This window comes from Notolepis coatsorum (genome assembly GCF_963971535.1).
Source record: "Notolepis coatsorum genome assembly, chromosome: 14".
Lineage (NCBI taxonomy): Eukaryota > Metazoa > Chordata > Actinopteri > Aulopiformes > Paralepididae > Notolepis > Notolepis coatsorum.
In genome coordinates this window covers 104,077,047-104,221,225 of record NC_140178.1, presented here as the reverse complement: position 1 = coordinate 104,221,225, position 144,179 = coordinate 104,077,047, and the positions used below count along the sequence as shown (strand labels likewise).

General features: G+C 44.0%; 1 protein-coding gene across 2 annotated transcripts; it reads left to right on the top strand.

The window, feature by feature from the left end:
• Positions 1 to 44,856: 44,856 nt before the first annotated feature.
• LOC311241018 (SEC14-like protein 1) lies at positions 44,857 to 123,009 on the top strand. Of its 2 annotated transcripts, XM_084329676.1 has the most exons (17): positions 44,857 to 45,081; positions 46,106 to 46,194; positions 50,582 to 50,731; positions 53,944 to 54,075; positions 54,206 to 54,334; positions 59,718 to 59,955; positions 67,273 to 67,382; positions 70,367 to 70,556; positions 87,602 to 87,690; positions 91,215 to 91,285; positions 94,487 to 94,658; positions 105,728 to 105,862; positions 112,687 to 112,821; positions 115,653 to 115,904; positions 117,496 to 117,674; positions 120,588 to 120,689; positions 120,787 to 123,009. In XM_084329676.1, the coding sequence occupies exons 2-17, from the start codon at positions 46,132 to 46,134 to the stop codon at positions 120,788 to 120,790; spliced, it is 2,151 nt and encodes a 716-aa protein (XP_084185802.1). In that variant the 5' UTR covers positions 44,857 to 45,081; positions 46,106 to 46,131; the 3' UTR covers positions 120,791 to 123,009. The 2 variants fall into 2 exon arrangements, with proteins under 2 accessions (XP_084185802.1, XP_084185801.1); XM_084329675.1 differs by having other exon boundaries at positions 120,588 to 123,009.
• The last annotated feature ends 21,170 nt before the right edge of the window (positions 123,010 to 144,179 follow it).

Here is a 144,179-nt window from a genome sequence, read left to right as displayed (position 1 = left end):
ATCATTTATTCTCCTGGGTCCCTCTCTGGAGCTTGGCGTGCTCCGCCCGAAGGTGTCCAGTCGTAAGCTGCTGACCTCTCTCGCCAGGAAGTCGGCCAGATCAAGGAGGGATGGCTCGGGGCCGTCGGGATCCCGGAAATCCCTCTGCCGCCTAAAGCGCTCCTGTCTTGCGGGTGGCAGCTTCTCCGAAATCCTCTCGACGTTAGAGTTGGCGTATAGCTCATGCATGCCCTTCTCCCGTTGCGCTCCCAGCATCCCCACCAGGGACTGCACTTTGATTGACAGGTCGTCTAGTGAGCGATTGTCTGTGGCTGGGGGTAGGCGATCAATATGCCTTATCTCTTGGATTACGTAATCCCATATACGTCCATATCTCTGATCCAGCGCTGCAAGGGCCGCTGTGTATGGAGTCGAAGAGGTAGCATAGGCTAGCGCTATATTGTGCGCTTGCGGTACTTTCAGGTGCTTCAGTAGTATTGCATACTTGTGGCGTTCATCAGCGACATCCACCATCATTGTCTCTAAGCACATCCGGAGCTCCGTGTACTGTGCTCGACTCTCATAGGCGAAGTCTGGGAATGACGGCGTGGCGTTGTATGACGCCGTGGATGGCTGATACATCGGCGAGCGTTGGGGGAGAGACCTCCTGGGCGAGTCCCCTCTTGCGCCTCGCTGTGGGCTGGTACTGGCAGGGTACCATGGCCCGCTGGGCCAGGTACTGTTCCTCGGGGCTGGTCGTGCGTCATGCTCACCCGTGAATAGAGTCGGGGGTCTGTAGCGCAGCGCCGCGGGGGTATAGCCTGGACTGTATGGGACCTCCTGGTCCGGTGGAGTACTGTGCTGTCATCGGGCTTGGTTCTCCTCTTCTCCCTCTTCTTCCTCTATCAGATCTTCCAGATCCTGTAATCGTTTATTTAGCTTCTCCGCAGTGTATGCCGCTCCTTCCTTGTAGCTGGGTCTCGCTTGGACCGGTATGGGAAGGGGGTCTGCGGGGGGTCTAGACTCGGTCTGTTGGTCAAGTTCAGGGTCGCTTGCTCGTTGTGGTGACGCTGCCCTTGACTGTTGTCTCGACGAGTTCCTTGATCCCCTGGCGGAGGGAGAGGGAGTTGTCCTTTTGATCAGCTGCTCTATTAGTTGCGCTTGTAGTCTGTCGCGCTCTGCGTCTCTTTGGGCACCGGCAGCGGCGCGCTGGGCGTCGGCCCGGTCTCTTGCCATATTCTCTTCCATCTGGAAGCGTCTCATCTCCAGATGTGTGCGTTGTTCTTCGCTCCGTTGCTGCGCTTGGAGTCGGTCGCGTTCGGTAGAGGCTGTCAGGCTGACGAGGAACGCCTGTTGTAGTATCCTCTCCGCTTCGCTGGGGGGAGGCGGTTGTGGAGGTGAGCCGCTCCTGCATGAGCCGCTCCTGGGGGTACTCGTTGGGGAGTCCTGGAGCTCTAGTTCCTCGGCGCTCTCCTCCTCTTCTTCCGTGCAGAGTTCTCTCTCTGTAGGGTTGTCTTCCTCCCGGGGCTGGTCGGGGACTACTTCTTGAGTAGTGGCGGGGGGTAAAGGCATGTCAATTCCCTCCTGGTCCCCACCGTGAGCTTGGTCAGTTACATTAGGACCTACTAGGGCCTCTGTGGTCGGGGAAACCTGGTCGTTAAGGTCAGACATAATTTTACTTTCTACTTTTACCGCGTTTACCGTTTGTCGAAGGCTAGGTAGTTGACTGACAGTGTAAGCCTCTAAGTACTGAGGTGTCTGTCGTCTGCGCCGCGGGCGTTCTAGGTTAGGAGGATCGTTTCGTGGAGTGTTCATCATAGGCCATTTCGATATTAATAACACTATATTAATATTACACTAGTTACCCTCCGGCTCGAAGGACCAATTGTAACTGAGGGGTACAATTCCCCGACTGTATTGTTAGATATGATATTTAATACCACTACCTCATGTACTTTAACTTCTGGCCACCCAGTACAAGATATAAGTATGATGAACACTTTCCCACCTGATGAAACGAATCCACACAAATGTACCAAATCGAAGGTTTAATACAGCAAAGGGTGTATACAACGATCACTTAATTACATTTATGATTTGAAATATGAAATATGCACTTTTATGGCAAATGAGTAGTCGTAGGTAAATCAACATTGAATGTCCAATCTCTGATTGCGCAGGGAGTAAGTATACAACCTGGAATATTTAGGAAACGATAGCGATGGTACTTAGATGATTATAGCTGGATACACTAAGGGGGGGGGGGGGTCCCGCTGGTTGTAAGACAGTAGGAGGGGGGGGTTAGAGAAGCCGCTGGCGGTATCCCATCTGGCCGACGGTGTCTTGGGAGAATCCAAAGTCTTGGACACGGTGCCCACAGAACCTCGGGCCGCAGACGAATATAGCTGGACCCTCTGTGGAACGGTATCTGCCGGTGCACAACGGAGAGACGTGAGGCGACCTCACGTGTAGAGCGCCGTCTCACCTGGAGTCCTCTCCGGGGGGTAATTCCAACACTCCGCAGTGTTGGCCTTTATCCATGGAATAATCAAAGCACACAAAGCATAATCCAAGCCGTGGAAGGCTCGCCGTCGTCCGGGTAGAGTAATCCAATATACAGGTCCAGTCGCTCTTGGCCCGGAGCTCCTCGGATGCAATCACCACTAGGGGTCTGACCAGCCTGGTTAAGCGTCCAGATAACGTCAGGAACGATGGGGGTACTGCTAACTTTAGAACTCTAACCGAACGATGCACCATACATAAATAGACTATTATTAGCTTAATAGAATACGTCCAACTCGACGGTATAGTGCCAAACTATGACTATTCAACTATTAATCTACACGATATCTCAATGCTTATTCTGGGCCAAGTAGGCCTTACTACACTGCACGTGCGTCGTGGGGAGGCTTTGCGTCTGTCACTCTGTTGGAGGGTAAAGAACTGGACTAAAAGAAAGTTCTACTTTACTTGCGCCATATATATATGCGCTATGAACAAATAGTACCATTCGTATTTCGCCCGACATATTACTGCGCGGAACCGGGGTTTGCCACGACATGTTAGGCGGTACGATTGAACTTGGACCTAGGGGTATGGCAACCTGGCGCCAGGTTCTCGTCCAATGGTAGAATGAAACTATTATGGGCTGTTTAGTAGACTAAAGGGATATTCAATGCATATTGTACAAGGAATATACAGGGGATATCAAACGATATACAAATACAATTAAATATATATATATAAATAAATATACATATTCGGTTTAATCTGATCCTTCACAACAACCAGTGAATAGAGGAAACATTTAAAGAAAAGTAACATTTCATTCCATAAGTGTGAGTTTGTGTATTTCTCTGTCTCTCGTGATATTATTTAGTTTGGCAAGCTTAGGCATGCGTGCCACCATTGACACAGTAGCTTCACCAATGGCCCACTAGCAATAAATGTGCAAGAGAAAAACCTTTTTTGGAAATGTTGAACTGCGCTCTCATCTGCATGCCAAATTACCTTTATTGATATATCAAAAAAGAGAGTCAGAGCCAATCAGAGAGCAGAGTTGGGGCAGAATTTCGCCAAATTGGGGTGGGGAAGAAATAACGTTGACTGAGTGGGCTCGGTAGACGATGGCAGGCCTGTTAGCTAAGAAACCTAAAGGCATTCCAGCCCTCGTCAACAGAAGAGGGGCTTTGTGTTTCAGAAGGACCGTGATGTGTGTACTTTATGTCTTGAAAACGTGATATTGAGACCAAACACAAGAAAACATTTAAGGCAGACATGGTTGAATCAATCAAACGTGCCATGTCCAGGTGTGGGAAGCAAGCAAACACAAACAAGCTGTCACATTGCTCATTGCATTGTGAAATGTAGAAAGCCATTCACTAACGGAGAATATATTAAGGAGGCTTCCTCTGTAGCTCAGAGGTTTTGTTTGATGGCACACTGATTAACAAAAACATTTGAAAATGGCACTTGATTTGACTTACTACATAGTTAAAACAAGCATGTGTGAGTGTTGTAGCCTACTGACGAGACCCGAGCATCTCAACATGAACAAAATGCCAACTTTGATTTAGGCTAATTAAATCAATATGCATTTCACCTTGTGTGTAGTGCACTTCTGACAGTAGCTAATGTTACTAACTAACCCTCTGAGACCCACATAGACCAATTTCTGTCTTTTATAGGGGGGACAGGGTATCCTTAATTCTCATACTAAATGATTTACAGCATCATTCAGGACAGTTCAGATAGTATCATGTTGGGTAATGAGTGACTTACCTACAGATGGTAGCCAATTGAGACACAGCGCTCCCCACAGGCACACAGCTGACAGCACAACAGACTTCATACTCTGAAAACAGCACACAACACAGCATGAAATATATGGGTTCACAGTACTATACAGTACCAACAGATGATGAAGCCAGTGATTGCTGATTATTTTTAACATGATTAGTCATTGACTTTGGAAACATCATGCATGTATTGAACATTAAGAAGAAAAAAAACTTGCCTTTTGAACAGTGGATTTCCTTTTGAACAGTGGATTTCCTTTTGAACAGTGGATTTCCACAATTGTTTCACAATTGATTATCTTGTTTTCATAATCGTTGGAAGACAAAATTATAATTGAAAATGTTTTTATTAATTAACTAACAGGATTCTAACAGAATGAAATGCGAATAGAAAGTAACTTAAAAGTTGTAGGACAATTAATCATACGGTCTCACCTCACTCTGTTCTCTCTCTCCGCTGCAATAACTGGTGATGATGAAAGGAAACACACTCCTTTTATGTGGATTTGTTATCTTAAGGAACGCAGGCCATCCTTGGATGTGATTCCCTGTAAATCTGTCAAGGTTGTCTTTCTACCAGGCTCTAGGCTTATCAATGTTGAGACGCCCTGGGCAACCTGACCCCTAATCCTACAAAGAAGGCCCTAGCCTTGCATAGGAGAGAGAGAGAGATACAAGCTTCAAACCAGACACCAATCTAAAGGTGTTCTGACATAATTGACTATCGCAGAGGAAAAAACCCACAATTCTCCAATATGGATCTACTGCTCAACACGGCCCCCACCCTTCCGCAGTCCTCAACAATTACATGTGAAGAACTTGCAGTATTTTTCAACAACAACATTTCAAATTTTGTTTTTGCAGTAATACACAATCTTTCATGCATGTTAAAAACATGAAATAAACACAAAAAAGTGCAACAAAAGTGCAACTAGGGCTAAAAACCCAATGAAATAAAATAATAATAAATAATATATGCTTCTTAGCAGATTTCTTAGCTTAACATAACAGACCTAAGTTTGGGGGAACTAATGGGATATCTGGGGTTGCAACAAAAGTGCAACTAGGGCTAAAAAACCCAATGAAATAAAATAATAATAATAAATAATTATGCTTCTTAGCAGACTTCTTAGCTTAACATAACAGACCTACAGTAAATTTGGGGGAACTAATGGGATAACTGGGGTTGCAACAAAAGTGCAACTAGGGCTAAAAACCCAATGAAATAAAATAATAATAATAAATAATTATGCTTCTTAGCAGATTTCTTAGCTTAACATAACAGACCTAAGTTTGGGAGAACTAATGGGATAACTGGGGTTGCAACAAAAGTGCAACTAAGGCTAAACACCCAATGAAATCAAATAATAATAAATAATATGCTTCTTGGCAGATTTCTTAGCTTAACATAACATACTTAAGTTTGGGGGAACTAATGGGATAACTGGGGTTGCAACAAAAGTGCAACTAGGGCTAAAAACCCAATGAAATAAAATCATAATAATAATAAATAATATATCCTTCTTAGCAGACTTCTTGGCTTAACATCCCAGGGAACTAATGGGATAACTGTGGATGTTGTTTGCTCCTGACAAGAGTCTCAAAGTCTGGGGTGATGGTAGACAAAGCAACTCTGAGGTTGTGCTCAATGTCCAATCTGTTCCTCTGCTTTGTCTTCAGCTGGACCAGAGCTGAGAAGCCACTTTCACAAAGATAGCTAGTGCAACAAAAAAAAATTTACACACACATCCGTGACCCACTCAAAATGGCCCCGCGACCCACCAGTTGAGAAACAAATAAAGAACAATGTAAATTATGAAATAAAATAAAAATATATAAGAATAAAAGATGAGGTACATAATAAAGAACAAGGTAAAATATGAAATACTAATATAAGAATAAAATACAAGGTACAGTAATATATAATAAAGAACAAGGTCAAATGTGAAATAAAAAACATAAGAATAAAAAACGAGGTTGATCATAAATAATATGAGAAAATATGATATAAAAATATAAGAATAAAAGACGAGTTAGATAATAAAGAACAAGGTAAAATAAAAATATAGATATCTACTGGACAGGTGAGACAAATGTATAATCGGTAATAAAAACACCATACAAGATACACGATTCCTTTATTGCCACACAATCAGGTTGGTGGTATTTGTGATTGGTACAGAGTGTATTAAGCTCTACAGTACATACAACTGTAACATAGATACATTTACCCCCCCCCCCCCTTCCCAGCAATGGATACATAATACAACACAACATGAGACAATAAATACATAAATACAGCACAGTACAACACAGCACAACATAACATGCGGAAGAGTCTAGTCTAGTCCATCAGGTCAGGAGCTTGGTTAGTGTAAGGGCCGGGGGGGGGGGGACTCGGGAGAGGGGGGCCAAGGGAGTTCAGGGTCCGAATGGCGGTTGGCATACCAGACTATGATTGATGAGGTGAGTATGCTTTGGATGATGGCAGTATATAATCACATGTGCATATATACAGCCACCCAGGTATAATATACAGAATATATCCGAAGTCAACCTGATGTAATTAAAAAATATATATATACTGTAGCTAACCTATGTCTACTCTGTACAATGTGCAATACTCCATACTGAGTCTTAGTCTACCCTGGTATAAATAGACAGGGTAAGCAGATTTTCCATACATGATATGATATGATATGATAAATTTATTTATATTGCGCCCCTCAACCAATAGTTACATCGGCCCGGGGCGCATCCCGGGAGAGAAAGAGAAACAAACAAAAAAGACAGGAACAATACGAAAAACAGAAAAAAAGACAGGCAGTCCAACCAATCAGATAGAGAACAGACAGACATAATACACCACACATACAACAATCAAAAAAACTAGCTCATGGATTGTTTATGGCGAATAGGTGGGTTTTGAGCATGGTCTTAAAGGTTCGTAGAGTCTTGCAGATTTCAGGTTGAGTGGGAGCTTGTTCCAGAGGGTCGGTGCTGCGACTGCGAAAGCCTGGTTTCCCTTTGTCACCAGTCTTGTGTGGGGAATTGGACGAGGAGTACTTTTATGTAGGCTGGGGCGAGACCGTTTATGGCTTTGTATGTGAACATGAGGATTTTGAAATGTATCTGTTGTTTTACCGGGAGCCAGTGTAGGGATACAAGGACTTGGGAGATGTGGTCCTTCATCTTGGTGGCCGTCACGAGCCTGGCGGCTGCGTTCTGGACGAGTTGGAGGCGGTTTATGTATTTGTCTGCGACACCAGAGTAGAGGGCGTTGCAGTATATACACACATATAAATGTAAATAAGATCTAGGGTGCTAATACATTTTATTTTTTTTTATTTTTTTATCCTCTCTTTCTCAGATTTTTCTCTTTTTCTCCCCATCCCAATTTAGTGGTTATGCCAATTCCCCCCCTCCCCTACCTGGTCGTTGTGCACATGTTCCCCCTACTGGTCGGTACAAGGGAACCCTGAAGTCTACCGCATGCTTCCTCCGACACATGCGGAGACAGCCAGTGGCTCTCTTTTCACCTGGCAGCGAGGACTCTCATTGGTGAAGTGTAACGCGTGGGAGGTCACGCTGCCTTCACCACTTCCTGCTTTTGGCTGAGCATGTGCCCAGACCTGACCTGTAGGCGTTGCTGTCCACAATGCCAGATTACCACCCACGACTTCCCTCCCGCTAACTCAGCCAAACGAGTTAGTATGACGATCGGCACAAGCCGCAGGCAATGCTGATTCCGGGAGTCGAGACCGCAGCCTATTGCTTTGGTGACGAGCGCAATCTCCGCTACGCCACCCGACCGCGGGTGCTAATAAATGAATGGTAGTTGTGTGAATCCTTGTGCAAGGTGCGCCAGAGTCCGAGCAGGGTTCAGTAATTAAGAGTACAGTCCATGCCCACAGTTGTGGCTGACCTAGGGGATATGTGCTGTGTTCGAAGGAATATATTGTGTTTTTTAGCTTAGTAAATACATTTGTGTTTTAGCTTAGTTCATGCAATCTGCTGGCAGGTGAATCACGTGATCTGGCAGGTTGAAGATGGTGTCCTATAGGCTATTGCATGTAGTGAGCCAGACCTATTTGTTTAAAAATATAAATCCAGAATACCTTATAACATGTGCTGATCTTAGTTTTCTGTCATTCAACCTGTAACCACTCCTGATTGAGTAAACACTTGGGAGCAGTTAAATCTGCCATCCCCACACACACACATAGGACAGAGCTTCTCATGACAGTTACATCCATCTGCTCTGGCTTGTACCATCTTGCCAACCCTCTTCAATAACCTGGTATGTGTTTGCACCATATAACCTGTGCTGGAGGGCCCCTTCGAAGCCCTTCAGGTGGCCTATGGCAGGGTCTACTGCCAGTCTGACACAGCCCTCATTTATGGGCTCAATTTAAATGAAAGTGCGAAACGTATGGTATCATATGAAACTAGAGATCATGAGGAATCTGTTGACAAAGAGATTAAAGCTAGAGTGTGGACTCCCTATAATAATAATAATAATAATACATTTTATTTGGTGGCGCCTTTCACGACACCCAAGGTCACCTTACAGATCATAAAAACAAAGCAAGGCAGTTAAAAGTCGAGGTTAAAAACAAAACAAACAACAGGAAGTATAAAACAGTGAAGTTAAAATAACAAAACAAACAAACAGCATGGGGTATAGAACAGTGAGTGTGACACAGGTTATAGTGAATATGCGAGTTTAAACAGATGGGTTTCAGTTGTGATTTAAATGATGATAGGGAGTCAGACTGTCTGACATGTGGGGGCAGGGAGTTCCAGAGTCTGGGAGCCGAGCAGCTGAAAGCTTGGGCACCCATGTGCTGAGGCGTGAGCTGGGGATGGAGAGGAGTCCAGTAGAGGATGAGCGGAGGGTGCACCCATGGTGCTGAGGCTGGGGATGGAGAGGAGTCCAGTAGAGGATGAGCGGAGGGTGCACCCATGGTGCTGAGGCTGGGGATGGAGAGGAGTCCAGTAGAGGATGAGCGGAGGGTGCACCCATGGTGCTGAGGCGTGAGCTGGGGATGGAGAGGAGTCCAGTAGACTGAGTAGAGGATGAGTGTTTTGTCTAGATTTAAGATAACTCGATGGTTATTTAGGTAAAGTGCAAATCAACCAGCTAAGCTAGCTAGCTAATATAGCTATTTGTTTTATTCGTTTGTATTTACCGCACTTGTATTATCAGATAAATAATATCGGTCATTAGCCGCCCTGCTCTCTAAATAGCGGTATTGGCACCACTAGTTACAACATGTACAATTCAAAGATACAATCAAAGCAGTAACACGGGCTAGATCCACAAAGAATGGATTGCACGGAGCAAGTTGCACCCTTACTTACAATTCATTATGAATTGAAAATGGGGGACCCTGATGTAAACAAGACGAAATTCTTTCTCTGGTCTGCATCCCCTTAACAATTGTGTGTATTGAGCCGTACTGTATTGTACCCATTCTGCAATCTGTTAATAAAACTTTCATTCAATCAATCAATCTGCAACTTCACAATCACGCGAGCAGTCTAACGCCTGTCCTGTCTCCCTGTCTCCCTGTCCCCCTGTGAGTGGCTGTCCCGGAGTGATGACCGGAGTGCTGGACGTCCCGTGATGACACCCACCCAGGATGCGACCCTCTCTGCGTGCCCCCCTGTCTCCCTATCTCCGGCTGTCTCGTAGTGATGACCGGAGTGTTCGACATCCCGTGATGACCGGGAGGATGCGACCCTCTCTGCGTCGCCCCCTGTCTCCCTGTCTTCGGCTGTCTCGGGAGGACGCGCCCTTGTGCCTCAATTAGATCCGCTATCAGTTCTATCTCTAATTTCATAAAATGTTCAGCTGCTATCACTATCAGCTCTATATTTAATTTTTCAAAAAAATTCAGTTGCTATCGCATGCACTCATCTGTGTTTCACTACGCACATCGGTGCATGCTTACCAACTGTTCGCCTGTTTTTTGCAACATGCAACACTACTATCACCGACATCTAAGAAGGGAGATCCCCCCTTGAACGGCCCTTCTAAGGTTTCTCTCCTCCACACTGCCTTTCCTATTGTTAGGTTTTAGTGAGTTTTTCCTTACCTTCGCGTGGGGTACGTCTGGGAGTGTTGCATTTATTTATGTTGCATTTATATATTTTGCACTTATTATAATTTTTTTGGACCTTATGGTATTCTTGTTTTTTACTTGTCTTATTGTGTTGTTTCTTCTTGACTTGTTTAAAGAAGACGTGTCTCTGTTAAGCACTTTGAGTTGCATTCTGTGTATGAAAGGTGCTATATAAATGAAGATTATTATAAGTAGACTCAATCAACATTAGTAAATAAAGATAGAAGTGTTTTCCAGGTGAACACAGTCTGCTAAATGATGCAATTTGTGTTTAGTGTTTTGCAAACATGTGATTTAGAATTTGTATTCTAAAATCGTATCGTAACTGTATTCTAAAATCTGAAATAGTCTTTGTTGCTGTTCTTTGTGTGTAGGTTTTGATAAATTGAGTTCTTTGAGTTCTTTGAGTTTTGAGAAATTTAGCTATAGGTTCAGGTAACTGTAAATAGAAAAAACCTATTAAAGTAGACTCAATCAACATTAGTACATAAAGATACACGGTCAAACTGTAACTTTTAAATGTTCTTTATTACCAATCAACCCAATAGTTTTTACTCAACATTAAAGCCACAGGAGACATGTTTAGTGGAAAGCAGCCTATATAGGCTTCCCTGTCAGCATTCAATCAACAAGTGACTTGCAGACAAAAGGAAGACGTGCCTGACAGGGATAATCGTTCCAGTTTAGGATGGAAGTGGCGGCGCAATCTTCCTTCCCTCCCGAGTTGTTGGGCTCCCCCTCCCGCCAGTGGGTGAAGGTCACGTTGGTGTCGTCGGACCACATCCACTCTCCCTCCGTGTCCATGTCATGCATGCCGATCCAGGCACGCCATTCACTCTGGGACGCCGCAATCAGAGTTTGGATGAAGTCGTCCTCGTCTAGACTGTGGACAGATGTTAAGGTGGCACCCTGAGACGCACAGTGGAGATCGGCGTCAGCCCATGACATTTCCACACCGTAGTGACTGTAGCAGCTACCGTCGTAGCTGTGCCAGAAGTCTGGGCAGGTCGTGTTGTCGGGTGTAGGGTTGTTGAACACGGGGTCAAAGGTCTGGCCCATGAGGAACAGCAGTGGGAAGAGCAGAGACATTGTGGAGAGTTTGTCCTTTGGTCCCTGGGACCAGTTGTGTTTGAGGATGGTCTTGGAGCTTGTCTGCACCAGAGGCTGTGGTCTGGGAAGCTTGTCTGCACCAGAGGCTGTGGTCTGGGAAGCTTGTCTGCACCAGAGGCTGTGGTCTGGGGAACTCACAACCTGCCCTGAGATGCTGTTCTTTTATGTGCCATGGGAACAGTTGGCTTGACGTGATTGGCCGCAGTGTTAGTTTGAGTGAATGCGCTACTATCAGTCTGCAGGTGGAGTGCTTCCACGTATCCAGTTAATTACATACATGTAGCAGCTGTGCTCTTCACATATGTATCTGATCAAACATAAGACATGTGGAAAAACACATCAACGTGAGTTTGTCTCACAGAGAGAGAGAGAGAGAGAGAGAGAGAGAGAGAGAGAGAGAGAGAGAGAGAGAGAGAGAGAGAGAGAGAGAGAAAGAGAGGGGGCCAGCCAACAGAATACAATGATCATGGTATAATAGTTATATACATCATACTATAGTTGTATGAATTCATAATAAATAAATAACATAAAATAACAGTACGGAGCAACACCAGAGTAGCTCTAAATTATACTAGTGGATTCAGGCACCAGCGGAGTTGCGACAGACAGACATGCCCTGCAGGTTCCAACATCAACCTGTCTCAAAATAAATAATAGTCACAGTGTGGATGTCGTGTGTGCGAAATAGTTCTAAATTGTAATACAATGATCGCAGTATGGAAGTAGGGTGTGCAAAGGGCAGTGTGTGTAGGTCTAAGACTCATTACAATGTGCATGTAGACTTTTTGCATGGCTGTGTGTGTGTTGCGTGTGCATACAGGTACAGGTGTAGTTATGTCTGTGTGGGTGTGGGTGAGTCACGGCAGACAGGTAGCAGGTTGTTATTAATGTTGTTTGTCCATGAGTCTGACTGCCTGGGGGGGGGGGGGGGGGGGGGGGGTCTGTTCTGGAGCCTTGATGCTGCGGTACCGTTTCCTTGTTCCTTGTTCCTTGTTCCTTGTTCCTTGTTCCTTGTTCCTTGTTCCTTGTTCCTTATATATCCTAGCTGGAGGGAAGCTCACATCCGCTGATGTTAATTGATTAATTGAAAACTTTATTAACAGATTGCAGAATGGGTACAATACAGTACGGCTCAATACAAACAATTGTTAAGGGGATGCAGACCAGAGAAAGACTTTCGTCTTGTTTACATCAGAGTCCCCCATTTTCAATTTATGACATATACATGACATACAGTACTGTTTCATCAAGACATTTATGACATGCAAGACATACAAATATACAGTACTGTTTAAGAGAAAGAGATCATCATAACAAATATATACATTAGAAGGGGAAGAAACTGTACATTGGAGGGGGTTGGGTGGGTGGGGGGGTGGGTTTGGACATTTACCGGGGCCAGTTTCTAATTGCAGCCACCCGTAGGTGCTCTTTGAGAGCGGTTTTGAAGGAGGGTAGGGATTCACATTATTTTACGGCTGTGGGTAAGGAGTTCCACATTGTTGTGGCATAATTGCGAAACGTGTTTTTGTTTATTCCCTGTAGGGTCTATTGCCCTCCTAACAAGTACACTTAACAATATTCTAGTGTATTTTCCCTCAGTGTAAGTCTGAACCCATGAAATGGGTTTACAATGATATAATCGTAAAAAAAAACATTAAAGTAGCTGAACTTAACAAACATTCTACAGTTGCGTTGAACTTTATGAATATTTTTTTTGTATCTCTTTCTCTCTTTTTGAAACCCCTGAAACAATGCTGATTTTCACAACAATATTATCAAAATGTTTGGCACCCATTTTCTTATTATGTACCAAAGGAGATGACCACGGTAGTACTCTAGGAGAGGCCCCTTTCTCTGCATTCAGATCTGCATCACCAGGTCATCTCTGGTCCGGTCGTGCTCCAGCTCCTGCCTCAGGGGCCTCGCTCTGGGCCAAGGCTGTGTGGTCGCTGGGAAGGCCCACTTTTTGCTTTTATATGATACTGGAAACATAAGTCACTTGTTAGCAGTGTAATTCAGTGAGGGTGATGATGATTTAGATTAAGATTTGTTTATTAAGGACAATGCAAATGAATGAACATCATTTACATGAGCGTATGCATAACATCACAGCACGATAAGGACGTAAATATGCCGGGAATAGCACAGGGCTAATTTCCACCTGTAGTCCTAACATAAAACAGACACAAAACGGACCTTACAACGTTCATTCATAAAAACTGACATCACTGACATGACCACACTAACATGACATTCAGTCATTCAGTACAACATCACTAACGTTAGGTTATGGCTATAACCAAGTTCTGTTAGTTAGGGGTGACGCTTGGCATCACCTACTGCACTCCCTCGCGTACGTGCACGCGTACTGAATAACATTCCACAAATATACCTTTAATACCAGTATTAGTCTGACCACACCCCTCATCAGCTTACCTTCATAAGCAGGTGTGTGGTCACCTGCTCTCCTCCTTCCCAAGCTTTCACCACAAGGTGAGGTCAAGGGCTGCAGCGGCCGTCTGATGCCAAGCGTCACCCCTAACTAACAGAACTTGGTTATAGCCATAACCTAACGTTCTGTTTCGTTAAGGGGCTCTGCTTGGCATCACCTACTGCACAAGGGAGGCCAAGCGGAGCCGCTGGCTGACAAATACACCCCGCTGACAGCCCCCCACAACCATCAGAACAGGGAGGGCCGAGCCCCCCCGACCCCCCCTAATGGAGGGCATCCCCCCTATTAGGGGCTTCACGGGAGGGCGACGGACCCGACCGTGCGAAGAGGCACTCAAGCAACCCAACGCACAGGGTGAGCAGACCGTGGCTTGACCCCACGACTACACCCACGCACAACCCGCATGCCACCCGGGAACGAACGTAGGAACAACCTCGTCACTGCCCCCAGAATCACGGGGTCAAGGGCAAACCCAACCCCGTGGCAAGGCCGTAGCAGCGGAGCGCGAAGGAAGACCCAGACCCACCAAAAGGACTGGACTCCCCGGAATGGGGGCCCGGAGAAGTCCATGATGCCAGCATCAAGACCCCACCAGGGGGGCACCTAGTGACCCCGCCCCCCACATCGCCAGCGTATTCGGACAAAGGCCCCTCAGCCGAGCGGGCCCTGTCCTCCCCAACAGCACACCGCCTGGAACACAGGCCCTGCAACAGGCAGACAGCATGGTCATAACACACAAGAGTTAACCAACGGAAGCAGGCAGTGCACCGGGGAAAAAGACCAGGCAACAGGCTGTCAACCCAAGCCTGGAAACTGCGGACGAGGCAGGCGCCAGAAAGGACAGCTGAAAACAGCCGCCCCGGCGGAAGGGGCGTATGCTGGCGTTGTCGCATAACCAAGCTTTCAAACAGCACGTCAGAAGTGGGATCCGTAGACCACTCGGCCCCTGACAGCTGCCCACAGAAAAAGCCCATACGATCGGCAGACGTCATGAACGTGCAGGGGCACCCTCAACCGGAGAACCGGGAGTTGACACTGCAGCAACACACCAGAGAACCAACCACCCAGGCATCACCCCATGCAACGGTTGGTCCCATAACCCCTCAGGAAAGAAACCCCAAAACACATCTGCGGCACCGCCGCAGCCCGCGTTCCGGTTCCCAACAGGGCTATCCCGGGCCTACGGGTCAACGAGCATCACCCCGGACCGGGCCCGGTGATACGGGGAGCACAGGGTCCCCCGAGGAGGTTAAAACCACCCAACAGGCTCCTCAGCGCCAAAACGCAAGAGAAGAGCGTAAAAATGGAAGACCAGCCCCAGCACCCCGCACTCGGTATTCCCAGGAGGTCACCCAACCAAGTACCAACCAAGACCAACCCGTACAGCGGCCGAGATCCGACGAGATCGGACGCGTACAGGTCGGCACGGCCGTAAGCCATTACGACAGTGCAGAATACAACGCACCCAACAAGGGTCCCATAACGCTCAACCCTGTGACACCCGGATCGACCTAGCATTTTTCCCCCTGAAAAAACCCCAAGTCCCTCAGGGTACCAGAACAGCAGATCTGCATCCCCAGCGGACAACGGGTGCAACTGATCTGGACCAGCGCGACCAGAACCAGTCCCGTGCCCTAATCACGCCGACCTGCCAACCCCAGGAGAAGGGGCATGTAACTGAGGGGTACAATTCCCTGACTGTATTACTAGATATGATACTTACTACCACTACCTTTGTACTTAATATTCGGCCACCCAGTACACGGCATAAATATATTATGATGAACACTGTCACGTAGATGAAACGGATCCAACACAAATGTACAAATTAGAAATAGGTCTTTATTTCTACACAGCGATGGTGTGTAGAGCAAGCACTTAATCAAATCAATCACATTTATGAATGGAATTAGTATGCACTTTTATGGCAAGAGTATTCGTCGGTATATCAATAGAGAATGTCCAATCTCTGAAGGCGCAGGTGGTACATATACGACCTGGAATAGTTTAAGGAATAACAGCAATGATACTTTAATGATTATATACTGGACACACTAGGGGGGGTTAATCCGGTCGCTTGTAAGCCGACAGGAGTAGGAGGGGGGGGGGGGGGTAGAATCCGGCTGCCTCATCCGGCCAAGGGTATCCCAGGTGAACCCACTGTAGTGCCGTTCAATGCGCCGGCGATCCTTGGACCACAGATGAAAGCAGGTGGACTCTTTGTGGGCCGGCTTCCTCCGGTCCACGGAGGAGAGACGTGAAGCGACCTCGTCTTGCAGAGCGTCTCCTCACCTTGCGTCCTCTCCATGGGGGGGGTTTCCAACACACGGCAGTGTCGGGGGTCTTTATCCATGGAATAATCAAAGTATACAAAGCATAATCCGTGCCTGGGAAGGCGGGCTGTCGTCGGTAGAATAATCCGGTATACAGGTCCACTCGCTCGTCGGCTCTGGGGCTCCTCGGGTGCAGCTTCACGTGGGGTCAACCACCCTGGATAAGCAGCCAGTTCTCTGCCCGAAACGATGGGGTACTGACTACGGTAGTATTCTCACCGTACGAAGCACTATATATTAACATACTATTATTAGCTTAATAGACTACGTCCAACTCGACGATATAGTGCCAAATATGACTATTCAAATATTAATATACACGATGTCTCAATACCGATGGTAGGCGAACTTGGCCTTACTCCCACACGTGGCGTCGCGGGGAGGCTTTACGTCTGTGACTCTATTGGAGGGTAAGAAACTGGACTGAAAAAGAAGTCCTACTTTAGTAGCGCAGTATATATACGCACTATGAACAAATAGTCCCATTAGTGGTGCGGTAGTCAGATTCCTACGCGGAACTAGGACTTGTTCGTACATGTGGAGCGGTACGTTTGAACTGGGTCTGAGGGGTATGGCAGCCTGGCACCAAGGTCTCGACCAATAGTAGAATGGAGACTATTATGGGATGTTCAGTAGGCTAGAATGGATATTCAATGCATATTGTACAAGGAATATACAAGGGATATCAGGGAATATTAGAGAATATACAAATACAATTAAATATATATATATAAATAAATATATATATTCGGTTTAATCTGGCCCTTCACAACAGGGCAGATATGCGCGTTTGATCCCAACACAAAAAAGAAGGCGCCACCCAGACGTGTCGGTATGAACCGCGTCCGGTGGCCCACCCCTAGGGCGTGAGACCCTTCCCCATATGTCCAGACCCATTCCGTCATCATCCCCTGACATGAACGGGAACCCATCGACAACACACAGGATGTCGGAAGAGGAAAAACCCCCATCCCAATTGCTCCATAAAAATGCTGTTTCACCCAAGCAAACAGGGCGCGCCAGTCAGCCAATGGCCCAAAAGCACATCCTGAGCCAGCACTATGTGTGCGTTTGGACATACCCACATCAACAATAGGCCGTTTAGACCACCATATTGAATCCCCAAGACGCCCAGGGAAACAACAAGAGGGGCGAGATGCAATCAACTCCATGAATGAATGAATGAAAAAATTTACCCAACAGACTGCAGTACAGGAATACACACAAAAAGAATAAGGGGAGGCAGACCTGAGAAAGACGTTAGTCTTGTTTCCATCAGGGACCCTCATTTCCAATCCATCAAGACACATTCAACTCTTTATAAAAATAAAGAAAAGGCATCACCCGTATGACCCAACTGCACAGCTGGGAGTAAAAACCCTGTTTTTCACATGATTTTAATCCAGTCACTCCTTTTAATCAGAGTGTAAGACCAGACCCTCCCAGAAACACCTTCCCACATGAGACTACGGTCAAGAAAAAATATATGTAAACTGTGAGACACGTGACCAATAGACTCAAGTTTGACACATAAACCGGGCACAGCAGGCGTGTAAGCCCTGCGCCCAACCTCGACATCTTTAAGACACCAGCTCATGGAAGGCGTCGCCATAGCAACAACGCTACAACGGGCGGGGAAAACCCACCGGATCCTGTCATAACAGGAGTCGGTAGAATACCGGAGGGACGGTAGGTTACAGTCTGCTGGACACGACGTTCCCTACCGTCTCCTCCGGTCTGGGATGGGCCGGCGGTGGCCGAAGCGCCGTTTCGTCCCCTGGCCCTCTTGGCAGGGCCAGCAGCGGCGGCGGAGGCAGTGGTAGCGGCGACGGAGACAGCTCGACGTCGCGGAAGCCTTCTGCCCCCACCGGCAAGGACGGGAGGCGGAAAATGGGGTTGGAGGATGGATCTCTCCTCTGCCATTTCTCTGCATGTTGAGGTCATCAATTGCAGGGCCTTCCCGAACAGGCCAGCGTCGGAGGGGGCAGCCGTCAGAAGAGGGGCTCTCTTCTTCTCTGGCACACGGGCCTGCTCCAGCCAAAGGTGACGCTGGCCCAGGGTGGCCAGGGCGCGCACTTTCCCCATGGCTATGGCCAGCACCTGGGAAAGGTGCAGGACAGCTCCCGCAGCCTGGGTGATCTGATCGCATTTTACCTCGTTCAGATCCGTGCCGCCCGTCATTATCCCCGATACAAATCTAGCCAGGTGGGCGATGTTAGACGCCGCAGCCAGCGATTGTGTACCAGCGATGAATGACTGGTCACCCCAATAAGCCAATCGCCTAGCCGACTTCCCCTGGAGGACCGGCTTGCATAGGGGTTCCCACACCATATCCGGACAGAGGAGCGCGGCCATCGGATTGTCAAGCCGAGGCACGCCCTCCCCCATACCTTTGACCAACCCCGACACCCGCGTAACTGGTACGTAGGCGGGAGTTAGTCCCATGATGTTGGACACCGCCTGACCCCGACGAACATAGGCCCCCATCGATGGGAAAAATGGGTAGACAACGTCCACCCCTCTCACTGGGGAACGCTGCCAGGGATGGCCTATGAGGTCATCAGGGACAGGTGCAGGCAATGGCAGCGGCAGCGGCACACCGTTTGCGGTGGCGGCTACCGCCATGAGCTCGGGAAACAAGGCCCGCAGTTCCCCCTGCGAACCTTCCTCCACCGACCCCGCATCCCTCGCATACAGCAGGCTGCGACTGGTCAAGGAGCCACAATCCGATGCGGCCGACAGTAGGGCATCCTGCTGATGAGGCCAAGGTGGTTCCTCGACATCCTCGAACAAGGCGCCCCATGGAGCCATTTCTCCCCCCTCCGGGGTCTCCGGAGGAGGGATACTCTCCTCCACGGGACCATCATACAAGAATCCGTCCGCCTCTTCCATGAAGTCCTCAGTTTCCATCAGAAATCCAGAGTCGGACGCATCCTCGCTGGTCTCCAGCAACTCCCCAAACCCAGGCCGTTCGCGTCTGCACGCCACCATCTTGCGACGCGAGCGAGCAGACGCGAAAAGTTTGCGTCGCAAATCCTCCGGCTCCAAAACAATCCCCCGTTCATCAACGGGCGATTCCCCAGAACCAGAGGAACCAGAGTCGAGATCAGGCCATCGCCGGAGCGACGGCACCGAACCCTCGGCTCGTCGGTGAGGAAAACTATCCACCGGCAGTCTCCCGGGCTGGGTCGGCAACCACGAGAGTGGCAACAGCCCAGCACCGAAGCGCACGACGGAGGCGGGAATGGAGAACCGGTGGTGAAGAGTAGGTCTAGCGGGTCTACTCTCCGCGGAATACATTATGACCCAAACCTTTTCTTATACAACAAAGTGAGAGAAGAAAAGATTAAGCACAATGTAAACCAGTCACAACTCTTTTCAACTAACAACACGTCAAGTGGGGTACTACCGAAGGCACTTCCTTGTGGTGAAAGCGAGAAGGAGGAGAGCAGGTGACCACACACCTGCTTATGAAGGTAAGCTGATGAGGGGTGTGGTCAGACTAATACTGGTATTAAAGGTATATTTGTGGAATGTTATTCAGTACGCGTGCACGTACGCGAGGGAGTGCAGTAGGTGATGCCAAGCAGAGCCCCTTAACGAAACAGAACATCCCTAATGAGTGCATATTTGGCTGTCTAACAGCCATTTCCTGAGCTGGCCCCTAAAGGTGGACAGGGTGGTACATTCCCTTAAGGGGACCGGAAGGCTGTTCCATGTTCCACTTCCCTTTATCGATAGAACATTTTTGCTGAAGGCGGTCTTTCTAAAATGGACCTCACAATCCCCTCTGGTGTTTGACCTAGTGGCTAATCCAGTGTTCCTTTTCTCGTGGATAAACTCCTTGAGAGGGGGAGGGGCTAATCTGTGCAGGCATTTATATACAAAACAGGAACTTTTATAACGTCTGAGGTTTTCAAATTTTAATTGGATGCTTATCCAGGATTTTACAGTGGTGGTATGAGTACTGATTCCTGTCATATACCTTCAATGCTCTGTTGTAAAGTTGTTCTATGGGGTTCATGGCTGTGGCCCCAGTAAATGACCAGTACAATGTGGGAGAAGACCATACAGTGTAGGTATGTCTTTGCGCCTTCAATGATGATGATGATGATGATGATGATGATGATGAAGAAGACTTTATTTCAGACTCAAGGTCCATATTACACATATACAAAACAACAACAAAAAATACAATAACAAAAGAAACAAGGCCAACAACATAGATTAAAATACATAAAGGCATCGATTCCAATGTTTCCACAAATCAGAGGAGTACCTTGTATCACTTTGTTTGACATCACTAATGGCACCTATTATCTTGTTTTCTTTTACTCTAATAGTCGACACATACATTTAAACATCAGGTTCCTCAGCAGAGCATGGAAGGTGGGGAAGAATGCTGTTTAATTCCTCTACCGTAGGTAGGTTGTTTTATTGTACATAATATTCTCAGCCAACATGTTTTCCCTGCCTGTACTACATTCTTTAAACTCTCTCTCTTGCTTTCTTTCTGTCCATACATGTCCTCACATTCCTGTCTCTCCATCTGATTTGTCTCTCTCTCTGGCCCTCTCTCGTGTCTCTCTCCCTGCCTGTATCTCTCTCTGCCCCCCTCTCTTTTTTAATTTTAATTTTAAATGTTTTGCACAACCTGGACATATCAATTATCTCCAGTAAAACAGAAACAAACAGACACACACAAATAATTAAATAAAAAAATAAATATATATGAAACAAAAAATAAATAAATAAATAAATAAATAAGAAGGTAAGTAAATAGAAAATATAAATGAATAATAGCAGTACATGAGTTCATATGAGTTTGCACCATAATCATATTATAGGGCATATTATGAGCCACAGAGTTCTGACGACGTATTCTCTGTACTCATTATTGTATTTAAATGCATTACATATATTACATAATTATACTTTACCAGTTAAAAAAATGTATTAATACATTTGCATTATATATCAACTGTTTGCTGTCCTGCTCTCTAGACATTGGCAGATGAAAGTCCCACATATATATATAGTATTGACATGTCTCATACTAGTTTTTATAAGGGCTGTGTTATCCAGGAGAAAGCTCATGATCTTTTCACATTATCTATGTATCTCAGATATTCTCCACTTCTCCACATACCGATCTGTCTGGTCCATTGAGTTAAATGATATTTGTTCATATGAGGCAACTGACCCTCTCTCTTGTCTCTCACTCTCTGTTCCTCTCTCTCTCTGCCTCTTTCCTCTCTCTTCTATCTGCCTCTCTTTTCTCTCTCTCTCTCTGCCCCCCTCTCTCTCTCTCTCTCTCTCTCTCTCTCTCTCTCTCTCTCTCTCTCTCTCTCTCTCTCTCTCTTAAAAGTCACTTTAAAGGAAGGAGGTATTGTATAGTATAGTTTAGATACATTAAGTATAAAAATGACAGAGTTAAAATTGTAAATTTTATATTGTATAGTAGTGTACATACTACATAGGAACCAGTTTCTCAGGAACTTAGCATGTCTTTTTTTATCATGCACATCTTGTGTCTTACCTATTTTATTATTGTATTTTGCACAATCAACGCGGGCATGACCACCCGAATTTCACTGTATGCCCTGCCTTGTATGTGACAAATAAACCTCTTGATTCTTCTCTGCCCGTCTCTCTCTCTCTCTCTCTGTCCCTCTCCCTCTCTCTCTCTCTCTCTCTCTCTCTCTCTCTCTCTCTCTCTCTTTCTCTCTGAGACTGACTTGTGCTCATGCTGTTGGAACGGAACTCCCACTTGTGAGACGTCAATGAGCTTCGTTGAAGAAACGTCCTCAGATGACAGGGGGGGGGGGGGGGGGGGGGGGCTATTGTCACCAGACACATATCTTATTTTCGCTGGCAGGAAGGTCGGAGGCAGGACAGTCTGTTCTCCCTCTAACGTGTCCTAGAAAACACAAAGACCGGAACAGTGTTTTGTATTTTCTCTCTCTTATATGAAATCATACTATTCCTATATTCTGGCCTTACGTCTTCAATAATAGAGCAATATGTAGACCTACACATCAGTGGTCTAAAAAATTATAAAAAGGTAAATCTCTAATGATCATTTACCTTAATGGAAACAATAATAAAAGCACCCTACAGCCAATATGCACCATGCAAAAAAAAATAAAAGCAATAAGAATAGTCAACAATGGGGCGGCTAGGTGGTGTAGTGGGCAAGGCACTCGCCACCAGTGTGGAGACGCTAGGATTCGCGTGTTCGAATCCAGCTCTCCACATTGTTTTCAGTTTAGCTGTCGTCCGCAGTAATACACATTGGCCGTATTACGGGGAGGGAAAACTGAAGGGTGGGGATCGAACGTTGTGAACAAGCGACTCCTACAAGTCGGTTGGTGCGCCTGCGCAGTGGAATCAGGAAGTGTCGGGGGCAGCGTGAGCCTCCCACGCGTTGAAAAGATGCGACTGCTGTTACCTCAAGTACCGGAGGGGACTTGTGCTATGTATGACTTAGTCCACATTGCAGCCGGCTTGTGGGAGGCAAGAAACAGCGTTCGTGACAGGGGAGGGTTGAATTGGATGATACGAAATTGGGATGGGAGAAAATATAGAAAATGGGAGAAAAAGTGGATCAAAAAAAAAAAGAATAGTCAACAATGTAGGATATTATGAACACACCAATGACTTATTTATAAAGTTACACACATTGAAATGTATGGACTTAGTTGAATATAACTTAAGAGGGAGAGGGAATCACAACCAATGGTACACACTACGCTGAAAAGCATGTGCATATCCGTTTGTGGAGTGAAGTTGTGGAATAACTTACCTGAAAACATCAAAATGAGTAAACATATTGCACAATTTAAAAAAGCTGCTTAAAAAATACACATTAGAGAAATATAGAAATGAGTAATGCTGATAAACTAAGTTATGTTATATTGTGTTATGTAGTGTTGTATTGTATTTACTGCTGTCAAGCGACTCAAGTATTTTTTTTTGTACTATAGTAAAATGTATATTAATGTATTATACTAAATTATGTTATATCAAGTCAAATTAATGGAGGAAGAAATGTAAATGTAAGGGGGTAGGGATCAATACGCGTAGCTTCCCTCTACTCCTTTTTTGAACATGTCAACAAACTACAGTACATTTCTCTTGACTTTTTGTTTATAATTTCTTTTTCATTCTGATTATTCTGTTTGACAAAGCTTGATATTATGATTTATTTAGAGGAATGTAAAGAATACATGTTCAAAAATAAACTTTTTTTTCATTCATTCATTCATTCATTCATTCATAATCAAAATGTTCATTATATATTTGGCTAAATAACTTAACATGAATCTCACTTTTATAGTAGGTTCAAAAGGGTCTGTAGGATTACTGCACTTTATCAGCTTAGACTGTAACCAAATATTGTTTTTACAAAGATCGCCAGCTGTTGCGTTCACATATCTGCCAATAAGATATGTACAGAGACAAATTCAGCGAGAGAGAGAGAGAGAGAGAGAGAGAGAGAGAGAGAGAGAGAGAGAGAGAGAGAGAGAGAGAGAGAGAGAGAGAGAGAGAGAGAGAGAGAGAGAGAGAGAGAGAGAGAGGTGAAACACTTTCAGAACATTTGGGTTTGGGTTTGAACTTGAGGCACTGGTGAAGTCACAGGTCAGTGTGATTGAAATAATCTGGAGTTTAAATGTAACTGGCCTTACTAATAATAATAATAATAATAATAATACATTTTATAATATTTTAAATGTACCAGTTGATTGCCTCTCAGTTCATTTCACCACCGGGGACGAGGACAAGCATGGGAAATTATTTCCATAATTGTAATAATGATGCTTTTCTGGAGAATTGTGAATTATAAAATATGAAGAATGGAATACTTGAATGATATTTTATATTATAAAGATCAGAAGACAACTTCTAAGTTCAATATGATGAGCTCATTACAGACATAGATCCATACAAGTATGAAGCATAAGGAATGCGAGAGGAAGGGTGTAAGTCAAGAATAAGATGTAAAAGTAAGTGTAGTGAAGTGGCCACTTATATAATGGGTGTTGGTCACTAAATACATTGGTCAGAATTACATCAGGTACATAATTCTTATGATATGCCGAGTTAAAGTAAGCCAGACACTACCCAAGGCCATACTGATACTAGGGAGTTCCTGATAATAATGGTGGTGGCACCCAGAAAGTTCATATAGAGGCCTTGGTGGGTTCACATGACCGTCTAACCTGTTCCACTCGACGGGGTCGGTACCGACCCCTTTTGACATTATTATATTATAGGCATATTTTTATGAATGATGAAAATAATTTGTGATTTTAAAATCAACCGTTTTCAAGTATCACTACTATGTCACAAATGCATGTAGAATGTAAAACGTTAGGTTGGCAATAGTTTAGCAATAGGTTAAAAGTGTACTTATATCATTTTAAGTTTTCTATTTGCGATCGTCTATTCTGACCCGGAACCGGAAATGGAAATGTTGAACCATGGGAATTGTAGTTTTTTGTAGAGGAGATCGCTAGCTATCGGCCAGCGTTGAAATTTCTCCAATCTACACTTCCTGTCACATACTATGGTGGTTCAAAGTTCAGCGTTCTGAATGAATCATATCAATAATTGTTATGATTCGCGATAATAAGCTACAAAAGGTAACGTTTTTGACAAATATTGAAACGCAGTCAGTTTCTCCACACTATTTACCATGTAGGAAGAATTAGATCTGAAATTAGTTTCAAAATGGCGACACTGTGGGGGAAATAAAATAGTACAGTCGATTACAGTAAATATCAGTATCTGTTATTATGCACGTCTGGTGATACTATATCCAAATTGAACTCGGCCATTTGAAAGATACTATATGTATATATATATATAAATGTGCGAATTGGCTATAATAAGTAAGGATGCACCGAAAATTCGGCTACCGAAAATTATCGGCCGAAAATGGTTAAAAAGGCTCTTTCGGCTTTCGGCCGAAAGGGTTTTATCACCGAAAATATATGACCGAAAGTCAAATAACGTGTTGTTGTGATGACGTCATCAAAACGCGACTACAGACATACCGGTAGCATCATAGATATCTATGGTAGCATGCGCAACATGTAACGTGAGCAGCTTGGCAGCTCTTCCTGCATTCTACAGCCTGTGATAACTAACTCCTCTTGGGAGTAGGGATGCCCCCCGAAACCCGGTTCTAAACTAAATTAGAAAAAACCGGAGTATTGATCAGCTCCGACGTTAACGGTACTGGTCTAGGAGCGGATTAGCTAAGGAGCTAACAGTGTACCATCCATCTGCGACGCAACGGTGGCAGCAACAGTGGACACTGAATAATGTTAACGTTATGACGAGTTCATACTACACTACACGTATGAACTCGACATAACGTTAACGTTACTCCGTTTAAATGAAGTGTTTAATTAGCAGCAATCCGTTGTTGAAAATATATCGTTAAACCGAAAATGGAAATGCGAGGACAGGAAGTCGTCATCAATCGTTGTAGTCTTTTAGTCTTAACAGTCTGGAATTAATGTATGCATTCAAAAGTGCTGAATAAATGTTTTATGGGCCCATAATAGTGATTATTAATATTATTTAAGTTAAGTTTAGCCATAATCATGTCTTTTGCCATAATCAGGTAGCTAAAAAAAAAAAATATATATATATATATATATATATTTATATTAATCATTTTCGGCCTTTCGGCATTCGGTTTTCGGCCAACTGTTTCCTATTTTCGGTATCGGTTTCGGCCAAGAATTTCCCATTCGGTGCATCCCTAATAATAAGGTAATGTATAAGCATATATTCTATATTCTATAATAATATTTCAAATTGCATTGGTCCGGATGGGAGAATTCAGTACTGTATATACAGAACCTTCAGTTTGATCATCTTCCCTTTATCAATTTCCTTATATCTTTTGTACACATGATCTCAAGAGGGTACTGAATGAGCTCAGTGGCAGTTTTTTAAGTTTGGTCATTATTATCATGGTTTTATTCACTGTCAAAGATGAAAAGAAAAATCATAATTCATATTTTCCTTTGTTTCATCACAATTTAAGCAAGCCTAGTAATAGACACAATATTTCTGACACTGAGAATACATTCATTGAGGTCCATAGATGTTCCTAGATACCAAGAATATGCAAATAGCCCTTGTAGAAGTGGAGCAATATTCCATTTACCTAGGTATACATGTTATGCAGATTTTCACCTGGGGTGGAACAGGTTTTAACATGTGAGCACATTCCTCTGTAATCAGGGAGGATGCTCTCTAATGTGAGTTACATACGTTCGGACTTCAAACCTTTATTACATTCATATACGAGTCATATTAAATATAAAAGTGATTATGGAGAAAAGGCAAATGCCATGTTGATATTGTCAGATGTGTAGAAACCATCCTTACAATAATAATTTAAACACTCAAATATAACATACACTACCCCAAGGCCATAACATTCAAATAGTACTGGAATATTTAGTAGGCCTACTCTAGAAAAGGTCCTCCGTTTTCAGAATTCTACATAAAAGTAAAATTTAGAAAGAGAGACTATGTGATATCATCAAATCAAATTTATTTATAAGGCCCGACAACACACGTTAATGTCCCCATGGGCCGTACAGGTCTTCTTTAAACAAGTCAAGAAGAAAACATAACAATAAGTCAAGAACAGAACAAGAACACCATAAGGTCCAAAAAATTTAAGATAAATGCAAATAAATGAAAGAATGCAAGCACTCCCAGACATACCCCACGCGAAGGTAAGGAAAAACTCACTAAAACCTAACAATAGGGAAAAATGCTCCACAGGCAGTGTGGAGGAGAGAAACCTTAGAAGGGCCATTCAAGGGGGGATCTCCCTTCTTAGATGTCGGTGATAGTAGTGTTGCAGACTAGCAGTTGGTAAGCATGCACTCAAGTGTGTAGTGAAACACAGATGAGTGCATGCAATAGCAACTGAACATTTTGAAAGATCATGTATTTGTGATTGTTTTCCACCAATGGGTTAATCACCAAATGTCAGCAATGCTGACTCAGCATGCATATAATGTGGGTCGATCCATGTGTACTGCCTCCTCAACACACATGACAGATGAGTACTCAGTATTTTAGCGCTGCTTCCCATCTAAATAGATCATGAACTACTACTGAGAGAACATTAGAATGTTATGGTTTTTCATCTTCTGCTCTGTCATGGATAGGTAGCTATCTGTCTATCTGTGAGAAAGCAGAAGGTAAATGGTAAATGGACTCGATTTATATAGCGTTTTTTTTTTTAATCCAAATCACTTTACAGCTTATGCCTCAATCACATTCACACATTCACTCACACACCAGTGGCGGAGGTGACCATGCAAAATGCCAACCTGCTCATATCGTTCTTCAATGCTCAAATTCAACGTAATGTTTAATTTAGACACACTTGGTAGTAAACTCTGTACAAATCTGAATCCAGGGGAAACAATTTAAATTATGAAGATTTTATTAGATGTTAGAAGCCTTCATTTGACACACAACACTGAATTTCATGGATACCCATAAACAGAAAATAATCATAATTGAGAGCTGAAAATTTTATTCCCATTGGGTGTGGGGGAGTTGAGACGGGCGTTATGGAACATGGACATCAGATAGGGAGGCATTATGGAACATGGACGTCAGATAGGGGGCGTTATTGAACTTGGACGTCAGATAGTCAAGTCAAGTCAAGAGTTTTATTTGTCACGGCATACAAGTATACAATGAAATGCGGGTGGTCTTGCCCGCAACGATGTGCAATACAGTGGTAACAACATATAATAGAATCCAATAAAACAACATTGTGCAATAAACAGTAACATAGTAGGGCATATCGGTATTTGTACATAAGTTATTTACAGAGCATGGAGATATGTCAGGATGGAGGTAGGTGAGTTCCAATTGTTGTAGGCAATCACAGAGACGGAGAAGGTATACTCTTGAACAGGTTCGACTTTAATAGTAAAGAACACAAAGAGTAATACTAGGATACTATGCCAAGGCAAAGGAAAGAGAGAATAGCTAATGGAGCTTAGTGGTGGTCCAGAAATGGAACCGGCCGCGTTATCTCCGAACGCCTATAGTGAAGACCTGACGAATGACAAGCAGAGGAAAGGAATGTTACATAGCCACCAAATATGCCACCTGGATGACGACCAACCACCTCAAACTGAACCTAAGCTAAACAGAATTGCTCCACCTGCCGGCCAAATCCTCCCCCCTGACCGACCTCTCCATCACAGTCGAGAATGCAGCTGTGACCGCGTCCCCGACCGCCAAGAACCTTGGTGTTGTCCTCGACGACCAGTTGAACTTCTCTGCTCACATCGCAGCGACAACCAGAACCTGCAGATTCCTCCTGAGCAACGTCAGAAGGATACGCCCTTCCTGACAAAAGAAGCCACCCAACTCCTCGTCCAATCAACAGTCATCTCCCGCCTCGACTACTGCAACGCACTGCTAGCTGGCCTCCCGGCCACTGCCACCAAGCCTCTTCAACTCATTCAAAACGCAGCGGCCCGCCTGATCTCAAACCTACCGAAATCGGCCCATGTCACCCCACTTCTTAGGGACCTGCACTGGCTCCCCATTGCTGCACGTATCCGCTTCAAGGCCCTCGACCTAGCATACCGTGCGGCAAAGGGAACCGCTCCCGCCTACCTCCGGTCAATGGTCTCTAACTACACACCCTCAAGACCCCTACGCTCTGCATCTTCTGGCCGCCTCAGATCTACTCCTATCCAAGCTCCCGGAGGGTCATCAAAGAGAAGCCGCCTATTCTCAGTCCTTGCCCCACAATGGTGGAATGAACTACCCATCCCAGTTAGGACAGCCGAATCCCGTCCAATCTTTCGCCGTCGACTAAAGACTCACTTCTTCAACCATTATCTGAAATGATAAAAAAAAAAAAAAAAAAAAAATCTAACCCCGACTAACCTTACTGTCATGCATTTGTCCTAATAAACTAACCTACACTGTAACACGCAACACTTTGATGAACATTGTTACTCAGCTGATAGAGTTATACCCTTCTTGCTGTCTTGTCGCACAGAACTTGTAAGTCGCTTTGGATAAAAGCGTCAGCTAAATGACTAAATGTAAATGTAAATGTAAATACCAACATTCCACACACACCCCCGTGACAGGAAATCAGAAGCCAACCCCTAAGTGACAGCACTAAATGAAAGGGAAAAACAAGTGACAGCAATCAAGTGACAGATGACAGAGAAGGTGGGTGGTTCCCGACCGTAGTCAAGAACCAGAATCGTAACAGTACCCTCCCCCGACGAACGGCACCAGACGTTCACCTGTGGGCCTCGGGATTCAGCCGCCGGAAATCAACGATCAGGCTGGGATCTAAAATATCCCTTTGAGGCACCCAAAAACGCTCTTCTATCCCGTACCCCTTCCAATCCACCAAGAACTGAAACCCCCTACCCCTCCGCCTACAACCCAGTATCCTCCGCACCGTGTAAATGGGCTGACCACCCATAAACCGAGGCGGAGGAACCGTAGGCAGTGGCGGGGCCAAGGGTGATGAGAGGAACGGCTTCAACAGGGACACATGAAACGTCGGATGAACCCTCATAGAGCTCGGAAGCCGTAGCCTGTAAGCCACAGGATTCACCCGACGTACCACTTTAAAGGGCCCTATAAAGCGAGGAGCCAGCAGAGATCCCGGGTGGAAAGCCAAACCCGCTGCCCAGGACGGTAAACCAGAGCCGGACGACGCTTGCGGTTAGCCTGCCGCTGGGTACTAACCGAAACCTTCTGCAGCGCTGCCCGGACCCGCTTCCACGTCCTGCGGCAGCGAGCCACATGTGCCTGGGCCGAGGGCACCTCCGCCTCCTGCTCCTGCTCGGGAAACAAAGGAGGTTGAAAACCATACTGACACTGAAAGGGAGACATACCGGTAGAGGAGGAGAGGAGGGTATTATGCGCGTACTCAGCCCATGCCAACCTCCTACTCCACGTTACCAGGTCCTGGTTGACGCGCTCCGTCTGCCCGTTCGACCGCGGATGAAACCCAGACGAAAGGCTGACGGAGGCGCCGAGACCGGCGGCAAACGCCTTCCAGAACCTGGAAGCGAACTGAGGACCCCGGTCCGACACGATATCCACCGGAAGCCCGTGGACCCGAAAGACATGCTGTATCACCAGATCAGCAGTCTCTCGGGGCGATGGAAGCTTGGGGAGAGAAACAAAGTGAGCCGCCTTCGAGAACTGGTCCACCACCACCAAAATGGCGGTGAACCCGTCCGAAAGGGGAAGGCCAGAAATGAAGTCCAGGGATATGTGCGACCAGGGCCGTTTAGGAATAGGAAGTGGCCGGAGGAGACCTGCCGGTGCACGGCGAGAGGTCTTACTGCGCGCGCACATCGGGCAGGCCGCCACAAAGGAACGCGTATCCCCCTCCACTGTCGGCCACTAGAACCTCCTACGGATAAATTCAAGGGTCCTGGTGGCCCCAGGGTGGCTGGTGAGGGATGAGTAATGTGCCCACTGCAGCAAACGTGAGCGTGCCGCTTTGGGCACATACGACCGCCCCGGAGGACCCCCGCCAGGGTCGGGCTCCCGCGTCAGCTCCGACCTTACCACCTTATCTATGCCCCAAGACACGGGTGCCAAAATCAAGGCCGGTGGAATAATGGGATGGGGCTGCTCCTCCCGGCCAGGAAGATCAAACTGGCACGATAACGCGTCGGGTTTGATATTCTTGGACCCGAGCCTATAGGAGATGGTAAATCGAAATCGTGTGAAGAATAACACCCACCTGGCCTGGCGAGCGTTAAGGCGTTTAGCCCCTTGGATGTAAGCCAAGTTCTTATGATCGGTCCAAACAATGAAAGGATGTGCCGCCCCCTCCAACCAATGTCTCCATTCCTCCAGTGCCAATTTGATAGCCAACAACTCCCGATTACCCACGTTGTAGTTGCGCTCGGCTGGTGACAGACGGCGAGAAAAAAAAGCACACGGGTGCACTTTCCCATCCTTTAAGCACCTCTAAGAGAGCACCCCCGATGTCAGAGGCATCCACCTCCACAATGAACGGAACCTCCGCATCGTGGCAGATCAATACAGGAGCGGATGTAAACCGACGTTTGAGATCGCAGAAGGCCGACTCTGCCCTAGGCCAGGGGTTCCCAAACTTTTCAGGCCAGGGCCCAGAAAATAGGGCGTCAGAGAGCCGCGGCCCAATGCACATCGTCGGGGTTTTTTTTTTTTTTTTTTGCCAGGCGGCGATTTTTTAAGCCAAATATCACTTCAATCCTATTAAGTTAGTTCAAGTTAGTTATTCATTTATATGTGCTATTTATGAGAGGGCTAACTTGTTGCAAAATAATAATGATAATAATAATAGCCTCATTAAAATACTATTGTTGCTTCGGTTGTTTTCAGCGTTTTATGTGCATAATCTGTTATTTAGTTTGAAATGTTCGTTGAAATAAGTAGATTTTTTGTTTTTTTGTTTATTTATTAAGTTAATATAAAACCATATAGTCACATTTTAGAATACAACTAGAAACACTGTCCTGGCCTGCTTTTAAGTTCAGTGGCCTGACAAAAAAAAATAAAAAATAAAAAATTTGTAATCATCTCGCGGCCCACCCGTGGCTGCTCGCGACCCCGACTTTGGGAACCACTGCCCTAGGCAACCATTCAAAGCCAGGAAGAGAGGCCTTAGTGAGAGCTGTTAACGGATTGGCTAAGGCGCTAAAGTTGCGAATAAAGCGCCTGTAAAAATTTGCAAAGCCCAAAAAACGTTGTAACCCCTTGAGCGACGAAGGCCGTGGCCAGTCCAAGACTGCACTCACCTTGGCCGAATCCATGCGTAGATCACCCTTCGTCAACACAAAGCCTAGGAAGGAAATGGTATCAGTGTGAAACACACACTTCTCTGCCTTAACGAATAGTTGATGCTTGAGGAGACGGTCTAGCACCTCCCGAACATGCAGTTGGTGTAGCACCATATCGCGAGAAAAAATTAGGATATCATCTAGGTAAACAAACACAGACACCCCAATCAAGTCTCGCAACACGTCGTTAACCAGGGCTTGGAAGACTGCCGGAGCATTAGCCAAACCAAAGGGCATGACCAAATACTCATAGTGACCATTGGGCGTATTAAATGCAGTCTTCCACTCGTCTCCTTCTCTAATCCTGACCAGATTGTATGCATTACGTAAGTCAAGTTTAGAAAAGACCTGTGCCCCCTGTAAGCACTCAAAGGCCGTGTCCATGAGAAGTAAAGGATATCGGTTCTTGATGGAAACGTCATTCAATCCCCTATAATCAATGCACGGACGCTGATCCCCATCTTTTTTATCAACAAAGAAGAAACCAGCGCCGGCCGGGGATGTGGAAGGACGTATGTGCCCCGCAAGCAATGCCTCCTCAATGTAGGTGTTCATGGCCAAGGTCTCGGGGCGTGAGAGAGAGAACATTCGCCCGCGAGGCGGGGAGGTACCGGGTAGGAGATTAATGAGACAGTCGTATGATCTATGAGGCGGTAGTGCTTTAGCACGCGTCTTGCTAAAAACGTCCGCCAGGTCCCAATAGATCTCAGAAACCCCTATCAAATCGGGATTAGAGGGTGGAACAGAATCTGCAATGCTCCCCACCACCCTGGAGAGAGAAGAAGGAGAAAAAAGAGAAGAGGGGAAGGGAGACAAGGGAGTGGACAAACTCTCGCCGACGACAGACTTCACGTCGACCTCCGTTGAGAGCTTGCCCGTGCTCCAATTAATATTCCGTACACATGAAGACAACCAGGGATGACCCAACACCATTACAGAATAGGGGGAAACAACAACAAATAATTGAACCCACTCCCACCCCCCACCCGCCACCCGGATGTGCATAGGAATAGTGCGTTGTGTGACGCTCCCACTGCCCAGGGGCTGACCGTCCAGGGCGTACACCGGAATGGGAACCCCCAACTCTTCTACCGGGATTCCCCATTCTCTCACCAACCCCAAGTGAATGAAATTGCCCGCCGCCCCTGAGTCAATGAGAGCCTTCGTTCCCCTAACGTTACCCCCACAGTTAACCGCCACCTCCAGAAATGTACGTGAGTCAGATGGTAGTGCTGGGGTGAGCCCACCTGCTGGCGCCCTCTCGAGGCCCGGCGGAGCACCTCCTCTTCCCGACTGGCGCCGAGTTGAGCCAGCCTGTTCCCGACAGCTGCCGAAACGATGACCGGTGCGGCCGCGCCGGAAGCAGCGTCGCTCCTCGATGAAGCGGCGCCGCTCGTCGTCTGAGAGCGACAGCGCCCCAAGCTGCATGCATTCATCACCCAGTGGCCCACTCGTGTAATGCGGGAAGATATCAACAACAGGAGGAGAAAGGACGCGTACCTGGGTAGTATCTTCACGCTCCCTCTCTCTCTCCTGGTTGTCCATCCGTATGGCGGTGTTGATGAGCGTTTCCAGCTGCTCCGGGATCTCACGCACGGAGAACTCGTCCCTCATCCGTGCGGAGAGTCCCTTGAGGAACAGGACCACACAAGGAATTTCCGGCCAAGCTGCCTCCCGAGCCACGATCCGAAATTCGATGGCGTATTCTGAGACCGTGCGGAGGCCCTGCCGGCAGGCGAGAAGCCGCCCACCGGCCTCGAAGATCGAGAGTACTCGGGAAGTGTCGAATACCTACCCTTCTCAACTCCCCGGTGAAGTCGTCCACACAGTCGCAGATAGACGAACCGCTCTCTAATTCGGCCGTAGCCCAGGAGAGTGCTTGACCGGTGAGGAGGGTGATAATATATGCGACTTGTGCTCTGGAAAAGGGAAATGAGCGTGGCTGCAGCTGGAACACGAGTGAGCACTGGGTGATGAACTCCCTGCATCCCTCCGGTGCTCCCGCGTAGCGGCCTGGTGCGGGTAGCCGTGGCTCCTGGTTCCGATCCTGGTGCCCAAGAGCTCCCCGACTCTCCTCGGTGTTGAACGTGGTGTTGAACGCCGCCTCTCCTGCCGCCATCTCTCCCACCGTCGTCCTTACCCCCGCCACCTCGACTTGTGCCTGCTGGGCTGTGAGGAGCGCCGACTGCGCCGTCTCCTGCGACGCGCTGACGATCCCGCCCAGCCGAACCAACTCGGCGCTGACCAGATGTTGGTGTTCCTCCATGCGCTCCTGTGCACTCTTCTGTGCCCGGAGCATCTCCATGATTGCCTCCATGGAACTCTGATGGTCAGGTCTTCTGTCAGGATGGAGGTAGGTGAGTTCCAATTGTTGTAGGCAATCACAGAGACGGAGAAGGTATACTCTTGAACAGGTTCGACTTTAATAGTAAAGAACACAAAGAGTAATACTAGGATACTAGGCCAAGGCAAAGGAAAGAGAGAATAGCTAATGGAGCTTAGTGGTGGTCCAGAAATGGAACCGGCCGCGTTATCTCCGAACGCCTATAGTGAAGACCTGACTAATGACAAGCAGAGGAAAGGAATGTTACATAGCCACCAAATACCAACATTCCACACACACCCCCGTGACAGCCAATCAGAAGCCAACCCCTAAGTGACAGCACTAAATGACAGGGAAAAACAAGTGACAGCAATCAAGTGACAGATGACAGAGAAGGTGGTGGTTCCCGACCGTAGTCAAGAACCAGAATCGTAACAGAGATAGGGGGTTGATCCAAAAAAACACTGAACTCTGATGTCCAACAGCGCCTCTAAAGGCTATTGGGTGAATACATGCATGATAATCTATGATGGAGACTCTCTCTCCTTCACAATTTACAGTGTTAACGTGAACAAAATACTAATATACACAACTACTGTACTTATTGTTGTTATTTTAATCTGGAAAGAGGATGGTGTGATAATGCAACAATGTGTGCAAAGAAAAAAACAAGTCTCATTCATAGTCCTTTTGGAAAAGATGTAGCCAAAAGAAAAGGGGGAGGGGCCGGCTGTGAGAGCCAAGGAAACAATAAAAGAAGGAAGGGTGCCAGTTCTATTGAAGCCTGTATTACAATAATAAGCTATCTGAGGAAATAATACATCAACCAACAAGTTAACAATGCAACACGTTGACAATGATTCTGACATCCGAGGTTATAACCTGTTTAAAGGACGGGTCCTAAACGAGGAGATAGCTGATGCCATTCAAGTCAATGTTGGCCGAACTGAAAGTTTCCACACTTGGCACCAATGTGCGTTCCTTCACGTGCTACACAGTGACGTGTGGACCCTTCCTTCTTTTATAGTTTCCTTCCCTGGAAGGAAAGGAACGTTACTTTCCCATCTCTGACAAAATCACACAGGTCTAAAACAGGACTGGGTAAAACAGAGTCCATTCTCTTGGGATCAAATAACAAACTCAGCAAGGCCGACGGCTTCTCAGTTACAGTAGGTGACAATATTGTCACAAGGAAAGATCAAATTACATACCTGGGTTCCATCCTAGAGTTCCATCCAAAAAGTCACCCAACAAACAAGATTCTTGTACCGGATCTCCTCTCTGGTAAACAAGAATACCCTGAAGACTCTGGCAGGAGCACTCATTCAAGGGTATTACGACTATGCCTGCACCTCATGGTACCAAAGCACCTCAAAGGCACTAAAAACAAGATTACAAACATCACAAAACAAACTGGTCAGACTACTGCTTGACCTTACTCCTAGAACCCACCTCACCCCTGCCCATTTTGACAACCTAGGATGGCTTAGAGTAGACGACAGAGTACAGCAACTTGCAATGGGCCTGGTCTACAAGATACACACACCACTAAGGTACCCATGTACATGTCGAAAGACTTCCGAAAGGTCAGTGAAAACCACGACCACAACACCAGAGGGAGTTCCACAAATCATGGTCTGCATCCCCTTAACAATTGTGTGCATTAAGCCTTACTGTATTGTACCTGTTCAGGTTATGACCGATATAATAAACACTCTTGACGACCTGCTTTAACTCCAGAGGTTGTTGTGTTTATTTGGCTTCTCGTAGACACACACACACAGCGTTGTTTCGGTAGCATACATGGAATGAACTACTTCCGGCGCATGAGCGCCTAATATGGTCTGGTCTTAGAGACACACACACAATTGTACTTCCAGTACATTCATTCACATGACATCTCCCCTTCTTTGAGTCAGAGACAGTGTATACTGTTGAATAAAAAATTAGTGCAGTGTCCTCTCAAACGAGCAAATAATCTGAGCTCTTAGCAGTGCAAGGTAATACTGTAACCACAATATCAATCAGTTCCTTTTTTTAAATAGAAAAGTGCCATTAATCAAAGTGCTATAATAATAAATAGAAAAGTGCCATTAATCAAAGTGCTATAATAACAATACTTCCTTTCCCTCATTTTTATTTTATTTTTTTTTAACAGAGAAAGTCACAATAGAACATAAACCAACATTGTGTGTTTTTTTGACTGAGGGTATGGGGTAGACAACCCAGTCACCTCTATAGCTGCCGGAGGTTATTCTGCTCCATTGAGGCAAGCTACATGTTTAACACACAAAGTCTTTAAACCTTTCAGGTGGACGGATGACTCTGGGACAGTCTCACGAACAGGGGAAACAGGCTCCCTAGCAGGTGACACGGCCCCTCCAAGAGCCGAAACCTTGGCGATGATCTCGTCGTCTACGTCGTCGTCGTCGATCACCATGGCTTTCCTCCGCTCCAGATAGGACGGGGTGCAGAGCGGCGTGACGTCACTCGGTGGTGTAAGCTGGGGTGGCGATGGTTGCTCGCTCGCCTGCATGTCCTCTGCCTCTCCAGGAAGGAATGTAGGTCGTAGGTGGCGCCTGTTCCTCCGCAAGGTCCTGTGGTCTGTCTGGATCAGATAGGACCTCGGAGCTGAGTGTGGCTGCTGAACCGTTGCTGCTGTCGTCCAGCCGGACTCACCGTCGAGTTTCACTGCCACGCTCTGCCCTGGCCTGAGAGGTGGAAGTGCTCTGGCACCGTAGCGTCGGTTGTAAGCATGCCTGTAGCTCCTTTTCGCCCTGGCGTCAGCTTCACGCACCTTAGCGAAGTCGGGCCACACAGGCAACAGCACTTTATCGACTGTAGGCACCGTCGTCTTGATCTGGCGGCCCATCATCAGCTGTGCAGGACTGGCACCCGTGGCTTGTATTGGTGTAGCTCTGTAGCTCATGAGAGCCAGAAACGGGTCATCCTGCCGTAGGATCCTCTTCGCCGTCTGCACTGCTCTCTCAGCCCCACCGTTGGCCTGAGGATAGTGAGGACTAGAGGTGATGAGCTTAAAGTCATATGTTACAGTGAAACTCTCAAACATTTTGCTCGTGAACTGTTTAGCATTATCAGTGTGAAGCTCATCTGGACAACCCCACCTGACGAAGATATTTTTCAGACGAGCAATTGTGATCTCACTCTTCATGTTTGGTAGATGAGCTATTTCTATGTAGCGAGAATAATAGTCAACAACTACCGAGTAGTTTTCTTTCTCGTACTCAAAGATGTCCGCCCCGATCGCCTGCCAGGGCCTCTGTGGTAGTGGCGTTGTAATCAGAGGCTCCTTCCTCTGTGTAGGTCTGACCTGCATGCACTCAGGACATTTTGTCACCAGTTCCTGGACCTCTCTCTCCAGCCCGGGCCACCACACACTCATGCGTGCCCGTTCTCTGCACTTGGTGATGCCCTGGTGCCCGTCATGCAACCGGTTGAGTATCTCTTTCCTCATACTGTGAGGAATCACGATGCGGTCTCCGTACAGCACAAGACCCTTTGATAATGACAGGCTGTTACTTCAGTGGTGACATGCTTTGCCTTGTGCTGGTACACTGCTCACGTGCTTCGGCCATCCCTCTGTGATCAGTCTGCTCACCAATTCTGCAATCTGTTAATAAAGTTTTCAATCAATCAATCAATCAGACTTAAATTATGGGTATATAGACCACTGCATTCCGCGTTACATGGAGCTCGCGAGGGGGAGTACAATTCATATGAAATGAAGCCGTAGCTACCATTGATGATTGATTGATTGATTGATTGAAAATGTTATTAACAGATTTCAGAAGGGGTACAATGCAGTACGGCTCAATACACACAATTGTTAAGGGGATGCAGACCAGAGAAAGACTTTCGCCTTGTTTACATCAGGGTCCGGTCCCCCATTTATTTAAAGACTTTATATATATATCTATGGTAGCTACTACAAACATTTACGTCAAACTCAAAATACCGGAAGTGTTGCCTTGGTCTATCTTGAACGCGTGATTACCAAACCAAGCCGTATTTCCTCGGAGACGCTCTCTGATTGGCCGACGTCAGTTTCTACACTGGTTAAGCTTAGGCACTCTTCGAAGTTTGTTAAGGTTAGAGTTTGTCTTAGAGCGTGACGGCAAGTTCTTTCGACGGTTAAGCTTAGGCACTCTTTCGAAGTTGGTTAAGGTTAGAGTTTGTCTTAGAGCATGGCGATAGAAAGCCAGGTAGTTTGCAGGCTGTTCGACGCGGAAATGGGCAAGTCAGTGGCCAATCAGAGAGCATCAGTCAGTGCCAATCAGAGAGCGTCTCCGAGAAATGCGGCTTGGTTTGGTAATCACGCATCTTGAACTCTGATGTCCAACAGCGCCTCTAAAGGCTATTGAGTGAATAGCTCCACCTATGATGGAGACTCACTCCTCTCTCCACAATTTTATAAATAAAGACTGATATATACAACTACTTATTGTCATTATTTTGAATATGATGGTGTGATAATGCAAAACATTTTATTTATATTTTTAAAGTCCATAGTCCTTTTGGAGAAGTATGTCTCCAACAGAAAATGGCAATAGGGTCCAGCTGCAGCGCCGGAGAATCCTCTCACTGGGCAAGCCTGTGGCAGCCACGAACCTAGTACAATCTACTTTCTATAGAAGCAGCTCGGAGGTGCGCTGTACTGTAGACCGTTTTCGCCTAAAGGTACATGCCTAAGTAAATGGAAGATTGCTCCACTTCTGCAAGGTCAATTTGCATGTTCTTGGTATCCAGTGGTGCGTTATTGAAATCAACTGGGATTGCATACACCTAATGGCGCCACGTGCACGCGCGCTCCCGGCGCGTGCACGCGCGCTCCCGCGAATGCGCATTTAATGTCCCCTCGCTTGAGCACAGACTACAGACAGTGCCTAATTGCCTCTACGAATGGAATGTAACACATGTCATTCACAACAAGTTAGGTGTGAATGTATCTGAGAACGTATTTAACACACCTGACGACCGGCACTATTGATATGCAAAGAGCGAGTACTTATCTGGGCTTGCACGTAGTGCACCCCCGCAGTGGCGAATCCTCATGGAAGCCAACGGAAGCCAGGCCTCCATATAAAAATATGAATTAATATCAAATATGAAATGTGAAGAAAAACGTTTTTTTATTTTTAGTTTTTTTTTATATATATATATAGTTTACAATAATAATAAAAAATCATTATTTTTCATCTGTGTTATAATCTTTTTTTTTTTAAATGTCTCCCTCTTCTCCTTCTCACTCTCTCTAACACACTGTCAGACTCACTGCAGAAGAGGAGACTGGAGAGGAGGCAGGGGGGAGGTGTCTTTCTCCAGCCTCCCCATGTATGTGGACTCCAAAACCAATACTAGCCAATCAGATTCGGGCTGACTAAAGCCCTGCCCACACCTTAAAACGGGCCTGTCAGCAGACTAAGTAGTCTGGCCTCCCCTCTGCACAGTTGAAAATTGTATTAATCCGTGACTGCTCCCACGGGCCGAATATTCCCCCGATCCTCGCAAGATTAAATCCACGGGTACCTCTCGGCGTGCCGAAGCTTTTCCTAAATCACTTCCATCATCGAAAACGAGGGGAAAAGGTCGGCTCGCGACCCTGAAAATGTCGCGTGATTTAAAAAACGCTGTATTAAGTGAGCCTATTATGGGCTCCACGCGAGCTTTCTATCGTGGGAACATCTGGGCGTCCCGCAACTTTTATTCATTCACATGTAGCCCCGAAAATGCTTAGAAAAGGAAAGCCGAAAGCGTGGAATAAACTCGCCGAAACGGAAAAGTTCACGGCCATAGAGGAGACCGTGGGACACCTTTTTGCAACTGAATATGTGTCTCGAATTTGCTCCCACGCGGCGCGCAAAATCGTGCAAGGAAAAATCGGACCAAAAATTAACCAATGCTCCAGCAGTATTAACACTTTCACTGCCACACACGAGATATCTCGGGTTTCCGATAGTTATGTTGAAAGCCAGTCACGAGATTTCTCTGATTTTTATTTTTAATTTTTAATTTTTTAGCGATCTGAAATCATGTTGTATCACGCAAGCCTACCCGAGTATACCCGAGCGCCACCGGCGATCATATGTGGAAAAAAGCGCCCCCTATCGTCTCCCAGATGACATAAGGGATTTTGGAATGGACTCAATGAAAATGGATGGGGGAAAAAATCCAGTACTCCACATTTTCCAGTCCACTGATCCAGTCGGGGTTACCACAGTTCATTCTGGAGCCTCTCAGCCCCGCAGAATCATGTGTACTACTGTATCACGTTGGATCCATACACTTATCGATTTTTTCGAATGGTGATCAGGAATTGGAATATACCAGTTGGATACCATCTGATGTCAGGTAAGGAATCTATGTTATCAGTGTTAGGATAATCAGACTAATTTTGATGAAGATATAGGCTGTTTTGTGAAATGGGCTCTTTCGGTTTTACTGTAAAAGTCCAAGAGGAAATGAACACGGCGATTATCCGTGCGCGGCCCGAATGTGCTTGCGTGCACGTATAATATTGATCATCTAGCGTTTATTTGAAAACGATTCATAAATAGGCCGACGAATATCAACGATCTGGAATATTCCAGTAAAAGACGATTATCATAGAATGGTCCAGAATGAACTGTTTTTTATCTCAAAACGGGTGCTTTTCTAAATGCTCTGAAACGGAAACGAAGCGATAAAAAACCAATCTGCCTTGACAGCACTGACTGGAAAAGTAGTCTTTGATAAGCGACGGGCAGATTAGACACATTTAAAACATAGATTAGGCGATATTAACGTTAACATTGAAGTGGACCGTGGCATCAAGGGGTTGTGAAGAAGGCACGACAACGCCTCTACTTCCTCAGGCGCCTAAGGAAGTTCCAAGTCAGTCAGAAGATCCTTAAGAACTTCTACTCATGTACAATAGAGAGCATCTTGACCGGCAACATCACCTCCTGGTTTGGGAATAGCACTGCACAAGACCGAAGCAGACTACAAAGAGTGACACGTTCAGCCGAACGCACAATTGGAGGGGGGCTCCCCACCCTCCAGAACATTTACAACAAGTGTTGCAAGGGCAAGGCTAAGAGAATCATTAAAGACTCCAGTCACCCGAACAACTGCCTCTTTGAACTGCTGCGGTCAGGCAAGCGATACCGGAGTCTCAAGGCGAGCACAGAAAGACTCAGAAGAAGCTTCTATCCCCAGGCCATCAGGCTGCTAAACGAACAATGAATGAACACTACACAACAACAACCACCAAACGCACATAGCACACACATCCACACGCACACACTCACTTTAAACAAACACACTGTAGCACCCACTCCACACACTTTATAGCACACACCCACTTTAAACAAACACACTGTAGCACCCACTCCCCACACTTTATATTTATTGATGAAGGATTGCACTACAACTCGTACACCTTACTGTAAATTGTACCTAAAATTGTACCTCATCCCATTTCTGCTTTGCACTAGATAGTACTGTACATTAGTACACTGCATAGTATTGTATATTATATGGTAACTCAGAACATTGTACATATGTCTATTTCTTCTTCTAAATTACATGCTATATTATGTTATTTGATACTATCTTGTCTAGCACAGTCTCTGGAGCGTAACAGTAAGAAGCATTTTGTATGAAAGTATTCTGTACTTCTGTATGACAACTATTAAAGAACTTGAACTAAAAAGGAAAACCCGGCGTGGCACTCAAAGTGTTAATGACCCTGATGTAAACAAGACAAACGTCTTTCTCTGGTCTGCATCCCCTTATAAAATTGTGTGTATTGAGCCGTACTGTATTGTATCCATTCTGCAATCTGTTAAATAAATAAAAATAAAGTTTGACTGGCCGCCGAGCCATACTGTAGTGTACATGGTGACTGCTTGACTTAAAAAAAAATATATATATTAATAAAAATATTAATAAAAATATTTAATAATTTCTTTTTTTATAATTTTTTTTTGGCATCCCCTGTTATTTTACCCACGCGACGCCACTTTACCCCCGTCCCATGAAGAACGCATGCCTGTTGGTATCTAGGAACATCTAGGGACCTGGGGGTATGTATTTCCAGTGTCAGAAATATTGTGTCTGTTACTAGGCTGAATAAATTGTAATGAATTATGATTTATGATTTTTGCATCTTTGATCAAAAATGTATACGGTAGGAGAAAATGCTCACTGAGCTCATTCACCACCTTATTGAGATAATGTGTACAAAAAATCTAAGCAAATGAATAAAGGGAAGATGATTAAACAGAAGGATTTGTAGATACAGTAATGAATGATAATCGATTTTAATTATAAATTCATATTTGACCTTGAACTTGACCTTGGCCTTATTATGGCCAAATCATACATCTATGGATAGGGAACATGCTCCTCTTTCCAATGGCAGGGTTTAATCTGGATTTAGTCATTTCCTTGCGGTTTTTACAATAATTAGCATTTTCCGATAATTTCGTATTTCCGATAAATCGTATAAAACATTGGTAAAAATGAAAATATACACTTTGACTACTGTTTTTGATAGGGTTATGGTCTTTACTCTTGGCTACAAAAAAAATATTTAAAAACATTAACCTCTACTTGACCTTACCCCTAGAACCCACCTCACCCCTGCCCACTTTGACAACCTAGGATGGCTTAGAGTAGACGACAGAGTACAGCAACTTGCAATGGGCCTGGTCTACAAGATACACTATACGACTAAGGTACCCATATACATGTCAAAATACTTCCCAAAGGTCAGTAAATACCACGACCACAACACCAGAGGAAGCTCAACAAATCATGTTAAACCCAGATTCGGCTCAAACAAGGGACTAAACACGTTTCGCAATTATGCCACATCAATGTGGAACGCCCTACCCAAAGCTGTAAAGGAATGTGAATCCCTACCCACATTCAAAACCGCTCTTAAAGAGCACCTACGGGAGGCTGCAATTCTAAACTGGCCACCGTAAATGTCCAAACCCCCCACCCCCACCTAAAAGACAGTCTCCTCCCCACCGCATGTATATATTTGCTCCCCGCCGTATGTATATTTCTCTCCCACCCACCCACCCCCTCCAAATGTACAGTCTCCTCCCCACCGTGTATATATTCTCTCCCCACCGCATGTATATTTCTCTCCCACCCACCCACCCACCCCCTCCTAATGTACAGTCCCCTCCCCATCATATGTATATACTCTGTCAGGATCTATGGGTAACAGTACTGTATATTTGAATATTGTATATGTCACAAATGTAACAGTACTAAATACCTGTATGTCATGTATGTCCCTATGCCATACATGTCATGTATGTTGTGTATGTCATAAATGTCACTATGAATTGAAAATGGGGGACCCTGATGTAAACAAGACGAAAGTCTTTCTCTGGTCTGCATCCCTTAACAATTGTGTGTATTGAGCCGTACTGTATTGTACCCATTCTGCAATCTGTTAAATAAAGTTTTCATTCATTCATTCATTCATTCACTTCCGTGTTCACACTTTAGGAGGCATAGCTGTAGCTGTAAAGGAATGTGAATCACTACCCACTTTCAAAACCACTCTCAAAGAACACCTACGGGTGACTGCAATTCGAAACTGGCCCCTGTAAATGTCCTAACCCAACCCCCTCCAATGTACAGTAAATTACCTAGTATGGTTTTGTCAATATTCAAATGTACAGTTTTGCTTGTTTGTACAGTGTTCCCCCCCTCCCCAACCCCCTCCAATGTACAGTAAATTACCTAGTATGGTTGTCAATATTCCAATATACAGTTTTGCTTGTACAGTTGTACAGTGTCCACCCCCCCCCTCCTACCCAACCCCCCCCCCCCCCCCCCCCCCAACCCCACCCAACCTCCTCCAATGTAGTTTTTACGTCAAATGTATATACTCTCTTTTCTGGACTCTTTTTGTATCACAAACAGTACTGTATTTGCAAATCTGGTATGTCATAAATGTATAGATGTAGCAGTACTGTCTATCTGTATGTCATGGATGTATATGTCCTGATGAATTGAAAATGGGGGACCCTGATGTAAACAAGACAAAAGTATTTCTCTTGTCTGCATCCCCCAATTGTGTGTATTGAGCTGTACTGTATTGTACCCATTCTGCAATCTGTTAATAAAGTTTTCAATCAATCAATCAATCAATCAATCAATCAATCAATCAATCAATCAATCAATCAATCTTTAGCAACCTACTAGTGAGGGGCTCGCTCCGCGGGTGCAGCTGGACCCTACTCTCTCCAACAGAAAATGGAGGCGGAGCCACGTAGAAAATGACGTGTCACGTTACCGACTGGCTGTCAGCGCGGCGTCGAGGACAACAACCGCTTCACTTCTTAACACAATTGTTTCAAAACCGGTGTGAATTGTAACGATATTTTGATGATTTTGTTGTTGTGCCTGACGATTATTAGAAGATGGTTGATTTAGAGCACAGATAGATCCGCTGAAAGCGTGACTACAAAACCGAAAGTTTTTACTTATTATTAACGTTAGCCGTCGTTAACGCTACTACACCGAAAATCAACATTGTCCGATTTGCGGTAAGTTGTTCAATTTCATAATTTCTAATGGTTTCCAGGGAAATGTAACAAACATAGCAGTGTTAGCTATAGCCTCACCTAAACTTTGGGATTATTAGCGTTTCTCATTTCGGGCGAAGGGTTTCATCATGATGTACAGCAGCGTTTCATTTCATGTCAAACCTTTATTTACTAATAAACTCGAAAGGTAACTGAGGTTTCCCCTCATATACACACAGTCACGTCGAGTGTACATAACATAGATAACAAGAAAAAGCATATCAAATCACACAGCGTGTATAATAACAATAAGACAACAAGACGAGGCAAAGAGCAAGCAAATCAATTTATTGAACACGTTACAACTTGATTGACAAAAGGTTAGCTCAAGCTAATGTTAAACGTTTTGATTGATTGATTAAAAACTCTATTTAACAGATTGCAGAATGGGTACAATACAGTACAGATCAATACACACAATTGTTAAGGGGATGCAGACCAGAGAAAGACGTTCGTCTTGTTTACATCAGGGTCCCCCAATTTCCATTCATAGACGTTAACGTACAACTCTTGCTTGTCCATGATGAATTGAAAATGGGGGCCCCTGATGTAAACAAGACGAAAGTCTTTCTCTGGTCTGCATCCCCTTAACAATTTTATGTATTGAACTGTACTGTACCCATTCTGCAATCTGTTAATACAGTTTTCAACCAATCCAGATGCTTTACAGTATTATAATTAACATTAAAATGGTGTGTGGAATGAAATGGGCAGACACTTAAGGGCTTCCCGTCTTTTGACAGTGGGTGTGTAGAAGCAGCCTGGGCTATATTGTTTATTATTTCCCATACAATTGACCCACCTAACATGATTGTAGCCCATCTGTTTACAGTTGATGATGCAGCGTTTCTCTTGTTCCTGTCAACTTGTTTTCCCCACAGGCCATGCAACAGTCTGCCTGGTGATTGTTATGTTGTGCCCCTCTTTTCCCCCCCATATGGTATTTTGATCAAAACCTGTATTTGTCTACGGTTGTGTGACACAGGGTTGCCCAGTGGTTGAGCTACAGCCATGGTTCAAGAATACCAGTCACCCGTGAGGGTCTACAAACAACCATTTGAGTTGATAATGGCGGTAAGTTGTTGTTTTTGTTTGTTGTGGTTGCTGTTTTTGTCGAGCTGCGGGGAAAAGCTTTCCGAGCTGCCAAAAAACAGAACACTCATGTCTGTTCATAGTTGCCTCATGCCTCTCTCTCAGGACACTGGATTATGTAATGTTGAAGATTTTCCTCTGGTGAGGTCACTTACTGCAGTTGGCCTTTGTCTCCAGACTAAAACACTGTGCATTTGTTAGAATAATTGTATAGTATAGACTAGAGTTAATTATATCTCCTCTAGTCTCCACTCCACTAATTACCTCTCCTCTCCTCCATTAATTTAATATCTTAGTAGTTAGTGGCTTGTCAACCTGTAGCTTGCTACCCTGCTTTTAAAAACCTTGTTTCTGGTCACTGCAGTAGCCCTTTGCCTCCGGACTAAATACACCATGCATTTGTTAAGAGTAATTATATCTCCACTCCACTCTCATTACCTCTCCTCTCTTCCCACGTTAATCGAATATCTTAGTAGTTAGTGGCTTGTCAACCTGTAGCTTGCTACCCTGCCGTTTTAAAAGACCCCTAGTTTCGGTCAAGAGACCCTTTCAGTTTTGAGCTGTAACGCAGCACGTGAGGAACCGTAAAGTATGCCTTTTTTTAAACCGGGTGCAAGGGGACAGGACGCCGACGTACTGTGCACAAGTTGTTTACATCTTAACCCTTTCACTGCCACATGACAGCCGGTTAACCCTTTACTATCACACAACTGACGGAAAGGGTTAACCTTCTGTGTATTGTCGCAGTGAAAAGGGTTAACCGTTTGGTAGCGCGGCAGTGAAAGGGTTAACTGAATATTCATCTCTGTGGCTATTATTTCCTCATTCATTTACATTGGTGTTTCCCCCCGTCTCCCCCACGCCTTCCTGCTGCAGATGTTCTTTCAGTGGTTATCTATTAAGCCATGGTGTTGCGTAATGTTCTGTAGCCAGTTTAAGGGGCGTTATGTTGCGTCTGTGTATTCTTCATGTATTTTTTCATCTGCATCACTAACTGCAGCTGTGGCTTTGACACCAAACACTGTCTTCCTTTCATACGTTTCCATTAACGGTCGTCGACACTGTAAAAAAAACAAAAAAAAAAACACTGTCACTTAAACGGAGGTTCCCAATTTTTCGTCACTGGTGACCTGACATATCGAGGTGGAAAATTCGCAGACCCTGACTTTTAAATACCTTAAAAATGACGTCTTTCACGCTGTCTACTGATGTTACTACTGATGTTACTACTAGGCTTCTCTGTATCAAGAGTACACAGACGTCTGTTTATAGGGAAACTCAGCAGGCCCGCCTGTAAGGAGAAGGCGGAAGCTGGAGGGGGGGGGCATGGAGGCCAGTGATAAATATATTGAAATGGGAAGGGACCATTTGCTATTATTGATTGATCGGTAATTTACACAACGCAACAAACACCACAACCCTCTTAATCCTGTATATATTGTCTGTTCATAGTCTTAAAGGTGCTATAGATAACTTCCAGCCACTAGTTGTTGCACTAGACTAGAGCACCAGCATGTCGTTTTTCCATCAGGTGCATTCCACATGCGGAAGTAGGGAGGGGATACATGTAAATAACAACATTTTGGACCCGCAAATATTTTTTAAATGTTAAATTCATGAATCTTATCTTTTTTTTGGGTTGGGGAAAGCCATACTTTTATTGCGCACCTTTGTAAAAGCTCTGTGGATGTGTATATAAAAAAATAAGATTAGTCAGAGGCCCTAATTGTTTCAGGGAGCTCAGTGTTTCCCCTAGGATTATTTTCAGGGGGGGTGGTAGGCCCCCCAAAACTACTAGGGTTGTCGCGGGGCGCGCGTGTCACGGATACGTGGTGTCAACATTATCTGGCCAAATATCAAACTAGAATTGATGGGCACGCGCACACACAGAAATGGAGAATGGCTTATATGAACTTTCCAGTTCATATATCAACTTATAATATCCAGTTCGTTTTTATATAATTTAGCTAGCTTGCCAACGTTATTTCGAATTTCAACGTCTATTCGAATACCAACCGGTTCATGCTTCCGCGTTCGCGTTTTGCGAATCTGATTGGCCACTGCCGTTTCTGGTGCGATCTGATTGGCCACTGACGTTTCTGGTCATGTGACATGTGCGCCCAATCGCGTGACGCGCCCATTTCCGCCTCGACCAGCAGCAAACTACCTAACGCCTAGTTTATCACTGGTTAAGCTTAGGCAACTCTTTCGAAGTTGGTTAAGGTTAGAGTTTGGAATCAGGGCTGGCGTTCTATCGCCTTGCTCTAAGACAAACTCTAACCTTAACCAACTTCGAAAGAGTGCCTAAGCTTAACCGGCGAAAAAACTTGCCGTCACACGATTGGTGCGACCAGAAACATCAGTGGCCAATCGGAGCGCAAAACGCGAACGCGGAAGCATGAACCGGTTGTTATTCGAATAGACGCGGGCGGGCCGCCCCGCCAAGGCAATGGTAGGGGAAACACTGGCCATAGATTTCAGCCTTGTCCAGGGCACAGTGAGTGTCCGTGATGAGGTTTGAGGGCTGAGAAGCTCCTGAAGGCAGGTTGGATCTGAGTGTTCCTGGATGAGGTTTGGAGGATGAGAAGCTCTTGAAGGCAGGTTAGACCCGGGTGTCAGGATGAGGTTTGGAGGATGAGAAGCTCTTGAAGGCAGGTTGCACCGGAGTGTTCCTGGATGAGGTTTGGAGGATGAGAATCTCTTGAAGGCAGGTTGCACCGAAGTGTTCCTGGATGAGGTTTGGAGGATGAGAAGCTCTTGAAGGCAGGTTGGACCTGAATGTCAGGATGAGGTTAGAGGATGAGAAGACTGGCTGTAACCATGAAGACTGGCTGGCTGTACTGTATAGTAACTGCAAACGTAGGATAGGCTGAATATTTAGAAGTTGCACTCGACACATTTCACCGTTTGCAGGGCTTAAATGTCAAGACGCTGGTTTCATTTAGTCTTCTCAAGGGAGTCATTGTAGCTTTGAGACAAGAGACGATACTCACAGCCAGCTATCTAACTGAAGCCCACTTGTTTGATATACTCTATACTTCCTTTGTGTGTAGCTTGGATGGGGAAGGGGGAGATAATGGTTTCAGTATGCCTAGAAACAAGGAAGGGTAATTGTCACAATGTACAGTGTTTGTTATGCAACACAAAGTTATGATCGCAATTCAACCAGGAAGCCAGGATTTCTTCTTTCCAATTGAGTACCTCAGACGAAGAACCATGTAACTCTTCTGAGACATTTTGTGTTCATTCATAGTTAAAGACAGTAGAGGTTGAGTACTTTATTAAAGATGGTAAGTTGGGAGTGTTGTGTACATTCATAGTTAAATACAGTAGAGGTTGAGTACTTTATTATCTAAAGATGGTAAGTTAGTGTTGTGTTCACTCATAGCTAAAGATGGTAGATGTTGAGTACTTTATTATCTAAAGATGGTAAGTTGTGAGTGTTGTGTTCATTCATAGTGAAATATAGTAGAGGTTGAATACTTTATTATGATACATCACATCCACATTCCAAGTGATCCACAACAGCCCAAAACATTTGGAGTTGTATCGTTCCTCGATTCTCTCTGTGAACGATGTCTGATCTTGGACTCTTTATTGATTCGATGACACAAAATCACATGTCGTGTTTTCTCGCTGAAGGCGGTCAGCGAGTGTAACCGCCAAATTGGCCACTGACGTCCGAGGTCCTTGGAATGTTTGATAAACACACACACGGCCCTTTGGAGAGAGATTAGCCGCCCCGCGCACTATAAACAGCAGCTGGGTCGAGTCCCGCTGGCCACTTGGCTGCGGTCCCACACAGGCCCTGTTGTGCCCCCGCGGAGAGTTTTCACAAGCTACACTATATTGAGTCCCCGGTGTCATTTCCTCCGGAGCGACGATCCATTCTTTATGGCGCAAGAGCCATAAAAGACGAGAGAGCGAGCTGTAAACGGCACCGACCAGGCTGGCGGTCTGTCCGCCACGGAGAACAAGGACCTCTCTAACGTGTGTTATTCTTTATGAACATCTAAAGCCAACAGCCATTAAATGTGGTCGAACCTTTACCCACAGAGACCACATGCTGTATAATGTTCCTCGTCGTAAAATGTATCGGCGCAATCCAATTGCCGTTATCCACTTTGACCCCTTCTCCATCTCTCTGTCTATCCATCTCTCTCTCTGTCTCTGTCTATCCATCTCTCTCTCTCTGTCTGTCTCCATCTGTCTCTCTCTGTCTGTCTCCATCTGTCTCTCTCTGTCTCTGTCTATCCATCTCTCTGTCTGTCTCCATCTGTCTGTCTCCATCTGTCTCTCTGTCTGTCTCTCCACCTCTATCTCTCTCTCTCTCTCTCTCTCTCTCTCTCTCTCCGTCTCCCCCCGCCAGGCCTACGTCAGGAGGTTCCCCAAGTGCCCCCTGATCCCGGTGTTTGTGGACAGCGAGGTGATCTCGGAGAGCCACAGCGAGGACGGCTCCACCACGGTGACGGAGAGGCGCTGCATGGTGGCCGTGGACGCCCCGAGGCTGCTCAAGAGGGTACCCGACCTCTCTGTCTTCTTGTCTTAGCGCGTAGCAAACTGGCACATGGGTAGGGCCTAACAAAAATAATAGTTGGTTTCAGGTTGGTTGTCAGTTTGGCCATGGGTAGGTAGGGAATTTTTTTTTTTTTTTTTTTTTTTTTTATTCTTTCCCACGGCGACTATGGATAGGGAATTTCTTTATTTAATGAACCCTTTCACTGCCACACGACAGAAGGTTAGCCCTTTACTATCACACAACCGACGGCGATGCTCCATCATTAGCATCATTAGCTCCGCGGATGCGGAGCTAATGATGCTAATGATGGAGCATCGCCGTCGGTTGTGTGATAGTAAAGGGCTAACCTTCTGTATTGTCACAGTGAAAGGGTTAACCGGCTGTCGTGTGGCAGTGAAAGGGTTAAAATGTTCACAACAACATGGATGCATGTACTCTGCCAGCATGTTTAATATCCATAATACTAAATGTTTGACTAAGATTTCTATGAAACTTTATTCTAAAAAAAAACAAAAAAAAAAAAAAACAGATTTTTTTTTTTAATATATAATTTTTTTTTTAAACTCATAAAATATATTGGGTCGCACCTAAATCGGCAGGGTCGGTCGGCAACCTGAAACCAACCATTATTTTTGTTAGGCCTAACGGGTTGGCTGACGACCGGTCATGTGAAAGGACTTTGACACCGCTGTCCCGGAAGCGAGTTAATAATATTCTCACCGCCAGTTATTCTTTTTAATTGCCACGAGAGAGTAATAATCAGCCTTTTGTCGACTTCGACTAGTTTGCTATGTTTCAATGGCGTTATTAGGCCATTACGGTGTTCATTATCATTATCGGTGTTGAATTAGTTCACTATTCTTTACCTGCGAGCGGCGGTGAGTGGAGGTTTTGCGTTGTCTTAACGTGGGAATGTGTTCCGTGTCTGCGAGCAGGTTGAGGTTTTGCCGCGTCTTAACACTTTCAGAGCCCAAGCTTAACCTTGATTTACCGGTTGAATGCCCACCATCCACTTCAATGTTAGCGTTAATAACGCCTAATCTATGTTTTAAATGATGGCTATGTGTCTAATCTGCCCGTCGCTTATCAATGACTCGTTTTCGTCAACATTGTCGAAGCGGATTGTTTTTTTATCGGTTCATTTTCGTTTTATAGCATTTTGAAAAGCCCTCGTTTTCAAGAAAAATATAAAGATTCCATGATAAAAGACGTTTACTGGAATATTCTAGAATACACAAAAACAGTGTAATTTTTCGGCCTATTTATGAATGGTTTTCAAATAAATGCTAGATTATCGATAGTGTACGTATGCACGCTGGAGACGCAAGCTGAAAAATCGATGATCTGATTTCCTCATCAGCGATCGCGCACAAACACACACACACATAGGGCAAACGCTGAGATCTCAGCGAATACAACTCTGATTATCCCAAGACTGGTCAAATAGATTCCTTACCTCAGATCAGATGTTCTCCAAAAAGATCATTCCAATTCCTGATCGCCATTCCAAATATCGATCACTACTACTATCGATTGGCTACTGTGAATATATATTCCAGGCTGATTCCCGTCTTGCGATGACTTCCATGTTGAGCAGACAGCTTGCCAGCTCAAGGAGCCAGCTGGCTCCGCCTCTACATATCGACTGATCCCAGGTCAGTCTAAGCGACTGAAGTGCAGTTACTCAGGGATAGACGATAGGGGGCACTTTTTTCCATTCTTATTTTTTGATCCACTTTTTCTCCCATTTTCAATTTTTCTCCCATCCCAATTTCGTATCGTCCAATTCAACCCTCCCCTGTCTCGAACGCTGTTTCTTGCCTCCCACAAGCCGGCTGCAATGTGGACTAAGTCATACATAGCACGAGTCCCCTCCGATACTCGAGGTAACAGCAGTCGCATCTTTCCACCTGCGCGGCTCGATCTTTCAGCGTCGGGGGTCTGGGCTTTGGAGGGGCCCCGCCCCCGTCGCTTCCTGATTCTACTGCGCAGGCGCACCAACCGACCTGTAGGAGTCAGGCCTAACAAAAATAATAGTTGGTTTCAGGTTGGTTGTCAGTTTGGCCATGGGTAGGTAGGGAATTTATTTTATTTTATTTTTTTATTTTATTCTTTCCCACGGCGACTATGGATAGGGAATTTCTTTATTTAATTAAAATGTTCACAACAACATGGATGCATGTACTCTGCCAGCATGTTTAATATCCATAATACTAAATGTTTGACTAAGATTTCTATGAAACTTTATTCTTAAAAAAAAAAAAAAAAAAATCTGATTTTTTTTTTTTTTTTATATATAATTTTTTTTTAAAACTCATAAAATATATTGGGTCGCACCTAAATCGGCAGGGTCGGTCGGCAATCTGAAACCAACCATTATTTTTGTTAGGCCTCACTGTCCACAACGCCCGATCCCCACCCATCAGTTTCCCTCCCCCTAATACTGCCAATGTGTATTAGTGCGGACGACCAGCTAAACTGAAAGCAATGTGGAGCGCTGGGCTCGAACAGGGAGATGATCTGTTTGAGCCCAGCCTCCAGTATTCGTGGTGAGCGCCTTGCCCACTGCACCACGTAGCCGCCCTCGCTTTTTTCCATTCTGAGCTGCTGGAGGAGCTGCTGTACCAACGGGAGACTGGGTTGATGAAATATGAAATCAGATCGCTAATAAAAAAATAAAACGCTAATACATGTCGTGGGCATTCAGGCATTGGGCTGATAAAACGTCATATGACGTCATGGGCACTGAAAGTGTTAACGTGGGAATGTGTTGCGTGTCTGCGCACAGCTTGAGGTTTTGCCGTGTCTTAACGTGGGAATGTGTTGCGTGTCTGCGTGCAGCTTGAGGTTTTGCGGTGTCTTAACGTGGGAATGTGTTGCGTGTCTGCGTGCAGCTTGAGGTTTTGCGGTGTCTTAACGTGGGAATGTGTTGCGTGTCTGCGTGCAGCTTGAGGTTTTGCGGTGTCTTAACGTGGGAATGTGTTGCGTGTCTGCGTGCAGCTTGAGGTTTTGCGGTGTCTTAACATGGGAATGTGTTGCGTGTCTGCGTGCAGCTTGAGGTTTTGCGGTGTCTTAACGTGGGAATGTGTTGCGTGTCTGCGTGCAGCTTGAGGTTTTGCGGTGTCTTAACGTGGGAATGTGTTGCGTGTCTGCGTGCAGCTTGAGGTTTTGCGGTGTCTTAACGTGGAAATGTGTTGCGTGTCTGCGCGCAGCTCGCCGGTGTGGATTTCCTCTACTTCATCCAGAAGAACACGCTGAGCCGCAGGGAGAGGACGCTTCGCATCGAGGTCCGCAACGACACCTTCTCCAACAGGGTCATCGTCTACGAGCTCTGCAACTACACGGTCAGCCTCTACTACACATTTTCTCATTAATATCTAAGGACTTTGGGATAACTCTCATTTTAATATTGGTCTTCCTGTATGGCTTTAAGCGTTCATGTCGTCTGTGTTGTGATGTTTGTGTCCTCTATAGGTTCACCCGGAGAATGAGGAATGGACATGTTTTGAACAGACGGCCAGTCTGGACATTAAGTCCTTCTTTGGCTTCGAGAGCACAGCAGAGAAACTAGCCATGAAGCAGTATGCTAGTAGTATTAAAAAGGTTGGTATCATGAAGCAGTATGCTAGTAGTATTAAAAAGGTTGGTATCATGAAGCAGTATGCTAGTAGTATTAAAAAGGTTGGTATCATTAAGCAGTAGGCTAGTGGTATTAAAAAGGTTGGTATCATGAAGCAGTATGCTAGTAGTATTAAAAAGGTTGGTATCATTAAGCAGTAGGCTAGTGGTATTAAAAAGGTTGGTATCATGAAGCAGTATGCTAGTAGTATTAAAAAGGTTGGTATCATTAAGCAGTAGGCTAGTGGTATTAAAAAGGTTGGTATCATTAAGCAGTAGGCTAGTGGTATTAAAAAGGTTGGTATCATGAAGCAGTATGCTAGTAGTATTAAAAAGGATGGTATGAAGCAGTATGCTAGTGGTATTAAAAAGGTTGGTATCATGACACAGTATGCTAGTAGTATTAAAAAGGTTGGCATCATGAAGCAGTATGCTAGTGGTATTAAAAAGGTTGGTATCATGACGCAGTATGCTAGTAGTATGAAAAAGGTTGGCATCATGAAGCAGTATGCTAGTGGTATTAAAAAGGTTGGTATCATGACGCAGTATGCTAGTAGTATGAAAAAGGTTGGTATCTCTGAGTAGTTTGTCAAGTCGCATACGGCTCGGTTTGCGATCATGTGTGTACTTGATTGTTGTTTACACAGGACTCTATGCGTAGGCCCACAGTAGGGAATGGGGTCTTAAAGGAACATCGCTTATTTGCCATCTACCTTGGACAAACAGATGGATACCCTTTTCTCCTCTGTGCATGCATTAGGCTTAGGGAACAGCCGCACCGTTAGCCTAGCTTAGCGTCATTCACTGGAAGTAGGTGTGCCAGTGTAGCCAAGTTCCCAATAGTCACGGAATACACTCCAAATACAACTCCAAAACCTTCCTGTAAACATGTTGTGACCTGTGTATTTACCACGTGGGGAAAAAAAAATTATAATTTACATTTTTGTTTTCTAAGCAGATATATACTCGTGGGTTTTGTGGTTTTTTGAAAAACGGGGCTTTTGAGGTGATTAAATCACTGCGCCCAGGCAGTAGTGGTTCGGCAAAAAATACTTCTGAGTATATATCTGCTTAGAAAACGAAAATGTAAAAAAGAAAAAAATCTCCACGTGGTAAATACACAGGTCACAACATGTTTACAGGAAAGTAAAGACCTCATAAAAAGTTGACGTGTTCCTTAAGTCATGCCTGCTAGCTGTTGAGACACAGTGTTATATTATCTCTTTTAGTTATATGATCTGTTGTTACTGTACTTTTAGTTATATGATCTGCCCTTTGCCAGGCCTTACCTGCCCTGTGTGTGAGTGAGTGAGTGAGAGATGTAATCGTATGGAAAATGTTATATCACAATTATAGTGACAAATGATCAGTTATTATCAGTATTATCGCGGTATTGTTACATTTTCAAATAGTACTGATACAAACTGAATCCGTTCCAAGTTTTATATTGAAAACCACAACTCAAATTAACAGCACTGCACTTTTTGCTTTCATCAATTAACTCATTGGCCGCCAACAACGATTATACATACGTGTTTGTCCGACAACCGTTGAACGCCAACCACGTATATACAGTATATACGTTATTTGGTCCGTTTTCCTTTTATTCAATATTTCTATTCATTACAGGCACAAGGACTCTGGGTTAACATGGGGAATCCTCATGAGAATGTAAAAGTGCAATACCGGCCGCATCGCGCTAGGCGGCGGTATCGAGCACCCTTTATACCCTTCTATCTTTCTCTGTGGGACGGCCACAGGTCTCCGGTGTCATGTTTCCTTGTCGGGCGAGGGCAGCCGTTCTGCCGGTTCCATCGAAGCGTGTCAAATATCTCCGATCCATATGTTGTGGTGGATTATGCCGTCGACCAAATGGACATTGGATATACTGGATGGCGATCAAACAATTGGAATATTATTTTTGGAATACTCCCGATCACAGGTAAGGACGTTTTGACGTCAATTCTAGCTTGATCCTGCAATGCTTTCATACCGATCGGGCTGATAACCGTTTTTAGTGTTCAATGCGAATGCCGTTACTGACAATCAAATAATCAGAAACGAACCCCCCCCCCCCCCCCCCCTTTCATGCATTCATGCTGGAACATAATAGCTATGATATAGATTTGATTTCGGGATAATAGCGTATACAGGCAAGAAATGGCAACGTGTATAGTGCAGTGTTTCCCCTGAAAAAAAAATCAGCAGCAGTGCTGTGCCTCTAGGGGGGTCCGGGGGCACCCTCCCAGAACATTTTATATTTTTTTACATTTGAAAGTTAACCCATTCTCCGCCATTGACTGATTAAGACGTCATTCCTCACCATGCTTAATCTGCCAATGACGGATTACGACGTCATCGAGATCAATATTTCAATATTCACATTTCACCCACGGAGCCATGACTGGTGCTGTAGATCTCCACTCAACTCTACAGCGCTTCAATACCGCCACCTGGTGGCCGATCGGCGAGTTGCCAAACCGGAAGTGGGGCCGGAAGTGCTTGGTGTCCCCCCTATTCCGTCCGCCACTCGCTATCCCTCCCGGGACTCCATCTCGACACACTGGATAATCGATCCGTTGCCATAACTCAATAAACAACGTTATTTGGACGTATATAGTATTATACAACCCGGAAATGGTTAATCTAGATCAACATCCCATAATAGCGATCTTTTTGCTCCACGCTCATCACCCAACGGTAAGAGGAAGCTGCGGTGAGTTTCAGCGTTTTTGATTATTATTAACCATACAAACTGCTCTGATCTATATATCACCCATACTACATAAATGATGTAACGTGGGCCACGGAATTATAAACGACCCCCCCCCCCCCCCTCCGGTCAACATCAGATGATAAGTCATAACGTCTAGGATCATGTACAGTTGACATTTTTAAACTGGCGTCAATCTCTATCAAACTGCATTTGATGATCTAATATATGCATAAATGGCTATCTCACATTCTATGAAATACAGCAGAAAACGATAAAAACATATTTATACTCTAGACAGTATTTTAGTATGAATGTGTGAATGAAAAAGTAAAACGTTCCTACACCCTGAACGATAGATAATTGATGTTGAATGGGCCATATTAATGTCAATTTAGCAATACAATTTAAAAAGTTATAGCCCTGCAAAGAAGGTGAACATCTCCATAGACAAATAGAGCTGGCAGAGGATGGTATAAGAAGGGTACAATGCCTGGCGAAGAATGGGTTAAATGCATCAATCTGGTGCACTTTGAGAGCAAAATAAAGAGGCTAGATCTATGATGAACTTTGTGCTCAAAACACAAAATCTACTAGACTGCAGTGCTTTCTCCCTGCAGCCTTTTCCTCAGGTCAGTCTTTTACATTAACACTTTGAGCGCCACTCGCGGCTTTTCTCGGGTTTACGACCCGACCGTTGAATGCCACGTCACGGCTATTCTAGTTTTTTTTTTTTTTTATTAGCGATCTGAAATCATATTGCATCACGCGAGCCTACCGTTGGAGATCCAGGGACCGCCGGCGATCAGATGTGAAAAAAGCACCCCCTATCGTCTCCCAGATGGTAAATCACCCTTTTGGAATGGACTCAATGAAAGTGAATGGGAGAACGGATTTCTGACTCCACATTTTACTTCTCACTGATGCAGCCGGGGTCTACCAGAGTTCATTCTGGAGCCTCTGAGCCACGGCGAATATGGGTTATACTGTACACACGATGGATCAATACATTTATCGATTTTTTCGAATGGCGATCGGAAATTGGAATAAACCATTTGGATACCATCTGACCTCAGGTAAGGAATCTATGTTATCAGTGTTAGGATAATCAGACTAGTTTTCACAGAGATATAAGCGTTTATGTGATATGTGATATAGCTGTTTTGACTGTAAAAGCGATCAGGAAATGAGAGCAGCTATTATCAGCGAGCGGCATGAACGTGCGTGCGCACACATATACTATCGATCATCTAGCGTTTATTTGAAAACTATTCATAAATAGGCAGACAAATGACAACATTCTGGAATATTCCAGTAAAAGGCGATTATCATAGACATGGGTTGTTTTTCCCCGGAAAACGGGTGATTTTCAAAATGCTATCAAACGGAAATGAAGTGATTAAAAATACAATCTGCCTTGCCAATGTTGACTGGAAAATGTGTCTTTGATAAGCAACGGGCAGATAATTTAAAACATAGATTAGGCGATATTAACGTTAACATTGGGAGTGGATGGTGGCATCAAGGGGGTAAAAAGGAAAACCCGGCGTGGCATACAAAGTGTTAAGCACCCCCCACAGCCCAAATGAAATGATAAAAAATATATATATATATTATAAATGTTTTTATTTTTTTTAATAGTCTAGTTCATAGCAGCAGCGGTCCTAATTCGGTCAATGAGTTAATAATAATAACAATATTATTATTATTCTACACTCACACACACGCAGACAGCTCTGTCTCTGCTGCGCCATGTTTTGATGGCGAAATAAACCCACGTTGCTGCACCTGCGTCTGGGAGACTGTTGTTGTCTGGTTGACCTGACGCTGAACCGTCTGGCCAGTATATTTACCGTGAGTTTTTCAAAGCGCTGTAATATATAACACTATTTTAATGCTAATTAAAGGGGAACTATTTTACTATTTCTTTCACTATTTGGGCACTTTTACACAATTCCTGTGAGTCTATGGAACACCTCTGTATTTTTTATTTTTTTTTAATTCATTGTTTTGTATTTCTAATCAAGTACTCAACCTCTAGATCTCGAGCCGTTTTGAGCCTGCGCTCCAACCACTGTGTGGCCTGGTGCCTGAGTTGCCACATTATTATGCAGCTGAGGCATCTCTGACATCACAGATCATCACATTTTCAGATGACTCAGTTCAGTGAGGGTGAATATTGTGAGAGGAGAATTGGAAGAATGCGACAATATGAGAATTAGAGACATAGATCCTATTAATATAAGTCCATATAGCTAGGAAACGATGCTAAACACTGAAAAAGGCCATTTATAAGATAGTTCCCCTTTAAAATAATTGTAATGGTATTACTAACCGTCAGGGAATTCTACCGTGGTTATCATTGGAACCGTTCGGTAACCGTTTCATCCCTAGTGTGTGTGTGTGTGTGTGTTTGTGTACGTGTACACACCAACCAGGATCTCCTCTTATCTCCGCCCTCCATTGTCTTGCGTGCCGGTTTGTTTAGAGATCTGCTCATGTCTGCTGACTCTGTGTCCTGCATCCTGTGTGTGTGTGTGTGTGTGTGTGTGTGTACAGTATAAACAAACTGGCTGTGTTTGTCCACAGCGTTACCCAAACACACGGCCACCTTTACTCACAGTACCCCCCCCCCCCCCCCCCCCTCCCTCGCAGGGCAAAGAGATTATCGAGTACTACCTGAGAGAGCTGGAGGAGCAGGGAATAACCCACATACCCCGCTGGACCCCCCCGGCCCCACAGCGCCTCCCGCTGCCCGTTCCCGTCCCCAAAGCCGCCGTCCCCAAGGTGCCATCGGGGGAGGACGGGGAGGACGGGGAGGACGGGGAGGACGGGGCCTCCATGAAGGACCTCGGGAGCGTCTCCACAGAGCTCCCAGCGGGCTCCCCCGACGGTCAGTCTGCCCTCACGACACACAGAGGGGAGAGCCAAGACACGGGAACACAACAAAGATTGATTGATTGAAAACTTCATTAACAGATTGCAGAATGGGTACAATAGAGTACGGCTCAATACAACACAATTGTTAACACATTGACTGCCGTTCGCGTAGATCTACGTTTCTGTCGCCCGGCGGTTGAGTGCCGGAAACGTAGATCTATCTATTGCCATTCATAATTCAGCAGGGCACCTTCTGCATACTGTTCCGAGTGTGTCTGAGCTGGCAGACGGTATTATACCGCCCTCTAACGCCTTCGGCCAGTAATGCACCCCGTTAGAAACGTGTTGGTTACTTTTCTCTACCGAGCTGTGGCATGGGGGCGGGTCCTAAACACTCCGGCAAAACACACACTTGTAGGGATGCTTTGGACTACTGACCCCGCCCGCCCGTTGAAGAGCAATGTCCAACAACGTCGGAGGCACGATCCCTGTGGATAACTGGAATGGCGATGAGATTATTGGATTTTTTTTTTTCATTACTTCAGAGACCAGGTAAGGACACCATATATGAAAGCTTGCGTTGATCTGATATTTATTTCTACTGCGATTGAAGCTATCTGTGTTATAGCTGTTTGGCTGTTTTCCGTTGGGTTGCAGGAGGGTGGGGGGGGGGGGGCGCCGGTCTAAATCACATTGCATGCGTGCACGAGGAAGGATAATAGTGATGATCTAGCGTTGATTTCAGGAAGATCCGATAATCGACAACATGTTTATTGAATTACACAAACGCTGTTTTCGTGTCTTTTCCCTGGAATTGCTCCGAAGCGGCCGGCCGCCATGTTCATATTCAAAACGGTATAAAACGGAAATGTACGGATGAAAAAACAATCTGTTTTTTGCACGTTGACCAGAAGCAACTCAATGAGACTTTGCGGCGTTATTAGACCCATAGCTATACTATAAAATATAGGTTTAGGTCTACAAAGTACAACTACGTTTACATGGGGTTAACACTTTCAGTGCCAGCAGGGGGCGCACGATTTAGTGCTTGAATGCCCACCATCCACTTCAATGTTAGCGTTAATAACGCCTAATCTATGTTTTAAATGATGGCTGTGTCTAATCTGCCCGTCGCTTATCAATGACTCGTTTTCCAGTCAACATTGTCGAAGCGGATTGTTTTTTATTGGTTCATTTTCGTTTTATAGCATTTTGAAAAGCCCTCGTTTTCAAGGAAAATAAAAAGATTCCATGATAAACGCCCTGTACTGGAATATTCTAGAATACACAAACGTAATTTTTCGGCCTATTTATGAATCGTTTTCAAATAAACTCTAGATTATCGATAGTATATGTGTACGTATGCACGCTATATAGGCAATCTGAAAAATCGATTATCTGATTTCCTCAAAGCGATCGCACACATACAGACCCATCACACATAGGGCGAACGCTGAGATCTCAGCGAATACAACTCTGATTATCCCAAGACTTGTAAAATAGATTCCTTACCTCAGATCAGATGTTCTCCAAAAAGATCATTCCAATTCCTGATCGTCATTCCAAAAATCGATTGCTTTTATTGATCCAACGCTACATACTGTACATATGTATTCCACGCTGTTCTGAGGGTCCACATGAATCCGATCGGCTCGGGTTACATGCCTGAGAAGTAAAATGTGGATTCCGGATTTTTCTTTTCTCATCCATTTTCATTGAGTCCATTCCAAAAGGGTGCATTACCATCTGGGAGACGATAGGGGGCGTTTTTTTTCACATCTGAGCTCCTGATGGGGCTGGTTTACCAACGGGAGACTCGGTTGATGAAATATGAATTCAGATCGCTAATAAAAAAATAACACGCTAATTGTCGTGGTGGGCATTCAGGCATTGGGCTGATAACACGTGTTATCACGTGGTGGGCATTGAAAGTGTTAATGGACGGCACGGAAGTGGTCACTTCCCGGAAGGGGCGTGGCACTCAATGTGTTAACACTATGACGACCGGCGCCCCGCGGCGATTTAGGATTGAGGATTGTAAACAAACCGATGTACTTTCTAAGAGCTTTATATATCATTTATAGTATTGCTATCTGTCCATTCTCATTGTCACTTGAGTGCATAAACCGTGCCTTCATAATGGCTTAAAGAAAATAAAAATCCATTGGTTGGTTGTCATTTTATAGCGTCGTGAATATAAGGTATATCGCGCTTTTCGTCTAGGCTTTTCTGCAGGAGGCTGCAAAAAAGGCTAAACGTTGGCGCCGTTATATCAAACGCCATTTCTGCTGTATATATACGAATGAAATAAAACAAACTGCGTAGCATCCGGACTATTACAGAGCATCTATGGATGAAATGGGGGCGGCGGGGAACGCCGATTACTATTATTGATTAGCAATACAGTGTGCGTTCAATATAGCATTTTCACTGATCGATCATGTTACGCTATAAAACAATGTCCAATCCAGCTGTAATTTGGGGTAATATTATCCTACTGTCAGGCCATGTGATCGCCGGCAGCATTTCCTCACCAGTCATCGGATTCTGGTAGATCGATATGCACATTGGCTAATCATGAATCCCATTATTCCACGCTGAAAAAAACGCTCGGCAAGCTGATCCAAGATGGAGGGTCTTCTTTTGGAATCAAGGATCTATGATCCGCCCACAGAACTGTAAAAGCATTTATTTTTTTAATCCCATCAATGATACTGCAGTGGAGCGATGGCGCCCCTAAGCGGCATCTGGCCGGTACTGCATGTTTCGAAAATCAAATATGTGGAAAGATCCTGCTAGTGGATCGGGTACCTAATAAGCGTTATAAATATGGAATAAAACGATAACAACTTGCCACGAGTATATACGTGGCTCTGGTCCACAACGCTCTTTTTCTAAACGTATATACTTGTGAACGGACGCCATAGTGTTAAGGGGATGCAGACCAGAGAAAGACTTTTGTCTTGTTTACATCAGGGTCCCCCATTTTCAATTCATAATGTCAAACAAAGATTACTCTTAGACTAGAAGTCTTTATTTTTCATGCAGTTTAACACACGCGCGAGATTGGCGACCCACAGGAACACACACACATGCACTGACTCTTCATAAGAATGTTATGAGTGAATGCTCATTACATTTTATATAGCGCTTTTCTAGACACTCGCAGCGCTCCCCCACAATGTAGGGTGGAGATTGCACTCCTGTGTAGTGTCCAACCCTTGGGCTACGCAGGCTCAATGGCTGCCATACACACTGGCACCAGGCACACGTCGCAATACACAAGGGCTGAACGGCTCAGGAGACACAGGGAGTGATATCGGCCTATTAACACTTTGAGTGCCAGCGACGAGATTTCTCGTTAGTTCATGCCAACCGTTTTTTTTTTTTTTTTTATCGATTTCCATTCATTTTCCATCAATCTAGCCTCACGTTACCAGTGGGGATCTGTCTGAACTCGAACAGGGAAAATACCGCCCCCTATCGTCTCTCCGGATGGTAATGCACCCCATTGGATTGGATTGAATGAAACGCATGGAGAGAAAAAAAGTCCTGCTTCCACATTTTACTTGTCAGACAATAACCGGAGACGATCCAAGTAATCGCCCACCACCAGAACAGTGGAGAATGTGTGTTTCCAGTACCCAGCGTTGGATCAATAAACGCGATGGATATTTGGAATGGTGATCAGGAATTGGAATAATCTTTTTGGAGAACATCTGATCTGAGGTAAGGAATCTATTTTACCAGTCTTGGGATAATCGGAGCTATTTTCACCTATATATCAGCGTGTGCCATATCTGTGTATGTGTGTCTGTGTGTGTGTGCGATCAGGAAATAAGATAATCGATTTTTAAGCCCACTTCTATAGCATGCATAAGTACACATATACTATCGATAATCTAGCGTTTATTTGAAAACGATTCATAAATAGGCCGAAAAATGACAACATGTTTTGTGTATTCCAGTGTATTCCAGTAAAGGGCGTTTATCACAAATCTTTATTTTGTTCTGGAACTTTCAAAAAACTAGCGTTTTTCAAAATGGTATAAAACGGAAATTAACTTTAAAAAAATAAATATATAAAAAAAATTCGTTTTGACGATGTTGACTGCAAACAAGTCATTGATAAGCGACGGCCATATTAGACACATAGCCATAATTTAAGATATAGTTTATGCGTTCGCAAATATGAGAGCTCTGTCATTGAAGTGGGTGGTGGCACGCAACGGGGTTCCGGGGCACCGGAGGCGTGGCACTGAAAGTGTTAAGGGGGAGGGATGATCTTCCGATCACGGAGCTCTACTCATGTAGCCACGCTGCCGGACTGGAGTGCCTTAAAGGGGAACTCCAACATTTTGGGAAATTAGCTTATTTAACATCTTCCCTGGAGTTAGACAAGAAGATACATACCTTTTTTGTCTCTGTGTGTGCATTTTAGCTCTGGGAATAGACGCTCCGTTAGCATAGCTTAGCTTCATCACTGGAAGTGAGGCAGGACAGTAGCCTTACAGTGTATTGCAAGGTCTGACATTGACCAAACTTGATATGCATGACCTTGGTGGGCTCTAGGTCAACTCCTGAAAAGGGGGTCAATGTCAGACCTTGCAATCAAAAGTTAGGGGGCTAATAACCCTTGCCATAATTTCAGTGCGCCCCCTAACTTTTGATTGCAAGGTCTGACATTGACCCCCTTTTCAGGAGTTGACCTAGAGCCCACCAAGGTCATGCATATCAAGTTTGGTCAATGTCAGACCTTGCAATACACTGTAAGGCACTGTAAGGCTACTGTCCTGCCTCACTTCCAGTGATGAAGCTAAGCTATGCTAACGGAGCGTCTATTCCCAAAGCTAAAATGCACGCACAGAGACAAAAAAGGTATGTATCTTCTTGTCTAACTCCAGGGAAGATGTTAAATAAGCTAATTTCCCAAAATGTTGGAGTTCCCCTTTAAGTATGTGTAGATTCAGATTCATTGACGATTGAAACTGCAGATTCATTGTGCAAATAGTTTTTTTTTGTGTTTTGGCCTAATGTCTAATGCTGAGACCACTTATCGATTATTTTTGCTTGTGTAAAGAAACTTAAGTAAAGTTTAGTATACTATACTCAAATAAAATACTACTGTAGGTCTTGTGGCATGTTTTAGTTAAAACTAGGGATGCCCCGATCGATCGGCCAGCGATCGGTATCGGCCGATATTCAGTATAAATATGAGATTGGTGAATTCCGATGCTTTATTTTCGCCGATCGTGAAAACCGATCGAAAAACATGATCCAATTCTTAGCGGAGATCTCACTCGCTGAGTTCTGTCTCAGACACACGGAGCTGCAAACTGCCGCTCCTCCTCCTGCCCCTCCCTTCCCTGTGTAAACAAGCTCCAGCAATAGTCTGCTCTAGGTAATGCAACCTCTGTGAGCTAACGTTAGCTACCGTTACTGTTTAAACAAAATTACCCAGTCAACTATTCACTTTTAGTTTAATACATGAGGCATTGTTAACGGTATCTAGCCGGCTAGCTACTGATAGCTCCTGATATCAACAAATGCTCCAGCAATAGTCTAGTAGTGCATGATAGCTCACGTTAGCTCACGTTAGCTCACTGTTCAAAACGAAATGTCCCATTCAACTAAATAGTTCACTGAGGCGTTGTCTTAACGTTATCTAGCCAGCTAGCAGTAGCTACAGATAGCTCCTGATATCAATGTCTTATAACATTGATTCGATGCGTATTCGAGCTGAGGGCATGCTGAATGTGATCAATAGGGTCCAGCTGCAGCGCCGGAGAATCCTGGCCGTAGCTGGAGGCTACTCGAGTACACACAGACAGTGGAGCTGTTTGCAGATAGCGAGCATTTTGACTTGTTGCATGGTGGCGATGTCTCGCAGATAATATAACTACAAGTATGATTATATAATATATATTTTTTATTAAAAAAAAATATATATATAAAAATATATTTTTTTATACCAAAATGATCGATATCGATATCGGCCGATATGGCTCAAGACGATCGGTGATCGGTATCGGTGGCAAAAAACGTGATCGGGGCATCACTAGTTAAAACATGCCCTTTTCATGTAAATTCAGTTGAATTGCAACTCCCAAAAACTGCCACTGCTTTGGCACATTGCTTGTGGAGCACGATATCATTAGGAAACGATTAGGAACACTGTCGAACACTTTTGAGGAAGTGCTGAGAGTGGAACAGCTGAAGATGGCAACTCTGCTGTCGAAACCGCTTCCGCATTATTTCCACTCACTGCTTGCCCGTTTTGCTCATACTTTCAACGTTATGCTAATCCCTCCAATCACAGTTGATTGTGGGCGGGCGGTGGCAGATCAGTTTTCTTACACGTCACAGATCGAGTCAATTCAGAATGGCTTTTTTTAGTGGGGGGCGTTATTGTCTCAGCTGAACTGCAGAAACGGGACTTGGTACAGATTTCACATTTTGTCAGTGTTGGTTCAACCCCACATTGCTTGAAAACAATGCAAAACACTGGAAAAGGCAATTTTTACAATAGGGGACCTTTAATCCTCACTTATCATGCGGACAGAAGTTTGTACGGAGAGCTTTTGAAATATACACCATCAAGCTCGTAAAAAAAAAGTTATAACGAGTCCTTAGAAACAGCTGCATATTTTGTGTTGTAAGTAAACTGGCACAGTATTTAATCAACTTTCAAGCTTGTACACGTGAGAAAATATTGATACATCGGGCCTAATGTAAGGACGATATCTTCTTCATTGATATTTTCTTTGTCCCTGTAATTGTTAGGGATGGGTACCGATTCCGAATCTGGTACTTTTAAGGGTACCGATTACCGATTCATGTGAGATCCACCGGTGCCACATTTCGGTACTGTACAAAAAAAAAGTGATATTATTATTATTTTTGTCCCATGATGTCAACGTTTTGTTTACCTGGAAACTAAACCTATGAAGTGTGCCGCACGTTCACATCAACATTCACGCCACAATACAAGCTTACCTAGGATTTGACTTGATTCAACAACAAAGAAGTCGGGGAAATGGCAAGCCGAAAACGGTCGCAAGTGTGGTTACACTTTACAAACCTAGATGCAGACAACGCTCGCTGCAATATATATTAACAAATTGTTCTAAATAAATAATAATGATGATAAATTATTATAAAAAAGGTACCGTTGGGTACCGGTATTGATTCACAGGTACCGGTATCGGTTCAAATGTGAACGGTACCCAACCCTAGTAATTGTGAAGTGCTTTGTTTAGCCGGGAGTCGACGGAAGTGCTCGCCTGTAAATGGAGGCGACTCGACTGACTTGTGAATGTTTTGCTTGCAGACAAGCTGGATGCAGATTACATCAGGCGTTACCTGGGAGACCTCACGCCACTGCAGGAGAGCTGTCTCATTCGACTGAGACAGTGGCTGCAGGAGACGCACAAGGGCAAGGTAACACACACACACACACACGAAGGCTGAGCCCAAACGTTCGAACCGTCGTTCGTTACGTTGGCATTCAAATTCTAAATCAACATTCGAATTTTTTATTTTTAATAAATTGTATTTACCGTACTTTTCGGACTATAAGCCGCAGCTTTTTCCCCCATTTTTCGACCCTGCGGCTTATATAACGGTGCGGCTTATATGTGGACAAAACCCGAAAATCGAAATATTGCTTTTTTTACTGCATTGAAATGTTATTTATCCCTTATTTGCTAAACTTAATACAACTTGTAAATGAGTTAATTCTTGTTATTTGTCCGACAGTATTGTGTCCCAATGGGAGTCATTCTCTGTAGAGGTGGGAACTTAAAGCTCAATATAAGAACGGCCATGCACCACCACCCACAGAATCGAGAAAGAGCAATCAATCTGTCAATCCTTTCCGTGTCGGGTGAGGTTTCCCGTGTTGAGTCAAATTAAGCCGCAGGCTCCACTCCTTACATATGGTAATTAAACATTAAAACACATGCGGCTTATAGTCCAGTGCGGCTTATATATGTACACATCATTCAATTTAGCTGCTGCGGCTTATAGTCAGGTGCGGCTTATAGTGCGAAAAGTACGGTATTTATTATTTTTTATTATTAATTCTGTTTAAACCAATGGGGTTTTTCTTCACAGTTGCAGATAAAGATCAGGCTACACTAATATTATAGTATTAAAAGAAACTCAGTTATATTCATTAAAGAAAGTTGATTTAGTTTGGCTGGGGCTTCTCCCTGCGCTGGGTCTGGGGCTGGAAAGTTGATTTAATAAAAAAAGACTCATTTAATCAGATTAATCACTTTATTCAAATAGGGGTATATATATATATATATATATATTTTTTTAAACATAACATCAAATTAGACACACCAGCATTAACAGTAAACATCCAATGAAATCACATTTGAATCATTATAAATGTAGTTTAAGCGATATATACCTAATACTTGCTATCTAATACCCTACATACATATGCTCTTGCTCTCTCACCCCCCCCCCCCCCCCCCCCCCCCGGACCCCCACTTGGATAATCCATCATCTTCATTCGTTTCTAACCAGGATATTTCTTTTTTTAATTAACCCATTCTCTGCCGGGCTTATATCCATCCTAAACCATCCTCCGCCAGCGCTATTTGTCTATGGAGATGTTTACCTTCTTTGCAGGGCTATAACTTTTTAAATTGTATTGCTAAATTGACATTACTATGGCCCATTCAACATCAATTATCTATCATTCAGGATGTAGGAACGTTTTACTTTTTCATTCACACATTCATACTAAAATACCGTCTAGAGTATAAATATGTTTTTATCGTTTTCTGCTGTATTTCATAGAACGTGAGATATAGACATAAATGCATATATTAGATGATCAAATGCTGTTTGATACCGATCAACGTTATATTAAAAATGTCAACTCTACATGCTCCTAAACGTCATGACTGGTCATCTGCGGGTGAACGGAGGGTGGGGGGCGTCGTTTATAATTCAATGACTGACGTTAAATGATTCATGTAGTATGGGTGATATATTGATCAGAGCAGTTTGTATCGAAAATGGTAAAGAAAAATGCTGAAACTCACCCCAGTCTCCTCGTAGCGTTGGGTGATGAGAGTGGAGCAAAAAGATCGCTATTATGGGATGTTGATTGATGCGATCCATTTCCGGGTTGTATATTACTAATACACGTCCAAATCATGTTGATTATTGAGTTATGGCAAAAGATTCATATCGACGGTGTCTATATTGAGCCCCGGGACGATCACCGAGTGGCCGGACGAAAATAGGGGACGGACCACTTCCGGTTTGGGCAACTTCCTGTTTGGCAACTCGCCGATCGGCCACCAGGTGGCGGTATTGAAGCGTTGCAGAGTTGTGCCGAGTCCCACAGCATCACCCAAGACTCCGTGGGGGAAATATGAATACCATGACGAAAATATGAAATATTGATCTCAAAGACGCGTCATTGGCAGATTATGCATGGCGGAGAATGATGTGTTAACACGTCATCGGCGGAGAATGGGTTAAAAACGAAGGTTCCAACATTCGTTTGAAAAACCCTGACTAAGTTTGAATCCCAAAAACAGGGTTCGGGGACAGCCTTAACACACACACACACACACACACACACACACACACACACACACACACACACACACACACCTATAGGGAGGTGTAGTCTGACGTCACTTTGAATCAATCACAGAATTTTATTTCAACAATAATGTTAGTGATGGAAGGGAACTCATTTTGTGCAAACATGGGAAGCTTGCCAATGTTCAAGAGGCAGAATTATTAACAATAGCCGATGATACATTTTCCCAATGATAAATCCCTATATGGGTGGACCGCGATGGAAACTAAAGTGACGTCAGACTACACCTCCCTGCCTATACAGTTTGTAAACACAAACTCTCCCACAAGGAGGCCCAAAGTTAATACCAGCAAAAATGCACTTTCCACTGACTTGCTGTTCAATCCATGTCAGCGCTTTATTACCACAACAGGAAAATCTGGCGCCACGGGTCTCATAAAAACACAAAGCTAGCAATAACCGAAATTAAAAAGCATTCAATAATCTACAACTTTATTTGTATAGCACCTTTCATACAGAAACTGCAGCTCAAAGTGCTTCACAACAGAAAAAAAGACGGACATAAAATGAGCACATACAGTGCAGACATATAAAATCAGTTTTTCACATTAGGATCGAACAGGCCACCTTGTTTATAGACATATTAGTCAAGTCAAGAGTTTTATTTGTCACGGCATACAAGGCATACAGTGAAATGCGGGTGGTCATAGCATAGTAGTAGGTAGTATATTATTTAGTAGAGGAGTGCATAATAGTAAAAGACGGTACGACGATGGCTTGAAGAAATGTGTCTTTAGTCGACGGGTGGGTTTGGGGCGTCCTGACTGATTCTGTGAACACCGTGTCTCAGATCCCTAAGGACCAACACGTGCTCCGCTTCCTGCGCGCCAGAGACTTCAGCATGGAGAAGTCGCGGGAGATCCTGTGCCAGTCCCTGACCTGGAGGAAGCAGCATCAGGTGGACTTCCTGCTGGACTCCTGGGAGCGTCCGCAGCTGCTGCCAGACTACTACACTGGAGGCTGGCACCACCACGACAGAGGTACCATATGTACACAATAGGGCTGTCCCCAACTTAAGGATTTGGATAGTCGACTTTGATTATCATTTCATTTGGGCTGTGGCGGGTGCTTAATGTCTGAAGGAGTCGACTGAAAAAAGCAGTCCTCTGCAAAAGCATGCAATTGGTCCACTGATGGATACATCTTGATATTTGTGTTCATTAGACGGGTGAAATCCTCTTTCAGTGCCTTCAGTGTTTTCTTAGGCAGTTATCCTCGCTGGTATGTGCCATTAGCGTTAGCCACGCTTCTAGGCATCTTTGCTGCTGGAAAGAATGATTTGAAAATGATTTGCATTCGACTAAGAGGTTGGCAGTCGACTACGGCTCCTTTCGAACGATTAGTCGACTAATCGGGGGCAGCCCTAGTACACAATAGGGTTGGGTACTGTTCACATTTGAACCCGTACCTGTGAATCGATACCAGTACCCAACGGTACCTTTTTTCTGTACTTTAGTCTCTAAAAATGTAATCTACCTACCGCCAGTTGAAAGTCCAAACTTCTAATTATTTATTATCATTATTATTTATTTAGAACAATTTCTTAATATATATATATAATATTGCAGCGAGGGCTGTCTGCATCTAGCTTTGTAAAGTGTAACAACACTTGCAACCATTTTCGGCTTGCCATTGCCCCGACTGCTTTGTTGTTGAATCAAGTAAAATCCTAGGTAAGCGTGTATTGTGCGTGTGAACGTTGATGTGAACGTGCGGCACACTTCATAGGTTTCGGTTTTTGCATTACCGAAATGTGGCACCAGTGGACCTCACGTGAATTGGTACTCGGTACTACCGATGTGATTCGGTCGATACCCTTAAAAGTACCGGATTTGGTACCCATCCCTAGCCTTATTGTCCATCTGATCTGTGAACCAACACCAATAGTCCGTGGTGGAAGAATTGCACAGTTCCTTTACTTAAGTAAAAGTAGAAATACCCAGATAAATGAGTATTCTGGTAAAAGTCCTCCATTCAAATTCTACTTAAGTAAAAGTAGAGAGGTGTTTGCTATTGAATGTACAGTACTTAAGTTTCTAAATTAAAGTGTGCATTCTACATGATGTTTGTGCATTCCAGTGCTTGGGAACATTCTATCCATTGACCTAAAGATCACATTAACGTACTACGTGGTCTAGTTATGCTGCTCTCATTACGTCCTCTTGAAGTTGACAGGCTTCAAATGTGAAAGTATATAATCTTCATTCATCTTTGCCATGTTTTCTGTGCAAAATCTTTTTCTTCAAAGTAACTAGTAACTGATGGGTTCAGATACATGTAGTGGAGTAAAAAGTACAATATTTCTTTTGAAATGTAGTGGAGTAAAAGTATAAAGGTCCCTAAAATGAAAATACTCACGTAAAGTACAAGTAGTTTGAAATTGTACTTAAAGTAAAACATACTTTATTTACACCACTGCCAATAGTGATAACATCATTACTAGCTACAAGGGTGAGTTAAATTGTTATCTACTATTTGACGAACAGCTGCCAGAGATGTGTCCCTCCTGGTGACTTGTTTTGGATATAAGCGTTGTCTAAATGACTAAATTGTAAGTTGATAAACAATTGCAATTGTCTTCTTTCTCGATGCTGTTACTATGTAAACAGAATGCGTATTGCTGTATGTTGAGAGGCACCACTTGCTGCATTGAAAATAAAATCTGAGTAGATTCAATTGTATTGTCATCATACAGCACAAGTACAGTACGAACGAAAAGAGGTTTGCATGCATTAAAGCGTTCCGTCTCCAGACGGATTTCCGTCAATTTGATTGGGGAGATCCGTCCATTTGATTCGCAGTCTGACGGAATTGGCTACCTGGTATAATATGATTTGTAGATGCATACAGATTGAAAGAAAATTGAGCCCATCAGAGGCGCCAAATATGAAAAAATTATCTATCGCGCCGCGCCAAGCAGAGTCATCACTCAGCGACTCGAGAGACAGGATTACGCTGCGCGCTCCGGAGGCTCGCTCCGTGGTTGCAGCTGCAGGCTATTTGGCGAGTTACACATTTGCGAGGTCTGAGAAGTCTGTCCGCCACATGGCAGGGTAACAAAATAGTCATGTAAAATAATTAAAAACTGCGGTGTGTTTTGGTTCTACGAGTCGCCTTTTTTGCAGCCTCGCGCGTTAACTCTGCTTGTTGACCCGACGTCACAGCCACCACGCTGCTTGCACTCGCTGCTATACCGAGTAGCTAACGTTAGCTAATAATAGTGTCGGTTAAATGGAAGGAGTAAGCCGGCCACTAAAAAGAAAACCCACCGCGGGTTTCTCAGATGAAAAGGATCAGCGGGACCACCTAACAAAAGAAAGTTTCGAGAGGAGAGGACGTTTGAAGAGACTGGCTAGGCAGCGCTACTGGGGGCTGTAGTGGTGAGTTGTTAACTTGTTCCGTGTGCCGCAACTATGTCAAAAAGAAAAACAGAAACTACACGTTTGTCATTGTCGTGTTACTTAACAGTACAATATGTGAGTCCCCTGCTGTGGTTGTGAGTATACGTTTATTAGCTTAACTCCGTAGCAACATCACACAGGTGCATCTGTAGACAGTCTCCTCCCCACCGTATATTCTCTCCCCACCGTATCTTTTTTCTACCACCCCCTCCTAATGTACAGTCTCCTCCCCATCATATGTATATAATCTCTGTTAGGATCTATGGGTAACAGTACTGTATATTTCTCTCCCACCCACCCCCTCCTAATGTACAGTCTCCTCCCCATATGTATAATCTCTGTCAGGATCTATGGGTAACATTACTGTATATTTGCATATCGTTTATGTCACAAATGTAACAGTACTATATACCTGTAGTATGTCCCTATGCCATAAATGTCATGATGTCAATGTCATGCATGTCATAAATGTCACTATGAATTGAAAATGGCGGACCCTGATGATGTAAACAAGACAAACGTATTTCTCTGGTCTGCATCCCCTTAACAATTGTGTGTATTGAGCCATACTGTATTGTACCCATTCTGCAATCTGTTAAATATTTATTGATTGATTGATTGAACATTTTATTAACAGAATTGCAGAATGGGTACAATACAGTACGGCTCAATACACACAATTGTTATGGGAATGCAGACCAGAGAAATACTTTTGTCTTGTTTACATCAGGGTCCCCCATTTTCAATTCATCATAACATATATGACACACATGAGTCATGACATACAGATAGACAATACTGCTACATCTATACATTTATGACATACCAGATTTACAAATACAGTATTGTTTGTGATACAAAAATAGTCTAAAAAAGAGAGTATATACATTGTAGGTGGTTGGGACTAGGCGGGGTGGGGTAACTGTACATTGGATTATCGACGAAACCTTACTTGGTCCCAAGAAGAGGGTCTCGTGTATTAAATAAAGTTTTCATTCATTCACTCTGGATCTGGTAAATCCAGTAGCAATACACACAATTGTTAAGGGGATGCAGACCAGAGAAATATGTTTGTCTCGTTGACATCAGGGTCCCCCATTTTCAATTCATAGTGACATTTATGACATACACAACATACATGACATCATGACATTTATGGCATAGGGACATACATGACTTACAGGTATAGTACTGTTACATTTGTCACATATACGATATGCAAATATACAGTACTGTTACCCAGAGATCCTAACAGTAAATATATACATATGATGAGGAGGAGACTGTACATTAGGAGGGGGTGGGTGCGTGGTAAAAAAAAATATACAAACGGTGGGGAGGAGACTGTCCATTGTTGTTGTGGCATAATTGCGAAACGTGTTTAGTCCCTTGTTTGTATGATAACAAGCCATTTAGTTCATTGTTCAAAGTAATGGGAAAAGGGTGCTAGCTCGCCATCAATCAGAAGCTAGCCACAATACTTGCATTCACGCTCTCTCAGCACACAGCCTCCCTGCCTGGCACAAGAACCACAACAGTAGGGTCTATAGTCACAGTCAGGACAGTAGGCTCTACAAGTAGGCTCCCTTAAAACTCTAACGCTATTAAAAAAAATACAGTGGAGATTAAAATAAGAATATAACTTGGCCTGAAAAAAAGTTCAGTCGGGAGATTTTTTTTGCTTTAATCCCTGGGTTTGGCATCCAATGTGTTGTATACTCATCTAGTTATTTAGTACAACATATAATAATGAGGAGACACAAGACAAGGGTAAATTCCAGTTGACGGCTCTTTAGTGGAAAACTCCACACAGGTGATTACAATGACGGCCGTACTTATTAGCAGGGGGCGTGACGGTATCTAATAAGGGGCAAACTTAGAATGTCAATACACAACATATCCCTCCCCCTTAACTTTGAAGGTTCCCCTTAAAAGTAAGTACTTAAACATCAACAAAAAAACACTAAGTGTCACTGTGGTTTGGTATTCCTCATTATATAATTAACTTAACAAATCGTTTTTAAACTTAAACTTTCATTGGCTAGTAACCTTTGCCTGAACTAGGGAAAGAGGGTAGACTACCTCAATTCCCAGACTGAACCCTGGGGATTATTCTGCCCCAATTGTAAAGGTTAGTCTATCAGGAGGGCGTCTGACTCTACTGGGGTAACGACCTGTAGGCAAGTCAGTTTCATTGTCTTTTGGGTAGGACTGTAGGAGTCCGGGTCTGGGAGAAGTGATGGCTGGGATAGGCCTAGGTGTGCCTGGGACAGGGGCCACTCTTGCAGGTTGCGTCTGGGGCTCTTCTGGTGATGAATGCTGCTCCTGGTAGGTCTCCTGCTCTGGAACAAAGGATGGCGGCTGAGGTGAGTCATCATGGAAACCAGCCGTGTGGAGCAGTTGATCGATGTGTCTTCTCCAGATGAGATTATCCCTGGTTTCTACTGTATAGGACACAGGACCTGTTTTTGCAACAACTGTTGCAGGCATCCATTTGACCCCTTTGGTATAGTTCCGGGCGAGAACCCGGTCTCCAGCTGTGAAGCTCCGAAACTTTGCTTTCGCTCGCCTCTCCACTTGAGCTCTCCGTTGCATATGCACAATCTCCCTTGTCTTTTGGGGTCTCAGGAGGTCAAGTCGAGTGCGGAGTTGTCTCTTGAGCATAGCCGAGGCAGGCGAGACCTTTGTCGTAGCATGAGGTGTGTTTCGGTATGACAGCAGGAAAGCACTGAGGTGCCTGTTGATGGACTGCGTACCTTGAGAGGACTTGAGAGCTTGCTTCATGGTCTGTACAAACCTTTCAGCGAGCCCATTGGTAGCAGGGTGATATGGCGCAGACTTGATGTGCTGAATACCATTCTCCTCCATGAATGTCTTGAACTCTTCAGACACTAGTTGTGGGCCGTTATCACTAACCAGCTGTTGTGGTAGACCAAAGCGGCTGAAGATAGACCTTAGCTCTTCGATGGTCCTCATAGAGGAGGTGCCCGTCATGACGACAACCTCAGGCCATTTGCTATGAGCGTCGACTACGATTAAGAACATGTGGTTCTCCAATTGTCCAGCAAAGTCTATGTGGACTCTTTGCCACGGTTCTTCAGGCCAGTCCCACGGATGTAATGGAGCCAGCTGTGGGAGGTTTCTCACTCTCTGGCAGGCAGAACATGACTTTGCTTTCTCCTCTATAGCTGCATCCAGGCCTGGCCACCAGAAATAGCTGCGTGCAATTTCCTTCATACGCACCACCCCACAGTGTCCAGAGTGGAGCTCGTCAAGCACTTTCTCTCTCAGTGGTGGGGGAATAATGACACGATAGCCCCACAATAGGCATTCAGACTGGACCGACAACTCATTTTGTCTCACCAGGTAAGGCTTCAAGCTTGGTGTCCAGGGACCGAAACTAAAGCCCGCCGCCCGCCAGGGGCGGTCTGTTTTTACCTTTGGCGCATGACACTTAGAGGGCTGCCCGCCGTGTGGCGTGTAGACGTGTAGTTCATAAGCAGGCCCCTAAAAATATTTGTATGCGAACGGTAAAAATCAATTGCGCGCACGCTGTGCGAATACAGATTATAGCCTCTCTCGTCTTTTTTTTCCTCCGCTGCGAGATCGTTAAAAAACTACAAGTCCCACATTGCACTCAAGCCAATCACAGTAGAGTGAAGTGACTGGTTTCATGGGAAATAAAGCAAATGACCAATCGGAAGCTCTCATTTTTCTTGTTTACTTCCTGAAACTCCGCGATCAGGGCTCTCGTTTTCCGAGACACCAACTTATTATAGTCTCTCTTACCAATAGCAATCGATTTTAGAACACCTAGATTTATCGATAGCAATAGTAATATAACGTTAATGCAACAAAACGAATGCCTTGCTTTGTTAATCATAACGTTGATGCAGTAGCGTATGTCGGTGTGTTGGCTGTAACGGACATGACAATAACATAACGTGTACACATTAAAATTGCGATAATCTATTCTAACATTTTCAAATCGATGCAGTTGAATTTCCCCCTTAGGATCGATGCATTGTTACACCCCTACACCAAAGTCACTGGCCCACTGTGTATCTGTGTGTATAATAACTTGGCTAGCGTTATCAACAGCAGAGGTGGGCAATGGGTCCAGCTGCAGCACCGGAGTGCAAGCGATGTGATGTAATTGGCAGACTCGACTGTCAATCAATGGTCTACCTGACACGCAAACTCAAACAATGTTTCTGTACTGGAGGTGTGATTGATTGATTGATTGAAAACTTTATTAACAGATTGCAGAATGGGTACAATACAGTACAGCTCAATACACACAATTGTTAAGGGGATGCAGACCAGAGAAAGACTTTCGTCTTGTTTACATCAGGGTCCCCCATTTCAATTAATCAGGAAAGTGTACAGTAGGAAAGTGTACAGTATTTCAATAGGCAACCCTGAAAGGATTATTTTTCTAGAAGAGCAACACAGCCAAAACAGACAGTGGAGCTGTTTGCAGATAGCAAGCATTTTGACTTATTGCGTGGTGGCGATGTCTCGCAGATAATACAACTACAAGTATGATTATATAATATATATTTTATTTAAAAAAAAATTGTATATATAAAATATATATTGGCAGGTAAGAAATATGCTTGGCGGGTAGACTCTTCCCATCTACCCGCCACTGGCCGGTGAGTCAAAAAGTTAATTTCGCTCCCTGTTGGTGTCATCTCTCCTCCCCTTCCACGAGTGACGATGTCCATAACCTCAGACATGACCGGGTCCGTGCGTGTGTGTTTCTTCACATGAGTTGAGGTCACTGGAGCAGCGGTCACTTCCTTGAAGTAGAAGATCTTCGCTTGTGGTGTCCGATTATGTGTGACAGGCAACGGGAGCCTCGAGAGCCCGTCAGCATTCCTGTGCTGATCCGACTTCCTATACCTAATGTCATACCGGTGGGCAGACAGCAACAAAGCCCATCGCTGCATACGACTGGCCGCAAGCGATGGAATGCCTGTATGAGGACCGAAGATAGAGGTGAGAGGTCGATGGTCTGTCAGTAGCGTGAATTTCCTGCCCTAGAGATATTGATGACATTTCTTTATTCCAAACACTATAGACAGTGCTTCACGCTCAATCTGCGCATAATTGCTTTCCGCTTTGCTCAGCGTCCGTGATGCAAAGGCGATAGGTCTCTCTTCCCCTGATGGCATGATGTGTGATACTACTGCACCCACACCATAAGGTGAGGCGTCACATGCCAGCTGAAGTGACAAGGCGGGGTCAAAGTGGGTGAGGGCTTCAGACTGAGAGAGGGCTGTCTTTGCGCCTTTGAAAGCTGCCTCACATTTGTCTGTCCAATTCCATGTTTGGGCTTTGTGTAGCAGCTCATGGAGCGGTTTCAGCCTATTGGCAAGATCAGGCACAAACTTTGCATAGTATGTCAGCAGGCCAAGGAATGATCTCAACTGACTCACATTCGTCGGAGATGGAGCCTCCACAATAGCCTTCACCTTTGACGGTGCTTTGTGGAGTCCAGTGCTGTCAATCACGTGCCCCAGGTACTCGACAGAAGGTTGGAAAAACTCTCATTTGTCTTCCCGGACTCTAAGACCATATTCCTCCAGTCTTTGTAGTGTAGCCCCCAGGTTCCTTAAGTGTGACTGCTCATCCGGTCCTGTGATAAGCAGGTCATCCAGGTAACACTGGACCCCTCGTAGCCCACTTAGGATCTGGTCCATTGCTCTTTGGAAAAGTGCTGGAGCAGAAGTAATCCCAAAAGGAAGCCTCTGGTACCTGAATAGCCCCTTGTGTGTCACTATGGTCAACAGTTCCTGTGACTCTGGATCTACATGCATCTGGAGATATGCCTGACATAAGTCTATCTTACTAAACTTCTGTCCCCCAGCTAAACCTGAAAAGAGTTCATCAATGAGGGGTAATGGATACTGTTCCGCAATCAAGACAGGGTTCACAGTGACTTTAAAATCACCACAGTCTTAGACCCCCATCCTTCTTCATGACTGGAACAATCGGCGTGGCCCATTCACTGGTGCTCACTGGCGCCAACACCCCACTCTCCACCAATCTGCCTAGTTCTGCATCTACCCTGGGTTTGATGGCATACGGAACAGGTCTAGCCTTTAAACACCTCGGTGTGCTTCCTGGTTTGACTGTCAGCTTAACAGTAATGTCCTTCATGCTACCAAGGTCTCCACCAAAAACTTTGGAGTGCTTCTTCAAAATCTCCTGTAGGGGGCCTGTGTCTCCATCCTTAACCATGAACACTTCTTGCCAGTTCAGTCTGAGTTTCTCAAGCCATCGCCGTCCTAGCAGAGCTGGACGGTTTCCACGAATGATGTACAGTGGAAGAGTCACTGTCACTGTCACATTCACAACTCCTAACACTGGAACAGCCTCTCCAGTGTAGGTCCTTAACTTCAATTTGCTCACTCGAAGAGTCGGGTGCTGCAGCTTCTCTCTGAAAACAGCCTCTGATACCATGGATACACGTGTGCCGGTGTCCACTTGCATCCGCACTGCTTTATTGTCCAACTGTGGTGTGACCCAGTATCCATCATCACTGTCCAGCACAGATAACACATGTACAGTATCATCATCATCATCAGACTCACAGTCACTCTGCTCGTCCTGTTCGTGCTCCATCTTATTCACACGTTTCTTCTTGTTTCTGTAGAAACCACCTTTCTTCATCTCAGTGTGCTGTTTGTATGTCTGGGTCTTTCTATTACCACAAGCACGTTCGATATGGCCTTTTATACCACAGTTTCTGCAGTCTACGTCTTTACCCCAACACTCTGATGGCTGATGCCCCATTCTCTCACAGTGGTAGCATGGCTTGCCAGATGTTGTCTTCTTGTCCTCAAAAGACAACTTGTGCACATGGGCTGATAGACTTAGCTGCTGTGCTTCTCGGGCAGCCATTTCCATTGACGTACTTATCTCTATGTCCTTTTCCAGTCTCAGGTTAGCTTCACTCAGTAGTAGTTTCTGAATAGACTCACTGCGTAGACCACACACCAGTCTGTCACGTATGGTGTCATTGAGTGAAATACCAAATTCACAATATTCAGACAGGCGTTTAAGTACAGCTACAAACTGTGAAACAGATTCACCCTCTTCTTGGTTCCTTTTATGGAACCTGAAACGCTCTGCAATGACCAGTGGCTTAGGAGAGTAGTGATCTTTTAATATTCCCACTATGTCTTCATAGGACTTGTCCCCTGGCTTCTCCGGTTGCACCAGACTGCGCAGTAGGTTATATGTTTTTGCCCCCATAACACTTAAGAATGTAGGTACTATGATATCCTCTTCTATCTTATTAGCAAGTGCAAAATACTCAAACCTCTCGGTGTAAGAACTCCATTGTTCTGTTTCCTCGAATGGTCCAATATGTCCAAACAGTGCAGCCATCTTCTTGCAATTAGTCCTTTCCTTGTTTCGTTTGAGTTACTGTCTTTGGACCTGGCACCATCCGTCCCTCCTCATTTACTCAGTCTCCTTCCCATCGCAGAGATTTCACCTTTCTTCTGTCTCTTTACTCCACCCGCAACAGTGTCAACACAGCAGTATGCCCCGTTGCCAAGTTACCGCAGCCCCGACGTCGCGCTGTACACTCGCGAAAACAAACAAACACGTCAGATGCGGACTATTGCCGACAATAACAAACACAACGTGAGATCCGTATTATCCTCATCGCCAGTTTTGTTGTATACTCATCTAGTTATTTAGTACAACATATAATAATGAGGAGACACGAGACAAGGGTAAATTCCAGTTGACAGCTCTTTAGTGGAAAACTCCACACAGGTGATTACAATGACGGCCGTACTTATTAGCAGGGGCCGTGACGGTATCTAATAAGGGGCAAACTTAGAATACACAACACAATGTGTGTAAATGTAACGGTAGAGTGCAATTAGGGCTGGGCGATATGACGATATTATATAAATATCGGGTACAGTTCATTAACGATACACTTTTTAAACATATCGTGGATATTGTGATGTTTTGCCCTCGCGTTAGAGGCCGCCGCGGCTGAGATGAGACTTACAAGCGCAGTGCTAAATGCTTTCCTCTCCCTCTCGCCTCTCCCTCTCGCAGAAAAAAAAAGTCAGTCACACACACACTTGCCCAAATTACGTCATCTACACGCACATACACGCACGCAAGCGCACACACCTAGACAGAGAGGTGGTGGCTCGGGATGCCCCCTGAAACCCAGGAGCTCCGACGTCTATCGGTAAGTTAGTCTATGAGCGGATTAGCTACGGAGCTAACAGAGTGTACCACCATCCATCTGCGACGCAACAGTGGCAGCAACAGTGGACACGGAGTAATGTTAACGTTATGTCGAGTTCATACTACACTACACGTATGAACTCGACATAACGTTAACGTTACTCTGTTTCCATGAAGTGTTTAATTAGCAGCAATCTGTTGTTGAAAATGTAACGTAAACCGGAAATGGAATGCGAGGACAGGAAGCCGTCATGAAGTCCGCTTCTGGCCCTTGTAGTCATATATATTGTAGTCTTTTAGTCTTATTAACTAAAAGATTTTAACAAAATAAAAAGCAGCAGCACTATTGGATAACTGAGTCATGTTTGCTATGTATTTCTTTCTTTAGGGGAGTAGGACATTTGTTTCACAGTTTTAGCATGATGTTTTATAGATGGCTAGGTTAAACACAGGTTTTTGTTTTTAAGAGGGGGGGTTTGATTTGATTTGATTGAAGTTTATTTCAAGTATGCAACACAACAAACAAACATCAAGTACAGATATAGCCTTAAGCCGTTCAAATAATAAATGTACGGTATACATACATGTAAATAAATAAATAGTTACAATATGTAATCTAATCATCTAAATCTAATCTAATATATAATCTAAAAAAACGAAAGGCTAAAATGCTAAATATATAATCTAAGAATCCAATCATCTAAATCTAATATATAATATAAAAATGCTAAATGCATGAGTCTTTTGTCTTTAATGTTCACTTGCAAACTCAAATACTGTCTTGGTAAGCCTCATAATGAATTGTTTGGGGAAAAAAGGAAAAACATTGTGATGTGTATCGCCGAAAGGTCAGAAAATATCGTGATATCATATTTAGGCCATATCGCCCAGCCCTAAGTGCAATAGTAATATACAATGTACAGGTGATTTTAAACTGGGTATAAAATATCTAAATTGGTACTACTGAGTAATACAGAGTACAACTGTATTAATGTGTACAGTGATACAGGTATAAAGACACTATGGTAGTAAGTCACACTGGCCAGCAGCGTGAGTAGGTTATGTACAGATATAGATTTAGTATCTAGTACAGATATGTAAAAAGTATTATATGCGGGTATGTACAGACAGATGTGGATATATATATATATATATTAGGGATGTCCGATATTATCGGCCGATATCGGCAGTAAAATGTGATATCGGAAAATATCTGTATCTGTTTAAAAAAAGAAAAAAACAATAACAATATTTGTTATATATATATCCAGTGAAATGATTAGTTAACTGAAATTATTCCGTTTTTTGGGGTGGGAAACCCTGCATATATCGGTATCGGTTGATATCGGTATCGGAAATTAAGAGTTGGACAATATCGGAATATCGGTATCGGTAAAAAAGCCAATATCGAGCATCCCTAATATATATATATTAGAGCTGGGCCGTTAACGTGCTGCGTTAACGCTATACTAGTATCACACGATAATATAATTAACGCATTAATCAAAAAAAATTGTTTTACCTTTATTTACCCAGGGTAGGTTCGCTGAGCACAGATGCTCTTTTTCAGGAACGCCCTGCTTCACATTCACACAGTTCCATTCACACCTGGGAGCTGCCCAGTACAACCACAGTTGACACCATTGGCCACTGAGCAACTCCACTGGAGCAGTTGATTCAAGCCATGTCACATAGTTCAAGTTTGAAATTATTCTTTCTGTTTTGCTCCTGAGAGTGTGCTAGATACTGTACTGTACTGGTAATATTATTTATTTGTGTTAACTTCTGAATAAAACAACTTATTAAACACAAGTACATCTTATTGAACATCATTTTGATATTTCATTACCAATTATCATAGCAAAACAGCTTTTTCAAACAGTCTGTAATGCATTTTGGAAACGGGAGATGGCTCATGGTGTAATGGGCAACCTGGCCTGAGAAACATAAGGAGGAAAGAAAAAGTAAGGACTTACTTCTGGTCATTATTTGGGTAGAACACACATATTTTGAATGCCTCCGGCAGTTTTTTTTTTTTTTTCTTTTTTTTAGCCATTTTAATCTAGATTAATCTAGATTAAATCCAGGATTGCAGATAGATTAATCTAGATTAAAAAAATGTATCTATGCCCACCTCTAATATATATATATGGTGAGAATAGACCGTATATACAGCATTATTGTACATGCTATAATACAGAGTCTATCCCCAGGCCATCAGGCTGCTAAACGAACAATAAACACTATGCAACAACCATCAAATGCACACAGCACACACACCCACACGCACACACTCACTTAAACAAACAACACACTGCAGCACCCACTCTCCACACTTTAGATCACACAAACACACTTTATATTGATTGATAAAGGATTTGCACTACAACTCGTACACCTACTGTAAATTGTACCTAAATTGCACCTCATCCCATTTCTGCCTTGCACTATATAGTATTGTATATTAGTACACTGCATAGTATATTTAAGCATTACATCACGCGCAGGAGTGGTTTGTGAACAATAAACCATGCCTAGGGGTGGTTGTTAGGCCCGAGGCGCAGCCGAGGGTCGTTAGACCCCCCTAGGCATGGTTTATTGTTCACAAATCACGACTGCAAGTGGTGTAAAGCTTTTATACAACTGCCACATTCATCCAACCTTATTGCTATACAATAAACACACATTAATTGAAGATTTATTGAAAAAACCATCCGCCAGAAAAAGTAGTTCCCACAACTACAAAAAAGACAATTTGCCTCCATGTGGAAGCAGCTCGGAAGTGCATCCAACCAACTAACACATCCAACTGTGTATTATTGGAATGATTGAGAGAAGTTGCCTCATGTGGAAGCAGCTCGGAAGTGCATCCAACCAACTAACACATCCAACTGTGTATTATTGGAATGATTGATTGAAAATTTTATTACCAGATGCAGAATGGGTACAATACAGTACGGCTCAATACACACAATTGTTAAGGGGATGCAGACCTACTTTCTATAGAACTTCATTCTTAGATGCTTCTATAGAAAGTAGGTAAAACAAATTAAAACGTTTTCTTTGCCCTATAGGAAAAAAAAGTTTTCTTCGCCCTATTTTTTTATTTATTTTTTTAAACCTACTGTAGAGGGCCTAAACTTAACCAGTTGGAAACCAAGCGTACAGTAATAAAATTAGCAATCAATCAACTCAATAGGCCATGCTCACTTAGAACAGCGCAGCACCCAGCTCTCTCTCAGTCTGACTATCCCCCGCGTTGCAGACAGGAGTGTGTGTGGGGGGGGGGGGGGGGGGGGGGTGGAGACTGAGCCAGCGTCGGACAGTGTGAGAGTGAGGGCTGCAGTCAGAGAGAAGGAAAAAGAAATTGGAAAAAAAAATCGCAAATTAATCAATCAATCAATCCGCGATTTTTCTTTTGTTCTGTATTGACTCATGACCCATCAATTACATCATCCAACATCGCTGTGACAGAATCGCTTCATATTTAGTCGTTTTAATTGTTAAAGATTATTGTCCCCCATCTTGTGATCCGGCGGATTGATGTGATTCGGTTGTGGGCGGGTCCTGGGCCAGCAAGCGTGGACTGACTCAGTTACGTCTATTCTGCATCGAACATTGTACATATGTCTATACTGAACACTGTGACCTAATTTTTTTACTTCTAATTTACATGCTATACTATGTTATTTTATTTCATACTTATCTTGTCTTGCACAGTCTCTGGAGCGTAACAGTAAGAAGCATTTTGTATAAAAGTATTCTGTACTTCTGTATGACAACTATTAAAGAAACTTGAAACTTGAGAGTCATATGCAGGTGTATAAGTAGGTATTTCCTTTTCCTTTCATTTAATTTAACACCCATTGCAATAGCTACAAATTGAAAAATCCCCATTAATTTTAACTAGCTAACCCCCACCCACGAGACGCTCTCTTCACATAATACCATCATAATCGAATCGGGGCAATTCACTGTGGTTTCTTTCTCTTCATTTAAGAGATGCACCCAATGACGGAACGATACAAAAACTAATCATGTACAAGCTCAAAAACTCATCATTAGTAGGGCTGACCTTCGATTTCTTTTGGATTTCGAAGCTTCGGGGCCGAGATTCGATTTTAATTCGAAGCTTCGAAATAAATAATGGAGAAAAAAAATGATAAATATATTTTTTTAATTCTTAAAAAAAATATGTTGTGGGACTTGTACAGCACTTTTCAACTTTGTCAGTGCTGTAAAGTTTAAACCTTTTTAAATCTTAGACAAACTAAACACTTTGCTTCCATGAAATATTGTAAGCCGTCATTTGAGGCTTTATAAAAGCAGCACAATGAACACATCTGTCAGTGCCGAGTCCGACCTCATCTTAAATAACCAACTGCATTGCTTGTTGTAATTAACAAAGAGAGGCAGAGTTGATTTTGTAAAAAAAATAAAAAAAAAGAATACATATATATATATATATATATATATATATATATATTTTACACTCAAATTTTATTTTCATATTCGAATCCCATGCCCATCGGACGAAGCTTCGAAGTATTACCGTAGTTAATACATGCTGTACACAGCATCAAACCAGTGCATAATGCCATGGATACAGACTCATTGCAACTGGACTGCAGACCTGTTGTTGGCCTACAGACTTGTCCTCATGTCCCCAGACAGACCTGTTGACCTGCAGACTTGTCCTCATGTCCCCCAGGCCACAATGTCTCTGTGTGATTGAGACCGTGGCTGTGATAAAACTCTGTGCGTGTCGACAGTCTCTCCGCTGGTGTGTGTGACTCACAAGGTCCTTAAAATGCTTGATTTTCGACAAAAAAAAAGTCAATGCCCGGAATTCCTTAAACAACAAATTTTTTTAACAAGGTGCTTACAAATTCAAATCAACCATTCGCATTGATTGTTTTGTTCATCCATGATAAAAAATTTTTTTTTACTTAAAGTGTAACTAATTGTCGGAAATTGGGTTTTAAGCCATAAATATTGGATCGGCTTAATTTTTTTTTCTATAAAAAAAACGCCATTTCAAAGTGAAGTGTATCCTTTTTAAATGCCCTTTTTTAAATGAAAAACAGTGCTTAGGAAAGTACTTGAAAGTCCTTGAATTTTATTTAGCAATGTCTGTGGGAACGCTGGTCTAACTCGAGGCGGTGAGCTTTTCGAGCCGCTTCTGTAGAATCCAAGCCAAATACACCCCACCTCCCCCGCCACCGCCGGTCCCTTGCAAGAGCACTCTACCGTCCCTATGGCAACGGGGTGTTGTTGACGGAACGCTGTGAAAAGAGCGAGTCAACAGTGAAATCCTGTGCCGGTCGGAATGTACACAGCCTCCACACACAGGGCCTTTAAGCCCTTTCACTGCCACGCGACAGAAGGTTAACCCTTTACTATCACACAACCGACGGTCACCTTCTGTGTATTGTCGCCGTGAAAGGGTTAATCGTTTTGGTAGCGCGGCGGTGAAAGGGTCAAGCCCCATGTGAGCAGGGTGCCCTGAGGTAACCAGTGACGCAGGGCAATCATCATCAGACAGCGTTTAAATGACATCTGTTCCTGTTAATGATTGGCCGGTGGAACGTGGGAGTTCTGTTTGTCTTCATCATCATCATCATCATCATCATCGAGGGTAATGATGCCTCTTGTGTCTGAGCTGTGGGCCACTCAGCTGGTGCAGATGGGAGATAGGGGTCTTTTGATCCAGGAAGGGTCCTCCTCTCTGGAGAGTTCTCACAGCAGATCAATATCTGTGAATAAATTACTTTGTGCTCCCCCGAGGCACGGCAGGAGCGCACGCTACTAGGAATTAGAGTCTGACTCACTCTCCACGTCGACACTCATCACTGTGTCCTTTTACCAGAAGGTCGGTTGGTCCAACAAACGAGGCCCTTATTGATTAGCTACCTCCTTATACTGCTTCATTAGTGGAATGGAATGTTGGAACCTATGGAACTCGTTCCAGTGACTGGCTGGTCCTTAAGTTTCAGTTTGCCCGGAACAGGGTTAAATCTGCATTTTGCTATGATGCCCCTCTCTAGCTCATAGAATGAACTCCAACAGTCCTGATGATGGAAATAAGTGCTTGCATTTTATCATGTTTTTATCCCTTGGATGATGTCTCTAATCCACAATAAAATCAATCAATCAATCCTTAAAGCTTGAGATTCTCCCTCAGTTGAGTTTAAAACCTTGGTCTCGAACCTTTGTCAATCAAGTTGTATGTGTTTTAATTGATTGTTATCCTCACTCGTCTTATTGTTATGATTTTATGTGCTTTTTTTATTTTTTTGCTTAACTCTGTATGTACACTCAACTTGACTGTAAATGAGGGAGTTTGAAATGAAAATGTGTGTGCTCACATGTGTGCGTGTGCTTGTGGCTTTCAGACGGTCGTCCTCTGTACATCTTGCGGCTGGGCCAGATGGACACCAAGGGCCTAGTGAGAGCCTTGGGAGAGGAGGCCCTGCTGAGACAGGTGAGGAGTGTGGTAGTGAAAGGGTTAACCTGCTGTACTGTGGTAGTGAAAGGGTTATTAACCTTCTGTAGTGGTAGTGAAAGGGTTATTAACCTTCTGTAGTGTGGTAGTGAAATGGTTAACCTTCTGTTGTGTGGTAGTGAAAGGGTTATTAACCTTCTGTAGTGTGGTAGTGAAATGTTAACGTGCTGTAGTGTGGTAGTAAAAGGATTAACCCTCTGTTGTGTGGTAGGTAAAAGGGTTAACCCTCTGTAGTGTGGTAGTGAAAGGGTTATTAACCTTCTGTAGTGTGGTAGTGAAATGTTAACGTGCTGTAGTGTGGTAGTAAAAGGGTTAACCCTCTGTAGTGTGGGAGTGAAAAGGGTTAACCCTCTGTAGTGTGGGAGTGAAAAGGGTTAACCCTCTGTAGTGTGGTAGTGAAAGGGTTAACTTCCTGTAGTGAAAGGGCTAACCTTCTGTAGTGTGTTAGTGAAAGGGTTAAATTCATTGTCCATATTAACACAGCAGCCTCTTGTGTTGGAAATATCAATATCTGAAATAAAGAATAAATAACCATACTTTCTTTTACTATTATTAATCACTACTATGTTACTATCCTTATATTACTACCTATCATGCTAATATGTCTATACTACTATGCACCCAGAGTGTAGCACTCAAGTTGGACACTGTTTAACGAACAATATCACTGACCCTTAGCTGCCAGAGTTGTACCCTTCCCTTCCTGCTGACTTGTTGTTCACAATTTGTAAGTCGCTTTGGCAAAAAGCGTCCGCTAAATGGAAATGGGAAGAAACCCAACCAGAGAGTGACATAAAGAGCGAAATGGCCACCGTGTGAATATGGTCCATTGTCCTCGTTTTTATAGAAGCCCCGTCTAATTTGTCGCAAACTTGGCGTCCGTTCAAATATGTGCTGGCGCCCGGCGTTTTGTTTTGGATTCCTGTTCCGTGACTTTTGGCTCCCGTTCCAACGCCTCGCAAACCCATTTATCTCCACGAGCTCGGCTGATGACGGCTTAACCATCTCCTCTTCAGTGTCTCTAAAGCAGGGGTTCTCAAACTTTTATACCACGACCCCATTTTATTTAGGATTTCTTTTGGGGCGAACCCACACTTGTATCGTGTAATTTCAACGTGAAAATAAGGCACACATTGTTGAACTTGATCATGCATATTTATTAGCAAATGAAATTACAGCACTAATGAATAATAATCAATGAAATTAATGAATATTATCAACAAAAGCAACGGAATTGTTTCTCTATACACATTTATAAAACGAGGCATATTTAGCCAAAATATGTTGCCAGAACATAAAAAAATACGCGCTTTGGCAGAGTCGGAGATCCGCTTCTACTCTGAGGCGAGATCTGTATTTATTTGTAATTTTTATTCTGATATCCAGAACTTTGCAAGGGCCTGTCCAGTGAACTTGACTGATCATTGAGCGCCTCCTGACAGTGGCCTGCTGTGTCATGCGTAATGAACGGATCTTTGATCCAGTGTTCCAAATTGTCCACGCTCTCTCTCTCTGAAATTGTTCAATAAGCTCTTCTAGTGGCTACAGATGATGGGCTTCAAATTTTTTCTTTTTAAACATTCTGTTCCTACAAAAAGCCATCAAGCAGAGTAAATACCCCAACATTTCTCTTGATTTAAAAAAAAAATTGTTGCCAATGTGCGACCCCACTCACCTACCCATGACCCCACTTTGGGTCGCGACCCATAGTTTGAGAACCGCTGCTCTAAAGCCAACTGGTGCAAATTAGGGGTGTAACGGTACGTGTATTCGTCCCACAAATTTACGGTACAGCCGTCACGGTGCGGTACGCTCAGCCATACGGAAAATATGGCGCGCGTCGCCAACACACACACACCGCGCGTCGCCAACACACACCGCACATCGCCAACACACACACCGCACATCGCCAACAAACACACGCCGCGCGTCGCCAACACACACACACCGCACATCGCCAACACACACACCGCACATCGCCAACAAACACACGCCGCGCGTCGCCAACACACACACGCCGCTGTGTCATCTGTTCTCTAGTATTCAGTCTCGTGCAGTTAAATCCTCTCTAGAAGTGAAAGTGAAACTTACCAAGCCTATACGTTGTTAAAGGGGCACTAGGCAATTAACTTACTCTGGATGCCTGAACACAGTGACACCAGTATCACTGACTACCACGGCAAGCCTATAGAAAATTATTCTATTTAATAATAATTATTATCATAAATATAATATATTAATAAAATAAAAAATATTTATATTAACACTTTCAGTGCCAGCAGGGGGGCGCACGATTTAGTGCTTGAATGCCCATCATCCACTTCAATGTTAGCGTTAATAACGCCTAATCTATGTTTCAAATTATGGCTATGTGTCTAATCTGCCCGTCGCTTATCAATGATTCATTTTCCAGTCAACATTGTCGAAGCGGATTGTTTTTTTATCGGTTCATTTCCGTTTTATAGCATTTTGAAAAGCCCTCATTTTCAAGGAAAATAAAAAGATTCCATAATAAACGCCCTGTACTGGAATATTCTAGAATACACAAAAACGTTGTAATTTTTCAGCCTATTTATGAATCGTTTTCAAATAAACGCTAGATTATCGATAGTATATGTGTACGTATGCATGCTATATAGGCGATCTGAAAAATCAATTCTCTGATTTCCTCAAAGCCATCGCCCACACACACACACACACATATGGCGAATGCTGAGAGCTCAGCGAATACAACTCTGATTATCCCAAGACTTGTAAAATAGATTCCTTACCTCAGATCAGATGTTCTCCAAAAAGATCATTCCAATTCCTGATCGCCATTCCAAAAATCGATAGCTTTTATTGATCCAACGCTGGGTGCTCGAAACACATATTCCACGATGTTCTGAGGGACCAGAATGACTGCAATCGGCTCGGATTACATGCCTGAGAAGTAAAATGTGGATCCCGGATTTTTCTTTTCTCATCCATTTTCACTGAGTCCATTCCAAAAGGGTGCATTACCATCTGGGAGACGATAGGGGGCGCTTTTTCACATCTGAGCTCCTGATGGGGCTGGTTTCCCAACGAGAGACTCGGTTGATTAAATATGAATTCAGATCGCTAATAAAAAAAATAACACGCTAATTGTCATGGTGGGCATTCAGGGGGTGGGCTGATAACATGTGTTATGTCGTGGTGGGTACTGAAAGAGTTAATAATAATAATTATGAATATTTTTTTTCTGTTGTACCGAACTTGTACCGAACCGTGACCCCAATACCCAGGTACGTACCGAACCGTGGCTTCTGTGTACCGTTACACCCCTAGTGCAAATGCTTTCTGGCGCGGACTGAAAGGGATTCCCGCTTTGTTAGGAAAATCAGACCGGGCTTCTTAAAAAAAAAACGGTCAACTAAGGTTTCTTATGTACTTGTATTATGGCTCACAGTGACGCATGCATACAATCCCCTCAGTTGACCTTTAACCCCCACGGCTCTTCCCCCCCCCCCCCCCCCCCCCAGGTGCTGTCCATCAACGAGGAGGGCCTGAGGCGCTGTGAGGAGAACACCAGAGTCTTCGGGCGACCCATCAGGTGCTTACTGTACTAATATTTACCGTCTCATCGTCGGTGACCTGCGTAGTTAGAATTAAGAAAAGGTGAAAGGGGGCTCAACTAGTTTCATTTGAAAAAGACGTTACGCTTCAGGATGCTTAGAATCCTCAGACTGGACGGAGGATACAGAGTTTGTCCAGTTAAATGATTGTAAACATTCTGATGGAAGGTCTTGTAATGGGCGGAGACATATTAATGTCTTTCTTAAAATGGATTGAATTAAATAAGAATCACTGAGTGCAAAGAGTTGCTTCCTTTCACCTCTTCACACGTGAATGTATCAGGGCTGGGTCTCGCCACTGATTTCCCAAAACGATTCGATTCAGATTCACAAGGTCCCGAATCGATTCGATTTCCGATTTAAGTTCGATTCAATGCTTTAAAATTGTAATGGTTCAAGGAACCCTCTAACATGTTGCATTGTTAAAAATATCAATGTTTACATTAAGAATTGACTCTCAAGCAGTTACATGAATGTGCTATTTTTTTTATTTTTTTTCTTAACATTGGCTTTTGCATATGTCACGTCTGGGTCATGTCTGTCACTATAGCCAATGGAAATGCTAGAAATAGTCACGTGGGCTGGGAGAACCAATGGAAAAGGCCTATCCCAAGGCCAAACTTAATTGCCGACCCCTGGTCTACACCCTCCCCAGACAGACAGTGGGGCAATGCGCGCAACGACCAGGAAGGGAATTGGCATAACGACTAAATTGGGGGATGAAGAAGAAAAAAAGATTTGGGGATTTTATGAATCGATAATCGCTAATTCAAATGAAGATCGAATCGGGAAAGAATGTTTTTGAACCCAGCCCTAGTATGTATATGTTGGGCTGCACCCGTTACTACGGAGTAAAAAAAAAATTTAACTTTTTTTTTCCTGCGATACTATCGTATCGTTACGCAAGTATCGCGATCGTATGGTGAGGTCTCTGGCGATTCCCACCCCTAATGTACAGTGTTATAGTATTAATGCTGTTACCATGCAAACAGAATGCATGTTGCTGTCTGTTGAGAACCAGGTAAAAACCAGTTGATACATGTTCATTGTTCACAGCACAAGCACAGTACAATGAAAAGACGTTTGGCATCCAACCAGAGTGCAAATGTAGCAGTAAAGTGGAATAGTAAATACAATGTACAGGTGATTAAACTCGGTATAAAATAATAAATTGGTACTACTGAGTAATACAGAGTTGTAGTATTATGTACAGTCATACAGGTATAATAAAGACACTTAAGTCATAGGGATGCCCCGATCACGTTTTTTGCCACCGATTGTCTATGAGCCATATCGGCCGATACCGATATCGATACCGATCGATTTTGGTTTTATAATAAAAAAAATGTAAAAAAAAAATTATATTTTTTTTTTATATTTCTTTTATAAAATATATATATTATATAATTATACTTGTAGTTGTATTGTCTGCGAGACATCGCCACCACGCAACAAGTCAAAATGCTCGCTATCTGCAAACAGCTCCACTTGTCTGTGTGTATACTCTGCTTTGGTCAAATCACATTCAGCGTGGGGCCTGAGAGTGCTGGGGCTGACGTTCTGCAGATGGATACTATTGAGTCAGAGCGATAGTTCAACAGGGTCTGAAACGTGTTATGAAGCATGATAGCTAATTAGCCAATGTTCAGCTGCAAAAACGAATAATGTCAATTATGTTATAAGACATTGATATCAGGAGCTATCTGTAGCTACTGCTAGCCGGCTAGATGACGTTAGACAATGCATCATGTATTAAAATAAAGTGAACTATTTAGCTCACTAACGTGAGCTACCTAGCTAACGGAGGTTTCATGCTGGTGCATCCCTATCATTCTTAAACTGAAATGCGCATTTGTTGATATCAGGAGCGATCAGTAGCTAGCCAGTTAGACAATGCCTCATCATGTATTAAACTAAAGTGATTAGTTGACTGTGTAGTTTTGTTTAAACAGTAACGCTAGCTCGGTAGCTAACGTTAGCTCACGAGCGATAGCTAGTTAGCCAACGCTAGCCAGCGCTTGCGAAAACGAATGCCAAACTGTCACGTTGATAGCAGGAGCCATCAGTAGCTAGATAACATTAGACAACGCCTCATGTATTAAACAAAAGTGAATAGATGACTGGGCCATTTTGTTTAATGCTTCAGTTATGTTGAAAGAGGAGCTCTGCGGTGCTCATGCACTCGACTCCTGCCGTAAGAAGGGTTTGTTTGTTGACATGAGATGGGTCTGGGAGGGGGAGAAGGAGGAGGAGGAGGGGCAAGACGTGCAGCAGCAGAGTGTGGCTGTGAGCGAGTGAGAACTCCGCAGAGAATTGGATCATGTTTTCCGTGTCATCGATCGGTTTTCACGATCGGCGAAATTAAAGCATTATCGGAATTCACCGATCTCATATTTATACTGAATATCGGCCGATACCGATCGCTGGCCGATCGATCGGGGCATCCCTAGTAAGTCATACTGGCCAGCGGTATGACTAGTAAGAGTAGGTAAAGGATATGTACAGATATAGATATAGTATCTACAGGTATGTGAAAAGGATTATATACAGACAGAAAAAAAATATTGTTGTGGAATATTTTAAATGAGCCAAGACAGTGAAACTGTAGAAATTCAGACGAGTCAAATTGTATAAAAAATAACATTGTTTATTTCTGTGGCCACAGAAAAAGTATCCTCAGTTTACAATCGGAGACGAGTCTAAACACGAGCGTCTGACCAGAAAGTGAGACAGAACTCTGGTCAGACTTACAATTAAGTACCGGCTGGGAATGACGAATGAAAACAAAGATGAGAAAATGAAAACAAAAGATGCGTTTAGGGGTTTTGCCGTGTCTCGCACAAGACTGATATGAAGACGACAAGAAAAAGAACAAGATGTGATTTACTTGGACGTGTCATATCTAAGTCGAGCTGCCCTGGGCCTTGGCCGTTGTTTTAAGAACACTGTTAAGACTGTCGCCCTAGTGTCTGAGCTGTATACTAGTTAACTATATTAAGTCTGTACAGAGAATATGTATTTAAACAATATATATGTACACCGTATATACAGCATTATTGTACATGCTATAATACAGAGTTATATGGGTTATATACAGGTGTATAAATAGGTATATAGAAATGATTAAAGGATTATATGCAGGTGTATGTAATGTGCTGTTTGTGTTTTGTCTCGTTAAGCTGTTGGACTTGTCTGGTCGACCTGGAGGGCTTGAACATGCGCCACCTGTGGAGACCGGGAGTCAAAGCCCTGCTGAGGATCATAGAGGTGGTGGAGGCCAACTACCCAGAGACCCTGGGCCGCCTGCTCATCCTGAGAGCTCCCCGCGTCTTCCCTGTGCTGTGGACCCTGGTGAGACCGGTCGCCTCAGTACTTATTCATTCTCAGAGGCTTCCCTGGTCAGACCAGTCGCCTCAGTACTTATTCATTCTCAGAGGCTTCCCTGGTCAGACCGGTCGCCTCAGTACTTATTCACTCAGTCTTCCCTGGTCAGACCAGTCGCCTCAGTACTTATTCACTCAGTCTTCCCTGGTCAGACCAGTCGCCTCAGTACTTATTCACTCAGTCTTCCCTGGTCAGACCAGTCGCCTCAGTACTTATTCACTCAGTCTTCCCTGGTCAGACCAGTCGCCTCAGTACTTATTCACTCAGTCTTCCCTGGTCAGACCAGTCGCCTCAGTACTTATTCACTCAGTCTTCCCTGGTCAGACCAGTCGCCTCAGTACTTATTCACTCAGTCTTCCCTGGTCAGACCAGTCGCCTCAGTACTTATTCACTCAGTCTTCCCTGGTCAGACCAGTCGCCTCAGTACTTATTCACTCAGTCTTCCCTGGTCAGACCAGTCGCCTCAGTACTTATTCACTCAGTCTTCCCTGGTCAGACCAGTCGCCTCAGTACTTATTCATTCTCAGGATGTGTTGAAAGAGGCCTAAGCACGTGGCCCAATGCGTATGCGCGTTAACCGCGGTCTCATTGTCTGTCTTTTTTAAGGCGAGTGTGGGGGGGCCGGGCTGGGCGATATGGCCTCTAAAGGATATCGCAATATTTTTTGGCTATATCACGATACACGATATGTATCGCGATATTTTGACATTTCCTCTAAAGCACTTACAAATGCTTGATTTAACCCGTTGATGCATACAGTCACGCCAATATGATGATTATAATAGTCCCTGCAACATATGTTTGCATTAAACCATGAAGATGCTTTAAAAAAGAATTAAATGAAAAGTTTCTAAAAGTTTTGTACTAAGAGTAGTCCACTGACACACTAATACTTTATTTTTCTACTGTAAGACAATTTATATAAAAACTCTTGGGTGCCTAAGACTTTTGCACAGTACTGTGTTTTCTATCCACTTTAGCTAAAACACACACACTTTATATACACTACTGTGAGAATAATAACCACACACAAAGGGATAATGGCTTATAGCAGACTTAATGATTTTATAATATTTCAGATAATGAAATTAAATGTTTATCATCAACTATCCAGTTAGTATTTATATTGTAACGTTTGGCCACTTTAAATCATTGAACGTAGAGAGAGAGAGCGAGCGCGTTTGAGTTTGAGCGTCCCAGGTTGCCATAGTTGACCACACCAGGATGGCATTTTGTCAACACACTTGGAACCTGGAGGAAGCGATATAAGGAAACGAATTGCCAATAAATGTGAAGTTATCTTTGAACCTCTGTTGTCAAGCCTCGTCAATATCCCCCCCCCCCCCCCCCCCCCCATTTCCTCACTAATGGAACTGGTGTCGCGGAGTCACGTTAATTAGTTGGATAGTTTAGCGTTAGCTGAGCGTCTAACATTAGCCAGTTGGTCAATTAAATTAAATTGCATGTCATTGAAGGTCCGAGCTGGTCTGTGTCTAATGAAATGACAATTGCTCGTCATTGAAGGTCCGCGCTGGTCTGTGTCTATAATGAAATGAGAGGAAAGCACTGTGCTTAAAGCAAGTTGGTCCGTGTTGATAGTTTGTTTTTTGGCCGCAGCGGCTAACTGACGTTACAACATATACTCGATGTTCACGATATAGTAATTTACTACATCTAATGTAGAACAAGCCACGATACATCGAGTATACTCGATATATCGCCCAGCTCTAGGTGGGGGTAGTAATCTCAGATTCCATCCTGGAACAGCAGGGGTTAAATTCGGTTCCAGGACCAGGGCCCTCCATTTAGCAATGCTGCATACGCACAGATATGTGCGTAAACGGTGCGTACGATCATTTCTAAGCAAAGTGTCGGATTTATCAATATGAACGTGTGCTTGAAGATTGTGCGTACATCTACGCACAGCTCTGACCATGCGTACATATGGCACCAAGCGGTAGAATAGGAAAACGACAACAGAAGCTTTCATGCATTCGAGTTTCAATTCGATATGACTCATAATTAATTATAGTTAATTGTAAAATAGAGACATGAGTGTAATTAATGTCAAACCCTATAAATAGCATTTGGAATAGGACGTCTTTCCGAATGAATGCAGCATGGTTTATCTAGCGTTATCGGAATACTTCTCACGCGGTCCGCAGGGAGCTGTTTCCAGAGATAGATATGGCAGTCTATTTGCCGAGAGAACATAATATTAAGTAGAGTCCGCTACCCGAGATACACATTCTCCTTGATTTGTACCGCAATTTGCACATTCAAGTCCTCCACCTTGGGATCTTTGGCCACCAGCACGGTCCAGCGTGATGTTCGAGATGGATCGAGCAATAAGGATAAGGATAACTTTATTAATAGACTGTACCACTACCACCCATGTAGCTGTCAAAGCTCCATCAATAAACAAATGCAGTGATGTGAATAGAAAGGGATTCCACTCAGTCAATGTACATGCAATGTGCATTTATTTGGCTGATAAATGTCATTGCTGGTGGCCGGGAGGAATGCACAACTCATTGTATTTAATTAAATTGTAATGTTATTGCTGGGGTATTATCTGTAATTAAAATATCACTTAAATGCAGGTGATCGGGGTTATCCACTGAAGCCATAGTTAATGACTCTGACCAACCCAACGACCAAACAGGAGCGCAATTATAACGGGCTCACTCGCGCACAAGAGCCATAGAGTGCATTTATTTAGCAATATACAGTAAACGCAATCTGCTTCAGTGACTTGTTCATTTCAGTCATTACAGTGCAAATGTCGGGTCAGCTTGTCATTTATTTCTGTCTATATGCTGGGTCTGTATAGGACTGCATCAGTCAACACCCTTAGACGCTCCTTCCTCCTGGGTGTCCACTGGAAAGGACAACTTCATAGGATTTATTTATTCTCAAAAGATATTTAAAATCATACGATTAAATATTGTTAATAAAAAGCTGAATATTATTTTGTGTCATGTTTCCAAATAAGATTGTTCACAACGAAATGCTTTCTACCTTCAATTTGTTCATTAGATGACCTCCGTGATCAATCTCGCTCAGTAAAGTATATAGCCATTATTACGGACATTCTAAATTCCGTGCGTAGGAATGAAAATAGAACACTTTCTACTAGGGATGCACGATATTGATTTTTTGACACCGATACCGATAACTTTATGCTCCTCAAGCCGATACCGATAACCGATATTTATTGTATTATAATATTTTTTTTAACTGTATATACGGTATATATATATATTTTTTTTTTAGTATTTATAAGCTCCGACATCATCGGTACTGCTATCGGTACTCGAGAAATTATGGAGGTTTTTTTTGAGGAATTTAAACGTCGCAAACTAATCTTGTTGGCCGTTGTCTATCTCTCCTGCCTCTGTGTCTCTCTGCCTGCGCGGGGAGCGGGCTGCCTGCTCTCTCCTCTCTTCCCCTCCCACACACACTCACTCACACACACACACACACACTCACTCACACGGGTGCTGCGCAGGAGTACAGACAGCTCTGCTCTCATAATGGCGGACAGAACGAAATGTTTAAAAGTCTGGGTCTATTTTACTAAAGTCGATGCTGACAACGCTCGTTGCCACAAGTGCAACAAGACATTTGCCAGTAATGTATAAGCGCTGGTACTTGTCAATGTGGCTGGCGGGGAGATAATGTTAGCTCCGAGTAGAGTAATGGCTGACAATCCGGAGGTAAATAAACGAACGAGAGCTTCTGATTGGTGGTAAGAAGAAGAGGTGGGTGCAAGCCATGGGACGTAATTGGCAGATCGACTGTCTGTCTCCGAATGTAAAGTGACTACGTCACAGCCAAGAAAGGGAGCGCTGGATTTGTGAAAAACTCCCTGTTCCTAAACCACACGCTATCAGTTTTACCACAGTACTGGCAAAACGGGAGGAGGCTATAATAAAAACAAGCGCCCTTCATCCAAATCCACCCACACCGGATTTCTTTTAACCAAAAAATGTATTATGTTATCGGAGCTATCAATAACGTTATCGAGTTTATCGGGATGACGTCATAATTGCTGATATCGGCCAGATAATTATCGGCCCGATAATTATCGTGCATCCCTACTTTCTACACATTATTGACAAATGAGGGCCCAGGAATCTTAATCTTGGGCGCTGGTGACCAAATATTTACTGACCCAGATACTGAAAACATGCATGCCAAGAGTTTCTAAACCCTGTACAGTTAGGAAAGCAGCTGGAATGCATTTTAATATACATGTGTAGAATATCAAATATTCATTATCATTTATTAATATCTCATTGTTAGATGTGCACATATTGCTCATGTTGATGATGCCCCGGTGAATGCGATTTAAAATGTGCAAGTCACCAGCTACAGTATGTTAATCTCTTAGTCCAGCTGAGTACAGTAAGGCTTAATCCACACGAGAGCCTCGGACCGTGGGACCACTCCTCTCTTCCCCCCCGGTCACCACAGGGCACTAGTGAAGTCACCACAGGGCACTAGTGAAGTCACCACAGGGCACTAGTGAAGTCACCACAGGGCACTAGTGAAGTCACCACAGGGCACTAGTGAAGGCACCACAGGGCACTAGTGAAGTCACCACGGGGCACTAGTGAAGTCACCACGGGGCACTAGTGAAGTCACCACAGGGCACTAGTGAAGTCACCACAGAGCACTAGTGAAGTCACCACATGACACTAGTGAAGTCACCACAGGGCACGAGTGAAGTCACCACATGACACTAGTGAAGTCACCACAGAGCACTAGTGAAGTCACCACAGAGCACTAGTGAAGTCACCACAGAGCACTAGTGAAGTCACCACAGGACGCTAGTGAAGTCACCACAGAGCGCTAGTGAAGTCACCACAGAGCACTAGTGAAGTCACCACAGATCACTAGTGAAGTCACCACAGATCACTAGTGAAGTCACCACAGATCACTAGTGAAGTCACCACAGAGCACTAGTGAAGTCACCACAGGGCACTAGTGAAGTCGCCACAGGGCACTAGTGAAGTCGCCACAGAGCACTAGTGAAGTCACCACAGAGCACTAGTGAAGGCACCACAGGACACTAGTGAAGGCACCACAGAGCACTAGTGAAGTCACCACAGAGCACTAGTGAAGTCACCACAGAGCACTAGTGAAGTCACCACAGGACACTAGTGAAGTCACCACAGAGCACTAGTGAAGTCACCACAGAGCACTAGTGAAGTCACCACATCACTAGTGAAGTCACCACAGAGCACTAGTGAAGTCACCACAGAGCACTAGTGAAGTCACCACAGGACACTAGTGAAGTCACCACATGACACTAGTGAAGTCACCACAGGACACTAGTGAAGTCACCACAGATCACTAGTGAAGTCACCACAGCGCACTAGTGAAGTCACCACAGGGCACTAGTGAAGTCACCACAGAGCACTAGTGAAGTCACCACAGAGCACTAGTGAAGTCACCACAGGGCACTAGTGAAGTCACCACAGGGCACTAGTGAAGTCACCACAGAGCACTAGTGAAGTCACCACAGAGCACTAGTGAAGTCACCACAGAGCACTAGTGAAGTCACCACAGAGCACTAGTGAAGTCACCACAGAGCACTAGTGAAGTCACCACAGAGCACTAGTGAAGTCACCACAGGGCACTAGTGAAGTCACCACAGAGCACTAGTGAAGTCACCACAGAGCACTAGTGAAGTCACCACAGATCACTAGTGAAGTCACCACAGATCACTAGTGAAGTCAACACAGAGCACTAGTGAAGTCACCACAGAGCACTAGTGAAGTCACCACAGAGCACTAGTGAAGTCACCACATGACACTAGTGAAGTCACCACAGGGCACTAGTGAAGTCACCACATGACACTAGTGAAGTCACCACAGGGCACTAGTGAAGTCACCACAGAGCACTAGTGAAGTCACCACAGAGCACTAGTGAAGTCACCACAGGACACTAGTGAAGTCACCACAGAGCACTAGTGAAGTCACCACAGAGCACTAGTGAAGTCACCACAGAGCACTAGTGAAGTCACCACATGACACTAGTGAAGTCACCACAGAGCACTAGTGAAGTCACCACAGGACACTAGTGAAGTCACCACAGAGCACTAGTGAAGTCACCACAGAGCACTAGTGAAGTCACCACAGAGCACTAGTGAAGTCACCACAGATCACTAGTGAAGTCAACACAGAGCACTAGTGAAGTCACCACAGAGCACTAGTGAAGTCACCACAGAGCACTAGTGAAGTCACCACATGACACTAGTGAAGTCACCACAGGGCACTAGTGAAGTCACCACAGAGCACTAGTGAAGTCACCACAGAGCACTAGTGAAGTCACCACAGAGCACTAGTGAAGTCACCACATGACACTAGTGAAGTCACCACAGAGCACTAGTGAAGTCACCACAGGACACTAGTGAAGTCACCACAGAGCACTAGTGCAGTCACCACAGAGCACTAGTGAAGTCACCACAGAGCACTAGTGAAGTCACCACAGATCACTAGTGAAGTCACCACAGAGCGCTAGTGAAGTCACCACAGAGCACTAGTGAAGTCACCACAGATCACTAGTGAAGTCACCACAGATCACTAGTGAAGTCACCACAGATCACTAGTGAAGTCACCACAGATCACTAGTGAAGTCAACACAGAGCACTAGTGAAGTCACCACAGGGCACTAGTGAAGTCACCACAGAGCACTAGTGAAGTCACCACAGAGCACTAGTGAAGTCAACACAGAGCACTAGTGAAGTCACCACAGGACACTAGTGAAGTCACCACATGACACTAGTGAAGTCACCACAGGACACTAGTGAAGGCACCACAGGGCACTAGTGAAGTCACCACAGAGCACTAGTGAAGTCACCACAGAGCACTAGTGAAGTCACCACAGATCACTAGTGAAGTCACCAGAGCACTAGTGAAGTCACCACAGGACACTAGTGAAGTCACCACAGAGCACTAGTGAAGTCGCCACAGAGCACTAGTGAAGTCACCACAGAGCACTAGTGAAGTCACCACAGGGCACTAGTGAAGTCACCACAGGGCACTAGTGAAGTCACCACAGAGCACTAGTGAAGTCACCACAGAGCACTAGTGAAGTCACCACAGAGCACTAGTGAAGTCACCACAGAGCACTAGTGAAGTCACCACAGAGCACTAGTGAAGTCACCACAGAGCACTAGTGAAGTCACCACAGAGCACTAGTGAAGTCACCACAGAGCACTAGTGAAGGCACCACAGAGCACTAGTGAAGTCACCACAGAGCACTAGTGAAGTCACCACAGAGCACTAGTGAAGTCACCACAGGACACTAGTGAAGTCACCACAGGGCACTAGTGAAGTCACCACATGACACTAGTGAAGTCACCACAGGGCACTAGTGAAGTCACCACAGAGCACTAGTGAAGTCACCACAGAGCACTAGTGAAGGCACCACAGGGCACTAGTGAAGTCACCACAGGACACTAGTGAAGTCACCACAGATCACTAGTGAAGTCACCACAGAGCACTAGTGAAGTCACCACAGAGCACTAGTGAAGTCACCACAGAGCACTAGTGAAGTCACCACAGAGCACTAGTGAAGTCACCACAGAGCACTAGTGAAGTCACCACAGAGCACTAGTGAAGTCACCACATGACACTAGTGAAGTCACCACAGAGCACTAGTGAAGTCACCAGAGCACTAGTGAAGTCACCACAGAGCACTAGTGAAGTCACCACAGGGCACTAGTGAAGTCACCACATGACACTAGTGAAGTCACCACAGGACACTAGTGAAGTCACCACATGACACTAGTGAAGTCACCACAGAGCACTAGTGAAGTCACCACAGAGCACTAGTGAAGTCACCACAGAGCACTAGTGAAGTCACCACAGAGCACTAGTGAAGGCACCACAGATCACTAGTGAAGTCACCACAGATCACTAGTGAAGTCACCACAGGGCACTAGTGAAGTCACCACATGACACTAGTGAAGTCACCACATGACACTAGTGAAGTCACCACAGAGCACTAGTGAAGTCACCACAGAGCACTAGTGAAGTCACCACAGAGCACTAGTGAAGTCACCACAGAGCACTAGTGAAGGCACCACATATCACTAGTGAAGTCACCACAGATCACTAGTGAAGTCACCACATGACACTAGTGAAGTCACCACAGAGCACTAGTGAAGTCACCACAGATCACTAGTGAAGTCACCACAGGGCACTAGTGAAGTCACCACAGAGCACTAGTGAAGTCACCACAGAGCACTAGTGAAGTCACCACAGATCACTAGTGAAGTCACCACAGAGCACTAGTGAAGTCACCACAGAGCACTAGTGAAGTCACCACAGATCACTAGTGAAGTCACCAGAGCACTAGTGAAGTCACCACAGGACACTAGTGAAGTCACCACAGAGCACTAGTGAAGTCACCACAGAGCACTAGTGAAGTCACCACATGACACTAGTGAAGTCACCACAGAGCACTAGTGAAGTCACCACAGAGCACTAGTGAAGTCACCACAGAGCACTAGTGAAGTCACCACAGATCACTAGTGAAGTCACCACAGGGCACTAGTGAAGTCACCACAGATCACTAGTGAAGTCACCACAGGGCACTAGTGAAGTCACCACAGAGCACTAGTGAAGTCACCACAGATCACTAGTGAAGTCACCACAGAGCACTAGTGAAGTCACCACAGATCACTAGTGAAGTCACCACAGATCACTAGTGAAGTCACCACAGAGCACTAGTGAAGTCACCACAGAGCACTAGTGAAGTCAACACAGAGCACTAGTGAAGTCACCACAGGGCACTAGTGAAGTCACCACATGACACTAGTGAAGTCACCACAGGACACTAGTGAAGTCACCACAGGGCACTAGTGAAGTCACCACATGACACTAGTGAAGTCACCACAGGACACTAGTGAAGTCACCACAGGGCACTAGTGAAGTCACCACATGACACTAGTGAAGGCACCACAGAGCACTAGTGAAGTCACCACAGAGCACTAGTGAAGTCACCACAGAGCACTAGTGAAGTCACCACAGAGCACTAGTGAAGTCACCACAGGGCACTAGTGAAGTCACCACAGATCTCTAGTGAAGTCACCACAGGGCACTAGTGAAGTCACCACAGAGCACTAGTGAAGTCACCACAGAGCACTAGTGAAGTCACCACAGAGCACTAGTGAAGTCACCACAGAGCACTAGTGAAGTCACCACATCACTAGTGAAGTCACCACAGGGCACTAGTGAAGTCACCACAGAGCACTAGTGAAGTCACCACAGAGCACTAGTGAAGTCAACACAGAGCACTAGTGAAGTCACCACAGAGCACTAGTGAAGTCACCACAGAGCACTAGTGAAGTCGCCACAGAGCACTAGTGAAGGCACCACAGATCACTAGTGAAGTCACCACAGAGCACTAGTGAAGTCACCACAGAGCACTAGTGAAGTCACCACATGACACTAGTGAAGTCACCACAGAGCGCTAGTGAAGTCACCACAGAGCACTAGTGAAGTCACCACAGGACACTAGTGAAGTCACCACAGGACACTAGTGAAGTCACCACATGACACTAGTGAAGTCACCACAGAGCACTAGTGAAGTCACCACAGGACACTAGTGAAGTCACCACATGACACTAGTGAAGTCACCACAGAGCACTAGTGAAGTCACCACAGAGCACTAGTGAAGTCACCACAGGACACTAGTGAAGTCACCACAGAGCACTAGTGAAGTCACCACAGAGCACTAGTGAAGTCACCACATGACACTAGTGAAGTCACCACAGATCACTAGTGAAGTCACCACAGAGCACTAGTGAAGTCACCACAGGACACTAGTGAAGTCACCACAGAGCACTAGTGAAGTCACCACAGAGCACTAGTGAAGTCACCACAGATCACTAGTGAAGTCACCACAGAGCACTAGTGAAGTCACCACAGGGCACTAGTGAAGTCACCACAGGGCACTAGTGAAGTCACCACAGGACACTAGTGAAGTCACCACAGAGCACTAGTGAAGTCACCACAGAGCACTAGTGAAGTCACCACAGAGCACTAGTGAAGTCACCACAGAGCACTAGTGAAGTCACCACAGATCACTAGTGAAGTCACCACAGAGCACTAGTGAAGTCACCACAGAGCACTAGTGAAGTCACCACAGAGCACTAGTGAAGTCACCACAGAGCACTAGTGAAGTCACCACAGAGCACTAGTGAAGTCACCACAGAGCACTAGTGAAGTCACCACAGAGCACTAGTGAAGTCACCACAGGACGCTAGTGAAGGCACCACAGAGCACTAGTGAAGTCACCACAGAGCACTAGTGAAGTCACCACATGACACTAGTGAAGGCACCACAGAGCACTAGTGAAGTCACCACAGATCACTAGTGAAGTCACCACAGAGCACTAGTGAAGTCACCACAGATCACTAGTGAAGTCACCACAGATCACTAGTGAAGTCACCACAGATCACTAGTGAAGGCACCACATAGCACTAGTGAAGTCACCACATGACACTAGTGAAGTCACCACAGAGCACTAGTGAAGTCACCACAGATCACTAGTGAAGTCACCACAGAGCACTAGTGAAGTCACCACAGGGCACTAGTGAAGTCACCACAGAGCACTAGTGAAGTCACCACAGGACACTAGTGAAGTCACCACAGAGCACTAGTGAAGTCACCACAGAGCACTAGTGAAGTCACCACAGAGCACTAGTGAAGTCACCACAGGGCACTAGTGAAGTCACCACAGGGCACTAGTGAAGTCACCACATGACACTAGTGAAGTCACCACAGAGCACTAGTGAAGTCACCACAGATCACTAGTGAAGTCACCACAGAGCACTAGTGAAGTCACCACAGAGCACTAGTGAAGTCACCACAGAGCACTAGTGAAGTCACCACAGGGCACTAGTGAAGTCACCACAGAGCACTAGTGGATGTCACTAGAGAGGCACCCAGGAAGTCCTCACTCTCTAGTCACCATGTAATGATCTCTGATGGTTTCTTGTCACACCGTGTCTCCAGGTCAGTCCCTTCATCGACGAGAACACCCGTAAGAAGTTCCTGATCTACGCGGGGAACGACTACCAGGGGCCTGGAGGTCTGGTGGACTACATCGACCGAGAGGTCATCCCAGACTTCCTGGGCGGGGACTGCCTGGTGAGACCTGGATTAGCCTGTTTAATGTTCTGCACAATACATTCTTGGTGTGATTATATTGTCTATTATTAGCTACAGCCGTCTGGGCTGGTTAGTTGGTTTGTTTATTCGTTGGGGGGGGTATGCGTGCATGTGTTCACTCAATCCCTTCTTCAGTCACACAGGGCAGCAATGCTCTCCACACATTCCAATTGTGAGAAAGACTGAAAAGACTGAAAACTGAAACAAAGCCATCTCTTGATTTGATTTATTTTGCATCTCTTTTAGCTCATTGGCTAGTCTTCCAAGAGTCAATTACAGTTACAAAACATTTAAATATACAATAATTCATACATAATGCATTCATATTCATACGTGATTCTGATATATCACACATAAACCTCCAACCTGGCAACGTAAACCTCAATAAAAGTTATTGTAATGGGTTCCTTAACACTTTCCGTGCCACAGGTCCGGTGCCCCGGAACCCCGTTGCGTGCCACCACCCACTTCAAAGGGATGTGATTTTTCCGTTTTTAACCGGATTTCCGTTTTTTTTTACCTAAATTCATATATATTCATAAATATATATATTTTTTAAATATGTTTTGATTATTTTTCCACCTGGTCTAAGTGAAACGCAAAAGCAACATTTATCAGACCTGCTATTCTTGCATAACAGATTTTCATTGGCTATCGATAATGTTAGCAGTTTTGTTGAGTGGCGCAAGATGCTGTAAAGACGTCAACACACTAGGAAACACACTAACACTGGATTGCTTTTGTAAAACTGACCAACCAGGGAAGGTTACATGCAAGCAGTGCCGCAGTCTGCCACTCAACACTACTCAAGGGAGAGCAAGCATTGTCCAGTTAATGTGAAGCTCTGTAGAAACATCAAACTCTCAAGCATGAGGTACAGAAGCCAACCTAGACATAACCAAGAAGCTGAGATGGAGAAATGTCACCACCTTCATTCTCAAAATCGACCTGAGAGCAAAAGAAAAGCAAAAGAGTCCATTAGTCCAACTGCAGCCCTTCGCAGTAGGCAAGACTTCGAGAGGAGGCGGTTACAGGTGTTGCACAATCTGGTTGCAAAGAAGAAAAGATAAGGTCCTAACGTTAGTGTTTGAGCCAGGATGACTTGGGAGGGGTCAAGATGACCCCCTTTAAATTTTTTAGGGGGCCACTGATATATTTGATTCATTTTCTTTGTCCCTTTCCTCTCCCACCTTCCTCTTCCCTGTGAACAGTTCAATATATACAAATAAAATGTGTTCATTCATACAAATGGAGTGTTTATAAAAAATTTAAAAAAAGATCGTTTCGAAAATGTTCTGGTTTATTTCTTAAAGCGCAATCACATCCCTGAATGATAGAGCTCTCATATTTGCCAACGCATAAACTATATCTTAATTATGGCTGTGTATAATATGGCCGTCGCTTATCAATGACTTGTTTGCAGTCAACATTGTCGAAACGGATTGTTTTTTAATCGGTTCATTTCCGTTTTATACCATTTTGAAAAACGCTCTTTTTATGAAAGTTCCAGAAAGCTTCAAGAAGATTCTGTGATAATCGCCCTTTACTGGAATATACTGGAATACACAAAAAACGTTGTCATTTTTCGGCCTATTTATGAATAGTTTTCAAATAAACGCTAGATTATTGATAGTATGTGTACTTATGCACGCTATAGAAGCGGGCTGAAAAATCGATTATCCATTTCCTGATCAGCACACACACACACACACACATAGGGCCCACGTTGATTATACCAAAAAGCTCTGATTATCCCAAGACTGGTAAAATAGATTCCTTACCTCAGATCAGATGTTCTCCAAAAAGATTATTCCAATTCCTGATCGCCATTCCAAATATCGATCGCGTTTATTGATCCAATGCTGGGTACTGTAAACACACATTCTCCGCTGTTCTGCGGCTCTGCAATGACTTCGATCGTCTCGGGTTACTTGTCTGACAAGTAAAATGTGGAAGCAGGATTTTCTTTTTCTCCATGCTTTTCATGCTTTTTATTATTATTATTATTATTATTATTATTATTATTATTATTATTATTATTATTATTATTATTATTATTATTATTATTTTCATTCAATCCAATCCAAAGAGGTGCAGTACCATCCGGAGAGACGATAGGGGGCGGTATTTTCCCAATGGAGCTCAGACAGAGTCCCAGTGGTAACGTGAGGCTAGATTGATGAAATATGAATGGAAATCGATAATAAAAAAAAACAATCAAAAACGAGATCTCTCGTCTCGTTGGCCCTGAACGGTTGGCATGAACTAACGAGAAATCTCGTTGTTGGCACTCAAAGTGTTAAAGGAGCACTTCACCAAAGAGCAAAGCAGATTTATTTTTCACATAAATCTCATGCACATCTAAAAACGAAACAGTTTTGCACACATTCCTTTAGGTTGACAGCTATTGAGAGTAAATGAGTTTGAATATGACCACATATAAAGACTAAATGACTTACCCATGCTGCTGGCCAGCGGAGACCGACGTTGCCACATTCTGGCCATCTTGCTACAGGGTAGTACGCCCACTCATAACATGAATGTCTATAGTGCATGTACTATTGAAATAACCATAGCTTGCTCAATAAAAATGCTTCCAAGCAAGAATCATAGCCATGTTAATAACGTTTGTAATAACATAATTTTTTTTTTACATTTAGTCATTTAGCTGACGCTTTTATGCAAAGCGACTTACAAGTTCTGTACGACAAGACAGCAAGAAGGGTACAACTCTATCAGCTAAGTAACAATGTTCATCAAGTGTTACGTGTTACAGTGTAGGTTAGTTTATTAGGACAAGTGCATGACAGTAAGGTTAGTCAGGGTTAGTTTTTTTTTTTTTTTTTTTTTTTTTTTTTTTATCATTTCAGATAATGGTTGAAGAAGTGAGTCTTTAGTCGACGGCGAAAGATTGGACGGGATTCGGCTGTCCTAACTGGGATGGGTAGTTCATTCCACCATTGTGGGGCAAGGACTGAGAATAAGCGGCTTCTCTTTGATGACCCTCCGGGAGCTTGGATAGGAGTAGGTCTGAGGCGGCCAGAAGATGCAGAGCGTAGGGGTCTTGAGGGTGTGTAGTTAGAGACCATTGACCTGAGGTAGGTGGGAGCGGTTCCCTTTGCCGCACGGTATGCTAGGTCGAGGGCCTTGAAGCGGATACGTGCAGCAATGGGGAGCCAGTGCAGGTCCCTAAGAAGTGGGGTGACATGGGCCGACTTCGGTAGGTTTGAGATCAGGCGGGCCGCTGCGTTTTGAATGAGTTGAAGAGGCTTGGTGGCAGTGGCCGGGAGGCCAGCTAGCAGTGCGTTGCAGTAGTCGAGGCGGGAGATGACTGTTGATTGGACGAGGAGTTGGGTGGCTTCTTCTTTTTTTTTTTTTTATCACATTTTTTATTATTATTCACATGAAACAAGACAACACATTAACCACAATCACAATACATAGAACTTCACAAGAAAATAACAAAAACAATAATAATAATACAGACTAACAATTTATACAGACAAAGAGAAAAGAAAACAGAGTTCAACCTTCTAAATTTTAATTCCAAGGGGTACTATCTAATAAATGGTCTTTCCCAGTGTTCAGCTCCGATTCCCGGCCGTGTGACCCTATATTAATAAAACGTACATCTCCAATCCACCACAAGGACCATTTTTGAGAACACGACCCGAAAACAGAGCAATGAACCTTCATGAAAAAACAAAAACCTGTAGAGGTGTTCCATAGATTCACAGAGACCGTGTAAAAGTGGCCAAACAGTGAAGAAATAGTTAAATAGCTGCCCCCCCGAGTTGGGTGGCTTCTTTTGTCAGGAAGGGGCGTATCCTTCTGACGTTGCTCAGGAGGAATCTGCAGGTTCTGGTTGTCGCTGCGATGTGAGCAGAGAAGTTCAACTGGTCGTTGAGGACAACACCAAGGTTCTTGGCGGTCGGGGACGCGGTCACAGCTGCATTCTCGACTGTGATGGAGAGGTCGGTCAGGGGGGAGGATTTGGCCGGCAGGTGGAGCAATTCTGTTTTGCTTAGGTTCAGTTTGAGGTGGTTGGTCGTCATCCAGGCGGAGATGTCGGACAGACAGGCCGAGATCCGCTCAGAGACGTGGATATCTGAGGGAGGGAAGGAGAGGAAGAGTTGAGTATCATCGGCATAACAATGATATGAGAAGCCATGAGACGTGATAATGTTACCCAGTGATTTAGTGTAGAGGGAGAAGAGAAGGGGTCCTAGGACCGAGCCCTGGGGGACACCCGTCCGGAGGGGGGCGGGTGGCCGACAGAATCCCTCTCCATGACACTTGGTAGGAGCGGTCGTTGAGGTATGATGTCAGCCATGTCAGCGCAGATCCAGCCACTCCCATTCCTGCGAGGGCCGCGAGGAGGATCTGATGGTTGACTGTGTCGAAGGCTGCAGATAGATCTAGGACAATCAGGACAGAGGAGAGGCCTTTCGCTTTTGCTAAGTGAAGTGCCTCTGTGACCGCAATGAGGGCCGTTTCTGTGGAGTGGCCAGTCCGGAAGCCAGACTGATTGGGGTTTAGGAGGTCATTCTGTAAGAGATAAGCAGTAAGTTGGTTGGATACAGCACGTTCAAGTGTTTTAGAAAGAAAGGAGAGAAGAGAGACAGGACGATAGTTGGCTATGACGGTGGGGTTCAGGGTTGGTTTTTTTATGAGGGGCGTGACTCTGGCTTGTTTTAGGGAGGTGGGGACCACCCCCGAGTTGAGTGAGGAGTTGATGGTTGCAGTTAGGAATGGGAGGATGTCCGGTGCTATGATCTGGAGGAGTGGGGAGGGTAGCTGGTCCAGCTGGCATGTAGTCGGACGGTTCGACGTTACCAGTGTCAGGGTCTCGGCTTCTGTAATGGGAGAGAAAGATGACAGAGTGATGGATGAGGTTCTCGATTCAGCGTTTGGAATGGGTGGGGGTTGGGAGAAGGAGCTGCGGATGTTCTCCACTTTTTCCTCAAAGAAGATCGCAAAGTCTTCGGCAGAAAAATATGAGGGAGGAGGGGGTGGGGGGGGGGAGTGAGGAGGGAGGACATGGTAGCATGCAGTTTGCGAAGATTCTTGGCAGAGGCCTCGATCCTATGGTGAAAGAAAGAAGCTTTGGCATTAGTAATGGTTTTGGAGAATGTTAACAAGAGGTTGTGATATGTGTCGATGTCAGCAGTGAGGCGTGACTTTCTATACTTCCTCTCAGCCGCTCTCAGGACCTGTCTTTGTTCTCTCACTGCATCCGTCAGCCATGGACTGGGTGGGGAACGGCGGGCAGGTTTCTCAACGAGGGGACAGAGCTTGTCAAAGGAGGTTGCAAGGGCTGAGAGGAGGGTGGAGGTTGCCATCTCTGTGGGGAGAGCAGAGAAGGTGTCACTCAAAGGTAGAGCGGATATTATGTCAGAGGAGAGGGTGGAGGGGGATAGGGAGGCCAGGTTACGTCTGAGTGAGACGGTTTGAGTTGGGGTGAAGACCTTTCGGTTAAGCATGAGAGTTAGTGAGAAGGATATGAAGGAATGGTCAGATACATGTAGGGGAGTTACCGTGGTGTTAATGCTGGAGTTACGGGAAAATATGAGATCCAAGGAGTTGCCTGCTTTGTGGGTGGGAGGCATGGCAGTGGGAGTCAGGTCAAATTGTTGTAGGAGGGAGACCACTGGGACCGACTGAGATGAGTCAGGCAGGTTGAAGTCGCCCAATAGAAGGAGCGGGGTACCATCTTCCGGTAAGGAGCTTAGAAGCATGTCCAGCTCATCTATGAAGTGATCGAGGGGACCTGGAGGGCGATAAGAGTGTAACAATGGTGAGATTGAAAGGATTAGAGACAGATATTGCATGATATTCGAGGGAGGAGAGTGACAGTTCTGGGAGTTGTGTTAGGTTTGTAGCCCATGAAGGAGATGTCATGAGGGCAGTGCCTCCACCCCGTCTGGAGGGTCGAGGTGTTTGAGTGAAGTTATAGTTTGTAGATAATGCTGCAGGTGTTGATGAGTTATTGGGAGTTATCCAGGTCTCAGTTAGAGCCAGGAGCTGCAGATTTAGACTATGGGCGTAGGCAGTAATGAAGTCGGCTTTCTTGACTGCTGATTGACAATTCCATAAGCCTCCCCGTACTGTGACAGGTGTATTAGTGGCTGTAGGAGGGTAGGAGAGATTTGCCGGGTTGCTAGCAAACTGGCGTGGATGGGTAGAGTCAGTTCTGGAGGAGCAGATTGTGGATATAGGTATGAGGCACATTGTGGTGTCAAGAGTGGCAGGGAGAAGGTTGTAGGGAGGAAGCGAGATAGTAGGGAAATAGCAGAGTGGGAGGGAAATATATCGGTGGATCCCTCCGCGGATAACTCCAGGAAAACTCCTCTTTGTCCCTCGACGCTTCGCTAACGCGAAGCCAGCAAGTCTTTAAATCACTATCACTAATTACTGATGAGTGACACCTGCAGCAAAAGGCCACACCTCCAGTTTCTGTCAGCTGGGTGAAACTAATTACAAACTATTTCCACAACACAATTTTGTCACACACTTCAAAATGATGTACACAGTATTATTCAGTTAAAAGATCCTACCCTCTCTGCTGTTGTCATCAGAATAAACCAAACCGTTTGTAAATCCGTCAAGATTTCAGCGAGTTTTAGAGAGTATTGTTGTTTGTGCAGATCACTCACCTTAAAGCAGTAAGTTAGTTAACTGTAGCAAGATGGCCGCCGGTGAACTACGCGGGAGACTCCGCCTTGCGCCATCTAGTCTTTATATAATATCTATGTCTCACAGTGTCTCTCTTGTGCTTTGGACATCCTGTCCTTCCTGTCCAGTGTGAGATCCCCGAGGGCGGCATGGTCCCCAAGTCTCTCTACAGGACGGCAGAGGAGCTGGAGAGCGAGGAGAACCGGCTCTGGACCGACTCCCTCTATAAGAGCGCCAGCGTCTTCAAGGGAGCCCCTTATGAGGTACTGCTCACTGCAGCATATATCCTATATACATCATCTGTTTTATATATATACATCATCTGTTTTATCTAATAAGATAACATTTTCAGTCTGTTCACTAAGCAAAATGGGATTGTCAAGTAACCTTTCTTTTAAATTGAATATTAAAATATATATATATATATATATATATATATATATCTCGATACTTACAGATATAGGGAGGTGTACTCTGACGTCACTTTAGTTTTCCGCACGGTCCACCGTATAGGGATTTCTTTAGTGTATGGATATAATATTGGCTGCAAAATATTGTGATGCCATGCTATCGATTCCCCAGAAGAACGATCCTACTTCATATAGAGGTCCTATATCGGTCACTCGGATCTGAATGTAGGTGATGTGGTTTTTTTTTTTTTATTATTATTATTGCAAAACAAAAATTATTAAAAGTCAGTACTCAACACACAATGCGTAATGAAACTAACAGTCAAGGTGGCTAAAATTACATGCAAGTACAGAAACAAGACAAAAAAAAGTCTATAATAATATTTTACCGTATACAGTGTATATCCAACTAAATTAACAATTATACAAATGCCTTATACAGGATATACCCCTAATACCTATTTTCTAAAACCCTACACACATATGCTCCAGCTCGAACCCCCCCCTCCCGGACCCCTCCTTGGATAGTACCTCCATTATCCCTCACTCCTAACCAGACACTACCATTATAAGCTAGCTTTTATTCTCTCCACCACTTCTAACCACATTGACATTTTGGATTCGTTGAGACCCAGAATTCTTGCTGTAGATACTTCTTGATAAATCACATCGAGATATGTAAGAGACCAAACTTTCCGGCACATTTTTTCCGGTTGAAACCAGCGTGATGCGATCAGTTTTTTAGCTACTGTGATACCCGATAAAACCAATCTCTTTAGCTGTGGATTTACTGCAAACTCAAAAACATCATTCAAAAGCAATACAGAGGGGTGTACTGGTATATTCCAAGATACGAGTTTTGATAATTGCTGGGTCACATCTTTCCAGAATGCCTTAACTGGTGGACAGTCCCAATACATGTGCATAAATGTTCCTTCGTCTCCATTTGTACATTGGGAGCATTTTGAGTCTTGTTTCAGGCCCATTCTGTTCAGTCTTATAGGAGTCAAGTATGTCCTGTGAATATAGTTAAGATTGATTTGTTGATGGTCCGGGTTCCTTGATGTAAGACGGACATTTGCCCATACTTCTTGCCAATCAAAGTCACTTTCCAGGTCTGGTATATCCCTCCTCCAGACAGTGTCTAGTTGGAGGGTTTCATACGAGGACGTTAGTAATTGATAATAAAAACCTGATACAAAACCTCTCAATGTTTCTCTTTCATAGAAGAATTTGTGGTATCTGTGGTGTTCAACTGGTATGTGTAATGGAACACCGTGAGACTTCAAACATAGGCGTAACTGTATGTAAAAAAGCCATGTGGACTCGGTGAGGTTAAACTTTGTGCATATTTCTCCATAACTACAAAAGCCCTGGTTATTAAAAATATCCCCTAATGAGGTGATGTGGTTTATAGACGTGATGCAGCTTCAACTCTTAAACCTCTGGACTCTGTCTACTAGGGGTGGGAATCACCAGAGGCCTCACGATACGATATTATCACGATACTTAAGTCACAATACGATAGTATTGCGATTCAAAATATATTGTGATATGCTGAGTATTGCGGTATTAATATTGCGATATATTGTGATTTATTACCTTTTTTCAACTGCAAAGTAAAACTGTCAACATGTTTTATCTAATCAAATAAAGTTTTCAGTCTGTTCATCTCACTTCAATAATCTTTATTGCAGCAAATGGGATTTTCTCAAGCAGACGGATGTCAACACTGTAATCTGTGTTGCATGTACCTGACCTGACTAACTGAACTGTTTGTATTACAGTCATATTCCAACTTAACTGAATGTGTGTGTGGACTACTGTACTATTACAGGTATTGAAATGAACAATGCAAAAAAAATATATAATAATACATCTTTTTGCATAATTAAATATCGATACTTGGCGTCCTTTTATCGATACAGTATCGCCACGCAAAGTATCGCGATAATATACTGTATCGATATTTTCCCCCACCACTGCGGTCCATCATCCTGCCCTCAGATGTATTACTGGTGACGGATGATGCCCACCACTGTGTCCCTTATGAAAAGGTTGGATGGCCTTCTCTGGTTGAAAGGCGTAACCATCATTGATGTTTGTTCATTTTAAAAGCCCTTATCGGTAAACTTCCCTCTTCAACACTGTTGTAAGGGAATCTCGGAACCTATTCTACACGTTTAAATGACTGGTTGGTTCTCAGAGAGGGTTCCTCCAGTTTGCTCTGAATTAGGAATAATTGCTCTTTCCCTTTTTGATGCTTCCAACACCTGGAATGCCCTCCAACTGACTCTGAAGCTGAAGGTTCTTCCTTCTTTTGCTGCGTATAAAATTGTGCCTATATGTGTATGAATCTACTGAAAATCTACTTGTTTTGTAAGCTCGTCGTCGCTGTAAATGCGAGGAAACAGGATGTACCTTGCCTGGCTGGTCAGTGATGGATACTAATCAGGCTACATCCTCAATGCTTATCTTTAAGCATCTTGTTTTCAGTGAGGTCTCTGACGGTAATAGCAGGGGGGTGGAATGGTCAATGTTGTGGCTCCAACTAGATCCTATGAAACGTTAGGATTAGGATGCCCTCTGCTGACGCAAATGTGTACTGCATGCTTGCCTTTTTTTCTTTTTACAGATAATAAATGACCATCTGTTTACCGTCTCACGTCTCTCTCTCTCTCTAGCTGCTGATCGAGATCACAGAGGCCTCGTCCGTCATCACCTGGGACTTTGACGTGTGCAAAGGAGACATCATCTTCAACATCTACCACTCCAAGAGGGCCCCGCAGCCCCCCAAGAAAGACACCCTGGGGGCCCACGGCATCACGTCCCCAGGGGCCAACAACATCCAGCTGATCGACAGGAGCTGGGTGCTGGGTCAGGACTACAGCCTGGTGGAGAAGGCCCTCACCTGCAAGGAAGGGGAAAGCGTCCAGGTAGGAACGTGTCCATGGAGACACGAATGTACTGTGCCTTTTTTTATCGGGGCTGGGTGTCCAACCAGAGTGCAAATGTAACAGTAAAGTGCAATAGTATTATACAATGTACAGGTATTTTAAACTGGGTATACAATATATAAATGAGTACTACTGAGTAATATTGCTAATCAGATGTGTACAGAGTTGTAGTATTAATATGTACAGTAATACAGGTATAAAGACACTATGGTAGTAAGTCCTACTGGCCAGCAGCATAACTACTGTAGTAAGAGTAGGTAAGGGATATGTACAGATATAGATATAGTATCTACAGATATGTAAAGAGGATAATATGCAGGTAAACTGGATATGAAATATATAAATGAGTACTATTGAGTAATAGTGCTAATCAGATGTAAGTACAGTGATGCAGGTATAAAGACACGTAAGTAAGTCATACTGGCTGAACTGTAGGAATATGTACAGATATAGATGATATCTACAGATTTGTAAGATGTAATAAGGAAAAATAAATACATTTCATGTTAAACAGATGGAACATTTCTTATATTGGGCTAAGGGAAACTGATTGATTGATTGATTTTTATTTGACAACAATATATAAATAACATGTGACAGTCTGGAATACTGACAAGGATGGACACAAAAAAGCTCAGAGCCTATTTCCATTGTGGTCCTTGTAGCGGGGGGGACGGGGACGAAGTGTTCAGACATGCATCATACAGACATCGTAAAGACACATGACAACACACCACATAGACATAACATGGACACATAAAAACATGTAAAAGTGGTGTGACATCATCATGTTAACCTATACCGTTGCACAGGTAAGATGTGACGTCACTTTAACCTACACTGTGATATCAAACTAAAGCTGTAATTTAACCTATACTGTGATATCGGACTAAAACTGTAATTTTCATCTTGACATTCTCAAGTATTTCAGAACTCATTTTGTGAGGAAGGTGGCCCTAATATTTGCCTTTTTATTGTTGTTGCTTTTAATGTAGAATAATTTGTTTGCTTCTTCAGAAGGGCAGCTTGAGTTTCTGCGTTATATAGAATCGAAACATATTCAACCCGGCGTGTGTCCAGTCCACAGGGTTCGCACAAGGTCCTTGAAGTGCTTGATTTTTTACCAAAAAAATTTAAAAGTCCATGAAATTCTAATCAACCATTCAAATTGAAAGTTTTGTTCATCCATTTCTGAATCAAGAAATAAAATGTTTTTATTTAAAGTGTAACTAATTGTCGGAAATTGGTTTTTAAGCCATAAATATTGGGTCAGATTTTTTTTTTCTAGCATTTAAAAGTGAATTGTATCCTTTTTAAATGCCCTTTTTCAAATGAAAAATAGTGCTTAGGAAAGTACTTGAAAGTCCTTGAATTTAATTTTGCAATGTCTGTGGGACCCCTGTGTAGAATTATCTTTGTTTTGCTTCTTCAGAAGGGCAGCTTGAGTTTCTGCGTTATATACAATCGAAACATATTCAACCTGGCTTGTGTCCAGTCCACCATCACCACTAACAGCAGCAGCAGCACCAGCTGTGAGTGAGTCTGACCCTGCTGCTCCCTCCCCCCGCAGGGCTCCCACGTGACCCGCTGGCCCGGCTTCTACATCCTCCAGTGGCGCTTCCACAGCGCCCCCGCCTGCTCGGCCTCCAGCCTGCCCCGCGTGGACGACGTGCTGGCCTCCCTACAGGTCTCCTCCCACAAGTGCAAGGTCATGTACTACACAGAGGTGCTGGCCTCCCACGACTTCAGGTCAGTGTGTTTCTCTCTCTCTCTCTCTCTCTCTCTCTCTCTCTCTCGCTCGCTCGCTCGCGCGCGCGCGCCGCAGGGCTGAAGTGTTGTTTCCCCACGCATCACTCTCTCTCTCGCTCGCTTCTGGGAGTTTAGTGAGAAAAAGATGCGTTGGTTCTTCCAGATTCTCTTTCTTTTTATTAAAGAACACTGAAGACATTTCAAATTCTCTGGGAATACATCAGTGTCGAGATCTCTGGGAATACATCAGTGTCGTAAGATTTCTGGGAATACATCAGTGTCGTACGATTTCTGGGAATACATCAGTGTCGTAAGATTCGAAACCTACCAAGTATAGAGAAGTACGTATTTGACTCAAATACGTACTTCTCTATACTTGGTAGGTTTCAAATCTTATGACACTGATGTATTCCCAGAAATCTTACGACACTGATGTATTCCCAGAGATTTGAAATGTCTTCAGAGTGATTCATTTCTGTTGCAAGGATTTATAAATTGTCTATTTACTTAAGCATATCAACACCTTTACAATGTATGTATATATATATATCGTGGATGATATTGTAAAGAAAACCCATATCCTTGCACAGATCCATAATGGCACGTATACCTTCAGACGGGCTATACCTCCCAGCCGTATGACAGCGTGGTACGAAAATCATCTCCTTTTGCATTTATTCATTCAACAGACGCCCGGCAAGACGCTCCCCTTAAAAAAATGGCATCATTAACGGGGTACCTAATCTCGCAACAGCCACGTGACACGCGTGGCACGCCCCCGCGGCAGCCGCAGCGGCAAGCGCGCTGCCGTTGGCGAAAGCGGGATGAGAGAGTGTAGATTTTGCTGTGTATCATTTAATCATTTAACATTTGAAAGGCATACATTGTTGTCATACAGAAGTACAGAATACTTTTATCCAAAATGCTTCTTACTGTTACACTGTTAGAGACTGTGCTAGACAAATGAATGACTAATTCGGTCTGAAATAGCGTAACTAATAACGTTAGTAAGCACTGCTTATATGCTTATTATGTCTGCGGGGTACAGTAAACGTTTCTCCCGGTACATTCTGAAGAGCACACCGCTGTATGTTGGAGAACCAGCGGTCTTCCGCTCCTGGCGGCACCTCGGCACAGCTCAGCCCTGTGTGAGACGCGAGCAGGAAGGAGGAGATGGGAGTTCTTCCAATCGGAATATGTTGTTTCTTTACACATATGTTGGATTATGAATATGTCTTTATAGCTACAAATGAATGACTAATTCGGTCAGAAAGCAGTAACACAACAGTTGCAATGTTGTGTTACTGCTTCTCGGCATAAGCCCCAATAAGACCGTCACCAGAGCTCAGCGATGCCGCTCGCGTGAGCATATTCTCCCCGCTGGTGATCGCAGCACGGAGGGTCGCGGACCAGCCTGGCAGCATAGCTATAAAGACATATTCATAATCCAACATATGTGTAAAGAAACAACATATTCCGATTGGAAGAACTCCCATCTCCTCCTTCCTGCTCGCGTCTCACACAGGGCTGAGCTGTGCCGAGGTGCCGCCAGGAGCGGAAGACCGCTGGTTCTCCAACATACAGCGGTGTGCTCTTCAGAATGTACCGGGAGAAACGTTTACTGTAGCCCGCAGACATAATAAGCATATAAGCAGTGCTTACTAACGTTATTAGTTACGCTATTTCAGACCGAATTAGTCATTCATTTGTCTAGCACAGTCTCTAACAGTGTAACAGTAAGAAGCATTTTGGATAAAAGTATTCTGTACTTCTGTATGACAACAATGTATGCCTTTCAAATGATTAAATGATACACAGCGAAATCTACACTCTCTCATCCTGCTTTCGCCAACGGCAGCGCGCTTGCCGCTGCGGCTGCCGGGGGGCGTGCCACGCGCGTCACGTGGCTGTCGCGGCCAATCAGGCCAACCCCGGAAATCAAATACGTTGCGGAAGTGGTACACGCAACCCGGAGAGGTTCATCATGCACGTGATCAAATCATCTTTGGTTGATACAAATTCATTGTCAAAACAGGGTAAATCAAATGCAATTTAGGTTAGGAGTTCGGTAGAGGACTTTGATGTTCTCTGGCCAGGAGAATTGGGTCTAGCACCCCTCTCTCTCTCTTTGGGGTCACCTTATACAATAACTGGGATGAAAGGGGGCAGGGGAGGGATGACTAGGTGAGAGTTGAGGGAAGAAGGGTACAGGGGGAGGGATGACCAGGTGAGGGGTGAGGGAAGGAGGATACAGGGGGAGGGATAACCAGGTGAGGGGGGAAGGAAGGAGGGTACAGGGGGAGAGATGACCAGGTGAGGGGGGAAGGAAGGAGGATACAGGGGGAGAGATGACCAGGTGAGGGGGGAAGGAAGGAGGATACAGGGGGAGAGATGACCAGGTGAGGGGGGAAGGAAGGAGGGTACAGGGGGAGAGATGACCAGGTGAGGGGGGAAGGAAGGAGGATACAGGGGGAGAGATGACCAGGTGAGGGGGGAAGGAAGGAGGATACAGGGGGAGAGATGACCAGGTGAGGGGGGAAGGAAGGAGGGTACAGGGGGAGAGATGACCAGGTGAGGGGGGAAGGAAGGAGGATACAGGGGGAGAGATGACCAGGTGAGGGGGGAAGGAAGGAGGGTACAGGGGGAGAGATGACCAGGTGAAGGAAGGAGGATACAGGGGGAGAGATGACCAGGTGAGGGGGGAAGGAAGGAGGATACAGGGGGGAGGGATGACCAGGTGAGGGAAGGAGGGTGCAGGGGGGAGGGATGACCAGGTGAGGGGGAAAGGAAGGAGGATACAGGGGGGAGGGAGGTGTGGACAAAAAGCCATGGAAGGAAATTGCACCATTCCATCTGAGAACGAGCCTTTTTCTCCTAACATCTGTTCACCGCTCTCTCCGTCTCTGTTCCCAGGGGATCGATGACGAGCCTGGAGTCCAGTCACAGCGGCTTCTCCCAACTCAGCGCCGCCACCACCTCCTCCAGCCAATCGCAGGCCAGCTCCACCATCTCAAGGTAGCATCCGACCAATCAAAAAAGTGTCAAAAAAGGAAAATTAAGCCGCCCTAAGAAAAACCTTCAGGGAGTTGAACTCTGAACTTCTGATTCTCAGTTGACTCCTACTGTGCCGGGTGCCTTAAGAAAGGATGCCACTCTCTGCTACTGGCCAGCGGGGGACTCCGCCCGACCGCGGGAGGCGAGGGAGGACTATGTGGAAATGAACATTCTCCCGCTCCTCTCGGAGGAGGTTCCGCCCCCCCCCCCCTTCCCCCGACGTCCCTCAAAGTAACGAAGCCCTGTGAAGCATGTTAGTGAATATCTCTCGTTTGTGCCTATCATGAGTGATTGAAGTAGTTGATTAGTGTTTTGTAGTGATACTATAACAATATAAATGTATAAAAAGTAAAACAGAAAGTGCTTGATTTGTTGCGAGATTATGTACCCCGTTAATGATGCCATTTTTTTAAGGGGAGCGTCTTGCCGGGCGTCTGTTGAATGAATAAATGCAAAAGGAGATGATTTTCGTACCACGCTGTCATACGGCTGGGAGGTATAGCCCGTCTGAAGGTATACGTGCCATTATGGATCTGTGCAAGGATATGGGTTTTCTTTACAATATCATCCACGATATATATATATACATACATTGTAAAGGTGTTGATATGCTTAAGTAAATAGACAATTTATAAATCCTTGCAACAGTATTAAAAAGAAAATGAAAATGGATAAAAATTATAATTGGCGCCAGGACAATTGTATTACAAGATGGACATGTCTTACCACATTGTAATTTGTACTGGAAGACGGAACACAATCAGAACATTCTGAACATCGGTCGGTTCTTTTTCTCAACCATGACTCCTGCTTTGTTAACATTCCTCACTACAACCACGGGGCTTGTTGTGCACCATCACAGCTCACATCTAACCGTCTGCCAGGGGTTACATGAGGAATGCGAGCATGCTAGCATGATGCCACGTTAGGGAAAACTGACGCATGTAGAAATGATGGCTGTCGATCGATAAGAAATGTCTTAATGTGTCAATTGCATGATTGTGATTTAATGGCAATGAACACATACTTAACAGAATGAGTTGTCTGGGGTTGTGGTATTGATGAAATAAATGCATGACATATTTAATTGGCTGGGCTAATGATGTATTAATACATATAATGACTTGGTTGTGATAATGAAGACATAAATACATAACATAATTAATTGGCTGTGATAATGAAGTCATAAATACATAACATAATTAATTGGCTGGGGTAATGAAGTCATAAATACATCATTAATTGGCGGGGGTAATGAAGACATGAATACATACCATAATTAATTGGCTGTGATAATGAAGACCTACATACATACTTTAATTAATTAGCTGTGATAATGAAGACATACATACATAACATAATTAATTGGCTGGGATAATGAAGTCATAAATACATATAATTAATTGGCTGTGATAATGAAGAAATAAATACATAACATAATTAATTGGCTGTGATAATGAAGACATAACATAAATACATAACAATTCATTGGGTGTGATAATGAAGTCATAAATACATAACATAATTAATTGGCTGGGGTAATGAAGACATAAATACATGACATAATTAATTGGCTTGGTAATGAAGACATAAATACATCACATAATTAATTGGCTTGGTAATGACAAAATGGTGAAGTAATCATAAGGACTTATCTGTCACAGCAGTCTTCAGTTATGTTGAACGGTGATCCGTCTTGTGGATCCATTTGTCCTCCGAAGCAACGATGGCTTTGCTGACGAGACAGAATTGACCCGCTAACGCATTACCGTTTTCAAATGAACGCATTGATATTGAAGGCCCTAGTAGACGTGTTATTATCCCACAATGTCAGTGTCTGGTGGAGAAAAATAACCGATTTTGAAAACATGAAATACATGAAAAGTGTCCCTTGAAGGGGAGGATGATGACTTGTTACAGTTCTATTATGTGAGAGTGAGTGAATGTAGTGCTTTGAAGACACTAACAGATGAGTATTTAGACTCTCGACTTGATTTATGACCAGTGCAATACACAGGCGTGCCACGGTGCGGTTGTGTTGTTCCACCACAAGATGTCAGTGTACTTATACCATATAGGAAGGAGCCTCACCGTTTCACTCTTTTGGCTCAGGCCTTCCAATTATACAAATCGTTTCAAGGAATTTAAATAAAAATCGAAAACGTATTTATATAAAGAATTGTGATTGATGTGACATGTGGCCTATTGCCATATTTTTGTTTTTGTTCTTTTTGAGGAAGTTTTGTAAAAACCACCAAATAAAAAAAATACCTGCATCACAGTTTGGTTATGAGCCTCTGCTTTATTTGCCTTTTTGTTTTTATTGACCTGTAATAGATGATCAGATTATAATAGATTCATAGGAAAGATGTAATTATTTCTCAATGGACAATTCATCATCGTTACTGCAATAGGTTAGCTGTTCGCTGTAAAGCTGTGAGCTGGAAAATAAATGTAATGATTTGTAAAAACATACAGTAGAGCCTCACGCCTTCACGGCATGTTTTGGGGGCTTGTTAGCCACAGTTTCAGCTCATTTGAATGCAATAGTCCACCCCCTCCGTCATACAGCACGGGGCCAAACGGTCAAAAGTACGATTTACATAAATCTTTAATTTCCACAAACTCATCACATGCCTCGAACCAAAGCCGGATTGGATTTTGCTTGTGTTATTCTCTTATTGCCTCCGATGCCCTTGAGAGCCCTCGCACGGCTGCTCATCGCGACCCCAACTGACAGACGTACTCATAGGCTGATGACGCCAACGGTAGCCCGACCCCCCCATCCCTCCCGGTCTGTCTGTGTGTTTGTGTTGGAGAGAGGAAGTACGCTGTCTTCGCCCGGATCCTGTTTTCCTGAATAACTCACGCCGGCTCTAATGACCTCCCAGGACACACATTGTCCACATAAAACAGTACGGACATAATTCTACCTAAAAGTGTCATTTGCCAGCTAATATCGCACTTCTTCCTAATCACCCCCGAGCAGGCCCTTTTCTTGCCATATGCGGACTATGTGGTTGCATAGGGCCCCCGAAGCCACCAGCGGCCCCCTAAAATGGCAAAAAAATTATAAAAAAAAAAGGTATTCACTCAATATACTGTATATATATATATTCTTATGACCGCAAGTGGGCGTTTCTTTATAACTGACAAAAATGTAGTTGCATTTTCAAACTTTATTTAACTTTATCTTAAATAGTTCCATTTCAATTTCAATATTGTAAGTCAGAAATGTAAGTAAAATGCAGTATCTCATTTATGTGCATTTGGGACATGTTATAATGCAGATTTGGTAAATCCTGTACATTTTCAAGAGTTTCTTGATGTATGGGAGCCCCAGTGTTTCCCATTTATTATAATTTTCTGTCATTGCTGGAGTCAACTTGAGATGTTTGATTTGAATTTGTGAGAAAAAAAGATTTACGTTTTTTTCACGGATCTAGCCTCTTCCTCTTAACTTTCTCTGCCACGCTGGGAACTGGATCTGACTATGTGCTGCCACACATTAAACCAATGGAGTCGCTCACCTTGTTTGCAGGGCTATAACTATTTAAATATTATAGCTATATATGCAATACTATGGCCCATTTCCATTTGGCATCGAGTATCTATCGTTCAAGATGTGAAAAAGGAATATTTTTTCCATCCATACATTATCGTTTTATACCGTGGTGAATATAAGTATGTTTTTAGAGCGGTCTGGGGTAATTCCTGGAAGGCTATTAACGGCCCGCGACGCATAGTTTGCTTAATCCATTGGCATTTCGTCCCTATACCAAAGCCTCACCCCTCTTTCCTAACTGAACTTTCTGATCTCCTGACTATAGCCTCCACTCTCTCCACCAGCCTCCTACTCACCGGTGACCTCAACATCCATGTTGACCAACCTAACTCAAACCTCACACCTAACTTCCTCTCCCTCCTTGACTGTTTTAGCCTCACCCAACACATCAACTTCCCCACCCACCTCAAAGGTCACACATTTGACCTTGTCTGCTCTGCCTCCCTACCCATATCCAATCCTCACCCTATCCCATTCCCACTCTCTGACCACTACTCAAATCAAATGTATTTGTAAGGCCCGACAACACGTTAATGTCCCCATGGGCCGTACACGACTTCTTTAAACAAGTCAAGAAGAAACATCACAATAAGTCAAGAACAAAACAAGAACACCATAAGGTCCAAAATGTTTTAAATAAATGCTAAATAAATAAATGCAACACTCCCAGACATACCTCACACGAAGGTAAGGAAAAACTCACTAAAACCTAGCAATAGGAGGGGGTTAGAGTTCCCATGTTTGTAGTGGGCGGAGATGGAGCAATAAATACATGTAGTGAGCATATGCATACATGGTGACAGTAGAATCATAGTATATAAGAAAATTGTGAAAGAGTAATAGATGGAACTACTGCAAGCGTATGGATACAGGATGAGATACAAGACAATAGCTCAGGGCCGTATGCCCCGCAGGGGCAGGAGAAGTCACTCGGAGGGTTCAGCACTGCAGGCCAGACAGAAGACGGTATGAACAGGGTTCCCACGGTACCTGGAAAACATGGGATTCATTTTTTCATTTTCCAGGTATGGAAAGGCATGGAAACTGAGCAAAAGTGACCAATTACATGGAAATAGAAACAGTTGTCCTGGATAATTTTATTGGATGATGTGTAATAAAATGTAACTATTGAGCACAGAATTAACATGAGTTTATAAAAACCCTTTACATGTGAACAGCTTTTACTGTAGATAGAAATGGATGATCCCATGTTGTAGAGCATGCTCTTGGCATCCTATATGGTATGTTGGAATTTGATGCAGGCAACTTGGTGAGCCAAGGAAGCCTTGGCATCTACAGTGAAACTTCTTATGCAAGTTTATCCTCAAATGTAAGTAGCTGTGTTTTAACTGTGTGGTAAACCTGGGTTTATCAACGTTATTTAGTAAGCAGTGCAATCTTGCTAACTAGCTAGCCAACGTTAGCTCTCATAACGAGCCAGTTAGCCAGCACCAGGTACAGTAGCTAGCCAACGTTAGCTCTCATAACGAGCCAGTTAGCCAGCACCAGGTACAGTAGCTAGCCAATGTTAGCTCTCATAACGAGCCAGTTAGCCAGCGCCAGGTACAGTAGCTACCAACGTTAGCTCTCATAATGAGGCAGTTAGCCAGCGCCAGGTACAGTAGCTACCAACGTTAGCTCTCATAACGAGCCAGTTATCCAGCGCCAGGTACAGTAGCTAGCCAACGTTAGCTCTCATAACGAGCCAGTTATAGGCAGAGAAGCTCTTGGAGGGTATCAACAGATCCCTGTCACCTCTGGACCCCAAGATGCTCCTGCAAATATCGATGGACGGCCCTACAGTGAATTGGAAGTTCTTGAGAATATTTCAAGAGGACAAGAGCAAAGAGGACCCAGATGCACCAAAGCTCATCAACCTGGGATGTTGTGGTCTGCATGTTGTGCATGGAAGTTTCCAGACCGGAGAGAGGGAAACGGGTTGGAAAATCGGAGATGTGCTGAGAGCGTTTTGGCAGGTGTTCCATGACTCGCCAGCAAGGCGAGAGGATTTCAGTGAGCTGACTAAAACTGCAAGATTTCCTCTGAAGTTCTGTGCCACTCGATGGGTTGAAGACTTGCAAGTTGCTGAGCGGGCAATCGAAGTGTGGCCAGCTGTGATGGCGTACATCCACAGCCACAAGAAACTTCCGAAGAGTAAAGTGCCAACATCTGCGTCCTACTTGACAGTCAAGAAGGCAACCGAAGACCCTCTTTTCCTGGCTAAACTTGAGTTTTTCGCTTTTGTTGCAAGACAGCTGAAGCCTTTTTTGGAGGTATTTCAGACGGATGCCCCAATGGTACCATTCTTGGCAAAGGAGCTCCAAAGCACCCTGACAGGCCTGCTGTCATGCTTTATCAAGAGAAAAGAGCTGGCAAAGATCAAGACACCTCTCCAGCTCACCAAACTGGACCCCCAAGAGAAGCAAATCCATGTCCCTCTCAAACACCTGGACATAGGATTTTCAACCAAGCAGGCTTTGCAGAAGGCATCTGAGAAGCTCCAGGAAAATCCAGTGAAAATCGTGGAGTTCAAAAAAGAATGCGTCTCCTTACTCGCAATGACCTGCAAGAAAATTATGGAGAGAAGTCCTCTCATGTATCCAGCTGTGCGGCATATGAGGTCCCTTGACCCTGTGATGATTGTGACAGAAACCGAAAGTACAACAGCAATGTTTGAGAAACTCCTTCAGGTTCTCCTCAATGCTGGATGGTGCCCTGCCACAGAGTGTGACAAAGTCCTTTCTCAGTATAAAGCATTCTCACTCTGAGAAGGTGAAAACAAAGCGGCAAAAAGTAATGACTAGTGCTGAAACAATGGAGAAAGAAGCACATGAAATGGCAGTCATGGCAGAGAAGAAGCACGATTTTACACTGCTGTCAAAATCAAATGCCTATCGGAAAGGGGTTGCTGATAAAAAGGAAGAGATGGCAGCTCTAGACAAAGCCCTGAAAGAGCTGCAAGAGTCTGTCAATAAGTTAAAGCAATGAGGTATGCACAATAGCCTTTATGGATGTATGAAAGATTGTAATATTTATTGGTCACATAAAGACAAATATAACACCATATTAGGTTATGGAGATGACTAATTTTAACTCAAAATAACATTCTGTTTCAGATCTTCAGACTGTAGAGAGGAGGAGTAAGAGGAGTGCAGAGGGGCATTGAGCATGACCTCAGAGTTGGTTTGTCTACCATCACCCCAGACTTTGAGACTTGTCAGGAGCAAACAACATCCCCAGTTATCCCAATAGTTCCCTGGGATGTTAAGCTAAGAAGTCTGCTAAGAAGGATATATTATTTATTATTATTATTATTATTATTATTATTATTATTATTATTATTATTATTATTATTTTATTTCATTGTGTTTTTAGCCCTTAGTTGCACTTTTGTTGCAACCCCAGTTATCACATTAGTTCCCCCAAACTTAGGTATGTTATGTTAAGCTAAGAAATCTGCTAAGAAGCATATTATTTATAATTATTTTATTTCATTGGGTTTTTAGCCCTAGTTGCACTTTTGTTGCAACCCCAGTTATCCCATTAGTTCCCCCAAGGGAGGAGGAAGAGAAGAGGCAGCGAAGATGGAAGATGGGATGACAGAGGAAAAGGGAGAACAGTGGAGAGGAGTTGAGAAGAGTAGGAAGAGAAGACGGGAGCGGACACGAGGGGAGGTGTGGAGAGAAGAGAAGAGAACAGGATGAGATAGGAGAGGAGTGGAAGAGAGAACATACCGGTATATCAATCCCAGTGCTCATGTGTTCCAGTTCAATAAATTGTTGTTCATCTACAGCTTGTTGCATTATTTCATGCATTGATATTATCAATAAGACATCATCTCTAAGCATTTACAATGTAGACTTGACTGGCACATCTTTTAAATCAAGTAAGTAGTCAGGTGTCCTAGGGGGTTGTGTGTGTGAGGGCAGGGGGGCGCGGATGGGGGCGGAAAACTTCAGGGGCCTATAGATCATCACTTAATATGTGGTACCTGGAAAATCAGGAGGTAGTATGGAAAAAAATTTCAAGGCAAGCGTGGGAACCATGCTGTTCCATGGGACCGGTTGAGACGGAGACAAAGGTTCTCCCTCGGCAACCGAAGAAGAAGAAGCAGAAGAAGAGGAAATAATTTTTTTTAGGAAAGCTAGATTTGCCATCGATAGGGAAAGGACAGAACAAACTATTAAATGCAGAAATCACAGAACAAGAAGAAGGTGCAATTAGTAGGACTAAGAATAGCAAATCTCCGGATAGTGACGGATTCCCATCAGAATTCTACAAGACATTTAGACAGGAACTAACTCTCATATTACACGCAGCATTTAGACACGATGAAAGATGGCATAATGCCACCCTCATGGAAAGAAGCCATAATTACCACAATACCAAAAGAAGGAAAGGATAAAGAGCTATGTAGCAGTTTCAGACCTGTGTCCATACTTAACGTGGATTACAAGATGTATACATCGATAATATCCAAAAGATTTGAGACGTTTATGCCAGACATCATAGATGAAGATCAGACCGGATTCATTAAAGGAAGACAGACGCAGGATAACATAAGGAAGACATTGCAGATAGTGGAGGAGATAGATTGAAGGAGGTAGTGCAGTACTGGTTAGTCTAGATGCAGAAAAGGCATTCGACAGTGTGGGCTGGGTATTTCTATACAAGGTACTAGAGAAGTTTGGTTTAGACAAAGACGCTATGAGAACAATTAAGCACTATATTAGGAACCGACAGCAAGAATTAAGGTAAATGGCAGCCTGACGAACCGAATCAAACTAGAGAGGGCTACCAGACAGGGCTGTTGTCTTTCGCCGACACTCTTCGATGTATTTATCGAGCCACTGGCACAATTAATTAGACAGACTAAGGACATCAAAGGGGTAGAGATAAAGGGGACAGAACACAAACTAGGTTTATTCACAGATGACGTGATAGTATATATGAGACAGCCAGACACAAGCTTCCCGGTACTGATGGATCTACTGAAAGAATATGGGCACTATTCAGGATATAAGCTTAACGTGACGAAGATACAGACCTTAACATGGAACTATTACTCCAACGACAGAAATTAGGGAAAGGTACGGAATTAGATGGGACATGGACACGATTAAAGTCAAGTCAAGTAAGTCAAGTAATTTATTTATATAGCACGTTTAAAAGCACAAGAGCCAACCAAAGTGCTGTACAATCAAAGCTTAAAATCAATGTCCTAATATAAAATACACAAATACAAAAATACAAAAAGGCACAGCAGGACAAGACGGTACATTCAGAGAATAGGACAGTAGGACAACACACGGATAGGGGAACACAAAGTACAGTAGCACACAGGGGACAGAGGAGCATAAGAAGAGATATAAGAGGGATGGGGCAGGATAAAATTACATGGGAGTGTGTGAGTTAGGGTGTGGGAGAATCTGGGTTTATTGAAGGCCAGGGAATAGAAGTGGGTTTTTAGACGGGCCTTAAATGTCTCCAGCGAGGGGGCAGATCGGATCTCCAGGGGAAGCTGGTTCCATAGCTTGGGCGCCACGGCCTTGAAGGAGCGATCGCCTCTCTTTTTGAGTCTGGTGCGGGGGGGGGACCAGCCGAGCCTGGTTGGAGGATCTTAGTGACCTGGGTGCTGCATAGGGGGTGATGAGCTCGGTGATGTATAGGGGTGCTGCACCCGATTAAATACTTAGGGGTAAACATCACAAGAGGAGTGGGGAAACTGTTTGATGCAAACTATATACAGATTAATCAGAACATCAAGAGAGACTTAGAAAGATGGACAGTAATGCCCCTAGACTTCAACTCAAAGATGGAAATCATCAAGATGAACATACTACCAAGGTTATATTATACCTATATCAGTCTTTATCCATACCAATACCACAAAACCAATTCAGAGAGTGGGACAGACTGATATCGAGATTCATTTGGGCAGGGAAGAGGCAGAGGATCAGATATGTTACTCTACAACTACCAAAGGAGAAGGGGGGAATGGCAGTACCCAGTCTGAGAGACTATTTCTACGCAGCACAGCTCAGAGCAGTGACATGCTGGTGCAATGTAAATTATGAAGCCAGATGGAAAGACATTGAAAAGGAAGGGGAGGGATACAATATACAGGCACTAATAGGGGATAGGGAACTATTTAAGAAGACGGGAACAATTGCTAGATCAAATCACTAAATTCACTTGAAATATATGGAACACAGTAGTAAAAACACACAAATTAGAAAAATAATCCAAGGTCTTGAGATGGGTAACACACGGCAATAGATTCAGGCCGGCGATGGGTGACCATGGATTCAAAAGATGGGAAGGGGGGGGGGGGGGGGAACAGCGATATTTACAATGATAGAAAAGGGAGAAATACAGACCCTACAAAAACTGAAAGAAAGATTTGGACTAGAGAATAAAGACCACTTTAGATATCTACAGATTAGAGAATATTACAACAAAGAAATAAGAGGAGAAAAGGACGAAGAACAGAATGGAATAATTAGGATGATAGTAAGGGCATATGAAGGGAAGAAAGGGAGGGTCATATCAGCAATGTACCAAGCAATAATGGACAGTAAGGGGGATACAACCAAATACATAAAAGAAAGATGGGAGAAGGAACTAGAGATCGAGATTATAGAGGAGGAATGGTACAACATATGCAAAGTACAGCACTCAACAACTAGTTCAAGGGTATGGAGGGAATTTGGATGGAAGAACATAATTAGATTCTTTATAACACCAGGGATAAAAGGCAAATACTGTATGCACCAGCAGCACAGACATTTTGTTGGAGATTGTGTGGAAAAGAAGGTGCAAATCACACGCACATATTCTGGGAATGTCGGAAAATAAAAAATTATTGGGAAGGAATAGGAGAGACAATAAACGAAATAATAGGATACGAAATACCCCAGACAGGCTTAGTGCTGTATCTAGGAAATATGATGCAGGAATATATACAGGGGGAAGACAAATATCTGATAAAGATACTATTAGTGGCAACCAGGAAAGCAATAACCAGACTGTGGTACAAGGAAGATCCACCGACTAAGGACCAATGAGTTGGAATAGTAGAGGAGATACAAGAAATGGAGAGAATAACACATATGCTGAGGTTACAGGAGGAGAAATTTAAATCAAGATGGGAAAAATGGGAAGACTATAAGACAATTAGGAACGACACCACAGAAGGACAGGAACTAAGAGAAGAGACAAATGTAAATACTCAATGTAACGATGACCCCATGCCACAATATGTTTACTTTTATTTATTATTTGTCCTTTTTACTTGATTTAGATGTTATTTTCTTATAATTTTGTCTGTCAATTGTAATGCTGTTATTGTGGATGTTTGTAAGTCAAAAAAATATGCAAATAAAAATGTAAGTAAAAAAAATAAGAAAAAAAAGGTTCTCCCATGTCTGCAGAAAAGCAGACATGGGAGCAAATAGACATCCTAACTAAACTAGACAGATTAATCTAAGGGTCAGTCCCCGACCAGGTGAGATCAGGGTAGGTTGAAGGAGAGAGAGAAAAGATGGGTCTTTAGGGATTTAAAAGCTTCGACAGAGCAGGCGCCCCTGACGACGGCAGGTCATTTGTTCCACAGGTAGGGAGCGCGGTAGACAAAGGCTCTGTGGCCGGCGGATTTCTTTTTAACCCTAGGAATCGATAGAAGCCCCGCATTTTGTGAGCGCAGAGCACGAGCGGGCGAGTATCGAGAGATGAGATCGGATAGATAGAGCGGCATGCCCATTTAAAAATTTTAGGAGTAGCACTTTAAAGTCAGATCGGGCTTGAATAGGAAGCCAGTGTAGGGCGGACAACTGGTGTGATGTGATCGAATTTTCTAGTTTTAGTTAGTATCCGTGCAGCCGCATTTTGCACGAGTTGAAGATTTTTGATGGTTGAATTAGGTAGGCCTGAAAAAAGTGCATTACAGTCTAGACGTGATGAGACAAAAGCATGAATTAGTGTTTCAGCATCAGTCAGAGTTAAAATGGGGCGAATTTTTGCAATATTACGAAGATGGAAGAAGGCAATTTTTTATATGTGCATTAAATGAGAGGGAGGAATAAAAAATTACAGAGGTTTTTTATGGTGGAGCTCTGGGATACATGACAAGTATCAAAGTTGAGGGAGATGTCCTGAAACAGGCCTCTGTGGTTTGGGGGGCCAACAATTAACATCTCAGTTTTATCTGCATTAATGAGTAGAACGTTTTGCGACATCCACTTTTTGACGGCAAGCAGGCAAGCCTCAAGATTTTGTAATTGGGAGGAATCATTTGGCTTAATAGGTATATATAATTGGGTGTCATCAGCGTAATAATGAAAGTTTATGTCAAATTTGCGTATGATATTGCCGAGGGGTAGCATGTAAATCGAAAATAGCAAAGGGCCCAGGACAGAGCCTTGTGGGACCCCGCATTGCACTGGGAGGGTCTCAGATCTTAAATCATTATAGACCACGCAGTGTGTTCTATCAGTTAAATAAGATTTAAACCAAGCAAGTGCGTGACCCCGAATGCCAACATGATTCTCAAGCCGACATAGAAGAATCGAATGATCGATAGTGTCAAAGGCTGCACTGAGATCGAGCAATAAGAGCACAGAAGTTAGGTTTGAGTCAAGAGAGAGCAGTAAGTCATTTGTGACTTTGGTAACCGCCGTTTCGGTGGAGTGTAAGGCTCTAAAGCCAGATTGAAAATATTCATTAAGATTATTGTTTGATAGATGGTCAGTAAATTGCGTTGCAACAATCCGTTCTAATATTTTGTATAGGAACGGAAGATTGGAGATGGGTCTGTAATTTTTTAAGATTAGAGGGTCGAGGTTCGGTTTTTTAAGTAGTGGTTTAATGACGGCTGATTTAAAGGCCAGGGGCACCACGCCAGTAGACAAGGAGGTGTTGAAGATATTGAGTAGGGCAGGGCCTAGAGTTGGGAAGAGTTTTTTGATGAGAGTTGCTGGAAGAGGGTCAAACAGACAGGTTGAGGGTTTAGCCGCGCCAACCAATTTAGAGAGGGCACTAAGTGAGATGTTTTCAAGGCAGCATAGCGTATGGCTGGATTCAAAGTCAGGGGGAAAGCCCATCAGAGGTTGGGAGGGACTCTGATTGTTGAGTAAGCCAACAATTTCATCTCTTATGAGATCAATTTTCTTGGTAAAGAATTTAATGAATTCGTTAGCCGAGAACGCATGGTTTAGGGCACTTGGTTGTTTCTGAGTAAGTTTTGCAACTGTGTCAAACAGAAACTTTGGGTTGTTTTTGTTTTCGTTAATGAGCCTGGAAAAATATGAGGTTTTGGCTACTGCATCCTCTTCTCTGCTCCCCTTCCCCCACCCCACCACTCCAACAAACGCACCATCTCTTTCCGTAACATAAAATCCATTGACCATCTCACCCTGTCCCAGTCCATATCCTCTGCCTTTCCCCCGGACTACGCCCCCTCTAACCCCGACGACTATGCCCTCCTGCTCAACTCCATTCTCTGACTCCCTGGACTCACTGGCACCTCTGAAAACTATCATTGTCTCATTCACCACCTCCTCCCCCTGGTACACCCCGGAACTCCGCTCTATGAAGCAGACCGGACGTCAACTCGAACGCCTCTACAAAAAAAAACATCTCACCATCCACGCTGACCTCCATAAACAGCACATCTCCTCCTACCATGATGCACTTCAAGCTGCCAAATCTGCCCACTACTCCACCATCATCAACAGCAGCAACCGAAACCCCCGGACCCTCTTCTCCACTGTCAAAAAAACTCCTACAACCCCCAGACAATAACTCACTCTCCTCCCCTGACCTCTGCAACTCGTTTCTCCTCTCCTTCAATAATAAAATATCCCAAATCAACAGCTCACTGACCGCCCGCATCGCCAACTCCCCCACCCTCGCCCCCCAGTATCATTTTTCCCCCACCTGACTCCATCCCTCCCACCCCTTTCACTGCCTTCGCCCCAGTTGACTCCTCCTTCATCACGGACCTCATGACCACCTCCAAGGCCACTACCTGCTCCCTTGACCCCCTCCCCACTACTCTCACCAAGGCCTGCCTCCCTGCTCTCATCCCCAACCTCATCGCCCTTTTCAACCAGTCACTATCCCTAGGCCACGTCCCCTCCCTCTATAAACTCGCCGCTGTCACCCCTGTCCTCAAAAAAAACCCACCTTTGACCCATCCAACCTCTCCAACTACCGCCCCATCTCCAATCTCCCTTTCTTTTCCAAAACACTTGAGCGCATTGCTGCCTCCCAACTTCACTCCCATCTCCAGTCCAACACCCTCTACGAACCCCTTCAATCTGGCTTCCGTCCTGCTCACAGCACCGAAACTGCACTGGTTAAAGTCATCAACGACCTCCTCATCTCTGCTGATTCCGGTGCCCTCAACATCCTGATCCTACTGGATCTTAGTGCAGCCTTTGACACAGTGTGTCACTCCATCCTCCTCCAAAGGCTGCACCAACTGGGTGTTGAGGGCACAGCACTTAACTGGTTTTCCTCCTACCTCACAGACAGACACCAATTCATCTCCCTCTCCGGCCACACCTCTTCCCCCTCCCCAGTCACACAGGGGGTCCCCCAAGGCTCAGTCCTCAGCCCCCTGCTCTTCATCTGCTACATTCTCCCCCTTAGTCACATCATCCATAAATACCACCTCAACTTCCACTGCTACGCTGATGAAACCCGATTCAATGCGATCGGGTGTATATCTCAATCGACGTTACAAGATAACTCCGCCCGGAGGAATTTCAATGATGCACAGAGTCATACTTTCTTCAGAAAGTAAGTGCAACATCGGCCGCATACCACCAGGCGGCGGTATCGGACCGTTGCAATCTCAGACACATTGCCACACAGTCCTAGAGCATAGCAGGATGAATTATGAATGGAAATAGCGAATAAAAGAAATAACAATCCAATAACGAGTGTACTTGTTGTTGGCGTTATTCGATTGGCGGGCTATAACAAGTTAACTCGTTTTTGGTGGGGAATGAGTTAAAGTACACCAGATTGATGCATTTAAATGTTAACGTGCAACGGCCCGGGCCCTCTTGAGGACAATTTGCCCACCGGCGCGACATGCCACGTTGGCGACCTCTAGCGACTCGGTTTTGCATATTAATACAATATATAGATCGAATTAAAGCCCTATTTGTTCCCTGTTGATTGCCATTTCCGGCGACAAAATCCGTTCAGCGGTTCTCGAGTTAAATGCCGATATGTGAGGCGTGCGCCGAAGTAGACGGCAGACTTAAACATTTTTCAAATACCTGCTAGACTCCCGAGCCTCTACCTCCGTCAATCATTTAGCGTTCTTGAAAATTATTGGACCGAGTTGTAACGAATGAGTGTGGCTTTCCAATGATACCCCAGGTGGGAATAAGTGAATCAGGGATCTAGGTGAAAAGTCACGAGCGCAAACGGGAAGAGAAATTTCCGCGGAATGCATTGGAGTCCATGAGGAAATCGTTTTCTGCAGCCTTTTTTTCTTCTCACTTTTTACTAAAATCGCTCCTAATCACTAATTTCTGAACAGATTTTTATGAAATTTGGACATCTACTACACAGTATTTCAGGCTATAGACCCAGGTTTTTTTTTCAGTCATACCAATTTCTTGGGAAATACTACTTCTGGACTACTAACTACTACAAAAATGTGAGTACAAGTTTTTTTTCAAGTTCAGACCTATGTTACACTATTTCATTAGCACTAAAAGTGGATTTTTTTCCTTTCTTGTATAAGAAACTTCAGAATGTCATCTTTCAAAAGAGACCAGGCTCATGCATGTGCTATAAGTATAAAGTATAGTATTTTGGTTTGCAAAAAAGGTATGCAGTCCTCAAGTTCAAGTAAAACAAATTTTGCCACTTTTGCCTGTTAACACATTTGGGGCCATTCGATTTCCCCATCATGTGCTAGCATGGCCAGGTTTTCATTACATAGTTTCACTGTGCGTCACCTTGTTTGTAGAGCTAAATCTATATTTTATATTATAGCTATGTGTAACGGCCATATGAGTGTTTTGGTTATTGTTATTATTATTATTTGTATTATTATTATTGGAATGTTTAATATTGATTGGATTTAGATAAAGTCATTGAACCGTCGTATTCGTCATAATAGAGCCTTCTGGCACCTAGAACCTTCTAGAACGTTGGGGGCGATGTCATAGTGGAACATGCTAGAGCGTAAAACCTTCCGGACTTAACGTATGACATCATGATAGAAGGTTCCGGAACATTCGTGAAGGCTCCGAATGATGTCACGAACCGAACATTCTAGAACCTTTGGTTGCCTATATAATGGAGTATTGTGATTGTATGACAAGAGGAGCAGAGAAGAAGGAGACAGAGACGATAGAAATGTGTTTTGAAGATGAGAAGAAGAAGAGGAGTGTAAACTTTCTCAAGTGTGGGCGAAGCAAGAATTGTGGAGGGCAGTAATACGCCACGATGCGTCTACACTGCCGGAAATTCAAATAAGAAGAAGAAGAAGAAAGAGATGGTGAAGATGATTGTTAGGATAGCGGTTCAACATCTGGGATTGGAAGGTCTGAACTGGGAGCAGGTGGTTAGGGAATTGGCTGAGGGGGCTGCGAGGGACAAGGCTGCGAGGGACAAAGCAGCCCAGGATAAGATAGCAGGGGGCAAGGTGGGTCCCGCGGAGGGGGGCTCAGACAGAAAGTAGCAGCAGTAGCTGCACTCCAATGGTCAATGTAGTTGATGACGGGGTCCAGTAGAAGAAGAAAAAGAAGGTGAAGAAGGAGAAGAAGAAGAGCCCATAAAAAGAATTGCGGAGGGCAGTAATACGCCACGATGCGTCTACTCTGCCGGAAATTCAAATAAGAAGAAGAAGAAGAAAGAGCTATTTTCACATCTTCAACCAGACTGGAGAGGAGAGAACAGAGGACTGAAGCCAGGAGCCACGAAGGAATCTTCATGTGTCGAGTCGGCGGTGAATTTGGAGACTGGGAAAATACAGTTTTCTTACCTTGTAGTGGTATTGATTGGAATATTTAGGAAAGTAGATTAGGATCACTTCTGTATAGAGAGACCTTGCAAATAAACCATTTGGATAACTTCACTTTACACTGTGGACATTGCTTTTCTTTATCAACGGGCGTACTACTCACGAGTAAGTCATTTGACCAGTGGAAAGGATCCCCGGCCGTCACACTATGGATACAATACCATGGTCATTTGACAGTAACTATCTTCTGTTCAAGATGCAAAAAAGAATACATTTTTTCATGAATACATTCACGCGTTATCCCGTGGTGAATATAAGTGTAATTTCGGAATGATCCAGGCTAATTCCTGGGAGGCTGGCTATAGGGCGCAACGTGAATTCTACTAAAACCATTGCCGTTTCGTCCCTGGACACACTATTATTTTCAAATCAAATGCATATGATAGGTATTATGTTTCATCATGAATGCATGAAAGGGGGGGGGGGGCTCGTTTCTGATTAATTGATTGCCAATAACGGTATTGGTTATTATCACAACACATGCCGATCAGAGGGATGTGTATGAAAACCATGCACGATCAAGCTGAAATTGACATCAGATTGTCCTTTCCTGTGGTTGGTGGTATTCCAAAAAGAATATTCCAATTATTTGATCGCCATCTGGTCCATCCTATGCCCATCTGGTCCATGACATAACCCACCACAACATATGGATCGGGGGTCCCGAAAACGATTCAATGCGATTGGGTGAAGCCCTAGGTTTCCCATTACTAGAAATGTCCGTCCGGAGACATTTGAGTCTAGTACCAAGTCAAGTCAAGAGTTTTATTTGTCACGGCATACAAACATACAGTGAAATGCGGGTGGTCATGCCTGCAGCGATTGTGCAATAATACAAGTAGTAAGAATAAGACATAACAGGTATAATCTACATAAAGTTTACAAAATGCATGGTAAAAGACATGCTAAGGTCCTGCGATAGTGCAATACAGTGTTAGCTACGGATGAGGCACTGGGTCTTATGTACACTACTATACAATATCCAGTTATACTATATACAGTTTTACCCGGTCTGCAACAGGGTTTACTGCACTCTCTATACTGCCTACTAGCAGGATCTGGCCGGTACTGCACCTTCGGAGTCCCAGTATGCCTTTTAACGGCAACATACAGGTCCCTGACATTGAATAGGATATTCAAATCGGAAAAAATGGAAAACGATTAACCGCTGGTGCCCAATAACGTATATATATGTGGATGGCCCCGAAAGTGTTAAGAGGGTTTGGAATCCCCCCACCATAGTTTCACAAAATAGGGCCCCCCAAACAACATTTAGCACAGGGCCCCCAAAAAGCTAGAAATGGCCAGGCCCCCGAGTCTGCTTCTTAGATCTGCGGTCCGACGGCCCCCTTCCTGAGCGCGCCACCGAATAATTTAACTATCCTCCCTTGGTTTGATAAACAAGGTCAATAATATGCATTGCGGAGTTGTTAGTCAGTGGTTTGGTAAGTGATGTGAATAATGTTATAGTCTACACAGCGTATCAAACCGCACCAAATTGACCGTATTACAAGTGATTGCCTTTCACACCACTGTGTCCCTCGTGGAGCGGGGCGAAGTCTTCTGTACAGATTACACCACCTTGGAGGACGTTTGCGTTTAGCAGACGCTTTCATCCAAAGACACTTACAAATTGTGTACAACAAGTCAGCAGGAAGGGTGCAACTCTGGCGGCTAAGGGTAAGAGATATAGGGAGGTTTAGTCTGACGTCACTTTAGTTTCCCGTGCGATCCACCCGTATAGGGATTTATCATTGGGAAAATGTATTATCGGCTACAATTCTGCCTCATGAACATTGGCAAGCTTTCCATTTTTGCACAAAATGAGTTCCCTTCTATCACTTAACATTATTGTTTAAGCATTTCTGGTTGAAATAAAGGTAGTTATAAGGTTTTAAATTTGTCGTTAAGAATTAACTACACTTATTTACTTACACCAGTAGAACACCTGTCGTTCAGTGCTGTCGCCGCCAGCAGCGCCAGAGAGAAGTGTAGTTCCTCAGTGATTGAAAACATAAACGTTATTTTGCTACCTTTATGATTAATTGCGATCTTTTTCATGTTGAGCTATATATTGTCGATTAATACACAGAGAGGTACACCATGCCAATGTTCATGCTTTATTTGTTTTAAACGAGACGATTTAGAAATGGGTCCATTGGAAATACATGGCGATTTCAAGAGGGGTGGACCGTGCGGGAAACAGCAATGATGTAAACACTACACCTCCGTATTGTTAGGCTAGCAGTGACAAACTTGTGTGCTTCACTCTTGAGTGCATAGTAGTAAAGACATTACCATAGTAGTATAGGCATAGTAGACATATTAGCATAGTACATAGTCGATGGTAGTATAGGGAGGCAGTGGCGTCGCATGGGTAAAATAACAGGGGAAGCCAAAAAAAATTTATTAAAAAAAAATTATTAAATATTTTTATTAATATATATATATATATATATTTTTTTTTTAAGTCAAGCAGTCACCATGTACACTACAGTATGGCTCGGCGGCCAGTCAAACTTTCTTAACAGATTGCAGAATGGGTACAATACAGTACGGCTCAATACACACAATTGTATAAGGGGATGCAGACCAGAGAAAGACGTTTGTCTTGTTTACATCAGGGTCCCCTATTTCCAATTCATAGTGACATTTATGACATACAAGACATCATGACATTTATGGCATAGGGACATACACAACATACATGACATTTATGGCATAGGGACATACATGACATACAGGTATTTAGTATGGTTACATTTGTGACATATACGATATTCAAATATACAGTACTGTTACCCATAGATCCTGACAGAGTATATACATATGATGGGGAGGGGACTGTACATTAGGAGGGGGTGGGTGGGTGGGAGAGAAATATACATACGGCCGGGAGAGAATATGACTGTCTATTAGACAAACGTCTAGTCTAGACAAACAAGACAGGACAAACGTATTTCTCTGGTCTGCATCCCCTTAACAATTGTGTGTATTGAGCCGTACTGTATTGTACCCATTCTTCTGCAATCTGTTAAATAAAGTTTTCATTCATTCATTCATTCACGTGTCTGTTGCGCGGCGCGCCCAGCCATCAGAGCGCTCCTACTGTAAAATGCGGAAGCAGCCATTTCAGCCTCAGTTTTACTCGTTTATAAAAATGATTTAAAATGTTTATTAGCAACGCCAAGCTTTCAAACCCCGCCGCATCTGTGTGTGAAACAATGGAACGCTGGGTACCTTTGATATTTATATCCGATATATTTTGGACCCACCGCTAGCTTTTAAGCAGTGCTTGATGGTGCACATTAACCTGGCTACTACGGAGGAATAAGTGACTGCGTATTCCAGCCCCTGGCTTGCATTGCAGTCATGAAAGGGTCTACAAGCTTGCCTGATAACGTTAGTTAGTCAGGCTGCTCAGTGCTTACCTGGTCAATAATGTGGTCCTCCTCTTGCCAGATAGATTTGTTAAATCATAATATCCACAGTGGTGTGCTCTGCTGGTCCTCAGTAAATGTCCCGCCGGTGAAAATAAGTTGCTATTAAAGTGCTAAATGTTAGATACACTAATAGAGGATTCGAACGTGCCCGCTCTGTTAATAACATTTTCAATCAATCCCGCGAGGGGATGACGTTCAGACGTGTTCTGACCTGCCCCGCCTCCAGGGGGGAAAATGTGAAATGAGTGCAAAGGGGAGGCCACACTCAGGATTCTTCTCACAGCCCCGTTTTAAACTTTTAAGGTGTGGCAGTCAGCTCGAATCTGATTGGCTAGGATCGGTTTTGGACTCTAGATACATGAATCACATGGTTGAGGCTGGAGAAAGAGACCTACCCCCTGCCTCCTCTCCTCTATAGCTGCAGTGAGTCTGACAGTGTGTTAGAGGGAGTGAGAAGGAGAAGAGGGAGACATTTTAAAAAAATAAAAAAATTCTAACACAGATGCACAGATGAAAAAGAATGTAAACTATATTAAAAAAAATTATATATATATATTTTTTTTTTCATATTTGATATTAATTCATATTTTAATAGGGAGGCATGGCTTCCGTTGGCTTCCATAAGGATTCGCCACTGTAGGGAGGTGTAGTCTGACGTCACTTTAGTTTCCTGTGCGGTCCACCCGTAGGCTATAGGGATTTATCATTGTGAAAATGTATTATCGGCTATTGTAATAATTATGCCTCATGTACATTGGCAAGCTTTCCATTTTTGCACAAAATGAGTTCCCTTCTATCACTAACATTATTGTTTAAGCATTTTTGGTTGAAATAAAATTATACGGTATGATGATCTGAAACAGAGAGGTATAGATGTTGCTAGAATGAGAACAGGACTGAAACGGAGGTATAGAGGCTGCTAGAATGAGAACAGGACTGAAACGGAGGGGTATAGAGGCTGCTAGAAAGAGAACAGGACTGCAACTGAGAGGTGTCGATGCTGCTAGAATGAGAACAGGACTGAAACAGAGAGGTATAGAGGCTGCTAGAATGAGAACAGGACTGAAACAGAGGTATAGAGGCTGCTAGAATGAGAGCAGGACTGAAACAGATGTAGAGGCTGCTAGAATGAGAACAGGACTGAAACAAAGGTATAGAGGCTGCTAGAAGGAGAACAGGACTGAAACGGAGGTATAGAGGCTGCTAGAAGGAGAACAGGACTGAAACGGAGGTATACAGGCTGCTAGAATGAGAACAGGACTGAAACAGGGTTGTAGAGGCTGCTAGAATCAGAACAGGACTGAAACAGAGGTATAGAGGCTGCTAGAAAGAGAACATAACTGAAATAGAGGCAGCTAGAATGAGAACAGGACTGAAACAGAGGTATAGAGGCTGCTAGAATGAGAACAGGACTGAAACAGAGAGCTGTAGAGGCTGCTAGAATGAGAACAGGACTGAAACAGAGAGGTATAGAGGCTGGTAGAATGAGAACAGGACTGAAACAGAGAGGTATAGAGGCTGCTAGAATGAGAACAGGACTGAAACAGAGAGGTATAGAGGCTGCTAGAATGAGAACAGGACTGAAACAGAGAGGTATAGAGGCTACTAGAAAGAGAACAGGACTGAAACAGAGAGGTATAGAGGCTGTTAGAATTAGAACAGGACTGAAACAGAGGTATAGAGGCTGTTAGAATTAGAACAGGACTGAAACAGAGGTATAGACAGGGCTTGACATAAACTTTTTGGCTCACTAGCCACTGTGGCTAGTGGTTTTCCAAAGTCACTAGCCACTCAGCATTTTCACCAGCCAAAAATAACCACACTAAATAATTTTTTCATCAATATGTTCCCATTTTATAGCGTGATGATGAATATGTTTAAAATCAAAATGCATATGATCGGTAACATGTTCCACCATGAATGCATGAAAGGGGACGACGATGACGTTGTTTCTGATTATTGATTACCAATAACGGCATTCGTTATTGTAGCATCATACACTGATGTGTCATGATGTCATGTATGTCATAAATGTCACTATAAATTGAAAATGGGGGACCCTGATGTAAACAAGACAAACGTCTTTCTCTGGTCTGCATCCCCTTAACAATTGTGTGTATTGAGCCGTACTGTATTGTACCCATTCTGCAATCTGTTAAATAAAGTGTTCATTCATTCATCGGCTGGTTGGCTATGCTAACAAGGCCTGATCAGCATGAAATCTACGTGAAATCGTTCTTACCTGTGGCCGGTTGGATCCCAAAAAGGTTTTCCCAGTTATTGATCGCCATCTGGTAGATCGATATGTCCATTGGCTGGTGCTATATTCCTTTACTGCATACTGAATTCGGCGTCGCAAAAGGTATTCCATGCGATCTGATGAAGGCATAGCTTCACGCTAACAGAAAAAGTAGGCCTGAATGAAAAATGTTAACATCCGGTCTGAAAACAAGGAGTACTCCATTCTCGAGACAGCACCACTACCAGGATCTGGCCGGTAATGCACTTTTCTGAATTGTTGTGAGAGTTGTAGTATTATGTAGTATCACTTGGATTTACTTAATTATTGCCGATGCCTTTTGTAGACTACAATGTTTTTTTTTTCACAGAAAAAAAGTCACATTGGGCCGGTGGCCGGTGTTAATGTCAAGCCCTGGGTATAGAGGCTAGAATGAGAACAGGACTGAAACAGAGGGGTATAGATGCTGCTAGAATGAGAACATGACTGAAACAGAGGGGTATAGAGGCTGCTAGAATGAGAACATGACTCAAACGGAGAGGTATAGAGGCTGCTAGAATGAGAACAGGACTGAAACACAGGTATAGAGGCTGCTAGAATGAGAACAGGACTGAAACAGAGAGGTTTAGAGGCTGCTAGAATGAGAACAGGTCTTAAACAGGTATAGATGCTGCTAGAATGAGAACATGACTTAAACAGGGGTGTAGAGGCTGCTAGAATGAGAACAGGACTGAAACAGAGGTATAGAGGCTGCTAGAATGAGAACAGGACTGAAACGGAGGTATAGAGGCTGCTAGAATGAGAACAGGACTGAAACGGAGGTATAGAGGCTACTAGAATGGGAACAGGACTGTAACAGAGGTATAGAGGCTGCTAGAATGAGAACAGGACTGAAACGGAGGTATAGAGGCTACTAGAATGAGAACAGGACTGTAACAGAGGTATAGAGGCTGCTAGAATGAGAACAGGACTGAAACAGGGGTATAGAGGCTGCGAGAATGCATAATCTGAGTTTAATCTCAGAAAAGAATTCTAAACCGTTTTCAATACAAAACGTGAATGATCTGTGCCTTTTGAACATTTTCAGCACATTTTAACAATATCATAATAATACTGATGACCATGATCATTTTGGTCACTATAATGATATGAC

Bases quoted from the DNA above. Each gene is read 5' to 3' on its own strand.
- LOC311241018 (XM_084329676.1), top strand. From the start codon at position 46,132: ATGGTTCAAGAATACCAGTCACCCGTGAGGGTCTACAAACAACCATTT. The intron at 70,557-87,601 runs GTACCATATGTA...TGTGGCTTTCAG, and splicing joins CTGGCACCACCACGACAGAG to ACGGTCGTCCTCTGTACATC. The intron at 94,659-105,727 runs GTGAGACCGGTC...CCGTGTCTCCAG, and splicing joins TCCCTGTGCTGTGGACCCTG to GTCAGTCCCTTCATCGACGA.